This window comes from Terrapene carolina, unplaced genomic scaffold, assembly GCF_002925995.2.
Source record: "Terrapene carolina triunguis isolate 2854851 unplaced genomic scaffold, T_m_triunguis-2.0 Scaffold42, whole genome shotgun sequence".
NCBI classification, from domain to species: domain Eukaryota; kingdom Metazoa; phylum Chordata; order Testudines; family Emydidae; genus Terrapene; species Terrapene triunguis.
The window spans coordinates 12,208,630-12,352,025 of NW_020664393.1; the positions used below are offsets into that span (position 1 = coordinate 12,208,630).

The window sequence follows — 143,396 nt, forward strand, 5'->3', positions numbered from 1 at the left end:
TTGCTGTAGATAATGTGATTAATGGATGAAGAGAGTCCGCTACAGGAGCAGTCTATTTTATGGTTGTATATTTAAGAATTGTTGAGAAGCACCTGGAGCAAGGGATAGTCACTCCATTTTAATGGATGTGTGTATTACTAAAAATAAACAGGGAGCCTTTGAAGGAGGGAAAGGAGAAAAAAAATTAAATAAACTTTAAAATATAGACGAATCTTCTGAAACACAATAATTTAGCTAGTACGTACACTGTGTATGAATGTGTGTAGCACACTGATGGTGGTAGCCGAATTCAGTCACAATTGTAATACTAGCTGCTTCCACATTTGGACTGATATTATCCTAGCTCAGAAGGGCAGAAGCAACAGAGTAATCAAAACCCTTTACCTAGGATATGTGCTGCACTGATCGTGTTCATTTGCAGATAATAAACACAGATGTGTAGTGTTGTAGAGGGGGAGTACCTATGCATACTAGATGTTCAGGGGAACTTACATGCCAGCTGTCTTTAGAGAGGTAATTTATTTTGTAGGCCTATGATTTTTTTTTTTACTTGATTTTTTTTTTTTTTTTGGCACACCATAGATAAACTTGTAAACTGTTGTATGGCAGCACTTGGTGACAGTTTAATGATGATACGGTGCTGCTTATGTACAATCCCTCCCCCACCCATGACAAACCTTTTCCCAGTTGGGGCTGGAGGAAATGACTAATGCTTAACCCATTTGTGTGATCAATTCACTTAAGCAGCTACTGTGAAATGTTAATCACAACTTTAATTTGTACTGCATTAGCATTTTGATTAACTTGTAGGCTTGCTAGCACACTTGAAGCACTTTTACTCATAGTTACTGCTCGGAAATGACTTTTTGATTAATTAAGTTTGTTAGACAGCAGCTGAGCTTCCTGAATGCTAACCTTATGGGGCCAAAAGTTCAGGAGAAAGTTACTGTGAACAACTGCTGCTGTTGAAAAAAAATTCTTATAAATACACTTAAAATATTTTAATTATTGACAAAATATAGTACTATTAATTGGAAATTGACCGTAACCTTTAAAAAGGGCATATTTATCTTGAGAAAATGGCTGTAGCTTTTTTCTGCATTCGGTAGACTGATGTAAGCTTTGAAATTGGATATAATGGTATCTTTAAGAACTTGGAGCTTGTTTATATAGGTGAGAGTGGGTTTTCATTGCCATGGGAATTTCTCAAAAGTACTTTATTGTGCTGTTGGGTTGTTAAGCATAATACAGTATATCAATTTATAAATTAATAACAATTTAAGAATAAATTGGATTTCTGGAGCTTAACAAATTTTTGACCAGTTGGATAAAATACTGTAATTTTCATGTTGCCAGTATCGCAATCTGTGGCTGGTTCTCTCTCTGTAAAACTGTTTAAAGCAAAGTAAGAAACTTAGAGAGTTGTGCTCAACCAAATATATACAATAGATGATCCATTCTTTCCATAGTTCAGATCACATTGATAACATTACTTTAGAGACTGAAGGAGCAACAGAGAGGGTCTTATAAAGCATCTGGGAAGATCTTAGTTTGCATGCATCAAAGAGACTTTCAAGGGGTAGGGGATGGAGAAGAGTGCGTATAGTAATGGGTGGCGAAGCAGTGGAAGAGGGAGGGGAAAATGTGTGAAGGAGGGGGGTTACAGAGAATAATATAAAAGGAGTGTCATCTGCCCTACTGGCTGCATTCCTATTAACTGCAAATAAGGTAAGCCGTCTTTTCCTCAGAGGTGATAGCTATACAGGTATACAATTCCGATTTACTGCATTTGAAAAAAAACATTTATTTAACTTTTGAAGAGCAAAAGTAATTACATTTTTTTCCTCAAAAGGTATCTTCCTAGGCCCAGTACTCTGAAGTAGAGCTGTTCAAAAAAAGAGAATCCCTTTCTGTGAAAATTTTCACGCTTGAGAAAGTTTTATCCTGAAACAGGGCAAAACATCAAAAACCATGAAAATTTTCACAGGAAAAATTCCATTTCAAGAGAACTGAAACAGAATTTTTTAGTTTCCAGGGAAGGCTCTTGTCAATTTCACAATGCCTTCCAGCCCAGCTGCTGAGGAGAAAGAAAGCCCACCACTCTGCCTCCCCGACACCTCCGGAAGCCAGGGAAACATTGCCCATCTCCCAGACCTGGGATGGTGAATGCAGGAAAGTAGCACATCTCAGTGCTCTCTCCATCTCCCAGAGTTGGCGGATGAGGCGGTGGCTGTGTGCTTTAGTGCTGTTCAATAAAAGTTTAATCAAATGTGCAGATGTGGTCGCCCCATCTCAAAACAAATATATTGGAATTAGAAAAGGTTTAGAAAAGGGCAACAAAAATTTGGGGCATGTAACAGCTTCCATATGAGAAAAGAGTAGTAAGACTAGGAATTTTCAGCTTGGAAAAGAGACGACTAATGGGGCATATGATAGAGGTCTGTGAAATCATGACTGGTGCTGAGAAAGTAAATAAGGAAGTGTTATTTACTCCTTCTCATAACACAAGGAGTCACCAAATGAAATTAATAGGCAGCAGGTTTAAAACAAACAAAAGCAAGTATTTCTTCACACAACACACAGTCAACCCGTGGAACTCTTTGCCAGAGGATGTTGTGAAGGCCAAGATTATAACAGGGTTCAATAAAGAACTAGATAAATTCATGGAGGATAGGTCCATCAATGGCTATAAGCCAGGATAGGCAGGGATAGTGTCCCTAACCTCTGTTTGCCAGAAGCTGGGAATGGGCAACAGGGCATACCTGTTCTGTTCATTCCCTCTGGGGCACCTGGCATTGGCCATTGTTGGAAGACAGGATACTGGGCTAGATGGACCTTTGGTCTGACCCAGTATGGCCAGTTCTAACACTGCCATAGTAATAAATAATCATTATTAAAAATAATCAAATGCTTATTAATGTTTTAAAAGCAAATGTTCGTACTTATACAGTTTGTAAGGGCTGTTAAACATCTGTATTCTTAAATACTTTGTGAGGTGTGTTAAACCAAATGTGTCCTATAAAAAATGTTTATTATATATGCATTTACATATATGTATGCATACCAACTATCAATATTACCCATATATTATCGTTTATCACAAGTTATATAAAAATATAGTTGGTATTTAATTCAAAAAAATCATGTAATCCCTTATATATATTAGTATACATACCCATAATATTCTATAAGGTGTAAGCACAATACACTTATAATCCTTACCAAAGCCCATCTCATCGACCACCAACTAAGTATAAAGGCCTCTTTATGTCACCCACAGGTTATCAAAGCACAACTCTACACCCCACGCCTCAGTCATGGTCCCGGGCCTAACATTCCCAGGCTCACTATAAAAAACTAAAAACAATTAAAAAATAAAATCTGTCCATCAGTCCTAGGAGGGAATGTGCAAACTAAGGAACAAATGGGGCATTAATGTGTAAATAAAAAAGTAAGATGGCTACATAACAGTGTTTAGCCCACTGGGCCATCTTCAGTCTATTTATTATGCTTTTTCCGGGACAATGGGTAAAGCAATAAAAAGACAAAAATGGGGGAAATGTAGTAGGAAGAGAGCCTGAAGCATAAGCCAGGTCTGAGGCCTGGGCTAAAGTGGTAGTCAAAGTTTTACTAATATAAAGCAAAGACAAAAGGCAGGACCTGCTCACAAAATCTGGCAAAAACAGAACTAATATTGCAAAAATACACATTCCTAAGAAGTGCTAGGCACAGAGTACTCACGCAAACACATCCCAATATCAAGTGGTACCAAAACATCCCAATATCAAAAACATTCCCCAAGAATAACAGAAGCACACTGACCCCTCCTAAAAGATAATGTCAGGATAACAGTACGTAATAAAAATGTTTTACTCAAACCAACATGTGCAAGGTGATAACTAGCCATGTCCGGGGGCCGTAACTGACTATGTCAGAGGGGCAGTACATAACTTGTTTGTATCGGGATATAAAAATGTATCTCAAAGGAAGTGTCTTTGTCTAGCCTAAAAAGGAACAGAAAGTCCCACCGTTCACTGAGCTGGTCCATTGTTACGGGCAAACATGTATTAGTGGTCTGGTAAAGTCTGCAGGATACTAATACCATGCTTTGCCGACAATCAATCTGGCCTGGTGCCTTTGTACCTTGACGAATCTTGTGGTCATTGGCAGTTCGCTCGAAGTCTGCTGTGCCGGCTGTCTGCGCAGAGCTAGGGCAGCACACAGGAAAAACACAAAAAGAACACACACGCAGCTGAACATCTAACCTCACCTGGGTCTGTGTGCAGCCTACATAATCGTAGCAATGAGATCATTAATAATGTAGTTTAATTACTGATTAATTTATTCAAATATAGCCCATGCACAAGATTTAAATCAATTTTAGCTATAGGAAAAGTTTGACGAGTCTGTGTTCTATTTTGTTCAAAAGAAAGAAGAGATTTGACAGAAATGTTATATCTCTTGAAGGACCTAGTTATTAACATTAAAATCATCACTGACAAAGATTACAGATGACACAAAAATTGGGGGCATGGTACATAGTGAAGAGGACAGGTCACTGATTCAAAAGCATCTGGATTGCTTGGTAAATTGGAGGCAAGCAAATGATATACAATGTAATATGGCTAAATATAAATATAGGAATGATGAATATAAGCTTTACTTACAGGATGGGGGACACTATCCTGGGAAGCAGTGACTGAAAAAAGATTTGGAGGTTGTGGTGGATAATCAGCTGAACAGGAGCTCCCAGTACAATGCTGTAGCCAAAAGGGCTAATGCAATCTTTTGATACATAAACAAGGGAATCTTGAGTAAGGGTACAGAAGTTATTTTATCTCTGTATTTCACAGAATCATAGAAATGTAAGATTGGAAGAGACCTTGATAGGTCATCTAGTCCAGCTCCCTGCACTCATGGCAGGACTAAATATTATCTAGACCATCCGTGACACGTGTTCGTCTCACCTGTCCTTAAAAACATCCAACAATGGAAATTCAACAACCTCCGTACGTAATTTGTTCCAGTGCTTAACTACACTTGCAGTTAGGAAGTTTTTCCTAATATCTAACCTAAATATTCCTTGCTGCAATTTAAGCCCATTACATCTTGTCCTGTCCTCAGTGGATAAGGAGAAAAATGTATCATCCTTCTCTTTATAACGACCTTTTATATACTTTAAGACTTACTTGAAGACTGTTATCATGTCCCCCCTCGGTCTTCTCTTCTCCAGACTAAACAAACCCAGTTTTTTCAATCTTTCCTCTTAGGTCATGTTTTCTAGACCTTTAGTCATTCTTGTTGCTCTCCTCTGGACTTTCTCTAATTTGTTCACGTCTTTCCTGAAATGTGGTGCCCACACAGTACTCCAGCTGAGACCATATCAGTGTTGAATATAGTTGAAGAGTAGAGTAGCACTGGTAAGACTGCTTCTGGAAGACTGTGTCCAGTTGTGGTGTCCACAATCTAAGAAGGATGTTGATAAATTGGAGAGGGTTCAGAAAGAGCCCTGAGAATGATTAGTAGATTAGAAAACATGCCTTATAGTGATGGACTCAAGCAGCGCAATCTATTTATCTTAACAAAGAGAAGGTTTAAGAGGTGACTTGATTACAGTCTATAAGTAACTACATGGGGAACAAATATGTGATAATGGGCTCTTCAATTTAGCGGAGAAAGGTATAGGTTAGAAGTTGAAGCTAGACAAATTCAGACTGGAAATAAGGCATAATTTTTTAACAATGAGGGTAATTAACCATTGGAAAAAACTATCAACAGTCCTGGTGGATTCTCCATCACTGGCAACTTCTAAAACAAGATTGGATGTTTTTCTTAAAAATATATGCTCTAAGAATATTTTTGAGAAATTCTGTGGCATGTGTTGTACAGGAGGTCAGACAGGTAATCACAACAGTCCCTTCTGGCCTTTGAATTTATGAATCTATTAATTTTATCTCATAAAGTAATTCTCTGATTTACTTATTTGTAAGTGCTGTACTTTTTCAGCGGATACACTGTATTCTTCCTACTAAGGTAAGAGGTTGAATCTCTGCTTTAAAGGCAAAACAGAACTCAACCTTAATTATGAAGTCACAACCACTACCTCACAATCACAGTATTATAACGTGTAACCATGGCGAAAACAAGAGATTCCCAAAATTGATATGAGAAGTGGGCCTTGCCCTCTAAGGTCCAAGATATTAGACTCTAACACTTCAATGTCACATGTAAAAACATGTAAGTCATTTTAGAGCTCCTAAAATTGTATTAATTATGCAGTTTCTCTTCCACCTAAGCCTGTTCAGTTGGACTTGAGTTACAAGTGGCAAGATATGAAAACTAGTACCAAGAAAAATTTTAAAACTCTCCAGAATATTTCTAATTTGACAGATTTCAAAGTAATCGTCATGGCTCCTATGACTGGATCAGTTTTATAAGTGTGTGTATGTTTGTTTTCAGTATGTAGTTTATTTGAACATACGTACTGAAACTGTCTCGAAAGTGCATGGGTAGAAGCTTCTGCCACTGCCATTTCTTCCCATGTTGCATTACTTCCTCTTTTAAATATATGTATTAAAATAGCGTCGGGGGAGTTCTATATTTCTCTATATAAAAACTACTAAGGAAAGAAGACGATGTATTTTAGGTCAAATTCCCAAGGGTAGAAGATAACATCCACGTTGACCTCTAAAAGGTGCCAGACCCTGTAGAACAGTTCCTGTTTCCTATTTCCTGTTCCCATTCCCCAGATTAGAACTGACTGTGAATCAGCCAGTTGGCTCTAGAGTTCAGAATCCCTAGTATGAGTGGCTGAGAGAAACAAATGTATCCATCCACATCAGGAACCAGCGGACTTTGAAGGCACAACAGGGCAGCATGTCCTCTTGATGATTGACCTAAACCTCTATGATGGAAGTTTCTATTTAGATTCTCACTGCGTTGCCCTTCAGATCTTGCTAGAAGTGACAGCTAACTTGTCAAACTCCTCTGATGTTTGAGACTGATAATTAGCTTAACTTTCAATGTGAGAGACAAGAGTCCCTGTCACCTACATAGACTCCACTCTACAAGAGATTTCTATCTATATTTACCACCATTAATCATGGAGGAGCCAGGGGAGCCTTGTGGGAAATATAGGACAGCACTGGTCTCTCTGATGTAGCATAGAAGGAGCAGCTGAAAGGGTTGGCAGAGAGCCAGGAAGAGAAGAGGCAACTCCCTGCTGCCTTGCACCATCTGCTCTCAGCATCAGTAGACCAACCTAGAGAAGGGGGCATCTAGGACATAGGAGGCACCACAAAATAAGATACATATGGAAGAAAGGGAAGAAGCCTCGCTTGGTCAGAGAGAAAAAGAGGAACCTGAAGAGGGAAGGAAAATGAAGACCCCCAGTGGTGACAACAGAGTGGACCCTATCCAAAAAAAAAATTGGGATTAGAAGGCAGAATCTATATATGGCTTGCCTTCCTCCTCCCCTTACCCCCCTGCCCCCCCCCAGCCAACCACTGACTGAGAAGCAGCCACCCAGTGCCCCTTGAAAATTCCTTGGAGGGGGCAGAGTCACCTGAAGTGAGCACTGAGGCTCTCATACAGGAGGCATTCCTGGGGAAAAGAGAAATAGTCAAAATCAATATCAGAATCAAAATACCACTCTGAAATCTGAATATCAACTTAATATAAATATTTGCTCATCCCTAATGACTGATACTATCTTACTCTGCACCTGCTTTATTACAGAGTGAGCCAGAAGTCCCATATATTGAACGTCTACAGTTGATCTTTATAGCAAATGAACTTTCAGTCCCTTGGATGTTTTCTAGTCAAGCTGTGTGATATGAAGGCCAAAATAGTGCTGTAGTACACCTCATTAATTGTTAGTGTGATTATTTATATAGCATCATTGGAGCACATGGCACTTTAAGACAAGAAGCACTTAAAAGGCTTACAAGCTAAGGCCTTAATCCTGCATTAAGAGCCATATGAGTGCAGCCGTGTCGGATAGGGGCCAAAATAGTGCAGGATCGGGGCCAATATATGATTTCTACTTTCTTCCTTTATTTCTCTGTCATTCTTTATAACAAAATCAAGAATAATACATATTCTCTATACTCCCAGGTTCCTCCTTTCAGTCTATCTTCTCTTCCATATCAAAAAAACCAAAAGATGCTTTCATGTACTTTTTAATTTACGACAAACCTTTTGTTTTACTCTACTACAAGCAAATTTCTTGCATGATCTGTGTCACTTTCATCTAATGCTATTCTTTTTAAAAATCTCATAAATTTAATTAAAATATCCAGCAGCATCATGAAATCTTTGTGAAGTTCAAATGAGATGCTCCAGCGACCAGATTTATCCATGTGCAATTTTTCACTCTGGAACAACATTCTTAATCTAGCCTAACCTGTTATCAGCTGTAAGATATTTATAAAATGACATACTTAAAGGTTTGGCTAACAAGAATTAAAATTATAATGCACCATGTATTTCGGCAGGCTGTTATAACATTGTAAATGACTTATGGGACAAAAGATCAGGTCAATTAGAAGAATTGTTTTTTGGAGCACATAAACAACCATCAAGTTTAACTCTGCCAAATATTAATAACTCATGAGTTGGTGTTGAGTGAGGTGAAAGAGAAAGAGAAAATGGTGGGATACAGGAGATCTGATTACACAAATAATAAGTAGTAGTAGTAATTATTATACTTGGAAATAAATCTGTTGAATTTTTTTCTAATTTTTAGCTACTAGGTTTTATATATGGCCAATTTGGAGGAAACTGAATGACTCAATTTATCATCTTGAGTATTTACAGGAATTTCAATTTCCATTGAGTATCAAGCATGTGTATGTTGTATACTTAGCTAAAAATGAAAATGTGTGTAGGTTACCAAGATAGCAAATTAAAAAAGCAAACTTTACCATTGTACCAACTCCTTCACAATGTCACTGTCTTGTATTTCACATCAAGACCGAGATGCTGTAAATAAATTGTATGGGTAAAGGAACAAAATATTAAAGAGGAAAAGAGGATTTGCTATGTGGATTCCTAATAATAATCTGGAGCACACAGTCCCCCCCACACAGGTTTTTGGTACCCCATAGGGGATATCTGTAAGTTGGCCTCTGTCAATTTCTATGAATGGTCTATAAAAAAGGATCCTTCAGTTCATTCTGTGAACTTTCTCTCTTTACCCATCTGCCCCGCTCCCCAACCCTCAACAGAAATCTACTTTATTTTAGGTAAAAACAAATGTTTACAATTGTCAACAGAAGTAGATTACAAAAAGAAAACCAACTCAACATACTGGAAGCATAAAGAAAGTCATGCTCATATAAGCAAAAGAATAACTGCTATTCACACAGTTGATGGCTATCCTTTGATACGAGCATGATGTCTGCCATGGGGAAAAGTCATTGATGAGACTTAAGATGGCTGAGGAGTCCAATCTGTGCTCTATAGGTTTTTTCACATATGTGACAGATGGTTGCTTAGAGACAGCACAGCTGCTGGCCAGGATGCTGTACGTTTTCCTTTTCCCCCTGCCATTTCTCAGTATCTTGAGCAAGGCGATTCTCTTCAAAATGGGCTGAGGCTTGATGTATGATGCAACGCCACTGCAGTCTATTGCCAGCCAGCTCTTCCCAATTCGTGAGGTCAATGCCTCTCTTCTTAAGATATATTTTCAGGGTGTCCTTTTAGTGTTTCCTCTGTCCCCCATGGGTCCTCTTACCACGACTAAGTTGAGAAAAGAGAACTTGCTTCGGAAAATGACTGTCAGCCATCCACACACAATGACCAGCCCAGCAAAGCTGATGTTTCATAATCTTTGCCTCAACACTGGTGGTGTTAGCTGCAGAGAGAACTCTGGCATTGGTGTGACAATCTTCCCATCTGATACGGAGAATCTTCATAAGGCAGCGCTTAGTATCACTCCAGACGATTAAGATGGCTTTGGTATGTCACCCATATCACTCATAAAGAAGAGTGGGGATGATTACTGCATTGAAGACCAGGATCTTCATTTCCATCTGCAGATCTGTCAATAAAGTTACAACGATAAAGCAACTTTCCAAAGGATGCACTGGCACAACAGATCCTATGTTCGATCTCCACATCAAGATTGGCTGTCTGGGAGAGGTGGCTACCGAGTTAAGGGAAATACCCAACTTTTTCCAGGGGTTCACCACCAGTGACAATTTGGGGGTAAAGGGTTGCAGCTTGTGCTGGGGCAGGCTGTTCTTCCCAATGTTAAGTGAATGATAGGCACCTGAGAAAAGATCTAGGGTGGATTGCAAGTCAGCCTCGGTGTGCATGAGGGTGGCACAGTCATCAGCATACTCAAGGTTGGTAATAATAGTCCTGATGACCTTAGTTTTAGAATGAAGATGCCGCATGTTAGAGCTGCCAAATTGCGCATCTGTCTCACAAGTCCAAGTGCAAGACGACCAACACACAGCCGCCGCCTGCATGCGGATTTGTGACTAGGGACTCCCAGAGATTGCTACTCCTGTCCCCATCACCAAAGGACTTTTAGTGTGAGAGGTTAACACCCTTGGCAGAGGCCTACATATGTAATCTTTTAATGTGGGTGAGCCAGTGCACCCGCGGCAGCCTTACGAAACTTAGCAGGAAGGAGGTCTGGACCCAGTGGAAGGGAAGTCTGAGAAACCAGAGGTCTGCGTCCTGCTGCAGCCCTCATTCGCCTTCACAGCCGCAGAGAACTGACAGGTCCTCGAATACACCTGTTCCACCATTGGGGTCTGTTAACACAATAGACAAGGTAATTAGGTATCACTTTGTTGCCCATGCATGTTAGCTATTGCAAATTGGGGGGTGAGGCAAGTGCATAGGTAAAGATTAAGTAAGAGTAGCAACAAGAAGAAAAGAGTGAAGGGAAGGAAGGAAGAAGAGTGGGAAAAGAGAAGTGGCCATTAGAGGTATGACTGTCTGGGGAGAGCGTTTGATGTAGCTACCCTTTGGTAAGTGAGAGTTACAGGCTAAGACATACTTTGTACAATCTACAAGCAGGAAAATTATTAATTTACCAGTAAGTTGATTTTTGAAATGGCAGTCTTCTCCTTGATAAATACTGAGGGTATCTCCTCCTTCCATATGACTAGAAATCTGTGTGTGAACAAACACACTAGCTCGTAGGCTATCTGGTTACTCCTTTCAAATTTGGTTTCCAGCATCATCAGACTTTCTATAGCAAAAAAATGCAAATCAGCTTGGGGGTTCTTATGAGAAGATCATAACAGTGTCAACATTGATAGTTTTGCCTTTACAGGTATTTATAGGGCAAATGGAAACATTTCAGATTTACTCACCAAAAAGATTCCTAGCATGCAGAATATTAACAACTGCAGGACACTTTCCCACATCTTTCATGAGAAATGGGGCAAAACCTAGGCAATTCAGGACAACATTTTAAATATTTTTCTATATGTCAGTGATTCTATCACCCTGGTCTGGAACAAAACCTGTTGAAATTGCAATGTAATCTACTAATGTAAGATGTGTGTCTGACCATGGCTGAAACCAACTTGTGTGTTTTTAAACTCAGCATTTCTCCGGAATCAGAGTAATTTAATTGAAATAGCTCAGCATGTGTAAACAACTCCTTTGTTTAAAGAAGATTTCACTGTTTAGTTTGCCTTAAGTAAATGCTGCCTTTTGTTTGTCTGTAAAACATTTGATTAAATGTACAGGCTAATATACACAGCTCCTCATTATTCCACTAGTGGACTGTAAAATGAGCTAGAAGTATTGCAAGTAAGTACACTCTTGAGGAAGCATCAAACAATGTCATTTGTCTTGAAAAAACACAAATACGTCTTAAGTATGTTCTTTAAAAGGAGCCTGCAGGATTCTAGTATCAAAACTAAGAACCTAAATTTAAAAAATGTATGGAAACTGTCCAGTACTCCCAAACATTCCAAACTGAAATGATTACTGAACATTCCTGCTCTTTTTTTAACAATTTTCCAAAATTTTAATGAAATTTCAAATTTCTTACCCAACTAATTATTGCTTTTGAAAATACATCTTTACATGAAATTAGCACAAAGAATCTGATTTTATTGTTGTTCTAAGTGTTTCTGCAGTTTTCAAACCATTAAATGTATTTTAGCAGAATCCATTACCAACTGAAATGTCCCAGTAAATTCTAATAATTGTTGTAATGTACTGTGCACAGTGTGAAAACTGTATTATATATTTAAATATTTGTATTCACTATAAAAGTGTTATATTGAAACTAAACATTCCTATTTTGACTATGTGTTCTTTTGAAAAGTTCTCACATTCTCTTTTGGTTCAACAAGAAAAAACTTAAGCACACCATTACAAAGGGTACGTCTACACTTACTTCCTGGTTCGGCGGCAGGCAATCGATCTTCTGGGATCGATTTATCGCGTCTTGTCTAGATGCGATAAATCGATCCCAGATCGATCCCGGAAGTGCTCACTGTCGACGCCGGTACTCCAGCTCGGCGAGAGGAGTACGCGTCATCGACGGGGGAGCCTGCCTGCCGCGTCTGGACCCGCGGTAAGTTCGGACTAAGGTACTTCGAATTCAGCTACATTATTAACGTAGCTGAATTTGCGTACCTTAATCCGAAGTGGGGGGTTAGTGTGGACCAGGCCAAAGACTTACACATACACTTAATTTACGTGTTGTGAGCAGGGCCGGCGCTTCCACTAGGCAACCCTAGGCAGTCGCCTAGGGCGGCAGGATTTGGGGGGCAGCATTTTGCCGCCCTCGGCGGAAATTCGGCGGTGGGGGGGTCCTTCCACTACGGGTCTTCGGCGGAAATTCGGCGGCGGGTCCTTCACTTGCTCCGGGACCCGCCATCGAAGTGCCCCGAAGACACGGAGTGGAAGGACCCCCTGCCGCCGAATGCTCAGAGGAGGAGCACTGCCGCCTATAGTGGCAAAAACCCTGGCGCCGCTCCTGGTTGTGAGCAGTTTCATTGAAGTGAGAGGACTGCTCACTGTGCATAAAGTTAAGCACAAGTACCCATCTTTGCAGAATTGGTCCTCAGTCATGCTACTTATGCATACATTCTATTTTGATTTCCAGTTTCTATTAAAAAATCAACTAAATAAAAATTAGAAATGGGCCTGAAAATTAGTAATGGCCCATTTATAGTATTGAGAGGCAATGTTGTCTGAATGAAGAGGTGGTTAGGAGTCAGGAACCTTCTGAGCTTAAATCCCAGTTCTGACACTGACTTGCTCTGTTCGCCTTAGCAAGTCATTTTACTTCTGGCCTTCAGTTTCGTCATCCATGAAATGGAACTACTACTAGTAGCTAATGCGATGAACTATCATTAAATATTCATTTTGGGGACAAACTTTTAATATTTATTTTATTTATTTGAATTAGAAGTGTTTTCAATAATTCTGCAAGTATACAAACTCTTTCTTATACAGAAACCTTCAAAAACAATATTGAATTTAGCTGTAACTTTTCATCCCTTTAAAGCAAGCCCTTAGATGTGTACCTTACTGACAATGCTTGGACTGTACTCTAAGTCACATTCTAGGCTGCTGTAGTGCCCCAATCCAGTGATTTGTTTTTAAAGGCAAACTTGGAAATGGACCACTGCTGTTACATTTTGGGGTACGTTTTAGTGATGATTTAGGGCCTAATCCAACTCTCATTAAGGTCAATAGAAAGACTTCCATTGACTTCAATAGGAGGTGAGTTAAACTCACAGTCAAACTCCCATTTTATGTGCAGTAAGTCCCTGTGCATTTAACATTAAAGAAATGTTGTTAGTTTGTCTCTGGAACACAAAAGAAGAGGTAGTTGCAACTGTATTCCTGTATTTAATGTCTTGTTTGTTTAGGCAATGCTGGATGTTGCAGCAAACCAGGGTTGGTTAGTGACTGCTCTGAATATAACCAGTCTGGTGCAGATGGTTATCCAAGGCCGATGGAAACACGACTCTTCCCTGCTTACTTTGCCCAATGTAGAACAACACCATCTTCACCTTTTTAGGTATGTAATTATTCAAAATGTTTATAGTTCTTTCCGACTCTTCATTTTCTCATATTGATTGTCATTGTGTCCTGGAATGTTAATAATATAGCAGAATCTAAGCCCATCCCACGCTTGCTATTTCTCTCCCAACAACTTGTTTGTTTGTTTGTTTGTTTTAATTATTTCTAAGTTCACCCACCTCTGCAGAGTTCATTAAATATTTCAGGCAACCCTGGATTGTATTTTAAAGGAGTGTGATTTAAGACAGTGAAACAAAGGATGAATTTTTGGAAGGATTCCCAATTCCACCAAATCTAACTCTGTTTATATATTGCATCTTTACTTTGGTCCACCGTAAAAGTATACCCATACTCAACTTGAGTATGCCTATCTCAACTTGTCCATGCAGTACTGTACATCAAACTGATGTACTGCACAGGTAATGTAATAATTAACACAGTGCAAAAAGAAATTACTGGTATTTAGTATCAGAGGTCAGTGTTGAGTCTTAATATCAAAATACAGAAAACAAATATTCAGCATCTCCAAAGAATATCCTTTGTAGAAAATCATTTCTAAATAACTATAAGAATGAGAATTTGAGTCTTCTGTATCAATTGAGGCTGCTTATGATACTGATAAGACTGCTGCTCCTGTTTTACTCAGATTGGGGATTTCCTATATATAAAGTGTAAATTGTAAACTGAAAATTATTAACGTTAAAGATTTTATCGAATGGTGAATATCTCTTTTCAGTTTATTAAACTGGTTTTAAAGAAGAATGGTAACTGTTTAATGATCTTTGACCCTGGGCTACCACACAATTAGTGTCACAATTGATGCCATTTTTCAATACTATGTCCAGCGGCAGTTCCAACAGTCTTAAACTTTCAGATTCTAGTATTTATAATTGATTAACAAGAAAGATGTTTCATTCTCATCATGCAAACTTTCAAGACAATAATCTGAGCAAAGGGGGTCAAGCACTTTTATGTAATTTCTATCTTCTTTTTCTTTCTTTCCTTCTTCTTACCACCCTTTGCAAATCTCTCTCTGTATAATAATTTGTTAACTCTGCACTGGAAATATGTTCTGTTGTCTTTATCAGGAAGTGGAACCAAGAAAAAAGGAAGGGCTTATGTGGAGGTTACCGTGGAGGTTATCAAGGACCTATTGAATGTCTTCCTGAATTGATCGCTGTCTCTGAAGGAAAAGAAAACATTTTTGCTTCCATTGTAGACCGTGACTTGCAAACTGTACACATTACACAGGTAATTCTTTCTATAGTGATTTCAGAGTTCATTGTAAATGTGATTGGGAAGGAAAAGCAGATGGGAGAAAGAGTCTTTTTATATCCTTTCAGCAAATATCACATTATTTTCTGCAGAAAATATGTATAAACTGCAACACATTGTTACTCTAATTTAAAGAAAGGCCTAATTTTACAAGGGTTTCTTCCCCCCCCCCCCTTCTTTTCTAGTTATTTTACCCCCTTCCCTGTTATCCAGCAACACCAATATGGTTCATAGCTGATATTAATGCTGCTCATTAGCCTGTTGAGGTATTTCCCTAGAACATTCAATCTGCTGATAGTTATCCACCTTTTTTGTAGTCATCTGTGCAGTAAGAATACATGCATTACAAATATCATTGTAGCTGGTTCCTGAAATATTCTTTCAAACAGAATACTTTTTGGGAATATAGTTGGTAGAAGATCCAATGTTCAGTTTCTGTTTGGAAGAGGAAAAGCATATGAGTTTTCCCCTCTTCTTAGTCTCAAAGTATTTAAGATACTATTGCTTTAAGCTGTTTCCAGTCTAAAGCATAGCAGTATACCATAGTATTCATCACATGAGTGTACTGATTGCAAATACTCACATAAAGGAAGAAAGCATCAAAAATGTGTGTTGTGGATTTTTTTAAAAAATCTTCATAATTGAAAGTGAAATACTGAACTTGACTGTTCAGATTCTGTTAAATCTAACACTGGCATGCAAACAAAAAGGAAAGTATTTAGATGTTCATAACAGACATCTGCATTTCTAACTAAATTACCATCAAAATTTTGAATTAAGGAAAGTTATTTAAATCAAAACAAGGCCTCTTTTAACAACAACAGATTTCTAACATAATACACATTGATTGCAGTCCAAGTTTCAGATGTGATGAAAAATTAGAACATTGTTATAATTAGTTCAGGGAGAACTCAGAAGTAAACTTACTTAATTTATTTGCATAAATTGCCATTCTGTTATCTTTAAAAGCAAATGCAAATTGGCTCTGTCTGATATGATGATGGTTATTTGGCTCAAAAGTGCTTCAATTTGCGTAGCAATCTGGTGTCGTCTCTGCAGTGAGGCGATCCCAGGTAACATACAAATCCTGAATTATTCCAGAAATTAGTATGTTTAAAGCATCAATTTAAGTGCTAATTGCAGTAGTAATGAGAAAAAGCAGTACTACTGTGAGATTTGCATCTACTGCCCCATCAGTATGCCTGGAACGGCTGCTGACTGGCAGAGGATTTGGCTGCTAATTAAATAATTGTATGCATGGCAGTGTTCTCGTCTGATTCAATAGATGAAGATTAATCCTCAGATAAATATGTTTGGCTGGTATTGAAATGTCTTAGCAGTTTCTTCAAAAATAGCTTGTGTGTATGTGATGTGTACATACCGAGTGTGTGGGGAAGGAGATGTAAATATAGATACATATAGAGAGGGGATATATGATGTGTTACAGTGTAAAGGAAAAGTTTCAGTCACATGAGTTTGGGGTGGCCACATAACTCATGTATGACAGAAGTGTGAACAAATCATGCAGGCCATCTCAAATATTGGCTGATAAAACCTTTCTATCGTATCATTATGTTTTCTGTACATACAACACATCTTTCAGAACAACTATTTCGGAAATGGTTTAGAGATTTTTGGGGTTTCTTAATTCTATTGGGATTATTTTTGGCACTCCATCTGTAAAGTCAAGTGTCTTAGTTATGCACAGGTGTCAAAGGAAATGAAAAAATACTAAATGTACAACACTTCTTAAAAAGACCAAAAATTCGTTTTCTGGACATAAAATATGACCAATTTAAAGTCTGATATCTTGGAACCATCCAAAGCAAGTGATAAGTGTCCCATGGGGAAGCCTAGAATATTCCCTTTCCAGTGGTACAAAGCTCTTGCTTCTGGCCAGGATGGATTGTGAGTTCATAATAGCACTTAAACCTGCCATTAATGCAGACCCAAATAGTGACCAGCCTGAGCTTTAGATGAGTGAAATTTTGGGGGGAGGGAAGAGGAAGAAAACTCTTCATCTCGGGAAAAGAAAAAGATTGATAATTTTTAAATGGCAGCCCTTGAATCTGGATTTGAAATGCTAGAATAAATCCTGGAGATGAGGATTATTGGTAATCAATGTTGTACCAATGATCACATCAAAGGTTCATGAAAAATTACAGTACAATTTTTATGTGGTTATCACTATCCTATATGGGGTAGGTGCATGTGTTAGTGGGTGCAGGTATTGTACATGTATATATACACACACAAATATACACATTCTTCATATGTATATATAATATATGTGTAAAAGTGTGTGTAATTTTGCATAGCAAAAGACAGAGTAAAATTTTCAAAAGCATATGAGTGACTTAGGAGCCTAAGTTCCATTTTGAAAAGTGCTTTACGCACTTAGGATACTGAGTCTCATTGAAAGTCCTAAGTGCCTAAATCTCTTTTGAAAATGGGACTTATGTTTCACTTAGACACCTTTGAAAATGGGACCTATTAGCTGTACAGAATAGGTCTGAATGTTAGCTAATGCCAAAAATATTTTTTTCTAATGAAAAATGATACTCCACCCAACAAAAATGAAGAGTTGCCATATTAACACCATATGAGAGATATAGAAAAGCACGTGATTTCTCAATTCATATCAAAAGTATCTGCTCCACATCCTAGTATTAGCTACCTTCACTCTGGAATTTATTTTTTATGGCCTTGTCCCCCCTTTTTAGCAACCACCACTTGATATTTTTCTTGAGCATTATTTAATGAAGAGCATTATTTGAATCTCTCCTCATCACATGACTGAAACAGATGGCATGCTACAGTTGTCATCTCAATGATCTAGGAGCTAATCTTGTCTAGAACATAGAATTTTCAAAACCATACCACAGGTCATAACTTCAGAAAGCAAAATCGGTCTTTAGGCCTGGAGATTGATTGTACTAAATCTACATTGTAGTTAGTTCAGTTTTTCACGCAGTGCTACTTTGTTACAATATGCTCCTGTCTGCACAGTAAAAACCTACCATACTGTGGAACTAGATTACCATACAGTAGCCTCTGACACAATCAAAAACATGGTCAGGTCACACAATATATGCAGGATCAACCTATGTTCTTGAACTATAATACAGTTATGCAAAGTTCCAGGCAGTAACACAGTTAAAACAAGGTTTCTACAGAATTATTTGGATTGAGCTGGAAATCTTTTTTAGCCATATTGTAATGAGGTCCTTGGACACAGTAGTTTTAACATGTAAATGAGACTTCATGTGTAATTAAATGGTAGGATGCTCAGTTAGTAAGTGTCAGCATATCTTCACTGAAGACAATGGAGCTATGCTGATTTACCCGATCTGAGGATCTAGCTTAGTAGGTCTAAAATGTTTCTACAAATAAAAAATAAAGCAGAAAGCCATCACGTGTGGGGCTGAAGGAGCACTTTGTTCACCCACACAGTTTGCATGTCCCTAGTACCAGTTCAAGTAGAGAGATGCTGGGGGAGAGAAAACTGAGAGACTGTTGCAGATTCGTGAAGTGATAAAAGGAAGACTTGAGTGTCTTTAGGAGGACTGTAAGGACAAGGAAGCTTCATGGGGATGGATGCAAGAAAACCTTAAGTATGGCTAACTTTGAATAAGCATTTGAACTTTTGAATAATTATTTGAACTGATCCTCTGAACTCTCTGAGGTTTGCCCATCACTAATTAGCACTGCACTGGTTCACTCGTTTTGGATTATGTTGAGGAAGTTTAATTCAGACCTTAATTATACTAGTTTTTAGTGGCTTATAGAAAAAAATACTTTAATCAGGAGTAATAAGGATTTTTCCTTTTGTTCAGAAATACCATAATCTTGGTGAAGCATGTGTAGTACACTTGAGGAAGAAAGCATTTTCTGGAATGATCTTTAGTTATATCATTTAAAATACATCAGACTTGTTAATAACTTAATAATAAGTTCAAAATGTACATGAATGTGTAGAATACATCATGACATTTTTACGGTTATGACAGCAGAATGCATTTTAGAGGTTTGTGTTGTAGCTGAAACTGAACTTTGTCATTTTGTGCATGATCTGTTATTCCACAGGCTTGGAATTTCTTGTCCCATTTGCCAGTTATAGATGTTAGTTTGAGCATCAAAGGATGGTGGGATGACTCATCTCAGGAGCAGAATGAACTACCTATCCCTACTTTGGCAACAGATATGCGGGATGACAAAAAGTGGATCAAGTTACATGCTGATCAAGAATATGTCCTCCAGATAAATTTGCAGAGAGTCCAGATGAGGCATCACAAGGTAGGGTATTCATAATTTTCATTCCGTAATACACCAGATTCTGATATTCAGGCACTGAGTTATTAGAAGTGTAGTATACCATACAGTAAGTTTCTGTTGGACTATTAACGCTTTCACATAAATCATTAGTTCTGTGGTAGTTTCTTTGGCAGCCTGGCTCAAAGACAGGAAATGTTAGTAGTGAGGCTGGTAATTTTTCCAGTACTGTAGGATAATGGCTCAAATATATGGAATATTTCATTTGTTTGTTTTTGCCTCGCTAATTGGTTGAAAATCCTAAATGAATCAATATTTTCCATATTTTTCTGACATTTAGATTAACTTGATTTCCTAGGGTCATAATAACTGTATTTAGTTTTGTTTTTAAAGCATTATGATCCTCTGCTAAGTACTTCACTATTTTTCTGTAATGTGCTTAATAAAAATTTAACTTGCTTTCCATTTTAGTCCCTACTTTGGATTCTCCTTGTGATCTTCCTCTATCCATAACAAACATACAGTGATGTCATTAAACTTCATTAGGCTTTGCCCCTTCCTTCTTACTCTTACTCTACATTTACTCAAGTGTTCTGCACTCTTTGAAAATCATAGAATCAATCATAGATCAAGTCCTTTTAACTAATCTGAAGTTTGACACACTCAAATTGAGGTACCAAAATCATTCATCACTTTTGAAAATACAAGCCATTTTCTTTTGGCTTTAAATCTTATACCCAAAAGCACAGCAGAAGATTAAGTGGTGCAGTAGCCCTTTCATCATGATTCACATTGCAGTTGTAGAATATCTGCATTCATCCATGTACCATCAGTAAGTTCAACATCTAGGAGAGCCTGAACCTTCAGACTCTCAAGGAATTTCTTAAATAAATGCAAAGTAGTTGTACACCGGGGGTGAAATTCTAGCCCCATTGAAGTTGATGGCAAAACTCCCATTGACTTAAATGGGGCCAGGATTTCACTCTAGTTTTCTTTTGCTCATTATTTTTTGGGGGAAATAATGCAGTTGTAAATTAAAATGATCAGCAAAATTATTGTTCATAGTGTATGAGCAAAATAGTTCTTGATTTCTCCTTTAGGAAACTTTGAGACAACCTTGTTCTTGTAAGCTTAAGTGTAAAACAAGAATAACAGAGGCATATATTTTAACATCAGGGTTGGATTTATAATAGTATTAGAAGTTAACTTTTTTTCATGCAAGAATGACATCCGAAAAATACCTTTCTTTTCCAAACAATAGCCCTGACTGCAGTGGCAGCATGATCAGTCTCTGTATGAAGCTTCGTTGCTCTGTTAGTGCTTTTCTTTTTTCCTGTGGATCTTTAGTAAAATCTTTCCATCTGCAATACACTAAATGAATGCTGATTGAGTGTGCATCGTTATTAGTACATTCAACTTTCAGCAATAAAGTCAATCTTAAAGAATCACTGAAATAATCTTCCATTTTGCTACATCAACCTAAAATAAAGACTTCAACTACTGTCATTGTCTTTATATTAATCTGGAACAATGTTGCTTAATATTATTTAAAGATGCTAGGAATACAATTAGCCATTCTTGAGAAAATAGTGTTCACTGTGTTTTAGATTAAATTATCAAAAGGAGCAGATTTTTCATTCATAATTTGATTTGCTTAGAAAATAAAGAGAAACCTATGCAACAATATTTGGAATAATATTTTGTTTTCTGTTGTGCATGTTCCTGTAGCTCACATTTTTTTCAAAAGGCTTTGTCTAGAAAACTGATAAAAGTGTTCTAGTTCTAGTTCAGTTCTAGTTTTCTGTACAAATTTATCATCTTGTCCTTTATGGTGTGGTTACCATACAAAGACAAATGATGGTTTGGGTGGGAGATTCCCAGTTGCATTAACTTGTATTTTCTGCCTAACAGGGAAGGCAAGACAGTAAAGCAGTTGCTCCTCGATTCCCCAAAGCCAAAGATGAAGGGTGGTTTTTGATATTGGGGGAAGTGGATAAAAAAGAACTCATTGCCCTGAAAAGAGTTGGATATGTCAGATATCGAAATGCTGTCTCGGTTGCTTTTTATACTCCGGAAACTCCTGGAAAGTAAGATGAGCTTTGACTTAAAATTATCCAAATGTTTAAAATTAAATGTTGACTTCTTTGAAAAAGAAACTGATGCTGCTGCTATTCTGTTTTAGGTATATCTACACATTGTATCTCATGAGTGACAGTTATCTTGGCATGGACCAACAGTATGACATTTATCTGAATATCAAACCACCCAGCATCTCAGCACAGATCAGCACTGAGGTCTCTGAAGCTGTGAGTCACTTGGCTCTGAAGTAACGTTACCTGAACAATCCGTTTGAAGGAAGTGGTCTTGAAACCTGGATGTTCAGTCACTCTGGACAAGAGAGAAATTATGTTTGCCTTAGTCGAATCAACTTCTAACCTCAAGACACCTAGGAAATTGAAAGTGACTGCTGTATTGACTCTAGTAACACGGAGTTAGCCACAGTGGCCTTAGCCTTTTACAAAGTGTTGCCTTTTATTGTTTCATCTTTGTACGATTCTTGAAATGTAAAATGGATCTGTTGTATTATTAATGTAAATGCCATAATTTTATTTTGGCAGATCAAAATAAGAAAATAGCTATTTTAATTTGTATACATTTAGTGCTATAGTCTTCATTTGAAAATGATTAATGTGTAGCCACTCTGTTGGTATTGTTTAAATGGTCTTTTTTTCTTAATTTATGAGGAGAATTCAAAACTTGAGCCAAGAACTGAGAGAAAACATTGCTGATATATAATAGTGTATAAAAGGACATATCTGTAAGAAATTTGCTCCACTAGACTTTTCAATGTAAGATGTATAAGATATTTCAGGGGTCGGCAACTTTCGGCAGGTGGCCCATCAGGGTAATCCACTGGCGGACAGCAAGACATTTTGTTTATGTTGACGATCCGCAGGCATGGACTCTCGCAGCTCCCAGTGGCTGCGGTTCACCGTTCCTGGCCAATGGGCGCTGCAGGAAGCGGTGCGGGCTGCAGGGACGTGCTGGCCGCCGCTTCCTGCAGCTCCCATTGTCCGGAAACGGCAAACCACGGCCACCGCGGATAGTCAACATAAACAAAATGTCTCACTGCCCGCCAGCAGATTACCCTGATGGGCCGCGTTCCGAAGGTTGCCGACCCCTGGGATATATAGTGATAAAACTGAACTCTTAAGCATACCCTATGTTTTGAAGGTGATGAACATTCTCAAATACTTATGCTCATTATACATTTAATAAATCTGGTTGTGAAATCATGCCAAATAATCAAGCTGTTGATTTCAAAATGAACAAACATACAAATACAGTGCTTATAGATATCCATGTCTCTTTTCCCATTAATAGACCAATTTCCTGAATGTTAATGTTTTTCTGAATGAAGAATGAGTCACTGAGCTGCTCATTAGTTACTTTATTTTGCCAATCTAGTGTAAAGCAGTCACTGCAGCTCACAAAAATAAATTATGGACACAATACCCCCAAAGGCAACTAGAATCTCATCTAGGTTTGTAAATAAAATACCTTGTTAAAAAGTGTTAAGATTGAGAGTGGTTCAGGAAAGCCTAGCCAACACACACAAGCCAATATTACCCTTTGTTACAAAAATTCTATACCTTTAAAAGCACACACGTGAATGTCTGAACACTCGCACGATATACCTACCTTTGATGTTTTGCTTAGACATTGTGTGAATGGTATTTTGTCTTGTATTTAAATTGTAAGCTCTTTGGACCAGAGACTGTCCTATGTGTTTATATGACACCTCACACATTGGAGGGTGCTGCAGTATAACTGATATATAATCCTTCCTTGCTTCTCTTTTGGTTTTGCTTGTCACCTTGAATGAAGAGTTTTGCTGTTTCACTCATCAACTTTCCCGCACTGCTTTTATAAATATTTGGGAGCCGTAATGCCTCTTCTTTTTCTAATGTTTCCTGTGTGTTACGGCACAATACATTTAACTATACCTCGTGGCCAAAATTTTCAAACCTGTATCCCTAAAGTTAGGCTTCTAAATCCCATATTTATTAGAAGTAGCCTGATTTTCAAAGATATTGAGCTACCCCCCCTTAGAGTCAACGCCTTTAAAACATCACACCACTTCTGTTTAGGTGCCTGAATATGGATGGGGGAGCCTAACTTTAGGCACTCAGGTTTGAAAATGACAGTCCTCACTTTTAGCTAAAAGTAAGTGGTATCCCCTGTGGTTTTGCTGTCACCTTCATTGTACTTCATGTGCCCAAAATGCAGTGAATGCAATGCAGTGAAGAGCTGCTGCCTGCCAGCTTCCTGAAGAAAATGATGCAGGCTGTGCTTTAGGCATGAGACTGTGCCTGCAGTGCAGTAAAGAGAAGACCAGCTGTTCTTGAAAATCCAAATGGCATCCTCTAAAATGTAAGGGAATGGGGGGGGGAAAGATTCTTATCCAGTGATTCAAAGCTCTTCAGATAAATGAGCCTCTCCTATATTCAGTTTACAACTAAACGGTAAATTTAAATTGTTTAAGAAAGCATGATTATTTCCGTTTATATTTGAGTATTTTTAGGTATAATGTTAAATGAAATGTAATTATATGTTTCACTAATCCAATGCAACTTTATTGCATAAGACCTCAATCAGAGTGATGGTGACATCATTATGACAGGAAATCCAGTAACGCAATGAGGAGTTTATTAGCATCTTTAAGGTAAGACTACATCCCGTATAATTTTGGGAAAATAAAATACTTAGGCAAAGCTTCACTCATTCACCCAGATACTTTAGAAAAATGTATTTCTGTGAAAACCACATTACTCTGCACGTGACTTTCAGAGGAACTGAGACACAGTTCTTAAAGGAAATCCTTGGATTACAGCAAACAACATTTTCCGTCAACAGTTCTAGTTAATTAGAAGAAGTACAGCTCTGCCATAATCATATAATATACCATGGTGATGATCTTGGCTCTTGCCAACTTTGTAAACTGCATATCACAAAAGTGTGTTCTGCATCTGTGTTATACGTCTTTTTCATAAGATCTTCAATCTTCTGTCTGAACTGATTGGAGTTTTTCATGCTGGAAATCAGTTGTACAATTTGGATTTCAGTTTCATCCTTTAGTTGTGATTCTCTATTCTGTTAATTGTTTATGGATAGTTCAGACTGTCTCTAAATACTATATTTGAAACACTCCTGAGAGTTCATTGCAAAAATATTGGATTTGTAAGGACAAGAGTCTGAAGTAATGCAATATGAACTGAAGCAAATTGATTGGAATCCGCTTTTATCTAAAAAATCTACTAGGGGAAATTATGCAGTATTTAAAACAGCTGCTCAGAAGGAACAATCAGTATATTCAATCCAATGATATCTAAGAGTGAAAAGTGAGAGCAGCCGTGACTTGTTTTAACAAGAATGTGAAAATCAGACAAAAAGGAACAGAAAACAGGTACAAATTACCTATGCTGTTCTGTGATGTGGCTGCCACTACCGTGGATGAATGGGTGAGTTGTCAGGCAGGCGATCACCAATCCAAATGCAAGATTTTAATGCCCAGTTTCTTGTTCCAATTTATAGGCAGGCTTCCCAATTGTTCTCTGCTGAAGTGCCGTCTTTCTTCCAGGCACAGAATGACATAGGACGGAATAGAACAAAGAGAATTTCCTCCTAGAAAAATCCAGGGAACAATCACCAAAATTACCACCACGTGGGTCTGTCCTTCCCATCTTCCTCTGTTGTAGCCTTGTGTGGCACCATTGTAACCAGGCCTGTGTAGGGATAGTAGAGGCTCTGAACCAACTCTGCTTCAGAGGGTATGTCTCCACAGCAAAGAAAAGCCCACAGCTGGCCTGTGACAGCCAACTTGGGCTCGGGCTGCACAGCTGTTTCATTGCTATGTAGACTTCCAGGTTTGGACTGGGGCTCTAGGACCCAGTGGGGTGGGAGGGTCCCAGAGCTCAGGCTCCAGCCCAAGCCCAGAAGTCTACACAACAATGAAATAGCTCAAGCCCTGTGAACCTAAGTTAGCTGGCACAGACCAGCCGTGGGTTTTTCTTTGCTGTGTAGACATACCCTGAGTGCCCTCAGAGGTCCCACAGAGATGGAGGTCCCATCTCTTCTTAACCAGTTTCCTTAAGGCATTCTCGTATCTTAGGTTCTTTCTTAAATCTCTTGTTCCAACTTGGAGCCTGTGCCTGGTGATAAATGCAGTCTGCTTTGAGATGATCTTTGCTGTTCCAGTCTTTTCCTGCATTGATTGTCATCTTTTCAGGGCCACCACCTCAGCCAAGAGAACTGAGGAGCTTGCATCCCTGATTTGCTATCCCCTGTACCTCATTTTCCATAAAATAGTTCTGAATGTACCTGAGTTTTCTCACAGAGACGGTCTCTACCCTTCCATCTTAATCAGGAGATCTTGTTCCACAACTTCTGTCCCAATCCCAAGGCCAGACTTGAGGTCCCTAGACGTGCATCAAGTGCCTAGGGTCTTCCTTCCCTGAAATTCATCTTTCTACAATTCCAGGTTTCTCTACTGTCTGAAGGACCTATGTGATGGGGTACACAAACCTCACATTGAGATGGAAGAGGTTAAAGGACAGTACTCAGCCCAGCTAGCCCTGCCCCTCTAGCCCTGCAGAGCATGCTCCAACTGGAGACAGGATTTAAAAGGGAACAACCCAGCTCTGGAGGCTGGGGAAGAGTAGAGACCTACCCTGAAGGCCCATGCCAAAAGGGGCTAGAGAGACCACCTTAAAGTACCAGGACTGTATGCTAAGCCCAGTTGGGTCTGATAGTTTGGGTTTCCTTTTCCTTTTTCCTTATCTTGGACCGGAAGCAATGGGAAAAAGTGACCCAAGGAGGGTAACTCAGAGGGTCCTCCCTAGAAGTCAAGTGTTGGGTCAGAGCTGGTGGAGTGGGCCGGTCCGGGCTCCCCTATAACTGCTACATGACTGAGTGGAGCTAGGCCTCGCAGCCCACCGAGGATCCTATTACAGCCTCAAGAAGAGGAGAATGTATCCAGGTAAATCTCTTCCTGCTGGATGTGTGGCTGAATCCTGCATTCTCATACCCTTACAGGCCTCCCCTGCCCAGAGAAATTTCAAAGACACTTTACCCAACCAGTTGCCACAATACCCAAGTGTGGGATGGCTTTAGTGGACAAGCTCTGCTACACTGGTAGTTAGTGCTCAGTCTCTACCATGGCAAGACTGCTGGCTGAATTCACTCATGGGAAGCTACTGCTTTGGGAAGAGGTCCCGCTTGCTGCAACAGGCTCAAACATCTCCTTTCCCCAGTTTCTTCCCTACTGTTACTTTAGCTGAACTCCCACTTAAGTTCCCCACAGTTACTCTTTCCCTTCCTGGTATGGTCACTGCTAGTCAGACACATTCATCATACTGGTGACCGCCACATTACAGAAAAATAAAACAAATCTTTACCTCACTAATTGTTTTCCATGATATGGCAAAACCAGTGCAGACACTGTTCAAGGATGCCCAGTGGGTCACTGGACTCAGGCAAAGCATCCAGGGTAGTGTAAGCAAACACAATTTGTCTCCAGCTTTGGAAAGTCTTGGGGGGGAGGGGAAATCTGAAAGCAGGCTGCAAGGAGGAAGAACTTGGCATGACCATCCTGCATCCAACCTGACTACCTAACTGACCTGAAGAGAACTTACCCATTCATCCATATTGGTATTGCACCTCACCTATCGCACTTAATGTAAGTGTAAGAAGATTGGACAAGTAGTTTAAAAACTATTTCATTTTAATAAAATAATTGACAAGCTAAAGAGGAAAGGGGGACTCTGAGAATACCCCAAAGAGCTGCAGTAATAGTAATAATCCACAAGCTGTGCAGCCAGAGTAGATAAGGGATAAAAGGATCATTCCCACTAAGAAGAAAAGTGAGGGACACAGAGACAAAGGGAAGGAAATGTCAATTATAATTGCATCCATTTTTATAAAATGATGGGGGAGGAGAGTTTGTCTAAAACAAAGCTTGGATGTCTTGGGATAGAAGATGAGGAGCATGTGCAAATGACACCAAGGATGGGAATTAGGTTGGAAGGTCAGAGGTTCCTAAAAATGACATCCCATCCAATGTAGACAACATAGAGCCAAGACTCCACATGGATAGAAGCAAAGAGAGAAATTAGAAATTCTTTATTAAACAGGAAATCTCAGGGTACTGCCAAGTGTCATTATTTTAAAATAGTTGTTTAAATGCAATTTAGAAAGAAGGCAAATTAGCTTCCATCCATTCTTTAGAAATTCCTAGGAATGATGGCTTATATAAAAAGCTTACCTAAAACTTCAAACTTGGTTTCATTGAGGGATGGTCATTTAATAAATAACTGGCATTCTACTGCCTGATTAAAGCAAAGAGGACATACATTATAAAGCTTTCCAAAAAACTATTATTAGAACTCTGCAGTGGAGGTGAAGGCTTAAAATATGAACTCTGGTTGAAAGAAGCTTAATTCAGAAATTCACTCTGAGGTGGAAGGGTGGTATATGGCCCACTGCATCACTTAAACCCTTCATTGGGACTGTACAGAAAGATCACAAGTGCTTCAGCACCTCCTCTGAGCTGTAGAAGGGAATCCTGTGCCAGCTCTGAATATACCAATGAGCAGGGGTGATTTGGAGATGGAGCCAGGGAATATGCACCTACATGGATCAAGTGGGCCAAAAATCCCATATGGAGTAATGGAAAAACTGCACCTCTACCACTAGATCCTTCACTTGTGTAGTTCCAGAAGGATCAATTCTCTTTCAAGTCCTTTTCAACATCTACATGCAACCACAAGGTGAACTGGTCAGATGACATGGACTCAGGTGTCAGCAATATGCAGCTGATACACAGCTCTACCTATCCTTCTCCAAGTACAACCACACCACTATCACCAAGATAGCCCAGTGCTTGGATGAAATCAGTGCTTGGATGAAGCTGAACCCAAACAAGACAGAGGCTATGCTGGTGGGCAGAGGAAAGTATGCTGAAAAGCCTGCAGCCACCGTGCAGTTTCCATTGGTTGAAGATACACACCCACAATTGGTCAGTTCAGTCCCTAGTCTAGGAGTGTGCTTGGATTTCTTGCTGATGCTGAGTTCTCACATAGCAGCATCTGCTAGTAACGATTTATGCCATCTCTGTTTGGCTAGGAGACTCCATCCCAGCCTATCAAACAAATATTTGGGCTCAGTTGTGCATGCCTTTGTCATCTCTCAATTGGATTACAGCAATGCAATATATCTGGGCATGAAGCCTTCAGCACTTAAGAAACTCAAACTAGTATGGAAGGTTGCAGCGCATCTCCTCAGCAACACAGGCTACCACAAGCACAACACATCTGTCCTTTTCTCTCTGCATGGACTTCCCATAGAATTTCAAAACAAAGTCAAGGTCTTAGTCCTTATGTTCAAATCCTTCATGGCAGGGGCCCAGGGTGTGTCAGTTCAGGATAATGCACCTATATTCCCCCTCTATGGTCCAGCAAGGGCACCCGTTCTATGCTCCTCAGCTGTCACCTCTCTTGAGTGGAGATACATATCTCTCTCCCTCCTGACAGGGGTTTTTCCAGACTTCACAGTTTCCGGACTATACTGATATTCCCAGCAAACCAGACTAGCCAGCATCTGCACTTTGCTTTTTCTCCAAAGGTTATGAACAGCTGTAGTTGCAAGCAGTCACACCTACAATACAGCTCTTTCTAAGCAAGCACATTTATTCCTAAAGTGAAAGCATTATGGCGTATACATATTAAAAACAATAAAAGTACCTATGCATATATTAATAAGCTTACCAGAGATCACCCTCTAACTCCAACAAGTGCTCTGTTGGGTGATTAGTCCTTCAAACCCCACACAAAGGTTTTTCTTGTGGTCACCAGTTCAGAACAGCTGTTGCTCAGAACTAGCCCTCAAATTTTATGGGGCCTCAGTGGGCCAAAAACCTTCCAACCCTTCCCTAAGGATTGGGGCCTCCCTTGGACTGGAGGCCCTGTCTGTTTGCTGGATCAGAAAGAAGGCCCTGAATCAGTTTCAGTTTTGGCTATTTAACCAAAAATCTTTTCTTTGCTGCCTGGAAAATCCAGTTTGAACCAGTGTATTTTTTAACCTGTCTCCAAGTGGTGGTAGCTCTCTAGAGATGTTACAACCTGAGTGAATTTGCCTAACCTACACCCTACTGTTCTTAGTTCCTGGAAGGCTGTGGTCCCCTCCACCATGGAAATATAAACAGTCCCTCAATTGTACATAAACATTTGCATTTTTATTACAAGGAAAACTCCTAAAATATGTAAACTTATTTCAACAAGGTTTATCTAGGATATTGTCAGAGTTGTCACACAGGGTATCTGAAAGACCATCTAAAGCTCCAAGACAAAGACCATGATTGACAACTATTCTCCTCTGGCACAACTGAACTCTCAACAATAGTAGTACAGCTCGTTTGTGTGGGAGATAGAACCTTCTCCAAGGGCAGTCCGAGAGGATGGAATGAACTCCCCCAAGAACGAAGGATGTCCACAAACCTCCCCACTTTCTGCTCCAAGTGCAAAGCACATTTCTTTGATCTTGCCTTTGCTAACATAAACACATAGCAACAGGTATATTTATATAACAGCAAAACTACTACCAAAACAAGACACTGCACATGCTTTTCCCTCTGGTGAGAGGAGAGAACAAGCAACATGTGACAGCTCAGTAGTCACATTGCGTAACACACTACTGGAAAGCCACTCAGATATTATAGTGATGAGTGTGGTATAATAACCTGGATAGAATAGAGTCCCAGCACAGGGACAGCAGCTGACTATTCCAGCCAATAGCTACTAAGTAAGAATTTGCAAGGGGCAGGGGGAGGAAAGAAAGCTTACGATTAGGTAAGTGATTGGATAATGTGTGGTAGATTGGGAAAAATCTCCTGTTGAATGGTGGATGACAAAGCAAGATGATAAATTAATGTAATGGAGGGGAAAGATAAATTGTCTTGAATGCCTATAGGTTGCACAGAAAGGCTTTTTGTGCTGCAGTAGCAGGCTAAGCAGAGCCTTTACTGAGAATAGCCCTCATGACGTTCCGTTTCCACTCCTGCACAATAATGTCCATTCTGTCAGCTGCCTATGACTCTGCTCCTGTCTATCTAATATTCAGGTTTAATAAGTTAATCTATCTTTTTTAAAGACGTGATCTTACTCATAGTCCTTAGCCCAGAGACTACTCGCTTTCATGGGTGCTGCACAGATATAGCACCAAAGTCTCTACTGCTGTAATGCCGTTGACAGCAGTAAAGTTACACAAACAGATACTTTGGCCACACAGTTTTGTGAAGTACTTCGGGATATTTGGGGATGAAAGATGCCTTATTATTATTATTAATGTCACATACTGGTGGCAGCGTGAGGTTAAACATCTGTGTCTTTGAACTTTTATTCCAAGAATAACTTTTGGAAGAAACTGTAGTGTTTTCTACCAGTTAAATCTCTGTGTAAATAATTCCTATAAAGGATTCAATCTAGAGAGAGGTAACAATCTCTGTAGAGGAAGGATTCTCCATAGTGATTATATCTCACAGCAATTAAATATGTTTGCAAGAGTCTTGCCCTCAAATCTCATAATGAGTTCCATAGTCCTTCAATGTAATTTGAATCCAGTACTCTCAAAGTTAATGAGTCCTAATTAACCCTTTCTTCTGATTTTATAGACCTGGAAAATCACAGTCTTTCCTGCTCTGGGTGTTTTAAAACTGAGATCAACCCTTTTCCTACAATTTTACACTGTCTAATCATTTTTGTATTTAAGGAATAAAATTATCCTCACCCTCATACTAAATATAGACCAGAAGTATGAAATATACTATTTTGTTACAAGATTCTATTCTGTTATTCACTCAGCAAGAAGAGCCAAATAAAATTTCTCTTAATAAACCCAGAATACCTTGATGGAGTTTAAACCCTAATTGAGAGTATGCAGCAGACTTCACTACTCTGATATTTTTATACCCTCGCAATTTCTTCTTGTCTCTCCTTAGCTCAAAGCTTGTCCTACAGAAATATTTGGAATATAAAATACTGAATAAAATGTAAGGCCCACTTCTTCCCTTGGTGGTGGTTCGGTTAGGGCCACATCCATCCCTGTTTTCAGTGTGGCGGAATTTCCCTAGGCACCAGAACTGGTGAGGTTCTGCTGCACAGTGGAAGAGCTGGATGGGAAGGAGTGCAGAATGTGTGTAAGTGAAGGTTTTGGATACACGAGGCTGGGCTTTGGTGCAGAATGGAAATCATCGCTGTCTCAACTGGGCCATCACTGTGTGGATTCTCTAATTGCTGCCCAACACCCGATAGGCCACTTCAGCCAAAGGGTGACCACATTTAGTTGAAAAAGCTGTGCAGATATTCTTTTGCTGACTCACTACCAGAGCTTCATTCAAATATCCAAGCTGTCTGTCTTTGGAAGGCGTATAAGGCCAGGAAGGGGAGAAGCCTAACTCTTCACTGTAGTTGATTACAAGGTACAGCGTCCATTTTCACACTCAGGTTGATTCTTTCCAGCTCAGACTTGTTCTTGCTGTTCATTAGTTCTATTATTGAAATGCTGAATCATGAAAGTGAGATGATGGAATGTATTAAAGAAATGAAATTTGCTTGAGTTCCGGTATGTCCACATGTGTTAGTCTTTTGGGTCATCTTCAGACATTTTGTGCTTGGCAGGTTAGGAGTTATGAGAGAAAGCAGATGGGTATGGATTGAAGGGTTAAGGCCACTCTACAACAAAATATTTAAGCACATGCATAAGTTTAAGCATGTGAACTTCTATAGGCATGTCTACACTACCGTGCTACACGGGCGCTGCTTTATCAGTGCAGCTGCACTGCTGTAGCATGTCTGGTGAAGACGCACTATACTGACGGGAGAGCATCTCTCACTGACATAGACTTGGAGGATGCCCAGACTTCAACTGCAGGAGTCACAGTAGGAAGTAGCTTAGGGAGGGACTAACTAGTGTCCTTGCAGCAGTTGGCGTGTTTCGGGCAGATTCCCCGCCAACTTAGTGGTGAACCCATTCATCACTACCAGGCCTTGGACTGGGATCTGGTAGAGCAGGGAGGACCTAGGTCCCCCTTCACGGCTGCCCCCCTTTGGGCAGGTGACCCTCCAAGCCCCCTCCTATTGACTCTGGCCATTAGGCTGCATTTCCCTGCAGGCAAGGGGAGTCCTATTGACTCTGGCCATTTGGGCCACACCGCACTGCAGCTGAGGGTAATCCTATATTGATTCTGGCCATAAGGCCGCGCAGCCCTGAGACTAAGGGCAGCCATATTGACTTAACCACGGGGCTACCATGCCCTTGCCCCAGCCCAAGGGTATACATACCCCACGACACAAGTGAATAAGAGACTACAAAAAAAGGAGGATGCCTAGAAAGGGAAGATGAGAGCAGGTTGGCTAGTGGGGAGAATTTTCTCGTACCCTTAACAGGAAGGATTGCAAACATTTTAAAAAGTAAAAATAACAAAGGAGCTCAGTTTGAGGGGTGCAGAGTAGCTACCATTAGCTTCAATAGGAGTTCGGGGTGCTTAGCACCTCAGCATTTCACCCAGCAGTGCAGTTCATTTGGGAAGTGTCAATAACAGCAATCCTTTTAAACTCGGTGGTGGTCTGATGCTCTCTGCCAATCAATGGTTAAAACCTGAAATGGGAACTGGACAGGGCTATCTGAACTCGTAAGATTCTTTTTGAAGAGTCTGAGAGATGCACAGGTATGCTGTGCACTGTATGCACAACGTTGTCATAGGGAGCAGTCCCCACAAGTTACAACATTTTTGCTATTGAAGCCACTTTTCTAAATAGCCGCTCTCCAAAACCAGCAGATTCTTCAATAAACCCCAAGTGCTGGGCAACCCCCAGTTTTTGTGTCAATGTGAGTATGTTGGTTTAGAAACAGACATAACCATTGGTGTGGACATAGTTATACCAATATAAAGTGCTTATATCAGTGTCGTTTTTTCAGAAACTGAACGTTGGTACAAGAGCTGTGCGCAGACAAACCCAAAGCCAGTGAGGCTGCACAGAGATGCATACAGAAAATGTGGTTGATATTAATGCTATAAATCAGTATATGTACCTACCCTTTGTTTTTAATGGTGCTCATGATATACTCAGCACTGTGAAACTACAAAAGAAAGTCCAGCCCTTGCCCTGAAGAGTTTATGTTCTGCAAAAAGAGAGCTGAAGGGCAGGAGGGAGGGGAACAGCAAAGAAGTGCATTGGTCAGGGAGAGACTTAACTCTGTTTACTCAGATTGTGGTCAAAGTTTTGGGTTTGTTGTTTGTACATTCTATGGTGGGGTTTTCAAAAGTACTCAGCAATGGCCTAGCTGCTTCCACTGAAGTCATGGCAAAACTCCCATTGACTGTAATAGCAACACAGTTAGGCTGATACTGAGCTCTTTTGAAAGTCCCATGCTCTGCCTCTCTCTCTCTCTCTCTCATATATATATACACTATGATCCTAAGTTATCTTACAGCCATGCTATTATAGTTACTTATAACCAGGGCTGGCTCCAGGCACCAGCTGAGCAAGCTGGTGCTTGGGGCGGCAGATTGTTCAAGGCGGCATTCCGCCCAATCCTAGGGCGGCACAGCCGCCTTTTTTTGTTTGTTTGTTTGTTTGGGTTTTTTTGTTTCGCTCCAGCCGCCTTGTAGGGGGCGGCGGCGCGGAGAACCAGAGCGCCCTGCAGGGCAGTCCTCTTTGTTCCCTCCCCGCCGACCGGAGCGGAGCCCTCACGGCAGGCGGCAGGAGGCGGCGCAGCGGGAGGAGCCACGTGGCAGCGCACCTGCTGTAGCCCTGGCCGCCCCCTTCTCTCTCTCTCCCGCCCGCTCCCTCCCCCAGCCGGTCCCCCTGCACCCGCGGTCTGGCCGCGCCGCAGGTTGTTTTTTTTGCTTTGCCGTTCTGGCCGCCCCGTTTTTGTTTTTTTTTTTGCTTGGGGCGGTCAAAAAGCCAGAGCCGGCCCTGCTTGTAACTGGCAAAGTAGAGAGGTGGGTCTTCAACAGGGTAACATGAAGCACTGAATGTTTTTTCTAACCACATTTTAAGCCATAGTTTTAAACAGCATTCTTCACCCACTAGCATATTAGCACCTTGGAGCTGAAATAACTCATTCATTAACTGGCATATCTTCCTAATGTGGGGAGGGGAGACTGTGCACTTTCTCATTTAGTTCCCTGAGATGCTTTCCCCCAGTTCATGGGTTAAACTTGTTTCTGATGCCAATAACACATGGCGAGTTCCCTTCACACAACTCAGTTTATTTGACAGCAAATCCAGCTCATTAGGGACTAATTATATGTAATATTGCAGCAACATCAAACTCTGATAAATGTTCATCTTTGTCATTGTGAGGATTCTGCAATTAAGCCTTATTTTATTTTCTTAAATGATTTTGAAGTAGGAGCTTGGAGAACAGTGAAAGGACCCTTACATCTAGAGAAAGAAAAAACTTTTGTATTCATCAAGCCTAGGCCGGGATATTTCCCTAATGTACCTTTTCTAATGCTTTGTCCTTTCTATTGTAAAGTGCCCCATGCCATGGGTTTCCACCCCGACCATGGAAGACTTTGACAATCTAATAGAGCTTACCATCAAGCAGTTTTTCCAAATAGTCTGAATTATTGTAATTTGATCCCATTGCTTCTAGATAGACCCCTTTCACCGCCTGAAATACTGCTTTTCACCCTGATGTTTACCCTCTTCAAATGTTTGTAGAGGCTTATCATTCCCCCAAACATGCAAACTGTACAGGCCCTGCTCCAAAGCCCACTGAACTCAATGGAAAAAAAAACCCATTACTTCAATGGACTTTGGATCAGGCCTTGAGTCATTGCTTAGCCAAGCTACATTGTACATCCTCACTAATTAATCAATCCCTCCAGCCCCCAAATCACTGTATGTCACTCTTCCCTGAATTCCTTCTCTGGTACTAAAGTGCCCAGAACTGAACAATGTATTAAAACTTCAGCCAATGACAGATTAACACTAAATGGGGCACAGATCCAGTCTAACCAAAGCCCCACCCACAGTACTTGTGGCTCATGCTTTTCTAGCTGATTCATGTACAAACCACCTCTTTCAGAATGCAGCTCTCATCCCTGCAGAAAAGGAGAAAACACAACCACCCACATAGAGCAGAACCTCATTAGTCTTCACACTATACAATTTGTACCAAAAAAGTCAGTCTCTCCCCACTGCTCCTCAAAGGTTTATTAGCAGAGGGTTTGTAGTGCCCTCATGTATTATTTTTGCAAGGCACATTACAGTCTATAGAGGGCTATATTCTGAAATGTTATCCAATAATTAAAAATAAATTACACTTGGGTGAGGATGTACAGAACAGTTTGCTTTACTGTGTTAGCCTTCTATTATGGATTATTTTTCAGAGTGGAATGATACATTGCTTAACCCTACACTGTTGCACTCCCTCCCACTCACTCATGAATCACTCATCTATAATAATGTATTTTTTTCTTTAAATTGAGCCACACTCTAATAGCAATAACCTACACCTGAGGGTGCATTAGCACATGATTGTTGCATGTCTGAGGTGGTTGTAGGCACTCTGGCTTTGGCATCACACTGCCTGATGTACCTGATGCTGTAATGGCTTTCTAACGTGCACCCCATTGAGGCTTATTGCTACACTGGTCATGAACTTAAAACTTGAAGGAAAAATGAGAGAGCTTGCTCAACAGGTGGGTTTTTCTAGGCTCTCACAGCTGTATTCATTAGCTGATTACTGCATTCTCATACTATAATCCAAGGACCTCTGAGAATTGGTGAGAGTTTGATTTTACAACACATTTTCTGGTCCTGTCACACTGTCTCTGTGAGGGGGAAGCAGGAGGTAAAAAAAGAAATATCACAGGAACCCTGAAGACTTGACTTAGAGATCCAATTTGCAAAGCACTTAATTTTCCAGTGGGTATCATTTTACAGCAGCTACCCGCAGAGGAAGAGAAAGAGGGAGGGACGCTGGCAGTTTAAAGTTGGAGAAAAGGAGGAAAAGTATATTCTAGGTTGTACACTGAGACAAATGTTTAAATTGAACAAAGGCTTGTTTAGGATGAACATTGCATGTCCTTTGGGGAAGGTGGACTGGGTTAGAGTAGCATCATCCAGCCATCTGGATGAAATTCCTTGACTTTCCTGTTCTAAGCATCTCTAGAATTAACCAATCTGCACTATAAACCATCCATCTCATGGTATTCCAAATGAATATATGAATTTATTATCCTTATTTTAAACCCATGGTTCAGGTAAGAGAAAGCTCTAGTGAGTCATTTAAAAAAAGTAAATGATGATTGAAAGAATTTTTGTTTGAGAAAGGACCTGAAATATTAGTGAACTACAATAAATCAATAATTCCCTTAATCCAGCCCCAAAGAGCCAAGAAATGTTACCAATTTCTTGGGATTAGGTTTGTTCATTCAATAAAGCAATGAGAGATAAAACGATATTCAAAAGTTATCACAGTAGTAAGAGAAGATATTTATGTAGTAATGGAAGCTGAATGCAATGTGACTGTAACATCACTTTAGAAAATCATTAGCAAACTCAAATTAATTATCTTATGTGTAGAAAATTGTCTTTACATATATTCAGTTTGTGATGGAAAAGGCAGATCCTTCCATGATACCCTTGGCAGTAAGACAGAGCTGGTTGAAAAATGGGAGAATTGTCACAAAAACTTTCAAGAATAGCTCATCCTTTTATTTATTATTAGTATTGAAAAATGTAAATGGCTCTTTTACACCAGGATTCCACTCCTAGGGCCTGCTCCAAAGCCCACTGAAGCTAACGGAGAAGCAAAATTTCCCAAGGATTGATGCTTAAGCCCTGATCCTGGGAACACTCATGCACGTGCTTAACTTTGCTGTTGTGAGCAGTCCCAGTGATTTCAGTGGGACCACACACATCAGTAAAGTTAAGATTGTGCATAAATGTTTGCAGGAGCAGGACCTTAGTCATTAGTCTTCTATTTCCAAACAGTTCACTTTAAAGGGTGTGGGGAAGGCATTTGTATTCAGGAGCATCCTATTCTTGTTGTAAATACATTGCCTATTGGTTTCCTTCATGACAAACTGGTGTTGCCACCAGGCAACTTTTGCTTGTTGTCTGAAAAAAGCTGCAAGACCAGCTTTAATGAGGAACTATGCTTGTGACTCACAAATAGGATGGATGGATTTTAGAGGCCTTGAACGTTCCGGTTGTGTATTGCTGGGTTTGAGACAACAGACCGTAGGTCGTGTGATAGCAAAGTGGCTGTACAATATTAGAAGATCTGGGCCAGAATCCTCTACATCAGGGGTAGGCAACCTATGGCACGCATGCCAAAGGCGGCACGTGAGCTGATTTTCAGTGGCACTCACACTGCCTGGGTCCTGGCCACCTGCATTTTAATTTAATTTTAAATGAAGCTTCTTAAACATTTTAAAAACCTTATTTACTTTACATACAACAATAGTTTAGTTATATATTATAGACTTATAGAAAGAGACCTTCTAAAAACGTTAACACGTATGACTGGCACTCAAAACCTTAAATCAGAGTGACTAAATGAAGACTCGGCACACCACTTCTGAAAGGTTGCTGACCCCCGCTCCACATAAAACCCTGAACAGTTTAATTCTAAAAATACAGTGGGGTTTTTCATCTTGTATAAACTCAAAAATATGATGTTTACTTTTTTCTTTTTTGCCCTTAATTCCAAAATAAATTAATAAGAAAACAAACCAACTGCCCCCCACTCTGCCCATGACTAATTTTTTTGAACATGTTTAAGTTATTTAGCAGGAGGTTTATTCTCCTATGGTCTGAGCCAAAGCCTATTGGTGTCAATGGAAAGATTCACCCATTAGCTTTGCTGGGCTTTGGATCAGGCCCCATGCACAAAATCCTGGGAGGTGTAAAATGCAGCAGTGCTCAGAAGAGACCCTCTGAATCCCATGATGGGCTAGAGCTGCTCCAAATATTTCCTATTTAAATGTTTCAACAACAACAAAAGGGATGAGCTACTTTGAAAACTCTTGTGGCAATTCTCCCATTTTTCTGCCATGTTAAACATTAAAGAAAAAGGAGTTTGTTTCAGTCTTCCCTAGAAATAATGAAAGGGTCCAAATGGGGTACTTCAGAAATCAATTCCGTACAGTTGAAACAAATAAAAAGAAAGCTCATTTGCCAAGCAGACACTAAGGGGTAATCAAAATACTTTGTTTTTCAGTTAAAAAACCATGTATGGGAAAGTCTTAAGGGACAGCTGCAGTAACTTAGTGAGTCAATGGGGCTCCATCTAGAAGTATGGGTCCATGTATACAAAGCAGTTTCCAGGATCTGGGTCTAAAATTTTCTCTCCATCACCACCTAAAGAAAAGTAATTTAAAGAATATGGCAAAGCTCCTTTTGTGTTGTTGCATTACCCTTTGCTAAAACTTGAGAGGCCAGAAGATGAAATGCATTCTCAACATATGTTGTTGGTGGATCAAATTCAGTTTCTAATATCACTTTCAAAGGATTTGGCTAATAGACAACAGCATTAATCTAAACATCTAGTCCCTCGCTCAGACCTACCACTCACAGATTAACAGCTGCAGATTTATTTTCTAATATGTCTTCTTTATGATTAATAACATTTTCTTAAATTTGACAGCTTGCTAATGTTTTAAAATTATTTCATACCTGACAGACAGTCATTGCCGTTAAAGGAAAATTGCCACCAGGAAAGTCAGGCCAAGAAAAAACTGCTTTACAAAAATAACTTTATAAACCAAATGGATGGAAAAAAAAAACGCTGTTAACAATAGAACAAGCACCCCAAGGGGGGGCATCCCCAACAAGGGGGGGAAGTTTGGACTCACCCCAAGAATGCTATGGGGCAATGACCCCTTTAAAAGGAGTCCTGGCTGCTTTCATTGCAGCAGGGATGATGTTCTTAACAGTTGTTTGGGAGTTGGACCCATTGTAATCATCAGGAGTGGCTGCTCCTGCTTCTTAGGAATCCTGAATATTATTATTTATTGTATTGTTTTATTCTTGATTTGTAAATGGTGATGCCTAGGGGCCGTCAATTAACTCAGGGCCCTATTGCACAAAGCAATGGACAGTTCTTTTCTCCCAAACAGCTTACCAATGTACGCTGGGTCCCCATTCCACCTGCACCAGAAACAGCTAGCCACTGTTGTGATATTAACAAATTTACCCTAACTGGGAGTTCAGCTATAAAAAGTGAATGAATGTTTATAAAGTGTCACAATAACCTATAATAACAAAAGTTGTTAGGAAAGGTGCAAAAACGAGGTGGTCTGAATATGTCCGAACAAAAAGTCTGACTGATATAACTCAAAGACTCTATTAAGATCAAGATTGATAAGTGTGGAACTGGAAATTATAGAATCAAAATCAGTGTGTCAGAAACTAGGCCTAATTGGTGGACAAAATGATGAGGAAGGGCTACTCCGCCCATTACTGCCCTCTTGGGATCCTCTGAAAGAGACGCTGGGGGGGAGCTGGTTTCCGAGATGCTAGTTGCCTGAAAGGAGAAGGAATGAGTTGCACCAATGGTTGCCACATCCACCATTTCCTGGCACCCCGACCTTCTTTGTCCTAATCCTAAGAGATGCCCTGGCCAGACCTGGCCTGAGAGAGAGACCTAGACGACACAACTAGCTCCAGCTGAATCCTGAATACCACTGGGGATGTGAGACATTGTGTCTCTGTACCCCACATGCGTCCTTTTTCTTCCCACCTTATTTCTTCTCTTTCCCATCTCTCTCCTTTTTCCTTCTGTCTGATAAGAATCTGGGTTAGCCAGCCAAGACGGTATACTTTTCAACACCACTGTGAGCCTGTGACCAGAGAGGCAGTTAAAAGCAGTGCCCTAAACAACTCAATGCTGGTACGAGTTTGCCAGGTCTCAGTGTGACTGATAAGACCATGTGCAGAGCCTGTTTTTTTTTTCAAGCAGTGAGATTGCAAGTGAGAATCAAACCAGAACTAGCAGCTACATTTCCTATTTTTGCTGTTCTTTCCTCTTCCCTTTCGTGTGTGTTTGTCTTCTAAGAAACGGCAGCAGACTGAACAGCAGCATCAATGATAGGTACAGTTCATCTTAACTAACGTCTCTTTTCCCCAAAAGGACAGTTATTACCATCTTTAATACATTTTAAGTGACTGTAAAGGAGTTTATTCCTTTTAAAAACTCTCCAGCTGAAGAGAAAGGGAACAAGGGTTGTTGTTGCAATGAAAACCTTACTTAACATTGTAACTGTTTTTCCTTCTTTTAATAAAAGGTTATTAGGATTTTGAATGGGGTTCGCCATGGAACTAAGCAGGCTGAGCTCTCTGTTCACCAAGCCCCAGACCCTGTTTAATACTGTTTAATGTTGAACAAGGACTTGGTTATGTTAACACCTTTAGCACTTTGGGCCCATTTATTTCGTCCAAATTAATACCCCACCACAACCCCTGTTGAGGAGAAAACCCCACTCTGCAGTGAATAGTGGGTTCAAAGGTTCTGCACTACAATTAGTGCAGCCTATTTAAAGACAGCAATCCGTTATGTTGATCAGCACTACCTTCGCTGCCCTTTTGGGCTGGGAAATGCTGAGAAGACTGGGTAATTCCCAGGGGATGTAACTGAACTTTGCTCCAACAGGAGCGTTAGTAAATCAGGTTAGTGCCATATATTATTAGCATAGCATGTAAACGAGCTTTTCTCATTGAGAAACCAGAGCCCCATATGTGAGGAAGGGAGTGTGATCTTTAGCACTAGGCTGAACCACGGGAGTCTGGACTGACCTTCTGCTTAGAGACTCTCAGATAGAGGCAGAAGAAGAAAGGCTTGATCTTGAGAGAACCAGACCTTTACAGCCTCTAGGTTCTACGACACTGCTAGAACCTGGCACCTTGTGGTTTTGTTCCTGGTCACCTGTAAAGACCTCCTCATGCAGCCAGAAAGACCAAGTGGACCCAACTGGCATGACATGAAGCAGGAGTCCTCCTATCATCTTCCGGGTAAGTGGGCACTTAGCCCTGGAAGGAGATTTTAGTGGGTTAGTGGGAGTAGAGGAGGATTTTGTAAATAATGGAGAATGTTTTTGTAACAAGACTGTGTGACCTTTAGCTTGTAAATCCCATCTTCCCATGCTTCTGTTTTCCCACCAAAAGTTGTAGCTCTTGCATGTTGCATCATGCCTTCTGGTAGTGTATGAACTATCCAAGCCAGGGACTGTATCTTCCTATATGGCTGGGAAGCATGTGGTATATTTGGGATGCTACTGCAATATAAACACTGTCAACATTTCTCAGGGGAGGAAGAAGAAATGGGATAATGTCAAACATCTTCAGAGGGGAAATAGCAAGGGCGCAATGACATGGCTGCAGGAAGTCTCTTCATGAAACTTCTGCTGTTGCATGGCTTTAATTTCAACTATATCCCTTTGTCCAAAGTTAAAACACTACTGCAAAAATTATTGCAGTACAAAGATTGCTCAGCTCATACCTATGTAAGGTAGAGTGATACAATTGCCTTTTCACTTGTTTATAAGCAAGAGCACACATTCTCCCCTTGAAATACAGTAGTGGTGAGGTGGGGTTGATCTGTATGGAATCACAAAGGGATTAGACAATTAGATGGCTAAAGGAGGAAGTCCACAGTCACACTAGGTAGGATAAAAATATATAAGAATATACCCTCATGCTTCAGGTCACGTCTGATGGGGGTTAGGATACAACTCCCCGATGAGCAAATTGGTTTATAATTGACCGTTCCAAGGTATCGCTGATGTATTTGCTAATGTTGGAGTCAGGACACTGGTCTGATTTGATATGGTTATTCCTGTATTGTAAATGCATCAAACAGAGCTGAAGGTAACTGTGTAACAGTCGGAACCTTTGACATTTTCCTGTGCCTCTGTTCTGTCTTCTACCATGCCCATATACAATACCGGGGTTTTGATCCTATGCAGTACTTCCCCAGAAAGTCAGTACATTTCTCAGTAAATATTTCATCTTTGAGATGGATCCAAAAATATGAACCAGAACCAACTGAAAATAGCTTGCCTAGGCACATGTTTAAAGTAGACACAGGCACACCTTCATTTGTGCATAATCATGAACCTATACTATACATAAAAGCTCAATTTCTGTGATTTAAAATGAGGAAAACCCCATATAAAGAACTGAAGATAACACAGACAATCTCTAACATAAATGCTAGTTATTAGGTGTCATGTAGAGTCAGGAGTTGCCATGGTATCCATTTGTTTCTAAACCAGCTCCTCCTGCTGGAATACTTTCTCATTATTATTTCTTTCTGTAGCACAAAAGGAGCTGTCTGCACAAGACATGTTACTTTAGGGGGAAACTTGCTATGCTAGGTCTGGACTCAGAAAATTAAAATCTAAATATAAAACTATGTTTCAGCTCCGGTTTAGAGTGATCAGAAGAACGAACTTGTGGTCAAGGAGTCTTTTCAGAAACACCTGCTAATACAGAGAGAATAAATGATGACTCAGGTCTGATACAACATTTATCTTCACAAATGAGTTTTCAGATGTCTTTTCGTCAGTGACAATAAATGTCATATCATATGCCTATTAGGTACATTTCTCATGTACATTCTCATGTACATTTTTATTTTTGCTTAACTTAGTATTAAAATACTTAAATATTTTAATACTAATTATGTGCAACAGTAGCCTAATTACCATATGTCCCCTTTTCTTGATCTCATGGTGGGTGGGATGTTTATGTTCATGCCAAACTATAATTGGTTAGACTATGGCCCTCGTGTTGTTAGTTAAGATTCAATGTTTTGCTTGGTGGATTTTAGAAATAGGTGTGGCCACCTCTGTAAACTGTAAACCAATATGATAATCACTGGGTTTCAATTTACTTGGAGAAAATAACATCAGTGGAATTAATCAGATGAGATGAGAGAAAATATTGGAAAGTAATTGATGATTTAATTGTAGTGTTATCTGCGGTGCAAACATTATTTATTTATATTATTTTTTATTATTTAACATGTTTTACTATGATTGTACCAAGAAGCCCTAATCAGGATCAGAGGCCCATTGTGCCAAGTACTGTATAGAGGTACACAGAGTCCCTGACTCAATGAGATTCTATTCTATGTCATTTTTATACTGCACTGATCATCACTGTACTCTCTGAGCACCTTCCAGCATTGTATTACGCAATGTGACTACATATCTGTCACAGCACTCCACGGCACCATTCCTGCAAATGGATCTGTGTAGGTAGACGTCTGTACTTGAGCAGAGTTCCATTGTCTACCCACATGAACACAGTTTCCTATGAAATCCTCAGATTCAAGGAGAAGGGACTACAAAGTTCCTATGAAAGCTGCAGCCGTCTTGGGTAGACATTTCCTTTCCTTGTTGCTCTGGTGCTCTTCAGCCCCTGGCAGCAGGTCTCCTACAATAACCTTCATTCAAGTGCCTGGCCCTCATGCAGCTGCTCAGCAGCAGTCACTCCACTAAATAAGGCATAAAGCCACACACTGAATGATGAGGATGAACAGAAGTATTGAACAGCTGCCTCATTGCCTGAGCACTGGTCATCCTGGGCACTAAATGAGGCAGGGGTCCTGTGGGGGGGGGGGGAAGTAGTATGTTATCATGTAATTACACACTGTAATTGCATGAGCAACCTTAATTCTGGATATTTCCTTATTTGGCTGTGCAACCCAAATAACATTATTTTAATGTGTGTGTGTGGGGGGGAATGTTAAATGTAATTTCCATGTCGGGGTTTAAAGGAAAGATCAATTCTGTTGTGTGCAAGTGCAACATACCCTCCTACCCCAATAATGTATCTTCAAAAGGGTCTGAATCCTGAACCCTCAGCACCAAATGGTATCACTTGAGCTATTGGACTAACTATATTAGCTGGCTGTAGAGTAAGCTGTTGCCCCCCGTGATCCAGACTTTAGAAGCGAATGCATAACACATTGAAACAGTGGGCTACCTATAAAACGGGGCTACTCGGTCACAAACAGCACAGCCAAAGACAAAGTGGCTGCTCTATACAGTACTTAGCACGTGGGATTCTGATCCTAATTAGGGCTTGTAACCATGCCTCAGTGGGTCACAACTGAGAGTGCCAAACTCAGGACAAACTGCTGAGAAACAGGGCAAACAAAACCCAAAACTGGTGGTTATTCTTCCATAAGATATACCAAACCAGCAACAAAAGTAAACTTCTGTTTCACCACACTGCCTAACAAGAAGTCATAAAATCAGTTTCCTTGGCCATTCCAGTCCTCGTATTACCACTGAAAACACTGGATTTAAAAGTGAGTGGTTCTTTACAACCAGTCTTATCAAATAAAAGGTTCTTCTGATACCAAAGGACCAGCCACACACCCAGGTCAATATATAACTTAGATCTTACCCAAAAATCACACTGATACCAATCCTTTAGTATCTAAAATCTAAAGGTTCATTCATAAAAAGAAATAAAGAAAGGTGAGAGTTAAAATTGGTTAAAGGAATCAAATACATACAGTAATTGCAAAGTTCTTGGTTCAGGCTTGTAGCAGTGATGGAATAAACTGCTGACTTGATAAGTCTCTGGTTGCTTCTAAATCAGGGATCGGCAACCTTTGGCACACGGCTCGCCAGGGTAAGTGGTTCGCCGCTCCAGGCCAATAGGGGCTGCGGGAAGCAGCGGCCAGCGTATACCTCGGCCCGCGCTGCTTCCCACAGCCCCCATTGGCCTGGAGCGGCGAACCGCGGCCAGTGGGAGCTGCGATCGGCCAAACCTGCGGACGCAGCGTGTAAACAAACCGGCCCGCCGGGGGGCTTACCCTGGCAGGCTGTGGGCCAAAGGTTGCCGATCCTTGTTCTAAATCATTGGAAGGTCCTCAGTTCCTAAATCACTGGAAGGTCCTCAATAGAAAACACTGTTTCACTAGGAGGGTGGTGAAGCACTGGAATGGGTTACCTAGGGAGGTGGTGGAATCTCCATCCTTAGAGGTTTTTAAGGCCCAGCTTGACAAAGCTCTGGCTGGGATAATTTAGTTGGTGTTGGTCCTGCTTTGAGCAGGGGGTTGGACTAGATGGCCTCCTGAGCTCTCTTCCAACCCTAATCTTCTATGATTCTATGAATTCCTTGGTTAGAATGCTCCCATTAGTATAAGTTCATAGTCGAGAGGCTTGGGCAAAAAAGAGGCTGAAGCAGGATAGAGGCCTTTAATATCCTTTGCCAGGTGGAGGGAAACCCATTGTTTCAAACAAAAACCTCAGCACAGCTAGTGGAGAATCACCGGTGACCAGATAGTGTTTGGAGTCACATGGGCAAGTCACATGTTCATGGTCAATTTCGCACAGTCACAGCAGGAAATTCAATTAAGTGTAGATGGGCATCTCCCATGGTCCATTGTGAGTTAAATGTTCTTTTGATGGGCCACTCAATTTGAATAGTCCCTCCAAGATGTGCTGGCTAACTACTTTGTGGGCATTACCGCAGGAGCAAACATTTGAAATCCAGGTATAGAGCCAATATTTATAACTTCAAATACAAAAATGATATATGCATACAGATACACCTCTACCTTGATATAACGCTGTCCTCGGGAGCCAAAAAATCTTACCGCGTTATAGGTGAAACCGCGTTATATTGAACTTGCTTTGATCCACTGGAGTGCACAGCCCCGCCCCCCCGGGAGCACTGCTTTACCGCGTTATATCCAAATTTGTGTTATATCGGGTCACGTTATATCGAGGTGGAGGTGTAGCATAATTGTAACCAGCAAATCATAACCTTTTCATAGACATCTCACTTGACAACCTTTGTACAAGATTTGTTGCAAATATACAACAGTGGTTGCAACAATGATCTACATGGTCATATTTTAATCAGATACTGTCACAGGGCTTGTGGGCACCATCATAGCATAAATGTTAAATTATACAGCTTGCTCTTTCCAAGAGGCAGTGTCTAAGTGAATGGGATTTGGGGTTCCCACATTAGAAAACTGTGTCCTAGTCCCTGGTTAGGTAACCCATCAGAGTGGTGGGAGGCACTGCGTAATAATCAGAGTTGTGAAGGGTAAAGACTGATTAACATCAGTCAGCAGCAGAGCTGAATGTCAAACCCAGGCTTTCCTGATTCCTAAGTATTGGTATTTGTGTCTGCTCTGTGGGTTTTAGAATGTGGGGGAGGGGTGAGCTCTATACTATGTGATGCCCTCAGAGGGGCAGGTGTTGGGAGAATGTGCTGAGTTCTGGCTGGAGAATACCAGCCACAGTGTGTCCTTGCCTTAAGATTGTTATATGTTCTATCTCCTAGGATGTTCTATAACCTACAATTCACTCCTTCCTGCCCCACCTGGTCTGAGGGAGATTGAATCTACTATAGGGGCTATTTATTTCCCCAGGGTTTTTCTGAGGTGGTGATTTTGGAAGAAGGGATTTTATGGGGCAGGGTGGGGGAGAAGGTGTACTTGGTGTTCCTGAATTAATGTAAAATGGCATGTGTTTATACTTAATACAGAATGTGTGGACCCCATTCTGTGTAGGCTGCTCTTATTCATTGGAATAAGGAAATGCTCTAGCATAATGTGTCTATTGGTGAACTCTAATTATCTGCTTGATCACAAGAACAGCGCCTGGAGCTGTTCCTGCTTTTTCACATTACTCTTTGGGGTGCTGAAATTTACACACGCTTCTGCTGACAGATTCCCTCCCCCCGAGTCCCCAGCTAATGTAATCATTTATTTGCTAATGAGAGCCAGGCCCTGGGAAAAGAGATTTCAGTGATAGGGAAAGGCCAGGCCCAGGAGCAAAGCTGATGTGTGGCCGCAGTTGTACTGATGTATATGAATGAAAGGAGCTTGTTCTAGAGGGCAACTAGATCTGGATCAGAGCTTGGTAAGGAGCCAAGGCCTGGAGGGAAACACTTTCCCCAGCAAAGTGACTTGTTCCTGCTCCCTGTAATGTTCATGGGCAATAAGTGAAAATTGTCAGGTCTCTGTAGCCAGGGGCTGTTTTCCTTCGGTTTGAGCATGCGCCAAATAGCAAGCCCCAATCGGTGATGTGCTCTCTGTCGCCTCCTCTTCTTGAACAGACCGCAACAACCAGCTGCCCTGCCTAAAGGCCAGCGCCCTCTCTCCTACCAGCGTGGCCCCATGGCCACCTTGCGGGCAGCCAAATGAGGCCTCCAGTAGAATTCGGCTTGCTATGAAAGTGGGGGCCTTCCCGAGAGAACTGAGACGAGAAGGCAGCTACAAGGAAAGACTGGCAGCAGCTGGGATTGTGTCTGGAAATGGAGCCTCTAGACAGAGTCCCGTGGCAAGGAAGGGATAAAGGTCCCGTTATTCGCAGGGGTGTCCCTTTTCTGGCTATCCCCCCCCCATCCCACCCTCCTTGCCAGTATTATCATTATAAGCGGGTAACAGTATCTGTACCCGATCAGAAATTGGTTCTAATATCTGCGCCCCACGAAAACAGCAGCCACAGCTGGGTTTGGGGGCACTCTTGTCACGCGGCAGCTCCCCTGCAACTTTGACCCTTTCCCATGTGATTAAAATATTTTGCTTCCACGTGGCTCAAAATTACGTGCTATTAACATCAATCAGGCGTCGCCGGAGGAGTAATTATCTTATTTACTCCGCGTTAATTTTGTTCCCCTTTCTCCGTTTAATTGAATCTCTCTCTCCGTGGAAATGTGGAGTCCAGTCTTCCTGCAAGCGCTGCTCCCCCCAGCCGATCTGATTTCTCCTGGTCCTCCCTTGGCTGCCGGCTAATTAGCACCAAAATCCCATTTTACCAAAAGTGAAAGCAGCGTCGGCCCATTGCGTGCAGGCCACTCTTCCCATCTCATTAGCGTCCTCCGAGCCGCTCTGCAGGTGAGGGGAGCACTAATTGTGACAGCGCAATACGGAGTTTATGAAAGTGACGCGTTTGTGTGTGTGCAGGGAGCCATCGCTGTCACTGTTGCAGAGAAGCTCACGGCACAGAAGGCACTTGTGTGTCCCCCATTTGCTCTGCGCTTCAGATGTTCAAACCTTGGCTACGCTGTGTTTTGAGCACATAGTGCAGTGAAATCGTATATATGTGTGTGTGTGTGTTTGCAATGTAAAAATAAGGGTATGCACGTGGCTTGGCCAGTACTAACTTTGGGGAATTCTGCATGCTCAGAAAGCGTATACAGCCCCTGGATTTCCGAACATGTCTTTAAATTTCGCTTCTCCCAACCACTCACTCTAAATACTTCAGGGGATCAGTCAACTGTTCTCTATAGCAGCTTTGGGGAACCGTGTTTTCTTACATGTAGAGTACACTGTGCAGACGGCACATGGAATAGGAATTCGGAATCATGCTCATCGGAAGGCTCTGGAACAGGATCTTGAAATGTTCATGAAGAATAATCGCAAGGCCGTTTCTTTCATTTTAAAGGAGAGCGAGAAATGGTCATCAGACCCGTTGCTCAGCATCCGGGCTAGTGCATTTTTGGGAAGAGGGACATAAATCGCACAGGAGGACAAGCCATTGGCCATCCGGAAATAAACACCTCTACAAGGAGAGCTAAATAGCGCCAGGAAGGGCTAAAGGGGAGAGGTCATTGGTAATCTAAATAAAGGGAATGTACACTGAAGAGAGGTGGATTTCTCACGTGTGTGTTTGTGTATCTATACATATCACTTGGTTTAATTCCTAAAGTCCATCCAAGCAAGAATCATCTAGTATTTGACTGAAGAATCTCACTCTATGTAATGAAGACAAGAACAATCATCTCCGGATACAGACTTTCTCTGAGCGCACATACAAGAATGTGACTGCAGTATTAGGCAGTGAAACATTACTCTAAATTTCGTCACCTTCTAGTTTTGGCATCTGTTCAACAGAGAGAGAGAGAGAATGTCCATAAATTGGTACAAAACGCAGAAGTGTAATGCAACAAAATGTCTGAGTGTGAGATAGAGAGGGGAAGCGGATACTGTCTAGGTTTGTAGCAGTAACTTTATTCAAGTGTGTTTCAGCTTCTGCCTTGGTCTTAGAGTCAAACAGACAGAGATTTAAGTGTAAACAGAGAGATTAAAGTGCGTGGGTGTAATCTGTACCAACATAAAATAGATTTTATGTTCCCTCCCTTACTCAATGCAACAATCAAATGTATAGAGTGTTAAACAGATCAGCGCCAAGAAGAACTGAGTCAGGGGAAACATGAATGTAAACTATCTTGTTACGTTGATGCTAAAGAAGAAATAAAAACCAGGGGCATACACGGTTAAGAGAAATGCCCCATAGCGGCATTGTGGAGTTTTCTGTTTGGTTGGTTAGTTGGTTTTTTGAAAGGGTGGATATAGCCCAAATGTTGTTTAATAAGGTGACAAAAAATGCCGGAGCATGTTTATAGTAGTTAATCTAATTTCACAATAGTCCTGTAATTATTTTAAATGATACTTATAGAATCACCTAGAGCTACAGGCTAGCTTTCTAGTGTCTATCAACTGTTACATGTGTTCTTAAAGAGAATCCGCTTTCTCACTTTCCTACTTGGCTGGACAATCTACCATCAGCTGAAAAGGAGGGATAAGTACCTAGACCACAAGGGGGGAAAAGCCCAGATCAGTTAAACACGTTAATTGCTTCTGAACGGATCAAAGTGCATTCACTAGGTATATTTATTTCAATACAGTCTTGAATGAGACACGTATGAAAACACACATAATATAAGGCGTTCCTAAGGGTATCTGCTAGTTCTGTATCCTCGGTAAATTATAGGTCTCATAAAACTGGACTTTCCATTGCCATGTGTGCCTAGGTTTTCAGACAAGCGCACTAATACAAGCGTCCCTGAGGTGATGCAGCTTAGCGAAAGGAAACGTGTCCCTATCTTATTAAAAACAGCGTAGATTCAGGGCAATGTCTTTAATGCTCTAGGACCAGACAAGGGTGGGTTCTGCATTCCTTGATCAGTGTTTTGGGAGCTCAAAATTCGGCCAGAGGACAGAGGTACCAGAGGCTATTTCTTTAAGCAACCCTGGGACTGGCCAGAGCGGTTCCCTCAAAATCCCTACCCTATGAGTCGCCAGCAATAAATAAATAAATATACCAGCAATTTCAGAGCGTTTAAAAGACTTTATTTGCATTAAAACCTGTCCCCTTGGTCCTTTTGGAGTTGCAACACGGTTCCCTAATTCACAAACCAATCAAAGCCCTAACGAATCCGCTAGTTACGGAACAGTCATGCCCTAAGGGGTCGCGTCCAGCTCTGATTTCTGTGGCGTTGTATCTAAAGTGATGCAGGGTACACCGCGCGTTATGGTGCCTGGGTACACACGTTTTTGCCTGCATACGTTTAGAAGCCCGTTTGTGAAACGAGCCTGTTATTTTCCCGCAAGCCCCTCTTAAAATGTTCCCTTTTACAGTGACCGCATTGCACCGCAAACTGGGACCCACAGCCTGCTCGTTCAACTGTCCCCTCACTGGCTAATTTCCCAGCGTAGGCTCCGCTGTGAAGTGTAGCCAGCCCCCTCTTCCCCCCAGTCTGCGCAGGAACTGACGGCAAGAGCCCCGCTTTTGTACTGACCACCCTTGCTGCCAATTCACAGCGCGACTGCCCGCCCAGGGCAGTACACAGGGCGCGTGGCGAGGCTTACGGTGAACCGGAAAGAGAGATGTATGTTAAATAACCCGTTTCTTTTCCTTTCCTTGGGCTTCGAAACTTAGCCTCACAGGTGCGTCTTCGAGTGTTCATGCTCTCTCCCTTTCGCAAACTGTGTCCCAAGGAGGAGTTGTATGCTGAGGATTTACCGTGGTATAGTATTGCATTCACTCTGTTTATTAAACAAAATAACACGCTCCTTTCTTGGACAAATGAGCTTCATTGGGACGTTAGAACAGCCTTGCTTAGCCCACCATGCCATCGGTCTTTCGATTGTTTTGCAGACCTACACACTAATTTTGGAATTGTTGACGAAGTATTGGATTTCTCTGTATACCAACCCTACAAGCACTGATACCAACATACAAAAGGCACTTAGGGCACAGCTTATCTTTAATCAAAATATTTCTGTACAAAATATTTCAAAATTGCCTGATTTTCAAATAATTCGGTAACTGACTCTGAACTCTGTTGGAAAAAATATTAGGGCTGATTAGAAATGTTCTTGTCCAGTGCGGTTCATGTTACTCTGAAAGCTGAATAAATATCCTTTATATGCTGCTCCTTTTCCGAACTTTAGTTTATCTACCATCGCATTTATTTTTTAAACTTTTAAAAAAAATGAATGAGCGTGTTTAGGACTCATCTACTCACAGTACTGGGGCATTTATCCAAATTCTCCCCCACCCCCACAGCGACAGACATTGTAAATAAGAGATTGGGGCCCGTGTCCTTTGGTAAACTGTTTGTGTGCGTTACTGTAAACGCTGATGTTATATGCAATTTTCTAGGGTGGGTGCCCATGATTTCCCCGTTTAAATCTGAAAAATTCTGACCAACTGAATCTTTTTCAGAACCAGGGGTGGCATGAAAGGAGCTTTATGCGGTTCAAGCTGCCATATAACTCACGGGATACCTGGCAATGCTAGTCCAGTTGTTGCCCAGATGTCTAAATAGCCTCCAAGAAATGTCAGTGTCATTCTGCAGGCTTATTGCCCTGAAATGAAAACCCGGAGGCAGATGTCACTATTTTTGAACAAACATTTGAACACTCGGCCATAGCAACAGGGGAGGGAAATGTTTAAAATCAGACATTTCCCCCCCCCCCCTAGTCTTTCCGCCCCCCTTCCCCAGCAGAGAACCCTTTAAAATGTGCGTCTGTTTGTCAAATCCCTACCTGCACTGGATGTATTGAGTTTGTGTTTGTTTAGTGTAATGTGTTGCTGCAATAGACCCCAAAAAAACAAAAACAAAAGAAAAAATGGAGACTATGATAGAAGAAAACGTCTAGCTACTCAAATGAGTGTCTGTTCTTTTTCTTTCTACTATTATGTTCACTTTATTTACCAAAATGAATAGAGGGAAAGCTTTTAGTCAAAGGACGGTTTAAAGCGTTAAGCAGCGACCAGTAATCCGCACCTAGAAGATGAAAAGGCACCGTGGAGACTTGAAGTGGTTTATGTATTCTGGGGGATGTTTTGCAAACACTTTCGTTCGTTCGAAAACATAATCGTTTCTTTTTGGAAATGTTTTGCGTAGACAGCAAATAGTTCGCTGTAATTTAATTTAAAATAAATAATTTTCTTCATGAAATTCCTGGATTGATCTTTGGTGTTTATTTTCAGAATTTTTTTTAAAAAAGAGTTTTCACGTGTGTCTGGTTTAAACGAACTATTTCCAAGTCCCCATGACTCCCCCCGCCCCCAGTAATGAACAGGGAAAGCTGCCTGGCTTTCTCGACGAAGTTACCAAGATCTCCCGGTTTTCAATTCAATCCCCCATGATTTGAATTCACTTTCAGATAGTTTTAAAGTATCTCAGTCTCGTGGTGAGGGATTCTGCAGAGTGTGTATCGAAGAACCCTCCTCATCGGTGTTTCTCCCCCAGCCTCAGTTCATGTTGTCACCGAGCCTGACAACTCTGGACTCTGCTGGATCCCAGTTTGTGCGGTTAAAAGGTAACATGCCCGCTGCACTTATTTCCCTCTCCCACCAAACACGGCTGCTGGCAAGAAGAAAAGTGGTTTGAACTACTGATCAACATCATACATCATAGGACCCAAGCCCCTGGAGCCGGAGTGCTCCTTTCCTGCGGGCTGTTGCTGAGTGAGCTCAACAGGGAGACCTTGCATCTTGCAGTCGAGGTGGTCAGCGGTGACTGCGAGGCGGTGGGTCTCTCCCGCTGCTCAGCGCCAGCACCAGCCCTGGGACTCAGGTGCGGGGCTGGACCAAACAGGCTGGGAGCCGCAGCGGAACATCCTTTCCCGAGCACACCGTCACCAAGGCCCGGCCCCAGGACAGACATAGCGCTGCTCCCGCAGCAGCAGCCTCCGCGCTAGACAGAGCAGTCCCCGCCGGCGGCTGGGTGTGTCTCGCCCGTGGCAACTTGCCTTTCCCAGCGCCCGCTCATTAAGGGCGCCAGGAGCCGGGAGGTCAGAGGGCGGACGCTGCAGACCCAGCCCGGCACAAGGGTAAAGGGGGGTGTGTCCGGAACGCGGTGGCGTCACCCTGCCTCTCAGCCAGTGGGAGACCGACCTTTGGGAGACCGGGACCAATAGGAGGCGAGGTGGGCCTATGAGTGGCACTCAGGGAGAGCTAGGCTGAGGCAGGGAGAGAAATGAAGTTGTGCTAAAAGCCTTTTAGCTATAAAGAAGTTATTAGGCATTTCTCAGCCTCAAATTAGGGCTTCTTCATTAATATCAGCTTCATACCCATTACGGGAGAGGGAGTCTGAAACCACATAAAGGGGATGGGAAGGAAGCAGTATCTGTCTACCCATCCGTGCGAGAAGCACTGAGAGAAGCCAACTTTCCCTCTGCTGATATTAATGGTTTCAATTAAAGAGTTGGGCTCCTCACCCTGAGAGAGCTTTCTGCAGACTGCTGGGTGCAGGGACTGAAGGTAGGTAAAAGAAGATCAGCCTCACAGACCAGTGGCAATGTTACCTGTACAAGGGAGAAATGATTCGTGTCTGTATAATTTTGTTTTGCTTCCCCCTTCTGTGATTGCTTTTTGGCTAATTCTGTCTGTGCGCCGGGTCTAGTTGGACACTGTGCCGCTCTTTGTTTAATATGCTGTTGTTACCTCAATCCCTAGGCAGGACGGGGGGATAGCATGCGTCCAGAGAATCTAAAAATGTAACTTTCATTCACAGGTTAGAGGGTGGATTTAGAAATCAGACTCCGGCTCACACAACGATGAATTGAGAGAACACACGGAAAAAGTACAAATGCGTTGGGATTTGAACTGTTTGCACTTTTCAATGGACGTAGTAATGTATTAGGGGCTTCTGTTCTGCAGTCCGGGCACTAACATTTAAAGAGGAAGAAAGAAACAATCTAGTTTAGTTTGCAATGGAAAGAGCGCAGAATTTCCCTATTCTTTAAATAAAAACCTGTAACTTCATTTTGGTCATAAAATGTTTGTCTGTGCAGCCGAAATGTGGGTGGAGAATATACGAACATTTATTTTTTCTACCCATTCTCAGCCGCTACTCACCCAGAGATGCAAAAATACACTTTCCATTGTGAGCCCAGTTGAGAAAACGGTGCAACTCGTAAGAGGCTGTTTCTTGATGATTATTTATTTAAGATTTAATAACATGGTTACGTGTGGCATTGTGTAACAGATCTCTCATCCCAGGAATGCTGTTGTCTTCACAGTGGCACGAAGGAAGTAACCTGTACCTGTTACCCACTGAAGGAGCCGAAGGCCAATCATTTCGGGCATCGGATTGACAGCAGAGAAAAAAAGAGAGGATTATGTCTCTTTTTCGAGAAGCTATGTTTGCAGCATTGAGTAGAAGAAAAGGACAGAATACCTTGATTTGGTTGCTGTGTGGTGCAGGCATTTAGCTCTCTCCGCAGTTACTGGGATTCTCTGAGCTGCATTGGACCTTTTCCTATCCATTTGCATTGTTAATGTTATTTTTAAGTGAATTTTTTTTAAAATTATCACTCCTGGTCTTGAATCTTTTTTATACCATTTAAAGATTTAGAAGAATAACCCTCTGCGTTCAAAAAACAATGTTTGATGCTTCTGGAAGATGAATTGTAATTGAAAGTTTCTCCCCTCTTTGGATGAATCTGGGGAGTTCAAATTGTAAGAAGGAAGGGGGAAAAAACCACAATGAAAGAGAAGTCCAAAAATGCTGCCCGGACTAGACGGGAGAAAGAAAACAGTGAATTTTATGAACTGGCTAAATTACTGCCTTTGCCCTCAGCTATCACCTCTCAGCTGGATAAAGCCTCAATAATCAGACTCACCACCAGCTATTTAAAAATGAGGGTGGTTTTTCCTGAAGGTAGGTGACTTTACTGAAAATGAATATTTGCCTCCATTCTAATTCCAGTCCAGATGATCGTTTACTCTTATGTAAATTTCATCTGGCAGTGTATAATTCCTGAAGGAAGGTGTCCTGTGTTGTCCCTTTTCTCTGCCGTAAATACTTTCACTTCACTTCAGTACATATGGGACATGTTTGGTTGGGGACCAACAGTGCTTTTGTCAACACTTCAAGATACTGAGCTCAGCTGCGTATTCTACTAAAACAAACATGACTTTTTCTTTTCTACTATGTAAGATCTGCATCCCTTGCGAAGCACGTGTATAACAAAAAAAGGGCAATCCACCCATATTTATAGCTATATGAAGGGGAGTTAATATATGGGTAAATATTTACATAAGTCTATGCTAAGTCTTAAAGCCTTAGTTCAAGAACTGAACCACAGTTTACAGGTACAACGCTATACAAATAAATAACAAATCCAAATAAACCTTGATTGCATTATGAATGTGGTGTCTCCTGGTCTGAAAGTCATTAGGACGGTTGGGTGATGTTAAATGGTTTCCGAAATATTTAATAATAGTTCTACACTCAGAAGAATTGAAAATCCCTGGGACCCTATGAAAATAGGGTCCAAGTTTGGGCCTGATCCTATTCCCATTGAAGTCAATGGCAAACTTTAGGCTGATATCAGTGGAAGAAGGATCAGTCTAGTCTGTTTAGTAAAATCAGGGTTCGGAGTTCTTATATACTTTAAAAAGTTTTGCCGTTAACCAAATCTAGGATTGAAAGTTAATGTTTAAAATGTCTAGATCCGCTGCCAAGCAAAACAAACACCAGGAAAAGTTAAGAGGGACTATTCATCGGTAAAGAGGGACTACACAAAGTTCGCTTGTATCTTGAATCTATTTCTTTTAATGTGAGAGAGAAATTAGTGAAAAAGCCTGTACCAATATTTTATGTGGATTCACCTGAATGGAGTATCCTGTATGTGGAAGAGAAAACTATGAAACGGGAAATTCTTCCAATCGAATTAATAACATGACTCACATATACAGCTTGAACAGCTCCCAGGATATTGTGTTTTACAAAGGAAGACTGGCGATTTGATCGAATCTGTTTCTATCAGGAGATGGGAAAAGTAGGGCAATAGATTAGTCTTCGCATTTTTAAAAGTCTGATTGAAAATCGAAGTTGTTCGTTATGAAATTATACTTTTAGTGTAAGTATCTGAGGGGTGATATCTATATTTGGATACGGGAAGATTTTTTTTCTGTCAGATTGTTTAAAACTGCTTTTTTTAAAGAAAAAAAAAACCCTTGACAGTAACTTCTAATCTATTGCATGTTGAAGTAATTTCCTTAAGCAATAAAATCCATCTCCTAATAACTTGAAACCAAGCGAGGAGATGAATCAAAGCTGTAGCACCTGAAAGGTAACAACATGAATGAAACTGCACATTCCTATTGTGGCTGTGATTTGCCGGCTTGAATATCATTAGACGAGCCTGCCTTCTGTTTAAAAAGAGATCGAGTTGTCCTTTATACTGTCAACGCGTACTTTATAAAAATAAAGCTATTGCAAACTCTGATGGCCGTGATGTTCCTAAAAGGATTATTAGCAATGATTTGTCAACTCCTGCAGTCTCAGTAGGCTACCTTTCTGCGTGATTTCGAGCAGGTCTCGTCAATTATTGGTGCCTCTGTAGCGGGTTGTTTGATCAGAAGAAGCATATGGTGTTTCTTGTAGGCTGTGAGTAATCATGGGAAGAGAAGAATAGCTGATCCCAGTCCCTCAGTGCCAAAGCAGAATGTTTGAATGCACTAGGGAATTGTGTGGCAAAGTGCACCATAGCCAGAGCTGCTGCTGTCCAAAACATATGCCAATTTGTGCAGAGAGACCAGGGAGGAGGCTAAATGGGATTTTTAACGCAGCAAACCCCTCAGAGTCTAATTAAAGGCAAGCTGAAAGTTAAAATAATAATAAGGAAGCAGGGACCGAAGCTCTGTCCAGTGTAGTTCTCAAAGAGCGCGGATATTGTGTGGGAGAGGGACAGAAACGAGCACACGCCCGTTGTGAGGGCTTGATTTTTGTAGACAGAGCCACACGGCATATATTCCTCTCTCTCTCTCTCTCTCTCTATTTGCCCCTCAGTCTGTGTAGGGCAGGCGCAAAACCACCGAAACAGCAGCACAAACGCGCGCGTTGTATTAGCGGTGCTTGTTTCTGCAGCCAGCGCCACGCAGAATATATTCTCCCTCCTGCGTATTTTCTACTGATTCCTTGTGAGTGAGCAAGAATGGCAGACACGCAGTCCCACACACGCACTGTTGCGCTGAACGCTGCTTGTTTCTGGAGAGATGAATACGGAATAGAGTCTGCTCCTACCTCCAACTCTACGTGTCTGCGTGTGTTTATGCAGGTGTAGAAGCCGGGCCCCGACTTCGGGTACATCGTTTATTTCCCAATTTATTGATGACCTCGAAACTCACCGGCCCTTGAGCAGAGCGAAGCCACTGGTGAGTTCTGCCAGGCCATCAGTAAGGAGTGGTGGGTCCACCCTTTCCAGTCTGAGACAGGATCAGTCTAAGTTCGGATCGGAGCTGAGGGACAGTTTTAGGGCAGTTTGGGGGGAAATCTAGGGGTCGGTCTCGCCAGCAGAGGCAAGAGTGTGAAATTAACGATGGGATGTGGGTAGGAGGCAAAGAAATTATGTACCAGTAGCAAAGGGGTTACTGAAGGAGGCGGCAGGGTACAGAGAGAGGGTATATTTAAAGGTGGGAACCTTCTCATTATATTTCCCCCGGGAAGGGAAATGATACAAACTTTTGGGAGCGAGACAGACTACTGACTAAAGCCTACGGATAAGAGGCTCAGGAAGATAGAGAAATAACGTGTCACCTCAAGGCTTTCTACCACAAATGTTGGAATAACTTTACCTGTATCTAACTAACAGCTTTTGTGCAACTACTAAAACTGCCCTCTTAAAATAATGAATTCAAATCTATCTGGGCCGTGATTATATGTGAACGGATTATATGTAGAAAGATATAGATACTATCTGCTCAGGCACAGAGCTGTGCATAGACAGAAAAATAATGTGTGAACATCTTTCTGTGTATAATTCCTTTTAAACTGCTTTTATATAATCAGCATGCAGATACATTTCGGATTCATTATTTTAAGAGAGAAATTGTTTTGCGATTAAAATAAAGAGAGTGGGTGGATGGATAAGCATAGCGTTATCATGGTGCAGTTTCCTATGCTTATTTGAAAAATAGGAATAATTGTATATTGAATACAACTCACATTTCTAATGTAAGAAAGAAAGCGAACATTAAATTACAGCAAGCAAAGATTTTAGATGAATTGTATCATTATCCTCCTTGGTTCATGTTTAAGATACAATTGAATTCTTCAATACCAATAAAAAAGCTTGGTTAAAATACTTAACATTTCCCGTTTTCCCATTCACAAGTCTGCTGTAAATTAAACCTCTCAAGGGGGAATTCTATTATAGTTGAAAACAGCGGCTTGGTCAGCTTGCATCCTTTTGGTCCAGGGAGTTAAACCTCCATGGAGAAGACAAACAGGAGCTTCCAGTGGCCAGCTAACTTTTGGAAGGCCTGCAGTTCTGGTAAATCACTAAGGGGCCGTACCGTGCCATCAATTTTTAAGCACAACTCCATGTTGAATTCAGTAGGGAGTTCTGCTTTTAAAAACAAACCGACGACAAGATATGGCCCTGAAATCGCGATTTACCATTAAAGAGTTGAAACGCCGAGTCTAATACAGCTTCAGAAAATTGTAAGGAGCAAACATCCCCCGTGTAGCAAATAGCTCAAAAAATTTCCTTGATTTTTTTTTCAGGTATATGCAGCCAAGTGTGTGTGTGTGTGTGTGTGTGTGTGTGTGTGTGTGTGTGTGTGTGTGTGTGTGTGTGTGTAAAAATATATTTTTTTTCGTAGAAAGAGAACTAGTAGTTTAACATATTTTGATAAGCCCATGCTATTGTCTCGTTGCGAAAATAGTTTAGGAAAACGACCATGAAAATTGCTGTACGTTTGTAGGTAGTCTATACAGAAAGGCGCTTAAATTCACAGACTCAAGCAAAGGGCACTGTTTAAATAAACCTTTACAGAATAATAATGGCTAGCATTTCAATACTGAAATCTTTAATCTTATTTTATTTTAGGGGCTAAACGACTAACCGAAAAAAAAATCCGTTTCCCACGTGGATAGGTGATTTAATGCTGTTTTTCTTACTGCTAGGGGAAATGATTGAGCATTAGGTTTCAATGTTTATTTTCTTACAGAAGTTTTTCTCATTTAAAAGCCTTTAAGCTTCAGTTTACTCTCCAGGCTGCCTCTCTGTGTTTAATTCTAGTTTTGAGTGGATTTAAAATGTGAAGTGCAGAACTAAACTTCTTGCATAACAGTTGCAAAAGCAGATTTGTGTGCAGAAAGCTCATATCAGATCACTGGTGAAATATTTTCTTCAGCAAGACCCCCTCTCTTTTGCTAATAAAAACTGGTTTGAAAAAAAAAACAAAAAACAAAAAAACTTGGCGGATGCTTTTCAGCATTCGTATGAATACCATGTGAAATAGCGATTTGGTACAATCGTTGTCAGGATAGCTACCTGTGAACAAAATAACTTTGATTTGGATTATTTGATAATACCGATCTGCATGAAATTCCAAAATTGTGGCTGCCGTTTTAGTTTGGCATTGCAGACCGTGGCTTCCATTGTAAAGTGTCATTACATTGCCTTGTGTGTGTTAGAAGCAAAATGCTGGTATTTTGTGAATTTTGTGAATCAGCGCAGGCAGCATTTCTCTGTTGTTCCCCTAGCATTGATGCTTATGTAGGCAATATTTCTTTAGGGAATAAATACGGATATTAACTAAATCTTTGTTTCAAATGAACGTATTTGGTTTATCGGGCTAATAATTTTTTAGAAAGCTTTGGTAATGGCATCCGCAGACACTTCGAAATGAGCAGCAATTTTTTGTAAATACTTTTTCATTTCATCTGGACCCTCCAAGGAAGAATTGATGCTTATTCGCAGTCTTCAAATGTCTGGGATTTTAGTTATCGTTGACTAGTGCCTGTAGGATTAACTAAGAAATCATCCAAGTCAGGGCTATGCTAGGAGGTAGCAAAACAGGCCATGGATAGTAAACCAATTAAACGGTTAATAAACTCAGGTTGATTCCTGCATGCAACACTCTGTGCCTTTTTTGTTTTGCAGTGAGTAGGGCGGGTGGGGTTTTACCTTTGAGAGTGGAAGAAATGACCCTCTGGTTAGCTGGTCTTCCCCCAAAGAAATTACAGTAAGAGAGAGAAGAAAGTAGCCCTGCTGGTGCGGGGCGATGAGGAAGCACGAAAGGTGCTGCTTTAGGAGCTGCATACGGACTCTGGGGTGAAATGCCTGTGCACTTATAAAGCTTTATGAGGGGCTTCACCTGGCCGGCTGCATGGAGGCAACATATGGGGAGGGGAAGGGAAGGTGCTGCTGCTTAGATGGGTGGGCCACGCACTTTGCTCCGGCAAACTGCGCTGCGCCCTGGGCTTCCGGGCCCCTAGAGCAGCCTTCTTCCTCTTCGCACACAGCCTTTCGCACCCATTTGTAGGGTCCCACTGCAAAGACGCTGAGACTCCGGATGCCAAACAGCGGGCAATTGGGAATTCCCTCGAGCTTGAGCTTCACTTGTAATGGCTGCCTGTGTCATTTCATTTCCCTGGATATGTGAGTGAGTGCGCTGCCCGTCAGGTTTGCAGAGGAAAACAAATCCGAAGCAAGAACATTACGTGCCCAAAGAGAACAGCACAAATCGAATTCACGTGTGCTGTGCTCGCCTCCCTATTAAAATGTTCGTTTAATTACATCATATCACTTTGTTGGGCCTGATTTGCAGTCCTCCCCCAGGCAAAAAATGACCTATTGAGGTCCCTTCCGGTCCTACACTTCTATGAAAAAAGCAGCCCTTTTGAGGTCAGTGGGCGAGTCCACTGAATGTATTTATTTATTTTACCAGAGTAAGGACCACAGGCTAGATGGATCCTATTCTGTAGTCTTTATTTAGGCAAAACTCCCTATTAACTCCATGAGACATTTGCCCGGGTAGGCGGTGCAGGATCTGGTCGAGGGTTGAAGGCTAGATAGATATATTTTATTCAGTGTAAGTACAAAAAATCAGAATCAAGACCTGCCTGAGGCAAAAGCGCCTGCTGATTTCAAGAAAAGTTTTGCCTGAATAAAGATTGCAGAATCGGAGCCCAATGCTATAAAATAATCTCGGTATTTCTATTCGAATTGTATGTTTGGTCCTATTTTAAATAGGTTTAACATATCGCTGGTTTATTTATATGGCTGTAGATCCCCACATCTAACTAAATATATATTTAGTGCACATTTTTTTTTATGAGGAGGGTTGTGCTGGCATTGCTTAATTTTGTACTCAGCATTACAGACTTCCAGAGCGCCGCCTGGAAATGCATTCCCCACCAAAGGCCAAACACTCTTACAAAGTTTAGTGTAAACGAGGATAAAGGGCATAGCAAAACGGTGCCTAATTTTTCAGGTAGTGACCAGCACCACTCCTCTGAAAACAAAACTCCTTCAGGCGTCTGAGAATGGGAACTTCAAAACTGAAGCATTCACAACCCCTAGTCACACCTTAACCATTGTTTTTACTGGTCTGAGAGTGATTTCCAAACTGGAGCGCAAAGTTTGTTGTTTGTTTTCTCTCCGCTGAATATAGATTGTATGACCCATAGTTTATTGGGGAAATAATCATTTCAAAAGCCAGCAAGTGAAAACAAAACAGATAAGGGCTTGCATCTCCAGCCAACCTCTCTTCACTACTCCCAAACAAAGGAAGGGGAAGAGGGTAGCGAGTGCTTCAGAGCTGCAGATGCTCACAGAGAGCTTCCTGGCCTAGCAGATCTGCCAGTGCTAAACAGTTGGATGTGCCTTTTGGAATCACATTCTTCCTACCCCTCTCCCCGTTTGTTTAATTAATTTTATTTTTCCTAGATCAAATTAGAAACTATTGGAAGGGATACCTTCTTCCATTCCTTTGCCACCGTTGGATGGCAAATAAGCGCCCGGGTATTGCAGCCAAAATGCTATTGGGCAGAAACTACACTGTATGTATCAGCCCAGTTTTGCCCCTGGTTGCTAGCATTAAGGACTGAATCAATCGAATGGTGGGGGTGGATATGGTCAGATCAAAGCTGTTGTTTCTTAAAGCTTTGAGGAGGGAAGTGTCCGTGTGAACTCCAGAGGTCTGGGGGTGTATGGATGGGAATGAAACATTTTAAAGCCCAGAAAGGTCCCTTGTGATTCAGCTGATGTGGCTAATGCACTGACACCAGAAAAGGCAAAGAAACGTTTTCTGTGGCCTTTAATTTGTGAACGTTAAATGCATTTCCACAGAGAAGTTATTAAAATAAAGAATGAGTCAGCGTCCTCAGTCCCAAACATGGTAGCGTCCTATGATATATTCCTGCAAAGCGCTGAAACTGGTTTAATAGCCGAAGCAACATTCTAGGTTGGCTAGAATGCCTTCTTCTCTCTCCTAAAGATGGGCAGTTCCTTGTAGCCTAAATTGTTTATCTTCTTATGAGAAATAACCTCGAGTGGAGGAGGCTGTTATGTAGGGGCTATAATCTATATTTTGTCAAGAGTAGAAAATTCATTCCGAAGGAAAAGCTCGATCAATTTATTTTTGCTGCTTGCAATAACACAGCTGGATGATGCCTTGAGCCCACGCTAGACTGTGGCTCATCATTCATTCGCCAAGAACTGGCCTAAATGGTGCCTGTGGGATTAGGTCAATTTTAGTGGATCTACTTCGCCTCATTTGGTTACTAATTGGTTTCTTGTTTTATAAATCGAAATCTCATTTTCAGGAAATTACAAAGCCCATGCAGCCAGTCCATTGAGGTAATCCGTGGGTCAGGGGGTATTTTAATACAATGCATCAGGTATAAAGCAACAGTAAAACTTCGCCTAGATTTTCAAATGAAATGTGAGCCAGCTAGCGCTTTAGATCCATAATAGATACATGCCTTCTAAGGCTACTTATGTAAATATGATAAACCAGACTTTGATGGAGGTGGGGGGCTCGGGGAGGAAAGCAAATTTTATCTACTAAGGTTAATGTGGCATATCTTGGAAATCTTCCAAAATAGATTATGTTTTGCTTTGTCTTCGGCCACTTTAGCTGGGAAAATCCTTTGCCTAAAAGCGCTTTAGTTATCCTTCCCCTCACAAAGCTGCTTGTTTCTATTCCAAACCTATTATTCTGTTCGCCTCTCCAAATTACAAGAGAATCCTTAGATCTTGTTTCCAGTGTAATCCTGAAGCAAAAAGGAAGCTGATTTCCTTGTTTTGTTTTAAATAGACAATCAAAGGATTTGTAGAATTTTCTGCGGTAGGTCAAGTGCAAGAAATCACAGTTTACCCCCCTCGCTAAAAGGAAATTGGGTGTTAAAACGAATAGACAGACAGATAAAAAAAAGTTACATCAATGAAGAGTTTTTTCTGCACAACCCTTTAAAAACAGAATTTTAAAGGGCATCAGGATAGCAATGGGCTGGGGTGGTCGGAAGGATTGGCAATGAATAAAAATAGTCTCTAACTTGAAAGCACTGAAACACCTGGAAAATACAAAGAGCTGTCTCATATTGTGGGGTTTCGAAAAGCCGGTTCTGGTAGACAAGTGAAAACGTTTAATTATAAAACATTAACTTAGACACAGCTAAACAGCGAAAGGTTTCCACCTGACACATAAAAAAAGGAGTGCAATGCTCCGTGAAAAAAAGTTAACCTGTAATGTAGATGGGCTATTCATTAACCCGCAAGGGTAGGGCTATTTTCCCTTTTAGGAGCAGCATAATTAGACCCGTTAACTCGGATTAATAAACAACTTAGAACCTAGGCAAGGAATTCAGCCGCTGTATTAAATACAGAAATCCGTCTTCCTGATTCTCCGGGTAGGACATTTTATGCAGAGTGGTGCTTTTGTCTCACTTTAATGGGCTTTATTGTTAAGCACAACCAAACCAAACCTCTGAAACGTGTACTTAATCAAAATTTCATAGGGGAATTTTCGGTCTTTCTCTGGAAACGATGCAACCTTTGCAGGATAATGTTAGTGCTTGTTAATTTCAAGAGGAAATGTGATGCCTGTTAATTTGACCACGCGCTTTCCACGGTGTATATGCTTTCCAGTATCTTCCCCGCCACCATCTCATGAATGAAATCGTTTACTACTGCATTTGGGTAGTAAAAAGGGTTAGAAGTCAGTGCGTCTGTGTCTCGCTTGCTGTCTAACGGGGAGATGGGATGATTGCTTTCGGGGGCAGCACAATTGTCAATTATTATAGAAGCGCGTAAGGTGCAGACTTCTCCCGTAACCCTTTACCCCGGGGCTCTGGAAAGTCACTGAGAACCTGCTATTGAGCAGAAGGAACTAATCCCAGGGACCCTGCTGCCGGCCGGCATTTGGCGAGATGAAGGATCAGGGGATAGAGGCAGAGGTATATGTATTGGGGGGCGGGGGAAAGGCCGTCTATTGAGGCCCCTGGCCGAGGGAGAATTGAGGAGAGGAGGGGTATTACCCCGTTTGCAGGGGAGGAGAGAAAAGCGTAGAGGCAGAAAAGAGAAGAGAGATGCTGGCATGGGGAAGAGGGGAGGGATGTAAACAGAAGAGGAAGAAGTGGAGATTTAAGGAGAGAGACTCTTGTGGAGAACTGAGAAGGGGGTAGGAGAGAGATGGTGAGCGAGGAGGGGCTGGCGCTGCTAAAAGCTCTGGCCTATTGACGGAGGGATGGAGAGGAGAAATGGAGGAAAGGATGGCTGAAGAGAGAGAGAGAGACAGAGAATGCACGGCCTTAGAGTGGGCGCTTCAGTGTTTGAATAGCAGTAGAGAAATCGTTAGCTTTATTTAGACGTGTAAACACCCAGGTGAGCCCGGTCAATACTGAGAGGGAGTTAACTGCTCCACATCGCCTCCATTCCCATCCCGTGTTTGTTTGCATCTGAATAAACGAAAAACAAGCCTCGATGAGTTTGTAAAGGGCTAATTCTGCGGGAAGCTGTCCCTGCTTGGACCCGGTGTTCGCCTCATGGCGATTTGCTCTGCGCAGCCATCAATCACTTCTTTTTATTCACTGCTAAGCCTTGTTTAATGGTGTAAGCATAAAAGGTTTTAATCGCTAAATTGAAATTATTTCAGCAACAGCATTGTTAAACTGTTTATGGGTAATGCCTTTTAACTCCAGCACAGTCCGTTCCATCCGGCTCCTTTCCCTAGCCTTTTGCATATAGGAAAACAAGCGCACATTGAAACATTAGCCACGTCCGGGGAGATTCCTTGTTGAATCCAACTAGACAGAGTATTTGGAAGCAGATCATTCACAGTGAAGAGAGTTCATTCCTTCAATGGGAGAGAGAGGTCCTTGTATGTTGTGGGGAAGAGGGTTTGATTGGGAAGAGAGGAGCTGGTACCTTGGTTAGTGAGTGACTCCGACCGCTTCGGAAGTACATTTATGCACTGCCTGGTGCGTCTTAATTCGGATTAATCCTGTAGTGTAGACATACCCTTAGTGTTGTCGCGACACTGCAGCTATGGAAAGAAGTCGGGAAAGGTAGTTTACTTTTAGTGGCATACGCTAAAGTGGAAATAATTTTTAATAAAATGCAGGGACCCGATCTTGCATTCCTGGAGCACCCAAAAGCTCCTATTGAAGTCGATAGATAGATGAGGAATGAAGGATCGGGGCCTTATTCGGGATTTACACCATATCGCTGATCAAATCAGAAAGTTGTCTGGATGGCCACGGTTACATTTTAAAGCCATCCCAATATATAGCCTGGTCTACCTATTCAGCTTGTTAATTTCTTGGGAGGTTGTGCACAAACAATACAAAGCATTCGTTTCTGGGAGAGTCGGCAAACACACTAAATAAAATACTCACATATCTGAGTTATCCTTCTCTAATCGAATAATACTGAATAACAGCAATGCTGTATTTCATTGGCTTTACAACACTTAAATCATTCTGAACTGTATTCAAATCCTGTTAACCGCATCATTCTGTTGAAATTAAATATTTCTTTTTGGGTCTCATTTTGATACCTCGCAATGTTGTTCTGTAATTTTTCAATGAGGTCAGAAGCAAAGATATTGTACTACCTTTTCTTCCGGGAAGCTACTTTCTTAGGGTGACCAGATAGCAAGTGTGAAAAATCGGAACATGGGGTGGGGAGTAATAGGAGCCCGTATAAAAAAAGCCCCAAATATCGGGACTGTCCCTATAAAATCAGGACATCTGGTCACCCTATACTTTCTAGAAGCCATTGTCCAGGTTGAATAGCGTTTTATCTGGAGCGGTTCCCTGGCTTAGTTGAGTTCACTCAGTTCTTATTAATGAATTTTACTGGTAATTCCAACATAGATATCCCCCCCCCCAAACAGGAATTAGATTTTAAAATAATCAACAAGGGAATTATTTCCGCTTATTCAACTACTAGAAAACGTTTTAAAGTGTTTGAAACTAAAACAAAGAAAACCAAATAAACCATCCCTGACATGCCAATGAGAATTTGTATCTTGTCGTCTCACCTTAATTTTTGTGTGTCTTAAATAAACAGGACTTGGCGAAGCCTGGGGCCATACTAGTCGAACCAGCCCTTTGGATAATGTTGGACGGGAGCTGGGATCCCATCTTTTGCAGGTACTGGCCTGGAAACGCGAGCTATTTGGTATTAATGATTAAAGAGATCGTACCATATTCTGAGCTTTTAATTATTCCCTTGTCTAATCTTTAACTGTTCACGTGCTTCACAAAAGGAGAGTCCAGAATTTTGAACAGTGTGGCGGAATTTATCTGTCACGATCCTTTGCCTCTATCACGGTACAATGGGCTGCGCAGCGCAGCTCAACTTGCTGGAGGCCATTCTATGTGTCCGGAGGAGAAAGTGGTAGGTTGATTTGGTCCCTAATCTCAACAGCCTTGTCAGTCAGCAGGGTGACAAGATTTGTGAGTGTAGTTGTCTTGTTCTGAGAAATCTGGTGAGCACAAACACGTATCTTTAAAGTGGTGCAAAGTGACAAGAAAAGTGGGAGAAACCGTAGAGAGGATTCAGGGGGCTATTTTGAGGAGCACATATAAAAGGTGCAGCAAACGGTTAGAAAGCCTTGATCCCATGGTAGTTAGAATAAACATTGATTAATTAAAGACACAGAAAACATTAATTCAGCTATGACACAATTGAAAACTCACTGTTGCCTAAAGGATTAACAAAGGAGCATTAGTGATTACAATCCTAGCTATTCAGGCATTTGGTACTGTGGGGTCTTGCAGCATTTTCTACCCGCCTCTAATAAACAGAGGCCTGTTCTTCTCTCAGTGCACACAAATAACGCTTATTAAATCTATCTATCTATCTAATCTTAACAAGCCTTTTACATAGTTCTGTCCGTTTCAAACGTTATTTACATTGTGGAGAGTTTTAGATCGTTCCTTGCTCGCTGAAATCTCTTAAGCAAATATGTAAGAGTTAAAATCTCTACTGAAATCGTAGATGGGGGATGGAAGTGTTCAGTATTTCTCCAGTGGGAACGGTCAGCAAAGCCCAGGCTGGGAGCTTCTGTTCTTACTGCTTTGGAGTCTTAGGTTGATTCATTGTCACATTTTATTACAGAGCCATTTCAAACAGGTCCCCTGTTTTGAGGTGCGTTATGTTCATATCCTGGCCCCGTTAAGCGGATCTATTGAAAGGATGTTCCAGCTTCCTCCCACCCTCCAACTCGTTTAGTAATGAAAGCCAGGCTGGAATCCCCGATCTGCTAAATCAATCCCAGGCACACGTTGTTCACAGATATGTGGTGTCTTCTTTCCCCTGTAGACGTTGGATGGCTTCATATTTGTTGTGGCTCCAGACGGCAAGATCATGTACATTTCAGAGACGGCCTCCGTTCATCTGGGTTTATCACAGGTAAGTGGACAGGTTGCCCACTAACGGCTTATGCGTGCGTGTGACAGGGCATAATTCCCCTATCTATATCCCTGTATTTTCCAGAGGAGATGTACAGCTGCCTCTAAGCGATTTGCTTAAACCGGAGCTAGTGTAAATGGCAACCCAGACAAAGCCAGGACACTGTAATTGTCTGTGTGTTTATAGAGCTGTACCACTGAGGCAGATGGCCGCACATCCAGCACCAGCTACATACGCACGCTATGTCAATGGCGAGAAAGATGAAATCCTCCTCTTCCTTCACAGGTAGAGCTGACCGGAAATAGCATTTACGAATACATCCACCCTGCTGATCACGATGAGATGACCGCGGTGCTCACAGCTCACCAGCCCTACCACTCTCACTTCGTGCAGGGTAAAGTACATTCTCTCTCCCGGCTTGGCCTCAGCGCCTGTGCGGATGTGGGTTCTGCATTGGAAGCGAAGCCATCAGGTGCCACCAGGCCCCGCTGCCCTTTTCTCACTGGTACCTCTGCCTTTTCCCCTAGAGTACGAGATCGAGCGCTCCTTTTTCCTAAGGATGAAGTGCGTCTTGGCTAAGAGGAATGCGGGGCTGACCTGCGGGGGCTACAAGGTGCGTGGACAGGAGTCACCAGCGGTTCTTGCTCAGAAGGATGGGAAGTGCATGCTAGAGAATGTCTGTGCTTGGCTAGGCCGCTGGGTCTTGCGGTATGAAAGCAGGGGACTAGCAGTCAGAATGAGACCTCAGCCCATTTGAGCGATTTCAGCTGGCAGGACGTTTCTAAAGTGTGGGTTTCGTGTTCAGGCCCAGAGTTTCTCTTCGGGTTGCAGATACATGAACACACACCACAAAGCCAAACTCAGCCAAATCCCCCAAGTTTTGCCAGAATTTGTAGTAGAAACCAAGCAAAAACCACTGAAGTTCCCGTGTTTCTGTGGAAACTGTGAGCTGACCCATTGCAAACCTTTGGGCGAACTTGGATGGACTTTTAAAAAAGTTTGTAAAGGCTCTTCAAATTAGGTGAAGTTCTCCTAGTCTAAGGTCCTGTCAGATATCTCCTCCGAGTCTTAGTTTTATGAACCTCTGTTCAGGACTCCTGGATCCTATGTCTCACAAACATTTTATGTGACGTTTGCCTCTCAGCATCTCTCTTTGCGTCAGCCGACTCGTCTGTAAAATGGGGAAGAATAATGATTGTGAGACTAAATTCATTAATACACATACATCGCTCTGAGTTCCTGCAGGAAAAAGGCAGTACAATAAAGTATTATTATAACATCAAAATATATATACTATGTATATGTGTGAAATGTGTATAAATCTATATCCACATACATATACCATACATATATGGTGTCTAATACATATCTATGTAATGAACACCTTACACATATTTACTTACGTATATACACGCACCTAATCTACACTCACATACATCTTGTGTGGGTGAAATTACAAATATCAGTTGTGAACAACCTGGCACCACTTCGTCTTTCTGACTGTTGCAATGTTTAGAGGAATAATAAAAGCATAGCTAGGCCTTGATCCCAATCCCACTTGAATCCCTGGAACAGCCCCCACTGACTTCGATGGGTTTTGGATCAGGTCCTGACTGCTGAATTGTTCTATAGAGAAAAGAATCTCTCTCTGTCCAGGACCATGGTAACAGGCAAAGTCCTATGACACTGCGCTGCTCTCCAGTAGGCTGTATATTTTGGGTGCTGGCCACCTTTAAGGTGCCCACCCGTGTAGTATGTGTGTTTTCAAGCGCGAGCTATTTCCCTGATGTACGCAGGGCGTGAAGTGTCCCTGTCTTGTGTCTGGCAGGTCATTCATTGCAGCGGCTACCTGAAGATCCGCCAGTACAGCCTGGACATGTCCCCCTTCGATGGCTGCTACCAGAACGTTGGCTTGGTCGCTGTTGGCCACTCGCTACCTCCCAGCGCAGTGACAGAAATCAAGCTGCACAGCAATATGTTCATGTTCCGGGCCAGCCTGGACATGAAGCTCATCTTCTTAGATTCCAGGTAGCCGGTTTGCTTTTTAAACTCAGACTCCGGCTTCGCTCTCTGCCCGGTCACTTATTGGTGAATGCTTCTGGCTCTCTCTTCCACAGGGTGGCTGAGCTGACGGGTTACGAGCCGCAGGACCTGATAGAGAAGACCCTTTACCACCACGTCCATGGCTGTGACACTTTCCACTTGCGCTGCGCTCACCATTTGTGTAAGGAGTCCTGTTTGCTAAAGCACAAGGGAGTAGCCGCCCCCCCCCTCCGGACAGCTCCTCTGAGGCCTGATGTTAGCCTTCTCCCTCTAAACCCGGACTTATTTGATTTACACCTAGGACGAAATCGGAGCTGGGAGGGGGTGGGGAGTGGACAAGGAGCAGTTGCATTGGGTCTCTAACTCACCGATGCTTTCCCTCAGCAACCCGTTATGAGGAAAGAACTAAAGCGATCAAATCTCAGACATTTCAGTTGGGAATCTTTTCCCGGCTCCAAAAGGGCCTGCCAGTAAAATCCAGACTCCCTTTCTCCAGCCTCACAATGCCACACGAATCCTATGTACACATTTCTTTGGAACTGTCGTATTCCGAGTCGTAGATCCGATTTTTATTTCAATATCACGCTGACATTAATGGGGGGGGGAGGTGAATGAATGAAAAAGATATTCGTTTCCTGTAAGTTTTCTTCCCATTTATAGAAAATGTAACGGGCACAAGTAGACGCAAAACCCATTTTAAATATTCTTTATCAGAAAAAATATCTCCCCCCAGTAGTGGACTGTGCATTATTATTTATTATTGTGAAACAGTTAGTGGCATGTAGTTTCCTTTGCACTCCGTGAACATTGTTTTTTTTGTTAATGTGCTGACATGACTTGGTTACCCCGGAGACACATAAGTGATGGGATCAGTTGTTGTTTGGAAATTTCCGGACATGAATTTATCTGCACTAAGCCCGCACCTCTGATGTCAGTGGGAGCTTTCTCATTAACTTCAGTGGGCGCGGGATCATTGTCACCAAGACACACACACACAACGTTCGGATCTGTATTTTTGCCTTTACTAAAGCACCCGTTTGCCCTGAGCCAGCCTCCTTGAGAAGTAGCTGTAGCCCTTTATCTGAGCTCCCGCTAACAAAAGCAACTTGGGCTTCCCCAGTGAGTGGTAACCCTTCTCGGGGCGGGGAAATGCAAGGAGCAGCAGTACTCCACAGAGGTCCTTTTCTTTCCTTTCCTTCTTTTGTATCTTCCGCAGTGCTCGTGAAAGGGCAGGTGACCACCAAATACTACCGCTTCCTGGCCAAGCACGGCGGCTGGGTGTGGGTGCAGAGCTATGCCACCATCGTGCACAACAGCAGGTCCTCGCGGCCACACTGCATAGTCAGCGTCAACTACGTCCTCACGTAAGTGAACCCAGGGGCTGCTCTAAACTGTGCGGAGCGAGGCGCGCCAGACAGGAAAGGCCTTGTGGAAACGCATGGATAAAAAGGGGCCCTGCCCCACCATAGCGAAGCGCGTTGCTTGGAACAGACCTAGCTCCACAATCTCTCCCTTCCTCTTAGCCTAGGTCTGCTAAATCCGCTCAGTGCTGCAACTGACCAGAGCAGACACACCGGGCTGGCTGGGAAACCCAGGGAGCACTTTCATCTCGATGAAAGGTTCCCGTCTGACTTTTCTTTTTTCCCTCTTTCGCTAGGGAAAAGATTTAGAGGTTTTTCGCCCACATATTCGGCTCCCTCTCGCTCTCTTTTTACAGTTTAAATGTACCCAGCTTTAAATAAAATTTAATGCAGCGTCAGAAAAAAAAAGGGTAGAATGTAAGGAGTTATTTATACTTAACAAACAGGACATCTGTTTTTCTTTTCAAAAATCTGGGGTTTGAAGTTCTTAATATCATCCAGAGTCTCTATCAAAGCTCTGAGATTTCTTTTTTGTTCCGAGAGAGTGAGCCTTATATTGAACCACAAAGAAAATTTAAGTGACCAGAAGGTTCTCAGTTTAACCTATCCCACCTCCCCCAAGGCAAAAAGGTTCAGAGTTAATGCTGAAAACTTGGCTGTACTTCTTAATTCATCCCATTGTACTTGGGTATTGCAGGAGTATCAGGCCTATGGTACCTGCTGCATAAACTGCAATACCTAGGTCCAATGGGTGAGTTATAATTACCTCTGGCAGGTTGGCTGGACTTATTTATTATGATAATAGTAATATTATTTTTATAGAAATAGTGATTGCTGCGGGCAGAAGTGATATGTCATTCGGATCATGTGACCTGTTGTGTTTGTTTTGGCAGTGAAGAAAACATGATTACCGTAAGTGCAGTATACCTGCACATGTACATACTTATAGTCCAACGCTGATTTTTTTTCATTCTCCACTCAAATGTAACTATTGAAAATTGATAAGCTAAAGTTTCCTCCCCCAAGAATGGATGAACGTTCAGCAGACATTTATAGTCTTAAAGCAGAATTATCTTACTTTTTTGGGTTTAATGTACACATAGGCAATTTATTGTTTTGGCAGTTAATGTTTTAAGGCAGACATAAAAATGAAGTTGTTTATTTGGTAACAGTGACTATGGTCTTTCAAATGGTACTCTTCTAAGGAGCGTCCACTTAATTGGATGGGGGAGGCTCCTTTATAAATAAGAGTGCCAGTATTACAGAGTTAAATCTATGATCATTAGCAATTGTCCTCGACAATAAAAGTATGTATTCTCTGCTTGATTCAATATGGAGACTTCCGTGCTCATGGAGGAATAACATACATTCAGTTTGGGTGAGCTTTCCTGTGTGTGCAGAAAACCCTGGTTTTCCTCCATAGATGGACTCCTAGGCTCACAGCTGGTAGTTAGGAAAATCCTAATCGCCTTAAGAAAAAACAACAACAAAAAAGCAAAGTAGGAGTAAACAGCAGCGGCAAGACTGAAGAAGGAGGGAATTGACACATCACACACATTACAGCCTTTCCATATATTTACATCTCTACACTCCCAAAGCGTAAGTCCCATTAATGCCTATATTTCACAAATGTTAGACTTCTCAACTAAACACAAGGTGAGAGGCCCAAATGTATTTCACAGATTAAAACACTCGTAAAACATGAATGTTGAGCAACCAAGAAATGTGTCTGTGTATTGTAAAGAAAAAGAAAATAACATACTAAGGTGCTTTGTATGTCAGAGGCTTCACAAGTACTAGGCTTGTTTTCCTGTGGGGGCCAGTGATTAGCAGTCATATTTTATCCAGAGCACAGACCTACCTTAAATGACCTGCATGGAAATGAAACCTCCCACTGGATAATTAATTTCTGCTTTTGGTCATTTTGAAAAAGTCTGTTTTGTTTGCTTGGGAATAACTGGATAGCCTTTTCCTATTGATTGTCACTTGTTCGCTCTGCGTAACAACTATTCCAGTGTGTAACGGAAACAGGACAGCGATTGTGGAGGAAAGCATTTAATCACCAGAATAGTTACTTGCTTTACTGGGCAAGAGAGGAAAAAAGAGGCTGTAAAAATGGTGTAAATCACATTGGGACCAATCTTGCAGTCCTTTCTCAGGCAAAATTCCCAATGATTTAATGGGCATACTGCCTGCGTAAGAACAGCAAGATTGGACCTACTGTTAAATCCATATGCAATTCCAGTATCTTTAGCTTATGCAAATGCTTTGATCACTAATAATGTGCCTAAGGTGGTGGGTAATATACCATCGAGTGGTTCAGGGTCTGTTTTTTACAATGAACAGGTTGCAGTTTGTTTGCTGTGGACATCCTACATCTGGTTGCAAAGGGCTGATTTACACTGTTTTAGCCAATTAAGTGGATTTGTATTGATTCTCCATGGTAGCAGTGAATCTGAGCATAGATGTGTTCTGTATGTTCCTTCTTTCTAAGGTGATAGAGTGATAAGTGAGTTCTGTTCAAATACACACCTTTAAATACAGCAGCACAGGGAGAACACCCAACTGTGGTTCAAGCAGGCCTTGAAGCAGAGGCTTAAAATATTCCCAAACTGTCAGATGTTGGAGAACACTAGGGGGCCGATCTTGCTCCTTTTGAAGTCAATGGAAAAACTCCAGTTGTCTTCAATGGAAGTAGATCGGGCTCCCTGAGTACAGTGTGTGTGTGTGTTATGAAAATAGACAGTGATCCCATTTCTTTAGTTTCAATTAATGTTTCGGTATTTTTTATGAAGTGGTGTCTTCCTTTTTACTCAATATAAAATATGTATTTTAAGTACATTTCTATTTTGATGTATTTTCAGCCAGCCTGCCATTTATTGGAAAATTATTTATTAAAAATCCCTCAGATGTTTCCCTTAAAACAATGGATTATGTAGCAACTTTACGATGTATCGAGCTATTTAAGAATCTCCTTTTGCTCTTTAATTAATTGTCTCAAGTGCAGAAATAGAAAGAAAAACCAGCTTATGTCAAAGACAGATGGTAAATGCTGTGATGTCTATTACTGGCTACTACAACTGCCATGTGCTGTAGAAGGCTGAAATTCGCAATGCAAAGACACTATGACTACATTAAAACCTTGTTTTGGTATGTCTAGGTCCCTGAGGTTCAATCAAGTCTGACCATCTCTTCATTAGTGCTCTGTCGAACAAGAAATCATGTAATATTTTTCTGCAGTAAAGTTACCACAATAATAATAACCACAACAGATTCCCAAGACACGCGCATCATTTATTGTCCTTTTTAGTCTACTGATAGCCTGCAGTTTGGAAGCTAAGTGATAAGAACAGACAATATTCTGTTTCATAGTACTTTGCAGGTAGATAAGTGGATGGCTTTTTAGAAATGAGATATAGCCAACCTCAGAAACAGCAGATAACGCTGTGACTATCAGACAGAAGTGGATGAAAGCTATTGTAGAAGAAAGTTCACATTTAGAAGAGTCAGGGGGGTTTGCTGAACTCATCTTATGTAGAATTCAGTTAATTGTCTCTATTAGCTATTCATAGTTACTCCTGCCTGTCAGCGTTTAATCACTCAAATGTGGAACACAGGGACTGAAAATATAGGGGGGAAAGAGAAACGTGGGACACCAGACTCCCATTGACTTCAATGGACTTTGGATCTGATCCATATTATAGATCTTGTTTTCAGGAAATCAGAATAAAGGTTCTTCTGATGCTCTTAAAGTATGCAATTTTTAATATTATTTATTCTAATATAAATTCTGTAGCTACTAAAGTTCCTTAAGGATGGCACTGGATTAGTCCACTAAACTAAGAACAGCTGTGACGTATTTGTGTATGGTGTGGGTTCTTTTCATGCTTTTGTTATATAGCATTTGATATATGGAAAATCACTTGTACAGATGCAGTTCTTGGCAGAGACACACTGAATAATGGTATAAAATCAGTTAGGAGAGATCTGCTTAGAGGCGAAATAGGAACGTTTCTTGACTTGTTCCTTGCAAATAAATTGGTGTACATTTAACTCAAAAATATAATGAGAAATGCAAACCAATTGATTTTGTGGCTCAAAATAATAACACACCATGGTTAGGACTACAGAGTGATATGTTAATTTCAAGTGTAGAGGTTACTTTGGAAATATTCTAGCTGCTCTTTCTCACTACATTTTGATAAAAAGTAATCAAAGAGGGATCGCAGCTTTACAGAAAGGTATTTCACACTATTTTGCCCTTACACTTTGAATAATACTTTATGCCTGGAATGGACCAACTGGTTTCAATGGGAATGTTGAGTGAGTAAGGTACGACTATTGAACATCAGTAAAAGTATTACAGTCTGGCCCTAATGTTTTTAGTCTAAGAGTCATTGACCCGCACAAGTGTTATCCTTGTGAAAACCAGAGCAGTGTCAAAAGCAGTGTAATAAAAGGCAGAACAAATATAGACAATTTGTATCACTAACCGGTACTTGCTGTGGCTGAATACCTAAGGTCGTGTAAAAATGAGAGAAGAAGAAAGATAGAGGTAGGGATCAGGGGTTCTCAAACTTAATTGCACCGTGACCCCTTTTGACAACAAAAATTACTTCACGACCGCAGGAGTGGGGACGGAAGCCTGAGTCTGCCCAAGCTACCACTGCCCCGAGTTGGGGGGGGGGGGGGGAAAACCCAGACCCCCCCCGCCGGGGGGGGGGGGGGGGGGGGGGGCAAAGCTGAAGCTCCAAGGGCTTCAGCCTCAGGCAGGGGGCCTGCCACCTGAGCCCTGCTGCCCAGAGCTGAAGCCCTCGGGCTTTGGCTTCAGCCCTGGGCAGGGGGGCTTGGGCTTCAGCCCTGGGCCCCAGCAAGTCTAAGCCAGCCCTGGCGACCCCATTCAAAAGGGGTCGCGACCCACTTTGGGATCCCGACCTACAGTTTGAGAACCACTGATGGAGATGATAAAAAACTGTTTGCTCCATTTAAAAAAAAATCCAAAATTGCTATGGTCCATAAATCTCTAGCTTTGAAAAAGTGCATTCTAGGATTAAGAACAACTGCTTTTAATAAGTGTAAATACAGAGCTATTTGCAAAGGATACTACAGTCAGGACCATTTAAACAAGATTTATTTTTAATAACTGTATCAAAAATAAAAATAGGGCCCTTGAGGTTTATTTTAAAATATACAGATTTACTGTTCTTTTGTATTTCAATTGACATAAGTAAGATCTGATGTAGAAATATTTGTTTCTTATTTGTTCTATGTACATAGTTTTCATATTATTATCAGCTGTGCATGTTTAGCTTAAAGACAATTCAAGTATGTTTCAATTAATATAGACTGCAACTGCTGAAGTTTTAGTTTTATATTTAAATTGAAACAATCCCTTTTAAAACAAATGGTTAATTCAAAGTGAAGATCTTTTAGCTTTTTGAGCAGCAAATATTATAATAATTTATCCCTAGAGAATGTTGGAGAGCTTTTGCTGTATATGTTTAATTTTTTCTTTATAATTTAAAATAGCAGCTGTAACACTAACATATACAGATAAATTGGATTAGATGCTTAATTACACATAATCTCTGTTATGATAATACAGTACATAAAAGTCCCAGTTGCCATCTTCAAATTATCTTGTATTATGTAACAGGATGATTAGAGGCACAAATTGAAGTATGCAATTTGTATAAAAGATAATTTCAAAAATAACATATAAACAAAAAAAATAGTTCATGATAGATTAAATAAAGTTTAGGGTAAATTAACTGTTAATTGCATCTATAAAACATGCCTTTTAACTTTAGTGCTTAGTACATTTTATAGTCTTCTGTCTTACCAGATTTTTAAAAATTAACTACATAATCAAATATGTTACCACTTTGCATGATGGATGAAATTCATGAAATCCATAAAAAAACAGAATAAGTGGGCTTTAAGTGTTAGTGACCCTGGGGGCAGACAGCTTCCCATTGCCTTTACTTTAGCCTCTTCCTATATGGGATTTCCCATCAGTTGGATTTACATTACTACAGCCCCAGTGGTTCCTCACCATCCTGCTTCAATGTTCCCATCTCTACTAGAGTATTAGGAGCTGGTGCAATGTCCATCTCCCCACCATACTGTGTATATATATTCCCTATAACATGGTGTACTCCCTATATCAATCAAGTGTCCATGTGAAAGAGTATATGGCATAGGGAATATACAAAGACTTTTAAAATATTGTTTAAAATTTTCTGGGAATTTCAGTGTTTATTACAAAAACAAAAAAGGATGAAAATTTGTGCAAAAATTAATTTCGCGGTTTAGGTAAATATAGGGGTTAACACTGGGGAATGGGAGGACAGGAAAAAAACAACAGATAATGAAGAGATTGAAATTAAAAGCAATTTAATGCTGTAGTTTATTTCATGAATTGTGTATTAACTGTATGTACACATGCACCTACACGTGTGTATATCTTCAGTATTTTCAGTTAAAAAAATAAGTAAAAGCTGAAAATGGAGGGCTTTAGGAATACAATAGTAATGTTAATTACTTGCAGATAACAGGCTTAACTCCTTCATTTACACATATGAGCTACTTTATTTATGAGTAATACCACTGAGTTATGGAACGACTGATGTGAGTAAGGCTAGGTCTACACTGCGGGGGGATCGATTTAAGATATGCAAATTCAGCTACGCAAATAGCGTAGCTGAATTCGACGTATCCTATTCGACTTACCCTGCTGTGAGGGTGGCGGCAAATTGACTGCCGCGGCTCCCCCGTTGATGGCGCTTACTCCTCCTGATGAGGTGGGAGTACGCGCGTCGATTCGGGGATCGATTTATCCGTCTACATGAGACGCGATAAATCGATCCCCGAGAGATCGATTTCTACCCGCCGATCTGGGCGGGTAGTGTAGACTAGCCCTAAGTGTTTGCAGACCAGGCTCACAGTTATATAGATTTAACTGTGGCCACTGTATTTGCCCCCCAAATATTTAAAACAGTAAGCTGAGCATAAAAATTGTTGCTTTACCTAACTATTCCTTAGTAGGAATGGCGCAAACCTGTTCTCCAGTAAAGCCATTGGAAGTTTTGCTATTCTCACATTCCCTGCCCATTTTATTTACTCGTATTATTTGATAGATATAAAAAGACCCCATTGTCATTCAACTGATGATTTGATTAGAAGTGTAAAGAAATCACGTAATTGGATACTGGTCTTTACTCAACCACAGCAGTTTGCAGGTACATACTGCAGACAAAAAAATAAAAATATTAAATTTAATCAAGAGTACTGTTGAGCTACTATCTTCAGTATTTTGTTTGTCCACCATTAGCTTCATGCTACTTCAGTTCTTTGTGCATGCAGGTTTTCTTAGCTACTGTTTTCTTTAATTCACTACAAATTCCTTTTCGGGCTTTAAACCAGGTTACATTAATGGCCAAGACACTAAAAATTATGGGCTAAGTCCTGAAACTCTTACTGATACAAAACTCCCATTTACTTCAGAGGATTTTCACTAGGAAGGTGGTGAAGCACTGGAATGGGTTACCTAGGGAGGTGGTGGAATCTCCATCCTTAGAGATTTTTAAGGCCCAGCTTGACAAAGCCCTGGCTGGGATGATTTAGTTGGTGTTGGTCCTGCTTTGAGCAGGAGATTGGACTAGATGACCTCCTGAGGTCTCTTCCAACCCTAATATTCTATGATTTTTTCTCTTTCTTTCATTTTTTGGTGAGCTTTTGACCAATGTCATATGCAAAATAAATCCACTCCCATGCTTCCTTCCCAAGGGAATCTTTTTTTGATGCTAATAATAATAATATCCCCTAATGCACTTCACTGTCGATTCTGCCATCACGGAAACACAGATTGCCAACAGGTTCAGAAAAGATTCAGTCATGCTTCATGATAGTACTTTCACCAGCTGTATAATAAGGGACTAGAGTGGTGTTCTTTTAGAATTTCTCCTTCATGCTTCCATATACAGTATAAGCCTTGTCCTCAGAGTGCAGTTTGTTAGCTTGTGTTTCATCAGATGATAAAACTTGAACATTCCATCCAAGTTGTCTGGAGGAGGCTGCAACTGCTTTGCACTGTGCTGCCATGTCAGACAAGGTTCCTTATTTGTTACTCTTCCATTCAGATCCTCACTCCTTATCACTCCTCTTTCTGGGCCAAATGGTACAATCCCCCCATGCCTCTGCAGGCAGGTAGGAATAGAAAACCCTAAAGAGCATGTCAGTGGTCCTGCTGCTTGGGTGGAATGTGAAAGGACATAATGTACAAACTCTGAACGTCTCAGAACTATGTGTAATGGATCCTCTCTCTGTGGCAGTGCAGCAAGGGCTTGATGGTGGCGGCAGGCCAGGTGGAGGAGCAGCCAGTGGATTTGCCACTATCCATATACATAGCTCTTCCCCACCACATGCTGGGCTCCAACTGCTGCTACATTCTATGGCTTGCATTATTGGCTGTGTACCATCTTTATGCCAAGCGACTGAGTTGAGTGCTGGAAGACTCCTTCCAGACCAACCCTTCTTGATTTCTTGTGCAACGTTTGTTGGGTTTTGTGTGGAAGTGGCAGGAGGAAGGCAATTGGCCCATAGCTCCTGCACGGATTTCTGCAACACTGTATTCCTTAAGCAATTTTACTAGTTTGGGTTCTCCTGTTTCCTTAGTCTCCTTCATGCTTCACTCTGCTGTGTGTCTTGGTTCAGTAGGTTTCCCACTTCTTTGTTTTGCATATAGTTTCATTGTAATTTCCATGGGTCACTTTCGGTATTCAAAACTAGTGGCTTATTTTTTTTCAAAGACAAACTATTATTCTGCTTCTGATTTCAGCCCTCAGCTCTTCTCTCTCCCTCATGGCACACACTATCTCGATGTGTGTGTGTGTGTGTATGTGTATATATATATATAACACTGTCAGTGACTGGGGTATGGGCGGTTGTGCCTCGTGGTTGGAGCAGGAGTCAGTAGTCAGGAATTGGAGCCCAGGGTCAGAGTCAGAAGCGAGGCCCAGAGCCAAGGGTCAGGACTTGGAGAAAAGCAAGGCAAGCGCTCACACAGCCATGGGTAAATCATTGTGTAAACAGCCATTGAACTGCTGCTGCTGGGCTTAAGAGCCAGTCTGCTAACTCTTCCCAACAATCAGGCAGTGTAGCCCATCAGGCAGCTGATTAGGCTATGTCTACAAAGCAAAGAAAACTCTGTGGCTGGCCAATGCCAGCCAGCTCAGGCTTGCAGGGCTCAGGCTACAGGGCAGTTTCACTACAGTGTAGAATTCCAGGCTCAGGCTGGGCTCGAGCTCTGGGACCCTCCCACTTCACAGGGTTAGAACCCAGGCTCCAGCCAAGCCCAGAAGTCTACACAGCAATGAAACAGCCCCACAGCTCAAACCCCGTGAGCCTGAGTTGGGTTTTTCTTTGCTGTGCAGATTTACCCTTACAGGCCAGCTGCACTCATTAAATTGCCTGGAGATTGGCTCTGCTGCAGGCCCTGCTTCCTGACAAACATGCCCTAAATTAAGTGCTAAGTAACTAATCTCTTTTCTCCTTTCACCCATGGCAAGTACCTGCTTCAGATGAGATCTGTTTTCACTTTTCAGCATGAACCAGATTCTGACACCCGTACTCACACTGAATAAGCTACTCCAGAAGTAGCCTCATTCACTTCAGGGGGACTACTTGTGGAAGCTGGGTGAAGAAGGATACAGCATCTGGCCCTTCTGAAAATGTTTTGTCGTGACTATAGTCAGATGTTAATCCCATGATTTTAAAAATGGTTAAATGCCTAATTAATTGTTGTTGGTATCCTTTAATATCAGCCATTTAGTACAATTAAGCAACATGGATAAAATAACAGTATATAGCGGTCAGGCCTCAATTTAGCGAAGCACTTGTGCATATAATCAGCTCTTAACATATTTAAGCTTAACTTTAATTTAAGCATGTGCTTAAATTCCAACGATGTCAATTTTGCAATCAATGAGACTTAAGCACATGCTTAAAGCTAAGCACATTCTTAGAAGTTTTTGCTGAATAGGGGTGAATTTAAGCATGTTGTTATTGCTTTGTTGAAGCCTAATAAAGAACAGCCATAGTTTTTATCTTCAGCCCACAGTGTGTAAATCTTTGGGGCAACCATATACTAGCAATATTGAAATTAACTGCCATTATATTGCTGAAGTGTTAGTACAGCTCTGGTAATTGAAGTATCTGATTAATCAATGTTCAGCTATATCCCTTAGCCTTATGTGGACACTTTGAGTTAACCCAGAGTTCTTTAAACCCACCCGTCATTTTTGTATCTGTGCTGTGCCCAGAGTTGCAGCCCTTTCACAACTAGCCTCTGGTAGGGTACTTTCTGTCCTCTCTTTACTGTGCTCTGGGTTGGGGGCCTGCAGTGCTGCTATTTTAAAACTCTCAGGCTGGTTCTCTCCTCCATCTAGAGCCCTGTTTATCCAAAATCCAGCCAAAAGCTTTGCACAAACAACATTGTACTCTATTTCCAATTTCTGTTGTATATACAGAACAAAATAATATAGTCCTCATTCAGTCCTTCCTTGGGTAGTTCTCAGAAGTTTTGCCTGAGTAAGGACTAATAAGTTGATCCAGCTCTCCTTATTCAGGGAAAAGTGCCATTAAAGTCAGTGGGACCTTTTGCCTGAGTAAAGCATGCAGGATCAGGGGCTGGGTAAGGCTTCAGGACTGAGTCTCTGCATTTGAAATAATCTAGCTACTAATAAAGTTTGAAATAATGCTCGCAGAGGGCTAGATCATAGAGTTGCAGTAATAGAACATTCCACCGTGCAGCCTGACAAGTACACTTCTGAATCCTAGAGCTACAATTTGTACTGCATGTGTCAATCAGACTCTTCAAAGACTGTTCATCCAACTTGGGTTATTCTGTTGATATTAAATCAGGTTGATTTGGGTTATTCTGTTGATATTAAATCAGGTTAGCGGAGTTAAAGAAAAAGTAGCAAAGTACGAAGTGCTGTTCGATAAGGACTTGATCCTGCCAAGTGCTTAGCACTCTCGACTCCCTTGTAAGATTGGGCCCTTAGTGTGCTAACGAGAAAACTCGAACTGAATTGAAAAGGACAGAATGTAGCTTGACATTATCATGATTTTTTAAATTGTATTTATTTGCTTGGAAAAGTGCACTAGATAGTCCCCATATCTATTATCTTGTAAATGTTTTATTACCTAGTATCTGTATCTTTTCACCTGTTCAGCTTCCAGTAGACTTACTTTCAGTGTCTCAACATAAGTTTTAAGTGCTGTGTATGTTGGTGAAGCTATATAAATTCTTGTTATTATTTTTAATACTAATTTTATTAGGTGAATTGTAAAATAACCATTGTTGACAAAAAAAATTGTTTTTCTGTGTTTGGCTGTAGGCATAAAGGGCTCACTTCAGGGGTGATATGCTCAGTGGTGTAAGTTACACAGTGAGTCATAAAAGTGAGTGGGTAATAAAGCCAAGTATCTTGCACCAATTTTGACATTCAGTGGGTGTGCAAAAAGAATGTAACTTACAGTCCCAGTATGGCTGGTTTGAAAACAAGAATTCCATTTAGCAAAAATTGTTGGGGTTTCAACATTTATTTCTGTTCCAGTGCAGAACAAAACCAAAACCTTGAATGAGAGAGACTGAATCAGAGAGAGTGGGGACTTGACCTGGGTCTTTCACATCTGACATGAGTGCCCTAGCCACTGAGCTGTTGACTATTCTGGGAGCAGGGTATCTCTCTCAGAAATTGCATTCTGGCCCGGGGAAACTTTTCAGATGAAAAAAATACTTAGTTAGAAAATTCCCAACCAGTTCTAAGTCTGAGGAGACAGAAAAGGTGTATAGCAGGAACAGCAATTTGTAGGAGGATGTAAATAAAACAGGAGATCCAGCTTTATTTCATAGCCTATATTACATGTCTTGCCACATCTCTCTTCTGTTCCCTCAGCATGTGCGTTACACTCATTTTGCACACCCATTGAAGGTCCAATCAAAATCAGTGCAAGTTACATGATTTTACCAAGTACACCTGACCAATCTGCATATGCTGTGTAACCTACAACACTGTTTTTGCCACATCTGAATTTGGTTAGTAGACTTCTGTGGGAGCTGCATCTGCTTATACCAGGCCCAGCATTTATTATCAGAGACTTCAATGCCATGTGGTGGTTCTTATTTTCTGGAGAGTGCTCTGAGGTGAATGCAGAAACTATAAACTATAGCATTTCTCTCTTGGATAGGGGCCAAAGGCCAAGAGTTTAAAAAATAGGAGCCTGAAGTTAGAGTCTTCAGTCCTTATTCAGATGCCGAGGATCAGAGTCTGTGCTGTGACTCTAAGAAATGCAACACAAAACTCACAGCCCAATGGTGGGGGGCTAGCATGGCTTTACGCCAGTCTGGTGCCCTCCCAAGCTTTGGCTGCTTCTGGTGCTGAAGAAGCCCCTGGAGTAACTTAGATAGCTCTGGGGGCCTGTTAAAGTTACAGCAGCCTCCCCAGGCTGCAATATGGAATACAGTGCTGTGAGGATCTTCTGCAGTGGTGTGGCCCTGCCCCTGGCATGTCCCTCCCATCCCCAGCCTCACCCTCACCCTCACCAATCCTCCTGCAGCCAGAACTCAGGCTTTTAGCACTTTTAACACTGTTTCTGCTCGGGGTAAAGGGGCCAGAGTGGGGGGTGAGTATCTCACCTCTAAATAACTGGGTTGGTTTTAAAGTAGAAAGCACTGAGCCTGCAACATCTCCTATTGAAGCCAATGAGAGCTTCTGGTTTCTCAGCACTTTTGAAAATCAGATCAATTTATTTAAGTTCCTAGCTGTAGACTTAAGAGCATAAATGTAGCCTCCTATTTCTCGAAATCTTCACCAAAAAGTCTAAAGCAACGACTCTGAAGCCTTTTTTTGCATAAGCATCACAAGTGCTTATCTATTGAGTTATTTCTAATAATTTCTGCTCAGACAGGTACATAACAACAGTGGTAATACATGTGTTCAATAAAGTACTTTTATTCATAGAATACATCTCAAATTTATTTTAGCAGTTTAAATAGGAGAGTTTAATGTATATTTAGTCAAGCATTACAGTAGTGAGAACTTAAGCAGATTAGAAATAAATGAATCCAATTAAAGAACATGTCTCTGAAATTTGATATGTCATAGGTGTGAATGAACTGTTTGCACAGCAACTGTAAAGAAATCATTAATGATTAACTATCTAGAAGAGGTTTAATCAAGGATAAATGATATAGCACAGACTCAAAAATATTTAGGTTAAATATATGGAGATTCTCAAATAATAAGAAACACTTGGCATCAGTAGTGGCTTTGGAACTGCTTTCTGTAAATACACTTAATAATAATAATAAAATAATGTGCATTACTATAGCACCAAGGAGCCCTGGGTTCTGGACCAGGACCCCATTGTGCTAGAGACTGTACAAAGACAGAACACAAAGATAGTCCCTGCCCCATAAGACTTATTATTTGTGCTACAGCAGCAAATAGAAGCCACAATGAGATCAGGGCCCTGTTTTGCTATATGGCATGCATACTGATAGTAAGAGACAGTCTCTGCCTTGCAGAGCTTATATTTTAAATAGACTAGTGAGACAGAGGATGGGAGAAAGGAAATATTATCCCCATTTTCACAGATGGAGAGCTGAGACAGAAAGATTACAGGTGGGATTTTCTAGAGCTCCCAATGCGCTTAACTTTGCTCCCATTGAACTAATTGGTAAAACTCCCATTGACTTCAATAGGGGAAGAGGTTTTTTTTTCCCTTTTATAGAACTGGAAGGGACCTTGAAAGGTCATCGAATCGAATCTAGTCCCCTGCCTTCACAGCAGGACCAAGTACCATCCCTGACAGATTTTTGCCCCAGATCCCTAAATGGCCCCCTCAAGGATTGAACTCATAACCCTGGGTTTAGCAGGCTAATGCTCATGCTGAGTGCTTTTGAAAAATCCTCACACTTTGAGACTTGGCAAAGGTCATAGAGGGAGTCTACGGGAGAGCTGGGGCTTGAACCCAGATTTCAAGGGTCCCAGTCCAGTGTCTTAAAGGTGTCAGTGGTACTAAAACAAAATAATTTCAGCATATAAAAATGTCATTGATAAAGATTGAGGTGAGAAGTGTAGCCTGGGCAACAGTAAAATGCCTGTAGTAATGGGAATATTCTCATGCTGATGTGTGAGAATTTATATCTGTGTGCCAGTGTGCCATTAATACTAATAGGAATTACTGTGCATGCATAAATCTTGACACACTGAAGTGAGAATATAACCAAAGATCAATTTCCAAAGGAAGCATTTTTTAAAGAGAGAAAAATTCCATTTTACCCCTCATCTAGCAGGGTTGTAGTTCATTCTAGAACGTGCTTTAAAAAAAATTACGAATTTAAAGTAATGGAAAACAATGATATAAAAGGTCAATCAATCCAACAACATATCCAATGCTGACTTTGTAGGGCTGGGCCATGAGGTTCTTCACTGTTAGAGTTGCTGTCAAATGAAATGTGGAACTAGGCTCCTTTCTTTATGTATTTGGTGACTGTCCAAGTAGACATTAGAGTTCTCATGGCACTTTTCAAAAAGCATAGCAGACAGCCTTTCCCTTAGCCAACTTTATCATTATCAAGCAGGTTCTAACATCCAAAAGCCTTGAGAGCTATACACAAATACATATTGCTCCATTTACTTACACAATCATTGGATATATACCAGATGTGATTTTGGCCCACTGTGTTCTGAGACACCTAACATTTGAAAGATATACTTTTTATAGACTCACATCACAGAATGAAGTTAGTGTCGTCATATTTTGTTACATTTATTTTATGCATTCTACATTTTTTCCAAGTTACATGTGAGTACAGATGTAAATGATCTTTGTATATAATTATCCTAAACTATCATAAGAATTTTATTTATAAAACAATTATAGATCTTTGACACACGCTTTAATTTGGGCAAAACCTCGTGAATTCAAGCATACAAAGTGTTGCTGTTTGGCCAACAATCCTACTGCTTCTGTGTATACATGTAGCTGGGAATGACAAGCTGCATCTCCTAATTGTTGGAAATGCAGCTGTACTATGATGATCTAGAGGCCAGAACTCTCTTTTATTTAACTGTCAGACCAATTTGACAGCAGAAGTGACTGTTAATGTGGTGCGGTAGTATGCATGAGTGTGTGTGGGGAATTCTAATGCACACTAACTGGCCCATGTAGACCCTGCTGACCTGTTTCAAACAGTACTACATGAACGCACAGTAAGGAGTTTTTAGTGTGCAATAGCAAGGTCCGCATGGGCCAGTTAGTGTATGATACATTGGTGTGCACTAGAATTCACACCCTTCTAATGCACACTACCACACTGTGTAGACAAGCCCTTAGTTTGGAGATTGTTCAGTGTTTGAAGGTTTGCTGTGATTTGCAGTGTGGGACGGACTCTTATGATGGGAGAAGATATGTTTGTGACTCCACAAGCTGTATGCTACCCATGCAGACTTCTTAATGCCGCTTATGAGGAAAGAAATGTCTGGAACTCAGAACTATAGCTGCTCAAACTAGTTTTATTATTAACCATAATAGTAAGTAATCTCTTGAAGGGCCTAATGCAAAGCCCACTGAGTCAGAGGGAGCCTTTTCATTGACTTCAATGGGATTTGGATCAGGCCTGTGTGATGCTTTTAATCTAAAAGTGTTTTGCAAAGGAGGGTAAGTATCATTATCCCAATTTACAGATGGGGAAACTGAGGCACTGAGAGGTGAAGTGATTAGCCCAAGGTCACACAACAGAACACAAATGAAGTCTGGTAACAGGTGATGGGGGAACTGCAAAAGGTTCAGAGGTTCTTTTCAGTTCAGGTAAGCATTGTAAAGTTTGGATACACCTCTACCTCAATATAACGCTATCCTCGAGAGCCAAAAAATCTTACCGCGTTATAGGTGAAACTGCGTTATATCGAACTTGCTTTGATCTGCCGGAGTGCACAGCCCCACCCCCCCAGAGCACTGCTTTATCGCGTTATATCAGAATTTGTGTTATATCGGGTCGCGTTATATCGGGGTAGAGGTGTACTTACTGAAATTAAATGAACCCCTTGAGTATCCAGAACTAAAGTCTGCTCTTAATCTCACTGATTTTTGCCATTGGCATAAATGGGTGCAGGACTGCGCCCTTAGTTTGGAAATCTCACAACAGCTGAGCTTCTTGCAAGATGTTTGATACTTCCTGCTTCTGGTTAGGCAAGAAATGCCAGAGAGCAGCCTTTCTCATTGTATATTGGCATGTCTGTTTCTGGTCCTGGCTTGAACTTGGAAGTACAGAAGTGTATTAAACTGAAAACTAAAGAGAAGGTGGGTAGGAAACTTCACAAAATGTTTTTAAACTTCAAAAAGAGTTTGCTTTACATTTAAGATGAAGGGAGTAGAGGGTGGAAAAATGTTTTGTATTTTATCACCAGTGGTTCACCCATCACTACTAACAGCATTAAGGAAGGTTACATGAATTCCCCTCCTTACATATCTTGTAAGCAGACTGTGGCTTTTTCCAGCATTGCTGAGATACTTTGTACAGGAGCATAGGACATAACAGATGAGAAAATTGTCCAGTCTGTTGTGCCACCTGCTGCTTCAGAAAGTAATGGAGACAACAAAGAGCAAGAATCTGTTTTCCTTTTATTCATCAGCTGAATGAGGCTTTGTCAACACTCAGAGGGGGTAGAAAGCAGCAATGATACAAGTGGACATTTTTTCAAAAGTAGAAAAATGATTTATTATAGCACTGTGCTCAGACACAAAGAAAAGTTACAGACTTCTTTTCTCGCTCCTGGCGTAATTAAACTAAATGGCAGGAATTCAGTGAAACAGATTGAGTATGGATTACAGTGAACTTCCAGCAGTAGGGGTTTTCTTTATTATTTCAGTTTAACATTCCAATTTCTATTCCATTTTATGTCAGATTGGCAGAAATAGTTCTTTAGCGCCACTAACCAACATAAATGCCAATTGCAGAAATATGTTATTTTTAAAATAACAATACAATACCTGTGTATAAGCACAGGGAACGATGACTATATGTAATTAGTGGATCCAACCCATAGCTCAATAGCTTGAGGACCAATAGCTTGAACAATTAAAACGACAAAACGCTTTCTACTGTGGGGACAGATGCTTGCTATGTCTCCTCAGTAACATTACGTAATCATGTTTACAATGCGTAACCCTATTGTATAAATATCCCCTTACACTCACATTTATGTTCAGATAATACCAAAGTCACATTGTACTGCGTCAATGACCTTTACATTGTATTAGTAGTGGATTAATGCTAATTCAAGGCATTGCTATTAGAATATGATTGTGTAAAAGGGCATACTGGCCCTTTAAGATAAACTACAGGCTCTTTTCTTGCTTCAGCTTAGGTTAGGGAAATTCTGGGAGTTGTAGTTCCCAGAGCTAATGGGAATTAGAAGCTGTTACAGCAAGAAGTGCTGGGACGAAGTGCTAGATGATATAAACATCTCCCTTTCCTGAAGAACAAGAAGAGGCTGTAGAAGGAGAAAAGTTCTGGGCCTTTCTAGTAAGGGCCCTGGAAGGAGTAAAGAGGTGTAGAGGGCTTAGAATTTGGGCCTGGTCACCCTGGTGACCACCTTTGGGGGCTCAATGCCAGAACTTCTGGCAGAAGGTGGAGAAGGTTCCTTCCTCCAATTCTCTGTGACAAAGGTGAGAAGATTTGCTGTTGTATTCCAGAATGGGTGGAGTCTGGGTTGAGCAGGATGGATAAATTACCCAATGAAGGAAACTAAGCCAGCAGCCACAGTACCACAATAGAGAGGTAAGCCACTGCCACAGATTGCCAAGTATTGTTATGACAATATGCTCATATCGTCAGTGTGGTGTTACTGCTGTTAAGTTAGACTCCCAAGATATATGGCATAGGATTATCATGTATTGATACAGATGTGTATCTGTAAGAGCTGATGAGTTAGAACCTTCTTAACTTTTGTGAGCAAGAGTTTGTCCCAATACTTTTATATGTCTTCTGCATAAATTATTAGGCTATATTCTGTTTTTGACAGAGCACTGATGGTCCTCAGAGATGCTTTCATCACCATGGTGAAGCACATTCAAATGAGGCAAAAGGAGGCCCAGCCATGAAAGAGTCCAGCAAAAGGCTGGGTTTTGGGATCCATTGAATTTTTATTTCATAGGCAATAATTTTTCTGCATGAATCTCCCTTCTCTTATGTCACTGCAGGTTGTAGCACACTGCCTATCTACCATACCATGGTCTCTTCCTTCCCAGTGGTGTGTGCAATCCCCAGCTCCAGCCTTTTTCCTTGCACAAGCTCAGTAATTCAGAGCCTCAGCTGGGGGTAACGGAGGCTTCCTGTCTCACTCTCAGAGTCCAGTTGTTCCCTCTGGTCAGGGAGAAGGAGAAAAAGCAGTGGGTCAAAACCTAGCCTAATCTTACTCACAGTTTCCGTCCTGCCCCTGTAGATTACTCTGCTTCAGCAGCTACCGCCTGTCTGCTTTCTTGCAGCCAGTCTCTCCTTCACTCTCCCCCTGCCTGCCTTCTAGAGCTCCCTTTCAAGCAGGTCCTCCACAGGGAGCATGCCTGGCAACTGCTTAGTGACAGGGCCTTCTTGGCCCAGAACAGTTTCAACCACCTTTAACCTTAGTTTGGGGTCGGTGAACCCCATCACAGGGGATTAATAGCACCTTGTGGTCCACTCTGTCAAAGGCTGCAAAGAAGTCCAACAGCATGACCATGGCGGTCTAACTTGAGTTCAGGGCCAGGAGGAGATTGTCTTTGGTGCCACTAGAGCCATCTCTGTGCTGTGCCCTGGTCTGACCCTTGATTGTGAGGTATCCAGGATGTTGGCTGACGTCACATGTTAGAGTTTGGTGACTACAACATTCTCACTTATTTTGCCCAGGAATGGGAGGATGGAGACAGGACAGTAGCTGGAGAGATCTTCAGGGTATTGGCTTCTTGAGGACCTGGATAACGATTGCCTTTTCCAAGGAGTTTGTTAGTTGTGCTTCTCTAAAGAAGGCATTGACTACTTCCGTTAGTTGCAGGCATAGTTTTTCACTGGCTATTACCAGCCAGGAGGGGCATGGATCTTTTTCACAGGGGCATGGAGCCTTTCCACTTGTAGCTCTTGTATTTTTCAGAGCATCCTGAGCTTTGGCATGTGTGATGGGACCAAACTTAGCTGGGGTAGTGGGATGGATAATGCAACCTCGTCAGAGGTGGGGTTTTTCCCCAGTTAGCTCAATATATATTTGGTTGATCTTATCAGTGGAGACAGCTCTTCACAAGAATCAATGCTTGGTCTGGTGTCTGGGTTATGCAGTCTGGGCTGACTAGCCAGCTCACTATGCAAAATAACTTGGCTGGCCATGATTCTGCAATGCTGATTGGGGAGGGGTAGAAGGCTGGTTGTTTCTCCGTTATGGTAGTGGTGTTGTCCTGCAGGTGTTTGTGCTGCGGATGGAGGGAGTCAGAATGTATTTTTGCACCACTGCCATTCTAACTTTGTGCCTGTGTGCTTAATCTGCTGTAGTTCATCTGTGAACCACTGTGATCTTCTTAGTCACTGTGGGTGAGTGGCTAGCTTGGGGCCAAGGCATCAATAGTAGTGGAGAACAGTGACTGTAGTATTGTACTAACTCATTGGTGCACTGACCTTGTATTTGGCTTGTTCAAATAGGGTGAGTTGGAAATTGAGGAAGTTCTGGAGCTTCTCAGGAGCAGACCAGCTTTGGCTGCTCACTGTCCTAGTGGGAGGGAGGGAAAGCTCTGACCTCTGCCTGGATAGATGGTGACCAGACAAGGACAGTGGTATGTTGGTCTCCAGTATCCAGTGCTAGGCTGAAGATAAGATCCAACATAATGTCTGGCTGCATGTGTAGGTGAGAGACTGACTGGGAGAATCCTGTGGTTTTCATGTGGGCCATGAGATCAAGTGCTACTGTATCACGGATACAGTCTATATGAAGGTTGAGGTCATTGAAGACAAGGAATCTGGGGGATTCCAATACCATGGAGGGCAGCAGCTTTGTACATTCCTCTATGAAGGTGACAAAGTTTCAGCTGCAGTTATGTACCTCACTAGCAGTCTGATGTTCCTCTTATCCTCTGCCTCACAGATCATATGGATTCAATCAAATGTTGTTGTGTCTGAGATGAAATGTCTTCTGCATCCGAGGATGGAGGGGAGCTGAACTGCTACTCAATGTCTTGTCTTTTTTCTGGTGCATTCTGAAATCTGTCTTGAGTTGCGATGTAGAGTATCCTGTGGGGACTAGTGGTGCCAGGGTAGGGTTGCAGGTGGCATTGAACCATGTTTTAATGATGTAAGCAGGGCCATGTGCTCCATCGAAAATGAGATGATAGATGGTGACCACTGACTTTGCATTCAGCTGCAGGAGCTTCAGGCTCTTATTTTCTTCTTCTCCTCTGTTTACTGAGGTTACTGATTAAGCAGTTAGCTTTAGGATTTATTCTAGCGTACGGTGTTCTTGTGGGACATCTTCTCAACCCAGTGATAGTGGAGATTAGGGAAGGGGTGGGATAGTGTGGTTCAAGGTCCTTTGAAGGTGCTGGTGTTACAGTTCCCCAGATCCTGAGGGCCTGGCAGTGTTGTGCTGCATTATAGTTTGGAAGATTTATATGTTGGTCCTTAAACAGGTGCAGCTGACAAAGGATAGTATTGGAGTAGTGGATTGTGATGCAAGTAGTGGTGGGGGGCCATTTCTTCCCGTCTCCTTTTAACTTCTTCTTTGTTATAATTAAGTGGTACTTTGCATTCCTGTGAAGCCTTCTGTTCCAGGGTGGAATTGGAGCTGAGAGGGCTAAGTGGTAGTAGGAGGAGTGGGTAGCCAACAAGGTTGGATTATCCATTTAAATCATATAGATACTGCGGGAGAGGGAGCAGAGACACTAACAAAACAACCCTGGTGATTACCAGCAAAGTTGTGAACATGTTGTCTCCCTAGTTTTGTCCTAATAATTTTCCCTGCAGTCTTGTTGCCACAGGAAAGGTGTTGGGTCAGAGTTGGAAGTTATTAACATTTTTCGAAGATCAGTTATAATACATTGTGACGTTTTAATAATTAAACGTAAAGACTAACTACAGAATGTTAGCATCCTTCATTTTAATATTGCATTTGGCCTTTCATGCAATCGAAGAACAAATTGGTAGCACTCAACTGTGCAGAAACAGATGCCTTGTGCGTAGAGATAGGCCTGCACCACAACCCTGAATCCAATCACTCCCAAAATTAATGAGGATAAAAACAGGTCTCCAAATTTTGTTGCTGGGCTTTCCTTGTCTAATAAGCCAAACCAAAATCCTGGATCCAAACACTCACATTATTGTGAGGGTTTGAAACACAGATCCAAATATGGCACAGTCCCATCTCTATTAAAGCCAATGTTTGGAGAAATGAATTCCTTAAAGAAGTAGCTAAGCATTACAAAACATTAATTATACACTGTAGAAACATCTGTCTGTTGTAAAGGGGAGATACTGTACCCAGCTACTGCTCTAATTACAGTGGCTCATTTATACTGTACGGTATGTTTCTTGTAGGAGAGACGAGGCCTTCAATAGGAAATCTGTTCTACTAACAGGTTTGTTGATTACCTGGTACAAACAAGTTTTAGTCTGGAACAGATGTATTGACCATAAATTAATTTGTCTGTTCAGCAGGTTTATTTGTGTAGTTATACAGAGATTCATCATATTTAATCGTTTGAATATATGGACGTTTTCAGTCATTTATCAGGTTTGTCCCTGCAGCCATGGTATTTATTTGAAAGAGTTTCATTGTACTAAGCAGAGAAATGCAGAGGCTGGGGCACAGTTTATGTATATTTTTAACCGGCATGGCATACATCAATGTACGTATGATTATGGTTCAGGATATGGTAGGTAGAGATTGTTGAATGATTTGTTATTAATAGTTTTCATTAAGGGCTATACTGAACCTTTAGATTCAGTCCTGAGTATGAGGCAACGTGCAACTGCACTGCCCCAGAAAAGAATTGTGAGTCACAATTCCTCCCCTGTCCTATTCTTGCTCTGTTGACTGGCACAAAGGAGAGGCAGAGCCATGGCTCCTCCCACTTCGCTGCTGGGTTGTGGGAGGCAGGATGCAAAATGCAGCTTCTTACTTTCTTCCTTCTCCACAAGCCATGATCAGAGTAGGTTCTATGAGATCATCAGGGGCGGCTCTAGGCACCAGCAAAGCAAGCACATGCTTGGGGCAGCCCATTTGCCGGGGCAGCAGGGATCCGACAGGGGGCCCTGGGAGCTGTAGTTCCTTGGTTAGCTCCCTGCCTATAGAGCCAGCCCTGGAGCAGGGAAAGAACTACACTTCCCAGCATTCCCTTGGCCACTACCAACAGGAAAGAGGGGGAGGGAGTGAGGTAGCTGAGACCTCATGCTGCAGCCTGCTGTGAATGGAAAGCTGCGCTGTGAGTAGGGATACTATATTTTAACATTCAAAAAATAGGACACTCCACAGGGAGAGCGGGTAGCCCCACCCTGCCACCATCCACTCCCTCCGACTGTCCCCCACAGAAACCCCAACCCATCCAACCCCTCCTGATCACCCCTGCCCCTAACTGCCCCCCCGGACCCCACCCCCTATCTAAGCGCCGCTGCTCCTTGTCCCCTGATTGCCCCCTCCCGGGACCCCTGCCCCTAACTGCCCCTTGGGACCCCACCGCCTATCTAAGCCTCCCTTCTCCTTGTCCCCAACTGCCCCCTCCTGAGACCCCCCCAACTTCTGCCCTAGGACCCCACCCCCTACCTGTCCCCTGACAAACCCCCGGGACTCCCATGCCTATCCAATCACTGTCTGTCCCCTGACTGCCCCCCCAAACCTCTGACCCATCTAACCCCCCCTTCTCCCTGCCCCTGACTGCCCCCCCCGAACCTCCGCCCCAGCCAACCCCCCAGCCCCCTTACTGTGCCACTCAGACCAGCGTGTCTGGCTCCCCGCAGCACCAGACACACTGCTGCATATATGTTGCCATGCTCCCCCGTGGAGCCACAGCCCCCCCCAGCACCTGCCTTCCAGATTTGAACACCTCAAAATTCAGGAGTGCTCAAACTCAGTTTGGGCAGCTGTTACTTCCTTTCTCCCAAATCAAATATACTGATCCACTGTAACTTGCTGTAGAAAAAATAGGATAAAATTGAACAAGAAATGCTTCCCAGTGGTTAGGACTGGAATTGCTATTTTCAACAGCCATTGCCTTTTTTGTTTGTTTGTTTGTTTGTTTGTTTAAAAGGAAGACAGTGATATTGCATGGGCAAATTCCCCATAGAAAGAAAGAGTGGAACAAAAGAATAATAAAGGCACCTCAACTTTTCCTCATTTATGTAGGACAGTCTTATAATATGCATCCAGATATCCTCCAATCACACAAGCTGAAAATTGTTCCACTTTACTGCAGTTCTGTAACCATATGGGAACCAATCCTGTCTGTGTTCTGTGCACATCTAAAATTCCTGCTGAATGACCTGCCGTGGGAGCGAGTTACTAGTGACCCAGGGCTGTGGCGGAAGGAGGGTGCAGGTGGCGGGGGGGGGGGGGGGGGCCCAGGGCTGGGGCGGCAGGGGGTGTGTGCGTGGGTGGGAGAGCCCAGGGCTGGGGCAGCAGGGGGGTGCGGCGAGGAGCCCACGGCTGGGACGGGGGCAGCAAAAATTTTTTTTGCTTGGGGGGGCAAAAAACCTAGAGCCGGCCCTGGCCATCATGCAGAGAGACGGGGGCTGCTCACTTCCTATTCCCCTCACAGAGTCACATAGATTAAGGGCATAATTCTATCCTAAGAATTTATCCCCTGTTTTGGTTAGCAAATCGTTATGAACTATTGCTGATTTTCTTAGAATGTATTTGTATAAACTATTCACTAAAAAGTTTGAATGAGTAACCTGATTTTGTGAACTAGTATTTTTGGCTACTCAGTGATTGGTCATTTAAGTTTCACGGTATTTTTTTTTTAATTCTCCCTGATTGGATTACTGAAAATCTTTAAATGAATAGTAAATTTTTGAATGGATAATTTATGAAAGTTTCAAGATTTGCAAACATATTCACAAATATTCATCAATTGCCTGAATACTTGGGAATAATGAATGATATGATCTCACAAATCACAGCAATCTGAATTCAGAGATTGCCAAAATAATATTAACAAATCCCTTGATTTACTGTTCTGTCGCTGGTAGTTGTATATGTGTCAGTTTAAAAAAACAACAACCCATCCACATCCCTTTAACTGCATAGTTACAAACTCACTGCCTTGTAAATATTTTCAAAAGTCCCCATCATCACTGATTTGTATTACTGAAGAAAGTGGAGTGCCAAGATGGGGAGAATGCGGTGTATAAGGTAACCATATTTTCAAAATAAAAAAAACAGGAACACTTTTGTGTAGACATTTTTTAGGGTCATGAAATAGTCATAGGAAAATCATTTTTTAAATGTGTGCCACTGTAGCTACTGCCAGCTTCTAGCTAGACAGTGAAATATGCAGGATTTCCCCCTCACCCCAGTAACATAGTGTTCTGAATGAATTTATCATGAAACATTAAACAAGTGTATTTAACATTCACTTTGAGCAAAGGAACAGCTTTGTGTATGTGTGATCATTCAACTTTGAAGAATTTGGCCCCCTCTGTCACTTTTTTCTCTGATACAAATGATAACTGCATAGCACAGTGTTTGTTACTTGTCTGTTCATCTTTCGAGTAATGCTGTGCAAAAGATGGGAGTTCCGTTTTGTAAAGATTTTTTTGGCTCTGAATCAGAGTGAAACCTGAAATTTTGGAAATGCTCTGTGAGGGAAAATTCCAGAAAAAAATTCATTTTGGATTGACTGAAATATTTTGTTTCAAAAATGTCATTACAGTCTGTTTCAACACTGGCAGAACTTTTATCCTATTTTCCTTCCAAAATGAAATTCTGGAACCAACCAACCAATTTTATGAAGCATTTTGGTTTCAAAGGAACCATATATTCCAATGGAATATGGTTCTGTCAAAGTTTCTCTGACCAGCTCTACCTCTGAGTCCACTATTTCTCTGTATAATAGAATGAGACATTAGTTGCATTTTTAGGCTTTTCTAATTATACATATTGTAGAGAAAAACTAAAGCTATACAAAGCAACAATGAGTCCCGTGGCACCTTATAGACTAACAAATGTATTGGAGCATAAGCTTTCGTGGGTGAATACATGCATGCATCTGACGAAGTGGGTATTCACCCACGAAAGCTTATGCTCCAGTACATTTGTTAGTCTATAAGGTGCCACAGGATTCTTTATTGCTTTTTACAGATCCAGACTAACACGGCTACCCCTCTGATACTTAAAGCTATACAGTTGTCCTGGATATCCCTCCTTCAGATACTAATTGTATCCATCCCCCACCAAAGAGGAAAACATGTCTGATTAAGATATAAAGTGAGTTTATGTCTTCTACTTCTGCCTTTAATAGGGATACTGAATATAAAGGACTACAACTCTCCCTGGATCAAGTGACAGCAACCAAGCCATCATTCTCATACGCAAATTCAACTCCAACCATAACGGACAATAGAAAGGGCAGCAAATCACGGCTCGCAAGCACGAAGTCAAAATCAAGGACATCACCGTATCCACAGGTAGCTGTCTTTGAACAACATGTTTATATTACAAAGCTTTCTTTACTGCATAACTTGATTTTGGCTGACTTTCAAGCAAGAAATTAGAATGGGCTGAGGAAAGTACCCCTCAACATGAGTAAAGGGTGGCAGAATTGGGTCCTTAGACTATAAGATCTTGAGGGCAGGGATGTGTTGTTAATTGTAAAATACCATGTACAGCATGGTGCAGTATCAATAAATCATCATCAATAATATATGGTGGGGATTTCATGGGGGAGGGACAAGTAGAGAGTTGAAAAAGCTTTTGTTATATTATTTTTGTTGTTTGGTATCTGGGGACTTTGAGTTGTGCCCATTTGAATGATCCAGTTATGGTATGGTCCTATTTTTTCTTAAACTGTTTTTCTAGCCCTACAATTATCAGGAGAAGGAAAGGCAGTAGGAAGCACATGAGTGGAGTGCTTGTGAAATGTGGTGAAATGTTTGCTAAAAGAAGTGAGTTTCTAAAGGGTTTTGGATGATATGGCTTGGTGAACTGGAGGAAGAAGGTTCCTCCAGGCACAAAGTTGTGAATGGGAAAAGGAAACACAGGCAGATGGTGTTAGGTTTCAATAGACTTTAATTCCCTTTTTTTCATATTCAGGCTTATATTTTAAAAATATCCCCTGACTATTGTATGGGGTCAAATTTCCAATGGATCTCCAAAGACGTGCTTGCAAAAATCTGTTCATACAACTCTTTGGCTGCACAGAACCCCATATTTGATCAGGAAAGTATGGTTTGTTGAGCATACAAACGGTTGTGGCTACCAAACATTGAGCCCAGTCCTGTGGGCTTTACTCACGTGCCCCAAGTGGAGATAGTTGCATGAGTAAGCGGTGATAGTCAGATAGTTGTGGATGCCTGCAAAAATTCCAGTTGAATACTTGGCCCATAGTGTTACCTCTTGATATGATCTCCCTGCAAGACCAATATTTGCAAAATTGGGTTCTTAAACTGAGGAGTCTGAGTTCATACTGTGGTGCTTAAATAAGTGGCCTGTTTTTCAGAAGTGCTGAGGACCCAGTAGTTTTAACTTACTGCAGTGAGAGCTGCTGGGTATCAAGCACTTTTAATCATAGAATCATAGAACCATAGAATATCAGGGTTGGAAGGGACCTCAGGAGGTCATCTAGTCCAACCCCCTGCTCAAAGTAGGACCAATTCCCAACTAAATCATCCCAGCCAGGGCTTTGTCAAGCCGGGCCTTAAAAACCTCCAAGGAAGGAGACTCCACCACCTCCCTAGGTAACGCGTTCCAGTGCTTCACCACCCTCCTAGTGAAATAGTGTTTCCTAATCCAACCTAGACCTCCCCCACTGCAACTTGAGACCATTGCTCCTTGTTCTGTCATCTGCCACCATTGAGAACAGCCGAGTTCCATCCTCTTTGGAACCCCCTTTCAGGTAGTTGTAGGCTGCTATCAAATCCCCCCTCATTCTTCTCTTCTGGAGACTAAACAATCCCAGTTCCCTCAGCCTCTCCTCATAAGTCATGCGCTCCAGACCCCTAATCATTTTTGTTGCCCTCCGCTGGACTCTTTCCAATTTTTCCACATCCTTCTTGTAGTGTGGGGCCCAAAACTGGACACAGTACTCCAGATGAGGCCTCACCAATGTCGAATAAAGGGGAACGATCACGTCCCTCGATCTGCTGGCAATGCCCCTACTTATACAGCTCAAAATGCTGTTAGCCTTCTTGGCAACAAGAGCACACTGTTGACTCATATCCAGCTTCTCATCCACTGTGACCCCTAGGTCCTTTTCTGCAGAACTGCTACCTAGCCATTCGGTCCCTAGTCTGTAGCTGTGCATGGGATTCTTCCGTCCTAAGTGCAGGACTCTGCACTTGTCGTTGTTGAACCTCATCAGGTTTCTTTTGGCCCAATCCTCTAATTTGTCTAGGTCCCTCTGTATCCGATCCCTACCCTCTAGTGTATCTACCACACCTCCTAGTTTAGTGTCATCGGCAAACTTGCTGAGAGTGCAGTCCACTCCATCCTCCAGATCATTAATAAAAATATTAAACAAAACTGGCCCCAGGACCGACCCTTGGGGCACTCCGCTTGAAACCGGTTGCCAACTAGACATGGAGCCATTGATCACTACCCGTTGAGCCCGACGATCTAGCCAGCTTTCTATCCACCTTACAGTCCACTCATCCAGCCCATACTTCTTTAACTTGGCAGCAAGAATACTGTGGGAGATCGTATCAAAAGCTTTGCTAAAGTCAAGGAATAACACATCCACTGCTTTCCCCTCATCCACAGAACCAGTTATCTCATCATAGAAGGCAATTAGGTTAATCAGGCACAACTTCCCCTTGGTGAATCCATGCTGACTGTTCCTGATCACTTTCCTCTCCTCTAAGTGTTTCATAATTGATTCCTTGAGGACCTGCTCCATGATTTTTCCAGGGACTGAGGTGAGGCTGACTGGCCTGTAGTTCCCCGGATCCTCCTTCTTCCCTTTTTTAAAGATGGGCACTACATTAGCCTTTTTCCAGTCATCCGGGACCTCCCCCGATCGCCATGAGTTTTCAAAAATAATGGCTAATGGCTCTGCAATCTCATCCGCCAACTCCTTTAGCACCCTCGGATGCAGCGCATCCGGCCCCATGGACTTGTGCACGTCCAGTTTTTCTAAATAGTCCCGAACCATTTCTTTCTCCACAGAGGGCTGGTCACCTTCTCCCCATATTGTGCTGCCCAGTGCAGCAGTCTGGGAGCTGACCTTGTTTGTGAAGACAGAGGCAAAAAAATCATTGAGTACATTAGCTTTTTCCACATCCTCAGTCACTAGGTTGCCTCCCTCACTCAGTAAGGGTCCCACACTTTCCTTGACTTTCTTCTTGTTGCTAACATACCTGAAGAAACCCTTCTTGTTACTCTTAACATCTCTTGCTAGCTGCAACTCCAAGTGTGATTTGGCCTTCCTGATTTCACTCCTGCATGCCTGAGCAATATTTTTATACTTTTTACATTTTTATAATAATGGGGATACTTATTTGGGCACCTCAGGGCACCTCCTAACTTTGTGAAGCCAGTTTTTAAAATGATCATTATAGTTACTGTTACTTCATATTTTGATCACATTACACTCTTGTGTGTTACTCAGGGCTTGGTCCAGAATAGCCTTTCCTCCTAAATGCTCCACAATGAACAGTTGTAATAAAATGTGTTTAAAATTTCTCAAAATTTTAATCTACAAAATATTCCCAATGAGGTGTTCAACTGTTTATCTTTTGGGCATCTGAACTCATCCATTGTTTTGCATTCTCTTGATAGGCCATGTTCACTACTGTTAGTTTCATCCAAAGCTGCTCCCCGCCACCCACCCCCCCACTCTCTCTCTCTCTCTCTCTCTGACCTGAGATTAGTATCCATACAGATTCTTCCTCCTTGCCACCAAAAATTTTCTTTTGCTAGCACCTTTAGCAACCCTCATGTATTTGGGCTTTAATTTAGTAGCAGTTGTTGCCTGTATGGTTAGTCTCCATTTCAATTTACATCCTTATCACCAGTTAAACTGGTAGTAAAGTAATAGATTTTGTCATACGTAAAGCGGCAACAGTGCTGGTTGCCAGTTTCTTGAAAAACGGTCATATTGTACATTGTAGCACCCCACCAGAAGCAATGCTGGCAGCTTGTCTGTACCTCATCCCTTCCAGTCACTGAATAAACTGTTGAAAGACCAACTAAAGCTGTTGTAAAGAGCTTGCAGCAGGTGGTATTGCCTGTGCCCATCAGTTTCCAGCCCACATAATCTGTCACTCGGTTGTGGAGAATTGGAGAGTGACTCAAAAGCATGGCTGTAAAATGATGGTAGCGATTTTGGCTCACACGCAGAGCCTGTTTTTTTGGGGGGGGGTATTCTTACTAAAATTAGTGCCATTGGACATGGAGATCCCTTGGGGTTGCCCAGCTGTCAGTGGGTATTTTGATGGTACCTGGGGTTTTTAACTGTGTGCACTTTTTTTTTTGCCTTGCTTCCTTACTCTTAGAAGAAAAACAGGGAAAAAATATGCTTTACTGAGCGATGCCTGAGAATCTACTCCTTTGCCAGCTGTGTACCACTAGGGCAGCTACATGAGATGTGGACTGTAAGAAAAACAGATTTTAATAAATCTCAGTTGCATGGTCATTACTTGGGTAGGAGGAGTGGAGCTCAGCTCACTTAACACAGTGTTTACATTTTTCTTAAACCTCATATTACTGCTGAATAAGGTGGACCAGGGTATTTGCAGAGCAGAATCCTTCTACTAGAATCTCTTTTACTAAAAGTGACTTTGTCGAATTGCAAGTGCTTGTCAGAATTTGTTTAATTCAAATTGATTATAGCAGCACAGGGACCTGCAAAGCCTGCCTCAGGGTGGGAGAAGGGACTGCCAAATTCTAGGGCAGACCAATATTCATTATGTGATTGTGGGGTTTGCTGCTCTCTGAATGCATTGATCTGCTTGTGGAGCCTGATTATAGAGGTGGAGAGATTAAATACAGGAAAGGGGATAGAAGGAGGAAGGGATGAGAGACTGATAAGTTTATGGAGGGGATGGTTTGATGGGATAATGTGATTTTAGTCCATAAGTCAATAACATGCCATCGCTGGTAATTAGTATCAATGGTCAGTGTGGGTCCGGCTGGAGAATCTTGCCCGCATGATCGGGGTTTTGCTGATCGCCATATTTGGGGTCGGGAAGGAATTTTCCTCCAGGGTAGATTGGCAGAGGCCCTGGAGGTTTTTCGCCTTCCTCCGCAGCATGGGGCAGGGGTCGCTTGCTGGACGATTCTCTGCGACTTGAAGTCTTTAAATCATGATTTGGGGACTTCAACAGCTGAGTCAAGGGAGAGAATTATTCCAGGAGTGGGTGGGTCAGCTTTTGTGGCCTGCATCATGCAGGAGGTCAGACTAGATGATCATAATGGTCCCTTCTGACCTTAAAGTCTATGAGTCTATGATAGGGTTATTAGAGAAAGGAATGACTGGGTTGGTGAAAGGATGTCCCTTTCCTCCTCCTTTGCCCCATTACTATAATTCTATTTGGGTTCTCCCAAAATCTAGCTCTGGGCCTCATTTATTCTGTACACAGGAAATAGCAACAAGATTGGCAAAACATTTTAATTGTGATCGTCTGAACAATTGCTTTGGAGTTTAATCTTCCATTAGTAATGATCATTTAAAGGAAAAGTTGAAAGTTCTCAGTCTCTGATGGAAACCTTTTATGGTCAGATTTTGATCAGCCTTTATTGCTTCATCTAAACCTCTTCCTTAGTTCTCTTTGGCGAAGACTATATTCAATAGCTGTTGGGTTTTTAGTAATTATTAGACCATATACTTTTTTACTGTAGCAATAACACTGCCCTATAAGTGCACATTAATTATTGCTAAGTTGCTATGCAATTGATGTCGATGCCAATTTTGCTCTACATTCACTCTAAAAGGAATTGTCGGGATTTGTTCTGCAGCCCATACTCATTCTCACTCAGCCAAATCACCCACTGTTTTAAAGGGCTATGTAAGGACATTAGGATTGGGGCCCATGCTAGACAGCCTCTTATTTGTTTACTGTTTCTTGCTGTAGCCTAAAGCTTTGGCAACTACCAATGTATTCCAAACAGCAAAGCAAAACCCTTTTTTATAGTAAACATAACTCCTGATCTGGTGAAGACTCACCAGCAGTGGGGGTTATTTTAATGGACATGCTGTATTACTTTAATCTAAGCCTTTCACCATCTGTTCTGCCTATAATAGTGAATGCAAAAAGAACATATTTTACATTTCAGGGTTACATTAGTAAAAAGTAAGATAAAAGTGATTTAAAAGCATGCATATGTTCTTAGTACAATGCAGCCCGCATCTGTGATGTTTTTTCTCATGGCTAAGACACAAATCAAGAGGAAAAGCTGCTAACGCCTCATCTAGTGAAAGTTTTTCATGGAAAAGAGGACTCCACTCTGAGAGGATTTCACTATATATTTAACAGTTTATAATGATAAAAACCTGAGCAGGCTGCCAGGAAATTAGATAACTGTAACATCCATTGCATGAACATCTGGCATTGTGAGTAAAGCTGGCTGTTGTTGCTATCTATGGAAGGATGAGGGCTGAGGCCAATGGGACACTTGTATTCAGTATTATGGAATGAGAGGTCAGGTGTGTGTCTGGTGGGAGAAAGTGGCAAAAAATATTGTAGCCTAATACATTTTTATGGCCTCTCTTAAACTAAGCTTTAGATAGCCATGGGAGGATTGATTTCTTCCTCTTTCTACCCCCAAAAATAAAACCCTCCCGAAAATTCTCCTGGGATAAAAGGAGCATCAGTGAGTCCAAATGATCCCTCACTGGGTGGATGCTAATCCTCTGATCACTTCTCATCAGGCTGGCACACTGAACTAGCACTTTGGAAGACAGCTCTAGTGTCTGGAAGTGCCAGGTCAGTCTGTCAGGAGCTGGCAGCCCAGCAGGAAGCAGTTGAAGGACTGGAAGTGGTCTTGAAATAGATCATTTGAATTCATTGTTGTTCCTTTTCTGCCAACAATATTTTTAGCTGTGGAAGGTGTGATTGATTTCAGGCGTTGCCTCAGGCCAAAGAAGTCCTTCATCTTGTCCCAACCTTTATCTCCTAATTTGATTAGACAAGCCACATGTCTAAAAAGTACTGCCTGAGAGCAGACATGGAGAAAAATGAGCAAAGTTGAAAACTTTCAATTATGCAGGAGCAGTTTCTTTACAGAAAACAATGGTTTCTCTGCTTGTGATTGGCCAGATTGCTATTGAAACCAAATTCAGTTTTCTGTGCCCTTTCATCACCTGGGCTAATTGAGCCTAATTCTAATTTGAGAGGAGCCATTTTCATTTTTATTTCAACAGAGCTCAGAGCTGCTGCTTTACAACCCCACTAAAACTACCACTGAGGAAAGTCACACTTACCCACATAAGTGATCCCACCTGTGAACATCATGTTCCCAGAAGACATAAGGGTGGGAAGGCAGCAGTAGAGTCAGCTTGACAATGCCAATTGGAGAAGCTTTAAAAGAAAATGTTTTAGGTTATGTCTGCCTGGGCTGTGGACTGAGGATATGCTGTCATATACAGGCAGGCTTTCTAGATCACAACCACAAATAACTCATTATGTTAATTTAATTTGGCCCAGGGCCTAGCAGCTCCAGGTCAGGTCTCAGATGACCACCTTTTACATCAAGTACAAAATCTTGCTATTTTTGGTTACTTGGCTATATGGCCATTACCTGGTGCATTTCTGATACATTGGATATGTGCCCTTTGGGATGGTTCCCTGCTCTGTGAGATATGTGTGTGAGACCTGTTGAATTCACTCTTATTTTTACCTATGTGAAGAAGATCCCCACAGAAGTCAAACAAATTTTCATTGCAACCTAAATATATCATTAGGGACAAAAACTCTTTCCATGTTGGTAGCAATGTAGCTGCATAATAGAGCCAGGAGAAAAAAAATGCCCATCAAAGCTGAGCAAAATTTGGAATGTTCACCCTGTGAGAAATTCTAACGTTTCAACATTTTATTGTCATCCCAAATTAGAATGAAAAGTTGAAATTTCAAAAACTTTTGTGGAACAGAAATTCTGAAAAATTGCTATTTGGAAATATTGAAATGTAACATTTTGACATTTTTGATTGAAATGAAACAGTCTGAATTTGGGAATGTCAAAACACTTCATTTCTAGTCAGTACAACATTAAACTGCATTTTCCCATTGTGGAGCATTGCCTCATGGGAGTAGTGGTTTGGGAACCTGATGCCCCTACTCCCCCTTCCTATGGAAAATTTCAGTTTTCCATTGGAAATTCATTTTGACAAAAAATTCCCAACCAGTTTAATGCCAATTATTTTTCATGTGAAATCATGTTTTTTTCAAAAAAGTATCTTTTTTTAAAATTAAAACACTGAAACCATTCTATTTTTGGTAAAAAAAAAAAAAAATCAGTTTTTGAAAACCACAATCCAAAAACTGAACCGAAAAGCATTTTTTATTTTTAGTGAAAACTTTTACCAAAGCATTTTCAATTTTTTTGGTTTCCATTTTTGTGTGGAAAAAAATGAAAAAAACATGACCAAAATAAATTTTTGTGTGAAAACTTTTGTTTTAATTGAAAAGCCTATTTTTGTCAATTTATTTTTTTATGAAAAAATTTCAAAACAAACACTATGTCCTTGTCACAGAAAAGTTTGAGGATGTTCGTGCTAGGAAGAGCAGAGAAGAGTTTATTTACTGGCTTGGCACACAATGCTACATCAATTAACAAAAATTCACAGCTAACTGAAGTCCATTTATGTGAGCTAAGGTAGGGTAAAGTATAATATCATGATATTATATCCCAACTAAGGGCTGATCTTAGCCAACAAAGGCCGAGAATCCTATATCCCCGGCTCAGAATGTTGGCTGGTTTTCCAGACTGGTTTTAAAGGGACTAATTTATTGCCTCTTGTTCCCTCACTCTAAAACCCTATATATCTGAAAGGGTCTGGTGTCCCCTAAGACTGTGAGATAAATAGGGTTGTACTGGACTGTTAGTCATTTGCTCCACCCTGCATATCTTCTGCCCATAAGTCTGTATGTAGGTCTTTTGCATTGAATTTTCTTTTGTGAACAAATAACAAAACATGAGTGGGCTATGCAAAGCTGCTAGCATTTCTTGGTTAGACTCATGTTAGCCTTTTTGTCAGCAAACAGAGTTCATAACTCAAAATGCTGCAGAAATAAGCAATTAAAAACACACACACATCCCTGCCCCCCTCCCTGACCAAATAGTTCCACTGCTGGAGTTGCACAGATGGTTTAACTTTCCTGAAGTCAAACATATGGTCAGTAGTTTTGATTGGTAAGTGCATTGACCTTGATTCTGTTTGATAATGAGGAGTTTCATAGCAACTCAGTTTAATGAAAGAGAAGGTAGCTTATGTTTTTAGGAAAGAAATTTGATTTGTACCAAAAGAAAGGTTACTGGGTATTTACAGGGGGAGTGAGAGGAGTTGAGAATTACAGGTTCTTTTAAGCATATTGATTTGGGGCATTGATATGCAGTACTAGAGAGATGAGAGTTGCATGTTTTGGTCCCATCCCATTCCATGATCTTGGCTATAGCTGATGTAAGAAAATGATCCACAAGTTTTTATGGCAAAAATTAATAGAAAGATACATAAGCGGTAATAAGCATTATTTATTCAGAAAAGCATCCAGAAATTCATATGCTTATCCAAAATTTAGCTTTACCTTTAACTCCCTCCAAGCACAACCCTCCTTGCTCCAACTGGCCCCATATCTCTTCCTCCCCCTTGATAGGTCCTGATTCTGTCTGCCCTTTTTGTTCTCCTCCCCCACCATCCAGTATTGTTCTCAAGTGGGGATGACCAGATAACCCTCTTCCCCTGCTCTGGTAAATGGTCTCCAGTAGTTTGTTTCCTTGCTCTCATGCAGGAGGGCAGTGTAACCCTTTGAGGTCCTGCTGATCCACTGCTTTAAAATTGAGGAGCACTCTGGAGCTTTTCTCCACAGTATTTTGAAATCCCTGAGTGCACCGGAACCTTCCTTTCCATCAGCAGTAGGTGAGAAAGGAAACTCTGAGAAGACCTGCCACCACAGGTAAGAAAGTGAGATATGTGGAAGGGACAGGGATCATGACATAGGAATTTCAAAACAGGTTCAATTTTGGTTTGGAGATGAGCGCGTGTTCAGGGTGAGAGGTTATTTCAATCCATTTTAAAACCGCTTTTGAATGGAAGAAGGGAGCTGAATTATTGAACATCAGTGTTGAATTTGGTGAGCTAGACTTTACATGTCATAAGAGGGCTTTTTAAATGGGGGAGTGGGATTTTTCAGACTTTTCTGATGTCTGCCTTGTTGGGTATAAGCTCATCACAGAATGCTGTACAGGGAAAGACTGTGAGATGAGTCCCCATCAGAAGAAGAGCAACCTTTCCCCCAGTCTAGTTGCTTATGTTGTCTTGTTCAGGTTTAGTTATGCCTCTGCCTTTCCTTTTGTGTTACAGTATTCTGGATTTCACACAGAAAGATCTGAATCTGACCATGAGAGCCAATGGGGTGGAAGTCCACTAACTGATACTGCCTCTCCACAATTACTGGAACCTGCTGAAAGGCCAAGCTCTCAACACCATGATGTCTCCTGTGCCTATAGACAGTACTCAGACCGCAGCTCTCTCTGCTATGGTTTTGCACTTGACCATTCCAGGTTGACTGATGATAGACATTTCCATACTCAGGCCTGTGAAGGAGGCAGGTGTGAGGCTGGTAGATATTTCCTGGGCACACCGCAGCCTGGAAGGGATACTTGGTGGGGTTCTCGTTCAGCATTGCCCCTGACAAAAACTTCCCCTGAAAGCAGAGAAGCATATGAAAACAGCATGCCCCACATCACTTCAGTTCACAGGCTCCATGGTAAGAGATAATTGCTGAAATGGTGCTATAGCAGTACAGAGGCAGATTTTCAAAGGACTGACTTAAACATGCCCAACTTGTATACGTGTGACTCCTGATGTGTGTGCTCAAGTCAGGGTTTAAGTGTATGAACTGGGAGTTGTGAAGGTGCAAGTCTGAGTTTTGATGAACTAGCCTAAATAATAAAATATTCTATTTGTTCCATATTTTTTTAACTGTGAAATTTAGTTAGGAACACATAATAAGTGAAATTTTAGCAAACGTGAAGAGGTGCACTTAGCATACATATTTTATTACCTTGAGTGAAGGCTGTGCAAGTTTGGATAGAATAAGAACTAACCCAAACTTTTATCCAGAACCAAACCTAAATTTAATATGTTCTGTAGTTTGGAAAAAAATTGGAGATTTCCCCCCGCTTTTTTTACTTTTTAAACTTTTGATCCCTTCCACCGGTCCTCTCTTGGACTAGAAGTAAATATGCTGGGGAAAAAAAATAACAACAACCAAGAAAGACTGTTTTCCAAGTAATTCCAGGCAAGGAGTATTGGAAACTTCAAAAGAAGCCCTGATCTTGATTTGATAGAGTCAAGAGGTTTGGATAAAATTCACATAAACACTCAGAATACCAGGTGCTTATCCAAACCAAATTGTACTTCCAAACTTTTTGAGCATTATCCATCACAACCTACCTTGTGCTGCAGATGTTTCATATACAAATTAGCAATAATAATAATAATAAAAAAAATGCCATGAGAAGCATAGAGATCATTATAGACATTTGTGGCAGTCCAATGTAGCAGTAGTTGTGCATATTGAAAAAAGAACTGGATTGCAGCACTAGGTATTACCTAAAGAACCCATGAGAGCACTGAGCCAAATCCTCAGCTATTGTAAATTGGCATAGCTCCATTAACTTTTAGCATGTGGCATTATAAGTTTAGAAAGAATAGGTACTGTTTCATTCCAGTAAGAAAAAAAATATGCCGAGAGAGAAAATGAAAGAGCAGATTCAAGGAAATACAGTCTGAAAGAAAGAGAAGGAAGAATAGAGGCCTCTAATTTGCTTTGGTTAGTACTGTTCTGCGGCTTTCTCTTTGTGATAAGCTATTGCACTTCCTTGTATTCTGCTCCCTAATACTGATATTCATGAGTTCATCTAGCTTTTTCTTCCCAATATGAAAACTGAGACGTGTGAGTTGATTTCACAGTTATAGACATACACTTTGATATATATATTTCTCATGTTATAATTTTTGGTGATCACGCTAATGGAGTAATGTAAAATATTATTTATGGACATAGTGTAGTTCTTACAGATATGTTAAAAATATATTTATCACTTTTTTACCACAGAAAATCAAAGAAAGCCGAACATAGAGCTTGGTTTTGATTTGCTTCTTAGTTTAACTTTTATTCCAGATGCTTCAGATAATTCCTCATTGTATGAAGCTCCACAGATCTATTACAGTGGATCTTCAGCCTGCATGTAGCTTTGGGGGCAGAACCAGACCTGTCAGTCACTATCAGGAAGGGAATGTCCCATGTTCTGAAGAACCTACCAGTTTCATTCTGCCTCCACAGTTGCAGACAGGCAGTTCCAAACCACACTACTGCAGAGCATCAGTCTTTCCCCAAACAACCTCCCTTTGAACTGACTGGACTTAAAACATTTGAACTTTGCTTCCAGAGCTGCTTCTTTGGGTAAGAATGTGATTTTTCTCTTCTCTCTTTCTGAGGTGTACTTGAGTGGTGCATTGTCACCCATGCACAGGCTAATAATGGTGGTCAAAGCCAAGAAGGGGAAAGCAAAATTAATGTGCCTTCTACACTTCTCCCCTCTTTTTGTGGGCAGGCCCCTCAGTAATGGTTCATTCCAGGCAGGAGTCACCTAGGCCTCTTGTGACAGGGCAGGCCATACTGGAGAAATAGCAAGTGGCAACTCCACATCTACTCCCCACAAAGATCAGCACCAGAAGACCAGAGCACTGAAGGAGGCAAGGAAAGGTACTTCCAAACTACTGGAATCAACCTCTTACATCTCCTCAGAAAAGACCACACAATATTTCTCCTCTGGATCTAAACTGGAACCATACATCCCTCTTCATGAAGCCCTGGAGGATGTCACAAACAAGACAAAAGGTTCTAAAAAGTCTACATAAAATGTGTTGTTTCTCCCCCAAATGAACTCAGCTCTTTTCTTTCTTGTAAAGGACATAGCAATTCCCACAAAGGGAGATTTTCTTCCAAGGGTTCCATGGACTGGACAATTGATTCATGCCTTAGAAGAAATTATGAGGCCAGTTTGGCCAACCTTGAGGGCTTCAGCTGCCTCCAAATATTTTGCCTGCTCTACCTTTTCATGGACAGATATGTTTTAGCATCTCATTCTCCTCAAGACCAAGGAAGCTTGTGGTCTAGGGACCTTTGTCTGAAAAATCTTCTTGGTGACAGAATTGGTTTTAGATGCATCCCTTGATGCACTACATTTCTCAGCAAGAACAATAGGTTACAATACAATGTTCTGCTTCTGGTTTTCCTTGTAGAACGCACAAGTGCAAGAGAACATCTCTCATGTGTTTCAAAATACTCTGTCAGAAAGCATTTTGGAGAACTGACAAACTACGGGGGACGGGGGGGGGGAAGAGGGGATTGGAGTATTTGGAGAAGACAAAAGAACACTAGCCTTTCGTAGGCAGTAAAGAAGAGAGAAAAAGCCACATTTCAACAGTAAAAAAGCCTTTCCTTGTACAACTAGAGGGACAACCCCTACAGCAGAGAGAGAAAGAACAGACTGGAGGAGGTTGTAGTTTATCAGACAATAGCCAGCCTCCTTAATATCATATCCTTTCCAGTGTGCAGAACTGGTCACTGTTCATATTGGATAAACATGTCCTGGACCTCTCCAGAAGGAATGCTCATTAGAATTTCATAAGAGACCTAGATACAGATTCATTTTCTACTCTAACTCAATCTATCCAGGAAAGAAATGGGACAGGAAGAAGCTATTTACACCTTCTCCCTATAGATAAGGGGCTATGGAATCAATCTCCTTTTACGAGGAGGGCAAAGACCTATACTCCATCCTGTTCAAAAAGAGTCAAAAAGAGATCGGGCAGAAGCAGAGAAGTGCTGGATTTTAAACATTTGAACACATTTAAAAAAAAATGGAAATTCAAGATGGAGACTCTGAAATTCATCCCAGCAATGATCAGCAATAATTTTCTGTTGCTTGTAGTCAAAAGGAGACATAAGTCCATATTCCACCATTACCATCCCACAGAAAGTTATCATGCTATGCCAAAGGATAACATCACTTCCAACACAAGTCCTTACCTTTTGGATAGTATGCAAAGACACTAGTGGTCCTAATAATAGCTCTCAAACAAGAAGGGGGGAACCATATTTATCCCTTCCTCAGGGTCCCATCCAGAGCTAAATTGATACTAGATGCTCAGTGTAAGATTTGGATTCCAAATAAGCATAGGGTGATATTCTTGGAGGAGTAGCAAGACAAACTGTAAATACTCATACAGGAAGTGAGTTGTACTACAGTGCCTCTAGTACAGTCATTCATGTTCCTCTTGGACATGATAGCATTGTACATAGATACACTACAGTGGACCACAGGCAAACTGAGAACTCTCCAGAATTTTCTTCAGTCCCTTCCATATTCCATATTATCCCACCCATCAGTGAAAGTGGGAAAAGTGCTTCATAAATCAGACACAGTTATGACAATGGTGCCAGCCTGGAAGTATAGGGCACTTCTTTGGGGGTCACAGACAATCCAGGGAACATGGTCCTGGCAGAAGATGTACAGCATGAGAGCTCAGAATTATTTGTTATGGACTCAGGCAACTGGCTCTCTCCATGGACAATGGGCGTATATTGCCCACAACAGACAATATATCCACCAAGTCTTTTCTAAACAAGTAAGAACCAGAAAAGGCAAAGCTACTGTTGTCTTGGGCAGAGAAAAACTCTCAGACTTCTTGTGGGACCTTGGGCAAGTTACTTAGGGCCAGATTTTGAGCCACTTACCCTTGAGGATGAACACTTATACAAATAATCCCTTTGGGACAAATTCTGATACCTTCACTCACATTGAAGGCTTTCTCCATAAGCATCCACATGAAGCCAATGGGCCCATTTGAGAGGTAAGGGGCTGCTCACTGTGAGCAAAGGGATCAGAATCTGGTCAATAATTTTGCTAAATTTCAGTTCCCAATCTAGAAAACGGGGATATTAATTTTAAGAACGTTGAGAAAGGACTATCTTCTATTTATTCTTTGTACAGTGACTAGCAGAATGGAGTCCTAATCCTGACTGGGGACTCTGGGTGCTACTGCAGTACAGATAAATAATAATTCCCTGTTTCAGTATATTAAGGCTAAATTAATGTTTGTGAGGCGCTTGGATACTATGGTGATGGGCCTACAGCTAGCTGATGTTGCCTTCAGCAGAGTGCTCCACAGTATAATATCCCAGATATACACAGAGAATGGAGTGTATATAGTATTTGGCCACAGTTATTAACTTTATCACCCACACTAGAGGCACACTGGTGATAACATCCCACTCTCATAGATATGTGGACCTTAATACAAAGACGAATAGAAAAATTTATCTGTGCTTACCTGAAAATTTTCTTTCTTTGAGTAATAAGGTCCACAAATCCTGCCCTCCCAATTAGACAATATCGTTTATATACGCTGAGGCAAAACATAGCATTCAGTAATTTGCAGAAGTCCTTCTTGTGCTCTGCAATGGACATGTATATTAGCAGGTGTTTTACCAGTTACATTATTATATTGTCTCTGTAGTTGGGTATTATCCTTCTTGGCTGTGGAAATTCTTTCAATTGTTAGGTTCTTCAGGGGTAGGGTTACTCCCCTCCTGCCAGTGATGGATGGGTCTGGTTCCGCCCCCTCCACTGCATGCCAACTTGAACACTCCCTGTAGCAGATCTGTGGGCTTTATTACTTGAAGAAAGGGAAACTTCAGGTAAGCACGGTTACATTTTCCTATTCTAAATGTTTGAGACAACAATATTCTTGCATTACAAAACTAAGTACAGCGCTAATTTGCTATATCTGTGAACACAAAGGCAACTGTTTTGTTATTTCTCTTTGTGATTGCCAGGCAGCATGTATAATGTGCTATGTAAGGCCACACAAAAACCCAGTGTCTGGATTTATAATGTACTTTACCTACATCTTAAAGCACAGAAGGGGTTAAAAGGACACAGTCTAATAATAATAATAATAAATAATACAAATTTATATAGCCTTTTGTGGGCCTGATTTTCAGATGAGTCTCAATCCACTTTCTGATTTTCTGGATGCAAAATGGTACTTAGCCAAGTGCTGCCAGCTGTACTTGTAATTCACTGTAGGTGCTAATTACACCTCCTAATTACAGACTATCATTGAAAATCAGGCCTTTATGTTCAAAATCTGATCAAGCAGACTTTCTCCTCAGAACACCCCTCTGAAGAAGTAGCATTACCTGCATATTACAGGTGAGGGTGGTAAATGTACATTGGTTAAATCAAGGCTAGTGGTGTTAGACCCAGGACTAGAACTCAGAAAGACTGAATGGCAGTTTTGTGCCCAATTGATGTTTTATATCCTTTGCAGAAGAAATATTGCATTAAGAGCTCAAGCACAAACATTTGGGTCAATTAGCTCAATTGGCCTATCTTGACAACAACACTTATGTGGTAGGAAGAATGGTCTTAAAGTTTAAATCACTTGTCTGGGTCTCAGGGACCCGTTTTGAATTCCTGGCTCTCTCTGGGCTTCTTTTGTGACCTTGGGGAAGCCACTTAACCTCTGCTTCTGTTCCCCATCTGAAAAATGGGGAACAACAGTACTTATATTGCCTCTTGTCTACTTTTTGTGTCAGGGACTGACTGTCTTTTATGCACAATGGGGCACAGTTTGGGTCTCCAGGTGATACTGTAAAGCAAACAATAACCAGAAAGACCAATACAATCCATTGTTACATTAAAAAGAGGACTTTAGATTGTTTACCTTCTTTCTGAGATCCACACACAAACCAAAACTGATGACTTGTTCCCTTTCTTTATCTGCTCTGCAGGGAGAGGACACTGGGATGAGGACAGTGTTGTTAGCTCCCCAGATCCTGGCTCTGCTAGTGAATCAGGAGACCGATACCGTACTGAGCAGTATCAAAGTAGTCCACATGAGCCCAGCAAAATTGAAACTCTAATAAGAGCTACCCAGCAAATGATTAAAGAGGAAGAAAACAGGCTTCAGCTACAGAAAACAACCCCTGATCAGCTGGTCTCTATTAATGGAGCAGGGAAGAAGCACTCTATTTGTTTTGCAAACTACCAGCCACAGCAGTTGACAGGGGATGTCTGCCGTGTTCCTACAGTTGCCAACACCTCTCCTTGTGAACACATCCAGCAACGAGATGGAAAGCTTATGAGCCCACATGAAAATGATTATGACAACAGCCCCACAACACTGTCTAGGATAAGCAGCCCAAATTCCGACCGCATTTCTAAATCTAGTTTGATACTAGCTAAAGACTACCTGCATTCAGACATGTCCCCTCATCAAGCCACAGGGGACCATCCAGCAGCTTCTCCAAACTATTACACCTCCCACAGGCAGTACTTTGACAAGCATGCTTACACGTTAACTGGATATGCTCTGGAGCATCTATATGACAGTGAAACCATTAGAAACTATTCCTTGGGCTGTAATGGATCACACTTTGATGTGACTTCTCACTTAAGGATGCAGCAAGATCCAGCACAGGGACACAAGGGGACATCCGTTATAATAACCAATGGAAGCTGATGTTTTTTCTAAAATATTTTGTGCTCTAAAAAAATCTCTGAAATATAATTGGAAGATATATAAGTTTTAATGCCCTTGTTGTTACCAGCATTTGATATACCACACTGCACTAGAGAGAATAACCTAAGGTACTGGGGATGAGTGTGTTGACACGTTACTGTAAAAAAAAAAAAAATGCACTGGCATTCAGGGTTATAGTGAATGGAGCTAAAGTCAAAATTGCTGCCACATTATATAGAGAAGAAGATAGAGGAGGTCTGTGTTGGGAGCACATTGTGGCAGGCCAGCTGAGCAATTCATGCCTGTTGTGTTGGAGTCAGTTGATGAAAATACTGCCAAGGGCAGACTCTCTGAATTGCATGTGCCCCACAGGTCTTAGTCACCAAAACAGCTATGCATTCTTTACATGCAAAAATGTGGATCATATATCTTTTCAAAATACACATAAAATGGGTACATTAACTGATTTGTTTATTCACTAGACTCTAGCCATGTTATGTTGCTCAGTGGCATAAAGCATCTAGGACTAGCCAAAAGGAAAAAAAAAAAGAGAGAGCGAGAGAGAGATATCTTCAGAATTATTACTTTATTGAATAGCCACACACATAGTTATACACTTGCTTGACTTGAAAGACATAAATTGAGCAACATAGTTATGACTGGCTACTGGACTGCTTCCTCATGCAATATTTAAAAGAAGGAACCAGAAAGGGGGGATTTCTCAGCCTGGTTTTGAGTAATGCAGAAGATATGATTGTAACAGGAAGATACTTTGAACTGTGATCACATTCTGGATGAGTGCATGAGATGTCTGGTAAAGTGAAATGGAAGAAAATTAGTGAAGGGAAAGGGGGAAAAGGAGCTGAAATAGAGAGTGGTCCAAGATGAATTAGTTTAATCTCATAGTGATGTATACCATGTAACCAAAAATATGCTGTGAGGAAAAAAATGTTCCAAGTGGCTGAACTAATCAGGAGTGAGTTAGAACCATAGGAGGAATTGCATAAAATTACTGGAAATTTGGCTGTAAGGACTATAAAACACAACTATATTAATGTAAGGATATAAGAGACAAAGACAGACAAAGTGAAGACTGCAGGGTGACTGTGATAAATTCTGAGAAAATCTTTGGGCACATTAAGAAAGTGAAGGAGATTGTAAGGACTCAAAGTTGGAAGAGGTAACCTGTTGACTGAAGTGATGGGTGTGATTTTGAAAAAGGCATACATTCTTGTCTTGTTCACAAAGGAAAATAGGGAAGAGAGATCAGGAACAGTCATGTAGTAACCAGGGAAAGAGAAAAAAAGATACTAAGGGAAAAATCAGGGTCTTGAGAGAATATGGGGAATAAGAAACCCCGGTGTCCGATGACTGACTACAGCATCAGGGCCTGCAGGGACCTGCCTTAAATTAAGAGATGTGTCAAAGGAGGTAAGTAAATATATTTTAAAACCTTATGATCAGGGAGATACTGTTGGACTGGAGATGAGCTAATATAACACCTGCACTTAAAAAGGCAGCTAGGAAAGATCATAGTAACAGTCATTGGCACAATCCTTCAAATGATTTCAGTGGGAGCTGGACCAGGCCCCTCCTGATTATACCAACCTAGAGTATGGGCAAGAGGGGGGGATGTTGTAAAAATGAGCTGAGCACTACAGAATGGCTTGATTTGTAATGTAAAAAAGCTAGATGTATGGGAGTTTACTTTCAATGGTCATAAGACACAATCCACCAAGTAGAAGGTTGCTCGGAGAGTTTGGATAGATTACAAAAGTATCAATCTTCAAAGCAGGGCTAATCAGTAGCAAAATAATAATAATCCGGGTCACCAAGTAGAGATTTACTTGGAGACCGAGAAAATCACATAGCCAACTTGGAATACTGTTATATACAGTTCTGATCACTTTGAGGCAGATTGTGATACTCTTACACCACAAGCAATCCCATTTGACTTCAGAGTGATCATTCATAGTGAAAGATACTCTTCCAGAAGAGAAAGATGTTATAATCTGGCCTTTTTTATCTAAAGCTAATAATAGAAAAGGTAGAGCAGAACACAAAGCAGAAAGATAAAGAGAATGAAAGATCTAATAAGTGTTTAAATAAACTGGGTCTGTTATCTTCGGATAAGGAAAGATTTAGAGGGAATGTCACTGATGTGCACAAAGTTCTGCATGGAAGAGAGATTAGATAACAGTATAAGGTTATTTGGATTAGTGGCAGATATGAGCCAAGGGGCATTAAATGTTAGCCAAGGAAAAATGAGAACAAAACAAATTTGGAGAGAATTATATTAAATGAAGCCTAATAATCTGAATGAACTATAAAGGTCATAAACAGGAGCAGCTAGTATAAATAATTTGTAAAAAAGATAAAAACAAGGCAAGTATTTAATGTTGTTGGGAAAAATGCTAACAACTGCTAACTCAAAGGGGTGGATGGACCAAAATGGATTTCTTTCAGCCCAACGATTTTATATATTCCTAAAAAGTTAGGAATGAGAGGGTATTTTTGATAAGTCTAGTACTGGATACATCTTTATTTAGTTTACACCTATGAATAGTATTAACTTTTTATTTGGAGCCTCATTGTACAGTATTAAAATGTGATTTGCTGAGTAAAACAGAATAGAAATACATGCTATCATATGTCCCTTGGAAACTGCTAGTACATTACAAAAGTGACTCTAAGTAAATATGAATATTATACTAGATTACATTACGAAAGGCACCTTCATAAATGACTGTACTTCTAACACAGTTTGTTTATATTCTTCATTTAGGAAAAAAGCAAGTAAGCTATGCAATAAAGATTCCCTGTTACTATTTACTGTGATCCCATATAGAATAAAAGTTTCTAAGCAACTATTGCTAAATTAAATTTCTCCTATGCTGAGATTTTCCATAGTTTCATTCCACTACAGTGGCAAATACAGGAAGGTGCAATGTAATAAATATAACATTTAAAATAACAATACAGTGGTCTGGTGCCCTCCACCTGCAGCCATGTTGTAAGACAAGCAAGACTGACACTTGCTCATTCCCCATGCAAGATGGCAGCAACTATTGCTCCTTCTTAGTTCATCATTGTCATTGACTGGAGGCACTTGCCAGTTACGGGCTATCTGATTGGCCATCCTGCTCCCTTAAATGGCCAGCTTGGAGGGAACAATTTTATCTTAACTTCAAAGCTGGCAAGGAGCTTTTAATGTGATTTTGAAAAATTATTACAAATTATTTGTAAGCATAATTATTATGTAAGCTTAGGGACAGTTTGCAACCCTTAACTGTAGCATTCATTACTGCAAGTGGCATAACATGTACTTTCCTGTAGGGCACAAAGCTTACACTTGTTCATGACATCAGTGCTTATTGTATGACATACTTTAATGAACTTCATATTTAGTTCAACTCCCCACTTAACCTCAGTGATAAAATGTAAAAATCCTCAACATCCTTCAAGGAATGTATGTTTTAAAAAAAGAGATGAGCAATTTTGGAAAATTTGAAAATGCAAGATACAGTATTTGCTTTGATATTTTTCAAATGTTTCATATTAGATCATTGGTATCACTTTATACCTGAGACATTTTAGGGTATGTTTCAGTTCCACAAGTGCAACTAATACTATACTGATTGCACTGTAGTATGCTACCATTTGATATCATAATAGCATTATGTCAACAAACATAACAACAAGTGAATATGCTAATAAAACTGCACACTACTTATGATGACCCTTATCAAAAGCTTGTTGAAACCAATGGGAGTCTTTTCATTGAATTCAGTGGGCTCTGGATCATGCTTTCTATGTCTTTATTTGATGTTAAGAAAAGAATGGAACTGTCTCTCACTTATACACAGTTGCACTCAGTGGGCATAGTGTACACGTTTAAGGCCAGAGGCTTATACAAATTCTTAACTTAGAGTAAGAAACAGTCCTATTGGTTTCAATGGATATATTTGTGGAGTAAGGTGCTAATCTAGCAGAATCTGGCTCCTAGTGATTTGGCACTAGTTTTTTTTGTGCACATGGAAGATGTAACTATGAAAACTGTAAAGGGAAATGCCCCCCAAATGACATGTATTACTAATGCAGATTGTTTTTTCTATACATGCTTTGAATAGGTTTAGAAAAATGTGGGCAGCTCTGAACATTGGCGGGTGCCAAAGACCAAGAACATTTTGCTGTGCTTTCACCTTTTGGGGAATAGCCAACTTACTTTTTTGATGATGTTCCCACAAGTACTATCACTTGGTGTAGTACAGTAAAATCCTATTTATCCAACACTATTTAATCCACAAAGCCCTCCTCTTATCTGAATCTCAGTTATATCTCTACTGGCATGAAGCACTTATTCAATAATTTTCCTGATTACCTGAACCACCATTTATCTGAAAGGTATTGCTAAGCCCCCAAAGTATTCAGATAAATGGCCTTGTGTGGTATTTCTGCAAAACACATGGATGCACTGGAAAAGCTGACTGTCTGTTGAAGAAGCACCAACTTTTAATTGCAGCACCAAAGTCCAACAAACTCATGGCTATCAGAACGGGGCTTCAGACCTTCCATATGAAAGTTCACTTTGGCTTCAATTGGGGTTACTGCTCACAAAACAATACCAGGATCAGGGCCAATTATGGGTATTTTGGAGGCAGTTATGGTTATTGTCTGGTAGCAATGTATTTCAATTCAGGATTTTCCATGGAATTCTCTTAAATTTACACATAGCAGCATAGGGTCGAATCCTGTTCCTATTGAAGGAAATGGAAGTTTTGCTACTGACTTCAATAGGAACAGGGTTGAGGAATTTACTTCCACACAAAAATGCATGCTGGTTAGCCCCAAAGTAATCCAGACTGCGATATTCAGGTAACTAGAACACCTATTTTATATATTGTTTTATTAAAAATGGCTATTAAGTAATCTGAGTGTCTGCAGTAAAAAAACCCAACAGTGCTGTATTATCACTCTGGTACCATATACATCATTCTGTTTGTTGTGAATAAGGCCCCCGGAGCTCATGGGTTAGCAAAATATTTTTACTGCTCAATGCTCCAAAGGGAATTATTATTTTGGACAAGGAAAATTAAGTAGCATTTTCTGCAGAATGATGAGTGACAGTGTAGCTCCCTTTCACAGAAAGCATCCTTGGAGTGTCTGACAGTAAAAAATTACATGCAAGGAAATTTAACTCTAGTGTTCAGTTCATGCACACAAGAGTTCTGTGGATAAATCTTGGCTCCAACTGGTAAGAATGCACCCCTTTCTGAAAGAAGGGTAATTTATGGCTCCTGACATGAGACTATACATGAAAGGAAAGATCAAATATATAGGCATTATAGGAAGAAACAAAGGTTTTTTGGCAGGTTGTATCCACTATTTAACCTCTCCTTTCAAATGGTAAACATAGGATTCTAGGGTTTAAAATACAATTTTTAAACATTTTTATTTATTGAAATTTTGACTACATGTGATTTTGCTCTTAGACACTAAAAAAGTAGGACATTTGGAAACACATAAAATAATCTTAACCCATTATAAAACAGTACAGCAGTTCCATTTCTAAATAAATAAAGTCAATGGGGAAGAGTTCTTTTAAAGCACTGTAATTTTTTCCCAATGGTAAACATTTCAGCACATAAAACTAGAAAAAGGCACTTCAGAAACAATGACATGTTCATATTTGTTTTGACGAGCATATTTAAAAAACCCAACCAAACCTCAACTCCCCAAACCCAATGGATTATATTTATGAAAAAAGACACAGGTTGCCAACATTTCAAATGCCATGCCTTGCAATGTATAGGTTCTAGTGACACTGTAGCATAACATCTGTAATTTGAAGTTTTCCTTTGGAATGTAATGTAGGAAACACAATTTAGCTATGTTAACAATATCTTGCAAAGTGTTCCCATTTATAATTATTTATATTGTAAATAGCTTTCTGAAGTAAATTTGAAGTTAATGTGCATAAGATGTATTTATTATGTGAAGATTTTTTTGGTTTAAAATATAGTTACCAATATGCAGTTTTTGTCTGGTTTCATGAGTTTTTAAGCAAAGGACAGTCCTTTACATGGAAACATTTTCAAGAATGAATTTTAATCAGCTTATGAATACCTCAGAATTTAAAGGCTGTACAGGAGAAATTACTTAATTGGATTCCATCGGCTTTATATTTGAACAAAGTGTATTGAAATGGTAGGTAGCACTGATGGCACGTGCCTTTGCAATTCATTGAATCTGAATGAAGCATAGTTACGTTTTATTCTTCATTTATAATTTGCAGTTTATAATCCACTTAAAATACCAAAACCAAGGACCACTGGACACTAGGATATGGCGAGGCTGAGACATACCAATAACTCGCCAGTTATTTGCAATATTATACACACTGTTTTAGCATTTGTATTATGGCTGATGTACTGAAGTGCAATCCACTGCCAATGCCCAGTTCCTGGTATGACTGGGTCTTCCCCTGTCCCTGGAAGCTTTGGTGGCTGCAATCCACCTGTCTCACCTTACCTGAAGTCCCTGCAGCTGCAAAGGGAAGGCACTATTGCAGGCCTTTGTGGGGGTAATTAAGATTAGTTGCACAACATCTAGGGACACATGCTTCCTGCAGCTACAATCCCCCCATGCTACCTCTGCTTCAAGCCCAGCAGTGGTTGTTCTGGAGAATGGCAGTTCTGCAGAAAAGGACCCGGGGATTACAGTGGATGAGAAACTGGATAGGAGTCAACAGTGTGCCCTTGTTGCCAAGAAGGCTAATGGCATATTGGGCTGCATTAGTAGGAGCATTGCCAGCAGATTGAGGGAAGTGATTATTCCCTTCTATTTGGTACTGATGAGGCCACATCTGGAGTATTGTGTCCAGTTTGGGGCCCCCCCACTACAGAAAGGATGTGGACAAATTGGAGAGAGTCCAGCAGAGGGCAACAAAAATAATTAGGGACCTGGGGCACACGATTTATGAGGAGAGGTTGAGGGAACTGGGCTTATTTAGTCTGCAGAAGAGAAGAGTGTGGGGGGATTTGATAGCAGCCTTCAACTACCTGAAGGGGGGGTTCCAAAGAGGATGGAGCTAGGCTGTTCAAAGTGGTGGCAGATGACAGAACAAGGAGCAATGGTCTGAAGTTGCAGTGGGGGAGGTCTAGGTTGGATATTAGGAAAAACTATTTCACTGGGAGGGTGGTGAAGCACTGGAATGGGTTAACTAGGGAGGTGGTGGAATCTCCATCCTTACAGGTTTTTAAGGCCTGGCTTGACAAAGCCCTGGCTGGGATGATTTAGTTGGTGTTGGTCATGCTTTGAGCAGGGGTTTGGACTAGATGACCTCCTGAGGTCTCTTCCAACCCTGATATTCTATGATTCTATAATGGTTAAGTTGGTTTATTAGTTGGGTATCAAGTAGGAGGAAGAAGGATTCTGAGCCAGAAGGTTGGAGTGGAAAGATAAAAACCTGAGGGTGGGGAAAAAAGGTTTCTGAGCATGAGATGGGAGGAGTTGTGAGTTTGGGGAGGGTGGGAAGAGGTGTCCTGAAGCATGGTGCTGTGGGGAGAGTTAAGAGCTGGGGAGAAGGGTTCTGACCTATGAGAAAGTTGGGAAGGAAAGGTGGACATTCTAAGGTAGGGTTTGAGGGAGGGGCTAAACTTTGGGGGTGTGGTTGGATGAGGTGTTTTGAGCAGTGATTGTTGTTTTGGAGGTAGTCTAGAAGATTTAGGGGGCTATGTAGCTGGGAGGAGGTGATGGAATGAGTGAGGTGAATGGTGGTATGTGTGAATGAAGGGACATGGGTGAGTGGAAGCTGGTAGGATAGGAGCTACCTTGGAGTGGGCCAGAGAGAATGCTGGAATTGGAAGAAAACTGACAGTCATAGAGGGTGGACACTGTTTCATCCACTCCCATTCTTACTGTAAAATGTCACAACTTTTCAGTGTGGAAAGAGGAGTGGGAAGTGGAGGAGCTGGGGAAAGAAGGAGGGGGTCTTTTCTTCCATTGTCCCCATTAGCTGCCCTCATGCCTCACCAAAATCCTTTCCCAGGACACCTCTCCCTGGTGCCCCAATTTTTTTACTTTGAAAATCTGCTTGCATTAGAAAAGCAGCTTGCATTAGAAAAGTAGGATACATGAGAGTGAGGGCTGCTGGTAAGGAGGCAGTGGGGCCTCTAGTTCCTGCAGCCCCATCAGTTATTTTGGGCACATTTTTTTAGGTTACTACTTTGTGAGACAGTCAAATAACAAAAGTTATGAGAACTCTGTGACCTTTTACTGTCATATTCTTACCTCTGGGTGTAAGCTGAGGGGGCACTTAAGGCTGCAAAATCATCTCAACAAAGTGTCTTGAGCAGTTACAACTGTCCTGTAAAAACCTAAATATTGATTTATTTTAATAGGAAAGCAATTAATTTCCTGTGATTTGTCCCTTTAATGTGGCTTTTCCAATCATTGGCAGCACCCTCAAGCTTGCAAACAGCCTCCACCTTTTTGTGTGGCCCATGCAAAGGTCTGTCACAATTGCAGTCCCTACGGTTCGTGGAGCACAGGGACTACTTTGATAGTGTGGTATGGGGGTCAAAGAGCACCCCAAAGGGAGCAGAGACACGTGGAGAAGTGGCCCTCTGCACAACAGCCAATGGAGTAGACCAACTACAATGGCACCATCCTAAAGAATGTACCAGACCTTATATAACTCACCATATGGTATGGCGATTCTGTACCACCTGCTACTTGGACCAGCTGGTATTTGCCACAATTTGGCCCTCTGAAATCTAAAAAAGTAGCTGGTTCTATGTGCAAAGAGAGGAAATAACGTTAAGTGCAAACTTTCCACAAACAACACTTTAGTTCTCTTTGTAGATGTGACAAATGTGCATTTTTTTTAAACAGTAAGTGTTGGCTTTTCTGAAGTGCTCATCATTGACCATACTCTGCTTCCATTGAAGTCAATGGTAAAACTCCTGGAGTATGTCTACATGGAACACTAAGCCCTAGGTATGACTCAGGTATAAGCCCAAGCTTCCACTTCCCTCCACACAGAAATCAGTCTGACTTGGGCCTGGAACTCCTCTGGACTTGGGCCTGTGGATCCTGTTAGGGGAGTGGGTTGGAGTACGAGTCCCACAGTGTGGATGCAGCTCAAGTCTGGGTCATGAGACTCAGGTCTGGAGAGTCTGCCAATGCTATCCTAAAACCTGCTGCATTTCCCAGCCCTTCCATCCCCAAACTTCCCACTCACGTCCCAGGAACCAGAAGCAACCTCCTGGTTCAAATGTAGCTGCTTGGCATTTAACCCTTCATTTCCATATGGACTGCTCAACTTGAAACAATTAACCTTCATGGGTATTAGCTATGGCCAGTATTAAGAAGAAGTCCAGCATCAAGTGTGCTGCTCGCTGGCCAGAGGAACACAACCAGATCCTGGTTACCTCTGATCTGAGACAAGAAAGACTCTCAATTTCAGCAAGAGCACAAGAAATGGACATTTCTACAAAGCTATATCTGAGCAGGTAGGGGTGTTGGGGATCGACCAGACAGCTGTACAATGCAGAGCGCAAATAGAGTGGCTGAAGACAGCCTACTGTCTAATGGCACCATTGGGAATTCCCCGTCTTCCTGCCTTGTTTACGAGGAATTTGACCGGATACTGGGAACTATAGTGAACACTGAGCCCACTGTGTTGAATGACAATGTGCTGAGCAAGGATGGCATCCTTATAACCTCCTCATCACAGGCAGTGCCAGAGGAGAGACAGCCATTGGATGAAGGGCAAGAAGTGACCCTCGTGTTGCGTCTGGTAACAGAAGAGGTTATGCTGCTGGAGCAGCTACAGCACATCCTCAGTCTCTTCGCTGAGGAGCTGGTTGGGCTGGCTCTGGGGAGCAGCTTGCTGCAGAACTGGCATCAGAACAAGCATTGGAACCAGAGTCAGAGCTGAAGCCTGTTAAGTTTCTGCTGCCCTGTTTGTTGTTGTTAATATGTGGATGGGAGAGATCTCTAGCTTGTGACCTTATTAAGTTATGAATACAAGCCATGGTTTTGGTCGGCTTCCATTCAGGCTGGAGCCCACACCATTTTCCTCACGTTCCCCACCCCCTCACTTTCCACCCGACACCACGTGGGGTTTAAAATGGACACTGTGAAATGAGGAAAACAGTTAAACATGCAGTTATGAATTTTTTTATTAGTTAATGGCTGTTTGTTATAAGTAGGGGTTGGGACTCCTCAATTAACAGCCTCACATTCCCCTCCCATCTTATATAGCACACCCTATAAATCACCCATGCCTGCAGTGTCCCACACAGCCTATAAACCAGTCCCCCCAAATCTGCCTGTTATGAGTCCAAACAAAACTGAAGTGTGTATTTGGTCCATAGGTGGCTTAAATATATGAGTCCAAATTACAGTGGAAGTTGGCTGTCTGGCTGTGTTAGCAGTCACTAGACGCAGTAGTTGGGTCTCTGCCTGGACACAGGGTGCTAGTAAGGAGGCTGTACTGTGTCTCCATGCTAAAATCAGTATCTTGTTGATTTTACCATGAATTTTCACCCTTGCTACCTGGTGCTGAAAGAAACTTCTCACAAAGTAGGAACTCCAAGAGCATGGAATACTTATTAGGGCCAATTCTGTAACTCATGAGCCTCCTCCACTCTGAGATATGCTGGCCAGTCAGTCACTAGTTACCTAAATAGTTCCTTAGCATAGACCAATAGTAGTCCTCTGATGATTCCACTTGGGGACATCCAGAATATCAATGTTCTCCAAGGCTTGCCCAGCGTGAAAGGATTGAAAAGCCATAGTTAGTGATTAGATTCATTGTAAGTCCGTCCCCTGCCCTCCCACTCCACTCCAGAAAAAAACAAGGGTGGGGAAGTAGAAATCATTTCAATTGAATTTTGTATATATATCTTACCAGGATGTGTGATGGCTTTCAGTGCTGCTCCAAAGGACATCTGAAGTGGCTGGTGTTTTTTGTGTGTGAATAAAATAAAGCCATTGGATAAAAAATATCATATTTGACTGTGAATTAAAGCAGCATCTTTGATAAAGTGGAAAATGTAATTTTGTGTCAAGGTGAGACAATAATGGGCGCCTTCATTTTCCTTTCAAGGCCTTTCCACCTCCACAAACACACAGCACCAGGAGTCTGGGAAGCAGACCCACTTATTGCAGGCAAGGAGAAAGAAAGTCCAAGATGAGTTGATGGGAGAGATTGTAGATAAAACAAATCAGCAGATAGTTCCAGAAGGAGCAGATTGAGTATCAGAAGGCTAAACATGCAAGAAGGGTGGAAAGAGAGAGAGAGAGGCTGCACAGCGCGAGGAGAGATTGGAGGAGAGATTCATGGAGCATGACTACAGATTGAGGGAGGACAACACTGTGTAGCAGAAGGAGCTATTTGAGCAATTACTTGCACTCATGGCTACCAGACTGCAGGCTCCACAGCCAACTTCAGCTCCTGCCCCATGCCCTGAGTCCCTTCCACACTCTTGTGTCCTGCAGACGAGGCAGTCTTTGGACAATTCAGGGGTTGGTTGGACTGTGTCAGAGGCAATGAACAGTACCCTGAACATTCGTCCACTCCAGTCCAGTCATGGCCCACACATATAAAATATACCAGAAACTCCAAGGAGAACATAGGGACAGAGGACACTGAGAAATAGTTGTCCTTGTCATTTGGTAACATGCACCTTTCATTGTTTTGGCACTGAGTTTGGTTATTGTGTTGTACATTTTGATTGCAGCTGGTCAGCCTTTCTGATTTTCCGACTGGTATGTAAATACAAGTGTAAAATAAAGCATTGAATTTGCTAACAAAACTCCAATAGCAAGTTTTATTAATAATAAATGTTAAAGTAATGTTAAATATTAATAAATGTTAAAGGTGGCACAAACTTTAATGCCATCACATCTCTATTCTCAGTACATTTCATAATAAAAATGTAATAATTGTCATCACAGTAATTCATAAAGTGTGAGTTGAAGTACATGGCCAGTATTTACAAAATTCATAATACATAGCACCAACATATTTTAAAAAATCCCACAGCCACCTCACAACCATAAACAGCACAACTGCAAATACCATTTCATTCCCCCTCATGCACAGGACCATGCAAACCCATTATGTGGGTGCACAAAGCATCTCCGATTTCCATTGTGTGTGTGGGTCCGGCATCAGTCATGACAGGCACACTGGTTGGTTGCACTGTCAAGTATGGTTCCATAAGCCATGGCTACAGGGGGTAAGCGGGTCCCCTAGAATAACAATGGGGACAGTGACTCTATTTATAACAATGTAATTTGTTGGGAATGTTCCAGCTACTCCATGAAGGTGAAGTCCCAATCTCCAGAACGTCCTGGCATCATCACCCTGCTAGTGCATCCAGTGTCCATGAATCTGCCCCTGTGGATGACCAGGGCCTGCATGACGATGGAGTAGTACCCTTTGAGGTATATGTACTCATGTGCTCCTGGTGGTGGGCAAAAAATAGGCACATGAATCCCATCAATGTCCCCAGCACAGTTTAGAAAGCTCATTTTCTCAAAACCAGCAAATTCTTTCAGGAACATTTAACAGCTGTTAAAAGTCCGGTCGGCAGTGCAGCGGGGGCCTTGGGCTAAGGCAGGCTCCCTACCTGCCCTGACTCCGTGCCACCCCCGGAAGTGGCTGCCAGGTCCCTGTGGCTCCTAGGCCCTGGGGCGGCCAGGGACTGGGAGGCTCCATACGCTGCCCCCGCCCCTAGATCCATCTCTGCAGCGCCCATTGGCCTGGAACCATGACCAATGGGAGCTGGGCGGGGGGCAGCACCTGCAGGCACGAAGGCAGCACACACCGCGCAGCGCTGCCTGGTTGCCCATGTGCCTAGAGGCTGCAGGGACCTGGCGGCTGCTTCCTTGGAGCCGCAGAAAGCACCGCTGGGACCCTACAGCCCCTCCTTCACCCCAGCCCAAAGTCCCCTCCCACACCCCAAACCCCTCATCCCACACCCCACCTCAGAGCCCACAGCCCCAGCCGGAGCCCTCACCGCAACCTCCTGCCCGAGGCCAGAGCCCCCTCCTGTGCCCCAAACCCCTCATCCCCTGCCCGACCCCAGAGCCCACACCCCCAGCTGGAGCCGTCACCCCTTCCTGCACTCCGAACCCCTAGGCCCCAGCCTGGAGCCTCCTTCTGCACTCCAAACCCCTCATCCGCAGCCCCACTCCAGAGCCAGCAGCCCCACCCCAAAAGCCCATACCCCTCCCGCACTCCAACCCCCCGCCCCAGCCTGGTGAAAGTGAGTGAGGGTGGGGAAGAGTGAGCAATGGGGGGGGGGGATGGAGTGAATGGGGGTGGGGCCTCAGTGAAGGGGCAGGGCATGGGCGGGGCATGGTGAAGGGATGGGGCAGAGGGCAGGGCAAGGGTGTTCGGTTTTGTGTGATTAGAAAGTTGGCAACCCTATTTGGGTACATCACAGTCCTGATTGCCTCATAGACCTCTGTACAACCCCCCCACAGTTGATTTGTCAACTCCAAACTGGTTAGTCACAGACCTGTAGCAGCTTAAGGTAGCCAGCTGCCAGATAGCTATATTGACTTGCTTCTGGCCAAGCATGGCCTCCCTCTTGTGGATTTCATGGCATTAGAGGCATGTGGGTTAGGGCAAGTTGATCACAAAACTCTAGGAACGTCTGCTTCTTTATGCGAAAGTTCTGGACCTACTGCTGGTCAATACAGATCCGCATGATGACATGATCCCACCAGTCTGTGTTTGTGGCCCTGCTCCAGAAGCACATATCTAGTAGGGAGAACGTGCAGCTAAGGTAACAAGCATGAGCAGCTGGATCGCAGCTGGCATGGCAGCATCCCACTCTGAAAGTTTCCTGTGACAGGTCAAAAACAGCCACTGAAATGTCCACCAGTGTCTTGCAGATGCTGTGACAGATTCCAGAACTAGGACTGACAGCATGAGCTGGAGAAGGTCTTCCACCAGGTAGGGATTCTTGTTGATGGCTCTAGCTGCTGGGAGTGTGTGGACACAAAATGGCTTGGCTGGATGTGTAGGTGAGCTAAAAACCACTCAAAACCCTTCTGGTTGACTCCTGAGGGATAGACAGACAAGTTCTCACACAACCCATCATGAACCAAGCCCTAAAGCAGGTACAGTCAGCAAGGGCTCTAGGAACTCTGAGATATGATGGTATATGCCTACAAAAGCTGAAGTTCTGACTTGGGGCTGCATAGTGTAGTATGAACACGCCCACATGGTTGTTAAACCTTGGTTTCCAGTGCAGCTCAGGCCTGGACTTGGAAACACAGATTCTGCAGGGGTGGGGAGTCACACAGATTCAGGCTTTTGTAGACAAAAACCTAGTGGCTTCAATGAGAGCAGAGTTAGGTGAACATTGAGCGCGTCTGAAAAAAAATCCCACTATAAATATTTTAGAAATATTACAACACTCAGGGTCAACTCTGCAGCATCCAGCCTGCTTGTTGGTGCATCTGGTGGTACAAGCCACCTTTTACTTTCTTAATCATTTTTAGATGGTCTCAAAGGTGGTATAGAACTTCTGCAAGTTACACGACAGCCACCATTAGATAATGTTGCAATGCTATGGTGCCCAGGGCTTGTACTTCAGGGAATGAGTATATCATAGCACTATTATCCAATGTTTTCATGTAATTCCCAGAAGCATCATGTCACTAGTTTTTAGGAATGCGGCAGAAATAAAAGGTGGCTATTAGCAGATATACCTGCTGTTTGGTTGGATCCCAAATGAGGGAATGCTATAGTCAGCTGAGTGCTTGAAGGATGTCAACACTTGCTGCTCACTATTTCTAGGGCCTTATTTTTTAGAAAAGTCTTCCCATTTTGTACTCACCATTTTGCTGATGCAAATAATAAAGAGGAAGTGAAAAAAATTTGGATGCAACAGGAACAATTTTCAGATCCAATCAGGTAGACATCACTTGCATCCACATTTATTTGCGACCATAGTGAAATTTTAGGCACAAAAGGGAAGGGAAGGTTAAGGCTCCTTTTAAAATCAGGTACATAAGTTCAAATGTCCCCCCAAAATTTAGGGCTAGAGGCTCAGGTCACTGAATGCATTTGCAAGCGGGGGAGACATAGGTGGCCTTCTGCCAACTTTCCCTCTCAGTGATCCTGGCGGCAGCAAAGGACCAGTTTGGCCCTGGCACAAATTAGAGCAGCCTTGAGGCTGCTCTAATTGTACTAGCTATAATGGCCCCTTAGGTGTCCTTCAGCTGGTTCTGGATCAGTGAAATGCAATATGTTCCAGGTATGCCTTTTCTTGCCCTAGTATGTCCACTCTGACTGCAGGGAGGCCAAGAATGGGTGGCTTAAAGTAGTGCAAAGGGGATGAAATGAGGGTCAGGATCCAGCCCTTATTTTTTTAAAAATAAAAATGTGACTTTTTAATTTAAATATTGTCTGTTTATAAGGACAGAACAATTTACATTGCATTCATGCATCTGTCTTCATACCTATTAGCCTCACTACCCAAAAAAGGGTGGGCAGGAGCAGGGAGAATATGAGTCCATGTTCCCTTCACCTCCAACATTGGCCAGCAGAACAGACTGACTGAAGCAGAGAATGCACACTGCACTTTCTTGATGGGTGTAGCAAAGGGTGCACACTCCTTGAGGGGCAGTGCTTTGAAGCCACAATCAATCCCTAACTAGATTTAATTAATTAATATAAATATAACAAGCACTGCACCCATCCCAAAGGAAAAAAAATTCCTAATCCCATTTCCAGATACTAGATACGTTGTCAATTATTTTACAAAAATAACCTAGCACCTTGACACTATGGTAATGATTCTAGCTGGGATAGTTGTGCAATTTTTTTTAGTAGCAGTTGTTTAGCACAAATTTTTAAAGGGTTCTCCATAAAGCTTTTACTTTCAATGTCATCAGATGTGGGTGAAAAAGAGAGTATTAATGCATACAAGTAGACTCATAGACTCATAGACTTTAAGGTCAGAAGGGACCAATATGGTCATCTAGTCTGACCTCCCGCATGATGCAGGCCACAAAAGCTGACCCCCCTACTTTCCCTTAACTCTGCTGTTGAAGTCTCTTGATCGTGATCTAAAGACTTCAAGTTGCAGAGAATCTTCCAGCTTGCGACCCCTGCCCTATGCTGCGGAGGAAGGCGAAAAACCTCCAGGGCCTCTGCCAATCTACCCTGGAGGAAAATTCCTTCCCGACCCCAAATATGGCGATCAGTAGAACCCCGAGCATACAGGCAAGATTCTCTAGCCAGACCCTCATTTTACCAGCGATGGCCGTTATTGCCTAATTGACTAAAATCACTTTATCCCATCAAACCATTCCCTCCATAAACTTATCTAGCCTAATCTTGAAGCCAGAGAGGTCTTTCGCCCCCCACCGTTTCCCTCGGAAGGCTGTTCCAAAATTTCACCCCTCTGACGGTTAGAAACCTTCGTCTAATTTCAAGCCTAAATTTCCCCACGGCCAGTTTATATCCATTCGTTCTCGTGTCCACATTAGTACTGAGCTGAAATAATTCCTCTCCCTCCCTGGTATTTATCCCTTTGATATATTTAAAGAGAGCAATCATATCCCCCCTCAGCCTTCTTTTGGTTAGGCTAAACAAACCAAGCTGAGTTAAGGACATAATCATGTATTTAGCTGTCTGATTTCTGTCATTTTTACCCACAAAATCAGAGGTTTTTTTCATGTACCCCTTTCTGTCTAATCTGCCAATACAATTGAAAAGTATTAAAGTGATTACTGTATCCTCCCCAGTATGAAAATGTCCTTAGCTCAAGAGAAAATGCCCGCAGTTTCGTCAGGTTGGTTATCATCAGACAGACCGCTCATAGAAAACAGCTGATTCTTATTTTTCTAGCTGAACTGAAGCTTTGGCTTCCTGTGATCAATCTTCCTGGTCACAGCAGTAAATATACTAAACTGCAGGTGCCAGCAAGTTTTGAGACTGCCTGAGTGTGAATACGACACTACGGTTCTGCTTTGTTTTGTGTGTCATCAAAATAGCCAACCTTGTGTACAACTCCTTGACCTTTTTATAACTATGCTTTAGAACTTAATATGTGTGGTATTTACTGATGGAATTAGATCTCATGTGGGAGAGATGCAAAACAGCCAATGGTTTAGGAGTATAGTAAATAATCTGAGCTTTGTTCAGCTTTTGCTGTAGGTCAGACTCTCTACATGGAGTAATTCCATATGGCAACCTGACTTGAGCTTACTGAAAGGAAACCTTAAAATGGTTCTTGGCAAAATCCATCCAGGCATCAGGAAACCATTCTGTTTCTGGTGAGGTTTTCCTAGTAACTTTCTTTAATTTAGTTATTAAACCAACAAGCAAACAAAACACCACTTAAAACTTTTTTATAGGGTTCACTTAGAAATGTAAAAAGAAAGCTCTAACTCCTGTCAAGGGTTGTAGACCCCAAGAAGTGCACAGGTGGTTTAAGCTACCTTTGCTTTGTTGCCGAGATGCACTTTCTGTGCTGTAGTTTCTGAAGGGTGTAGCAGAAAGTCTAGCCCAGTGTGTCTCATGAATGTGTTTGATGGGTGTGGCTTCTTATTCGTGCTCTTTCCCCTTCTCTTGAGCACCCACACAGAGCTGGGCAGAGTATGGCCCCTAATGAGCTCATCAAGGGAATGCTGCCAAAGGAGTGCTATACCTTCACTAATGTTGAGTTAATTGGACCAATTATTGTTTTTTTTAAAGAGTTTTACACAATTTTGCATGGTTTGAGAGTCCTCTTTAGTGTACCCCTCTGCATTTAAAGGTCGGGGTGAAATCCTGGCCTTATTGAAGTCAATGGCAAAACTCACCTTGACTTCAGTGGAGCCAGGCTTTCACCCACGATGAGTAAAGTTTTGGAAAGAAGGCCCCTGAGACAGTGTAATATGCCTCTCCAAAATAGAACAGACAAACCAAAGTCTGAATAAATGGAGAGAGATCTACTCATACTCAAAACAAACAGAATTAAAAAACGTGTGTGGAGGAAGAAATAAACACATATCCAACCCTACTCCCCCCTCCATGTCATTTAGCTGAATGGTTTCAAATACGAATAAAAAGCCTGTGATAAAACTTTGGATAGACATTCTGACAGGGCTATTTTTGAAATGAGGCTCTGAGGAAAAAGCGTCTGATTAAAATCAATACAGCAAGTCCTGGAATTTGAAAAGACCATTTCTAAGACCTGAGAGGGTCACTGAACAGAAGTGTCAGTTGATGGTATTCAGACCATGCAATTGCCTTCACCAAGGTGCTTCACTGTTTGCTTAAGTGACTTGTATTTGGTGGCTGAGCATATATTTAACAATTCTACCTGAGAGTATACAGCGGGGGATGGGTAGGTTTTAAAAGTCTTCTGTAGTTTAAGGGTATATAATGCTGTGAGCTGCGGAGCCCCTCAGCACCTCACAGGCTCTAGCCCTTAATGAATAAAGTTTAATTAATATACTGCACAAAATGAACTGAAGAGATTATTTTTCTGGAGAACACTGTAAAGGGCTTGGATCCTGTTACATATTTCAGCTGCTTTTCTTAAAACATATTCCTTCACTTGGGAGTGTCTGTTTTAAGAAGTTGTAATTTATCACAAGAAACTCTTTTGGACAGACCTCAGTTAATGTTTCCAATTGACCTCCAGGCACAAAGAATCGTTTCTTTTTGTATAATGTAGCATTGCGTTTGGTAACAGCTTCCTGGGGAGTGGTGAAATACAGTTGCTTTCACATAATTTGAAATTTCTTTAAACAGCAGTTGATGATTAATTTAATTATCCTGATTAAGACAGAGCAGTGTATAGAAAAAAAATAAATAACATGCATTTTAATTTTTAAAGAATGCCATCAGTGTTTCTGTACTGAGATCCAACAACTGGATGTTTTAAAACCATTTCAAAGGTCAAGGGTGGGCAGGTGGGAAGGAGATAATTAGTTTCCTGTTTAGTCCAAAATGAATGCATGGCACTTTGAGACTCTTAACACCAACTATTTTCACAGTGATTACATTTTTGGCACTATTCATGATATTCATTTTAAGTTTACCTACTTTATGAAGGTATCAGGAACTCATTCAAATTCAGTAATAGTTTATTAGTCTGACAAGGAAGTGCAACAGAGAAAGAACCCTTGGTACAGTTTGACCAGTCTAGGGCTTCACAGTGTGTTGTGGGGTTTCCTGTGTCCATTTTTAATTATTGTTGGTTGCCATAACTCCATTGATATAAATGAAGCTATGCCAGTTGAAACCATTGGAAGATCTGGCCCTAAATATCTGAAGCTATCTTGGTGATACTTGTTTTATAAAAGCCTAAAGCAGGATGGCAGATCATTTTATGTGGCTGAGCCTTGCTGAGGCTGTTAGCCTTCCATGCGAATCCCATGGGGGGGGATTCTCAGCTAATTGGTCAAACTGACTCTGTGAACCATTTGAGGTACCGGAATCTGCAAAATAGCAGGAGCAAGGCTGAAAATCTGACACAATGTACATTTTACATCACTATTTACATCACTATTGAATGTGATTTCAGAGGAGTTACGCTGGATGTATGCCAGTGAAATCAGAATCTAGCCCAATTCCATTGGGTCTCAGACTGCTAAATATGGGTAGCCACTGATCTTAAGCTTCCCTTTATTGGATTTGTGATTTTGTTTGAGGCTAGATTTAAGACACATTTGTTTGTGGATTATTGCATTTCAGTTCAATTGATTTTTTAAAAATTTATTGTTACACGACTTAGGATGTGTTGCTTGATAGGAGCTACATAGGAGAAGATTTTATGTGTGTTTTGTTGCAATGGCTTTATTTTACTAGAATCCTTTAGTTGATTTTCACTACTTGTATGGAAGGTGTATATTTAAGGATTTATTTAGGGTTGTAATCAAGAATGCCATAATATTGTCTCCAGAAACAGACCAATTTAAAATCCAATTGTAATTAGCAAGAAGATATTCATTGTGTAACCCAGACATTATTATAATGGCAATATAAATTCCATGAGGTGAAACAGAACCAGGAAAAGAGGCTTCAAATTCATCATGGTATAATGCATTTGCAATATGGATTGCACTTATCTTTTTATTTGCTACAGACAATGTAAATTATGTGCAACAGAATGGAGATTCAAATAATTTAGCATCTGCATGACACTATAAATTATGGTGTATTGCATACACTAGAGGAAACAGGAATTTACTGATATCTGACTCAAGTGAAATGATATAAAAGGAAGTCTCCAAAATTGGTGATGAACTGACCCCAACAGATTCAGTTTGGTGGAGATAAATTTTAGGGGTGGGATTTTCAGAAACGCTCAGTGTTGGCCTACCTCTGCTCCCACTGAAGTCAATGGGAGTTTTATTGTTGAATTCAATGGGAGCAGAATTAGACTAATGTTGAGCACGTCTGAAAATCCCACCCTCCATATTGGGGGAGATTGCATGAATATATCTGAGTTCTTTAAGATCTTCATCCTTCGCTGTCTCTCATCTTTTCCCTACGCTTCTTCTCTGCTCCCAACATTATCCCCTCTCTGTCCTTCCACCCCAACTCAAGTCTTCCCTTATTCCTTCTTCCCCAACCTAATCACAAACACTTTCTCACATTCAGCTCTTTCTCATAGAGCAACATCCTTGACTGTATCTGATGACTTCTGTAATTCTTTCCTAACATGTGGGTTTTTTTCTTCTGCTTCCCTGGTCCCTAGATCCTGATTGTTTCTTCTCAGTTCCCAAGAGGTTCACTTTCCTTGCTGATATTCCTGACATGGATTATCAGGTTCTCAGCAGATCTGGCAGTTTTTTGCTAACCTGAGTTTGCTCCTGTATTCTAACCTTGCAATCTTTAGGGCTTCCTCAAATCAAGAGAACCCTAGGATGAATTGCTCGGCTCTGACACAAAGAAGCCACAAACTTCACAAATTTGAATACAAGCTGGCTTTGGTCCAGTAGATACTTCTAGAATATAGAGTGCTTAATAGGGAGAGAAAAGTATATTGACTAAGGTAGGAGTCGTTTGGATGTTGGAAAGGAATATAAAGAGGTAAGGGGAAGCAGAGAATAATTGTACTTATAGGTCAGGCTGGAGATTGACTGATACTACTTTGAGACAAGTAGAGGGAGGGACAAAAAAGGAAGCTGGGAAGGAAGTTAGGCATTTAAACTTTTTCAGATTTTAAAAAGAAATGTTCAAGGGCAGGACCAAGACAGGATTTGTTTGTTTGTTTGTTTAATTTTGGTTGAATCATTGTACTCCAAGCTACAGATTCATTTACGATATTATAATAAACCTGCACAGTTCCACAATCCTTACTCATAAAACCTCCATTAACTCCAGCAGCAGTTTTGCCTGAGTAAGGAGTACTGGCTCAAGCCCTTAATGAAGAGAAAAGAAAATGTGCAGCACTGAACTAAATGGCCTTTGTCTCAACATGAAGGTACTATACAGCCAAGTCTGACTGTCTAAGAAAATATCAAATAATTTCTGTTTTGGTCATAATGCATATCACAGGTTCTATCAGAGGTGGTAAAGCATTTCATTTAGGTTTCAGTAAGACAGGGTTACTCACAAATGATCTAGAAAGAAGGATGCCCTTTGAATTCTTTATATTTTTGTAACCTTTCTCATGTGATAGGTGATGACATTATTGTCAATTTTTTTTAAATGATGGCCTTATGGTTACCAGAGAGCAAAGAGAGCAATCAAGGTAGAAATGGCAAATGCTGCTAAACTTGTCTGTGTGCCCAGTGCATGGTTAAAGTCCAGTTTCGCTGTCTTTGGTGCTCAGTTCATCATCATCATAATCATAATCATAATCAAGGCAAAGGGACATAGCCAGCTTGTAAATTGAGCGCCATCTGGATCAATCTCTAGGTAGGTTCTTAAGAAGATCTGGCTGGGTAGTCAGTCTACATCCATCATTGGTGATCTTCTCATATGACTGAAGCTTTTGGTGACCATATGATCACTGCCTATGTAGCAGCATCCCTTGGTAAACAAGCTTTGTCATTCACTGGTCTTCCATCCTAATAACATGTCAGTATCAAGAAAGCTGCCAAAAGTGAACCAGTGCTGATGGAGGTAGTTGCTGAGTTTGATCATGAACATCTTCATTGCTGATCTTGTCCTGCCACTTAGCAGGACAAGTTGACGAGTAGCTGATGATAACAAGAATCACAGTTGATATAACTGTGGTTCTATAGCACTATAGCTTTTCAGAAAGCTTGATGTCCCTGCATCTCCACAGAAGCCACTGAAGGGCCCAGAACATGGAGCAACTGCTGCTCTGTGAACATCACATCTTTAGAACATCCACCAGTGATGTCTGTGACACTTCCCAAGTCTTTGACAGTTGTCACCTTTTCAAAATCCCATGTAGACAAGGTTATTTCTGAGCTGTTTGTTATCTAGAGTTGGAGGCTGCTTGATGGTAATGGCCAGGAACTTAGTTTTAACTGGATTGATAACGAAACCACTGTGCGCTCCTTCTTGCCCAACCAGATCAACCAGCCCTTCTTGCCCAAGCAGAAGCTGGAGCGATTCACCAAACTGAGCCAACAAAGCAGTGTCATTGGCATATTTGAGATCTCAGAGCAAAATGGTGTTCAGCTGAACACCATCGATGGCTGCCTCCTCAAGTTTATCCATCAACCAATCAGTGCCAATATTGAACAATGATGGTGGCAGCATGAAACCTTGCTGAACTCCTGTGGAAATAGGAAACCCTGCCATGTATCTACCATTGACTCATACACAACTTTCTGTTTCATTGCTGAGTTTGATCATGAACATCTTCATTGCTGATATTGTCCTGCCACTTAGCAGGACAAGTTGACGAGTAGCTGATGATAACAAGAATCACAGTTGATATAACTGTGGTTCTATAGCACTATAGCTTTTCAGAAAGCTTGATGTCCCTGCATCTCCACAGAAGCCACTGAAGGGCCCAGAACATGGAGCAACTGCTGCTCTGTGAACATCACATCTTTAGAACATCCACCAGTGATGTCTGTGACACTTCCCAAGTCTTTGACAGTTGTCACCTTTTCAAAATCCCATGTAGACATCTTGCAGAACTCTTCTATCAGTGACATTATCTTTCCAGGGTTGCCAACTTGCCTCATCAGATCACATCAGCTTGTTAGATCGCAAAGGCCTGAAGGAAGTCTATAAAAGTGTTGTGCACAGCTTATTACATTTTCAGTCACCTTCTCAAAAAGCTGTTCCAAGGTAAAGATCTGGTCAGTAGTAGAACAACCAGGACTAAAGCCACATTGCATATCCCAGCTTTTTGCTATGAAGTGCATCGCTGATTCAAGACATTAACACAGAAGCAAAGATTTTCTCTAGGACCAGCAACAGCGTGATACCTCTATAGTTGCTACATTCAGCTTTTACAGTCTATAAGTATGTATATAGGGAAAATATTTAATAGTGGGCTCTCAAATTTAACAAAGAAAAGTATAATATGATTGAATGGATGGAAGTTGAAGTTAAACAAATAAGGCATACATTTTTAGCAGTTAGAGTAAAAAAAAATGGGACAATTTACTAAGGTTAGTGGTATAATATTCTCCATCATTGTCAATTTTAAAATCAAGATTGGATGTTTTTCTAAAAGATATGCTCTTGTAATAATTTTGGGGAAGTTCTACGGCCGGTGTTATACAGGAGATCAGACCAGATGATCACAGTGGTCCTTTCTGGCCTTAGAATCTATGAATCTGTTAATAACCTTTTTTGAACAGTCGCTGGGGAGGGTATTAGTGTAACAGATGGTCTGGCTGAACCTATGAAGGCATGGTACAAAAATACTCTTACCTGTCTTCAGCAACTCAGGGATGATGTTATGTATCCCACGTGCTGTCCGAGACTTCAGTTTATGTACTGCAATCTGGCTCTCTTCGTGGCTGAGGGAAGGTGGCCCTACTGGAACTTCCCACCCAACTTCAAGCAGAAGAGGGGACCATCAATACAACTGATCTTGCAGATTCTGTCTAATACTGCCACCCCAATTCTAAACTGGACAAACTGGTGCTACATTCTACTACAGACACCACAAAGTTGAACAAAGGCTGTAGAAACAGTGCCCGGCTACAATATGTTCTAAACTGGCTGTCTGAGTCAACCACCAGAATGCCTTATTTTTCTTACACAATAACTTGATGACATTTCCAAGTCAAACCAATTGTGCCTTTGCTTTTGCACTCCACAAATGTGTCTTTGAAGATTCAAATTATAGCCTCACTTTTTTTCTTAGCTCCAGCTGCTGTTAGCATCTCCTCACTGATCCATGGTTAATATTTGGAGGGCTAAGGGACATAGCACTGAGCTGACAGCAATCAGCAGAGATGATTTAAAACAATGCCATTCCTTATCAGATGACAGAGGAAATGAGATTTCATTTGATCTCAGTTACACTAATGTAAACTTGGACTAGCTCCACTGATTTCAGAATCCATTCTCCTAGGTACACTTATGAACTGATTCACCTCTGAGACTAGTTTTATTCCAATCTAACTCCATTGACTTTAATTGAATTACTCCTGATTTAAGCTTGTAAGAAAAAAGTAACTCAGATCCAATGTGTGTAATACACAAGGACTGTAAAACCAGCCTTTGACAACAACACCCACTGTGCACACTAATTTTGAGATGTTGTGTAGTCATTGTAAATCAAACCGCAGCTGGTTTTAGTTGATCAAATTATCCTTACTAATTTTTAAGCTGTCACGGGTAGATCTGAGGCAAGTATTGTGGCCAAGTTAGACTGATGGCTTTTCTTAAAAATGTACAAAGCATTCTGTCTTCAGTTCTAAAAGTGGAAACATGACTTCTTCCTGCCTTGCCTGGCTATGCAGAGCTTTCTGGCTCAAAGGTGAAACAGTCTCTGCTTTGAAAAAAATAATTTCAAATAGGTCAGTTCACATATTCTCCATAAGATGTGTAGTGCTCTTTATAATAATAGAAAGGAATAATTCTCTCAGTTCTTATACCAATCTCTAAAAGGCAAACACAGATGAATATTAATAATATCTTCCAAACATTTTCTCTTACAATTGGTTATTTAATTACTTATATTCCACAAGAGAGTGAGCGAGAGAGAGACAGACAGTGAACCAGGGATTGCATTAATAATGCAGCAGACAGAGAATCTATAAATAAGGTTGTCATGAGGGGGGAGAAAGGGGAGCTGGCCCTTTAAAGGGGGTTGGGGCTCAGTTGCACCTGTGTCAGGCTTAGCCCAGGTGAAAGCAGTAAGTCTACATGATGGGAGCATGTGATTCAGAACCAGGTCTCCTGGGAGATATAAAGGGCAGCTTGAGAGCTATGAGAGAGAGTTCAGGTAGAGACTTGAGTAAGGGCTGTGTGTGTGATGTTCCTGCTGGAGGAAAGCTTGAGTAGGGATAGGACTAGGGGTTGTGAGCCAGCTAGGAAGGCTGGGTTGAAGTTTTGGGTGGGGTTTTGAACTTGACATGAATGAACCAGATTTCAGAAAAGGGGAGAGTTATTGAGAAAATGCCTGCAATATGAAGTTCCTTTCCTTGAGGAAGAACAGCAAGAGGATCTGAAGCCAGACTGGATAAGACCTGCTACAAAGCTATTATAAGAAAGTGGAGGGGGGAGTTTTTAACTTATGGACCAGACTCTGATCCTCTTTCTCATTTTGGGTAGCACTTTACTCCATAAGTAATCACACTGAAATCAGTAGGACTACTCTTGCAGTAAGGTACTATTCAGTAAGAACAGAGGTTTTAGAAATAGGCCTTGTGTGTTAAATTCTTAGTGAGCATTGACATCCTTGTCTAAATCAAAATAAATTATTTCCTGGGTCAGTCTTTTTGGCCAGTTTGTTGAGGGCCTTGATCAATGAAACTTACCTGCTACAGGCATTTAAACACATAAGTATGTCCGTACCCTTAAGTATACACTTAAGCCCCAATGAAGTCAATGGTAAGCACATGTCTAAGTACTATGTGGACTCAGAGCCTTAATTAAAGCAGATACATTTGAACTAGGACTAGGAAAATCCATTTGGGGTAAAATAAGAACAAAACCTAACTTTTTCCAAAACTTGAAGTGAGTCTTTTTTGAGGTTCAAAATAGTTATTTCTTTTTCTCTTTGTTTGTATGGGTGCCTTTCTTCTTCCTGGTGACAGGTTTCAGAGTGGTAGCCGTGTTAATCTGTATCAGCAGAAAGACCGAGGCGTACTTGTGGCATCTTAGAGACTAACAAATGTATTTGGGCATAAGCTTTCGTGGGCTAAAACCCACTTCATCGGATGCATGCAGTGGAAAATACAGTAGGAAGATATATATACACAGAGAACATGAAAAAATGGGTATTGCCATACCAACTATAATGAGATTAATCAATTAAGGTGGGATATTGACAGCAGGAGAAAAAAAAACGTTTCTAGTGATAATCAGGATGGCCCATTTCAAACAGTTGACAAGAAGGTGTGAGTAACAGTAGGGGAAAAATTAACATGGGGAAATAGTTTTTACTTTGTGTAATGACCCATCCACTCCGAGTTTTTATTCAAGCCTAATTTAATGGTGTCCAGTTTGCAAATTAATTCCAGTTCTGCAGTTTCTCGTTGGAGTCTGGTTTTGAAGTTTTTTTGTTGGAGAATTGCGACTTTTAGGTCTGTAATTGAGTGACCAGGGCGGTTGAAGTGCTCTCTGACTGGTTTTTGAATGTTATAATTCTTGATGTCTGATTTGTGTCCATTCATTCTTTTGCGCAGAGACTGTCCGGTTTAGTCTCTAAGTGGCTTTTCTGTATGTTATCCACAGTTCAGTGGAGCTTTGTAGGACAACAACCCACTAGTGGACCACAACTCATTTTGGCAAGCCATTTTGTGTGCATTATTGACCTTTTCTTACTGTCCATAAATCCTTGACAATGCTGACACAAATACGCACCAAATGACCTTTCAAAAATGTTGGAAATAATCTGTTCCAGCTGAAGATGGAGGACAATGACCACCTGTACCATGGAGTGCTAGCAACAACAGCATTCATATGCCCCACTCTGATTCTCCCCCCCACAGGTCCAATGTCACTAAAAAGTAGGGATTTCATTGGCTGTCAACAGAAAAAGAATCAAAAGCTGATTAGCTATTTTCCCCTCACCCAACAAGGTTCAAGTAACCACCACAGAGAGTATTGTGTCTTCTGATTGCCCCTTGAGAGAGAAAAGGGACCCATTGGCACAAAAGCATTGTTTCCAAGGGGAAGAATCTGAGGCCTAGCCTACAATTAATACTTAGACTGACCTAGCTCACACCCCTGAAAGACATAGTTGAGCTGACCTAAGCTCCAGTGCAGACAGTGCTAGGTTGACGGATAGATGCTTCTGTCATCCTAGCTACTGCTTCTTGGAGAGGTGGATTTACTACAGTGATGGAAGAGCCCCTTCTGTCACTGTAGTAAGTGTCTGTGCTAGAGCAGTGCAGCTGCAGCATTGCACCTGTTCTGTTGTAGTGTTTCTAGTGTAAACGTGCCCTGAGACACACATTCTTTGTTTGGGGACTCTCCAGGGCAATATGGGACTTACAAGAGGATACTAACCAGGTCGGTCTTTCACAGTAACTAGTTGGGAGACCAGGTAAGGTCATAAGGCTGTTATCTATTCTGGGGAAGCACATCTAGGTTAGGGAAAGCAGAGTGACTGATCAAAGAACAGATATTCAGAAGTGGAAGATGGTGGTAAACTGTAAGCATAGGAAGCAGCATAAATACAATATCCAAGTAAAACAAAAGGACTTGTGTAGCTCAGGCTTGCCATGCTCCAGAATGTTTTTTACACAGATCATTGGGCCTCAAAATGGTGGGAACTCAGTCCCTTTCCTAGAAGCTACTTTATCTCTAAATACTTGGCCACCACTGGACTTATGAGTTCAGTCTCTAATAGGAACCTTTCCCATCGTGTTTTCTGTTGACAAGCAGTAGTAGTATATTTTACATCTGAGTGCTGTAGGGTACTTCTCTTTCTCTTCCAGCCAGTGAGAATTTTTCTCGTACTCCCAAAGATATGGTATATTTTCACAGGGATCATCGATATGAGAAGCAGAGCATGGGTGAGTTTTGGAAGCAAGCATTAAACATTGCCATGTGTGAATGGGACTAGTGAGACAGCAAGATAGAAAATAAAAGAATTCAGTTTGGATAAGGATCTAAATGTTTTCCATAGATTTTTAAGGCCAGAAGGGATTATTATAATAATCTAACCTGATCTCCTCCATAAACAGGCCATAGAAGTTCACTTACTAATTTCTCCACTGGGCTCAATAACTTGTGGTTGAAGTAAAGTATATTTTCAGAAAAATATCCAGTCTTGATTTAAAGACTCCAAGGGATAGTGAATCTACCACATTCTTTGGGTAAGATGTTCCAATGGCTAA

General features: G+C 41.5%; 2 protein-coding genes across 2 annotated transcripts in view; both read left to right on the forward strand.

Annotated features, from left to right (window-relative positions):
* ASCC3 (activating signal cointegrator 1 complex subunit 3) overlaps positions 1-22,474 on the forward strand; it is a 447,702-nt gene extending 425,228 nt beyond the window's left edge. The window contains 6 exon segments of the mRNA XM_029912229.1: positions 13,860-14,011; positions 15,102-15,264; positions 19,375-19,584; positions 21,472-21,647; positions 21,743-21,801; positions 21,804-22,474. Coding sequence (XP_029768089.1) covers positions 13,860-14,011; positions 15,102-15,264; positions 19,375-19,584; positions 21,472-21,647; positions 21,743-21,801; positions 21,804-21,853 — 810 coding nt within the window. The 3' untranslated portion in view covers positions 21,854-22,474.
* Positions 22,475-53,890: 31,416 nt separating this feature from the next.
* On the forward strand, positions 53,891-120,984 carry SIM1 (SIM bHLH transcription factor 1). The gene is made up of 12 exons (XM_024198429.2): positions 53,891-54,169; positions 54,931-55,571; positions 67,222-67,304; positions 68,479-68,568; positions 68,854-68,962; positions 69,096-69,181; positions 70,397-70,596; positions 70,686-70,792; positions 71,828-71,975; positions 97,515-97,680; positions 107,727-108,132; positions 114,235-120,984. Exons 2-12 carry the CDS (start codon positions 55,397-55,399, stop codon positions 114,963-114,965), a joined length of 2,301 nt encoding a protein of 766 aa, XP_024054197.1. The 5' UTR covers positions 53,891-54,169; positions 54,931-55,396; the 3' UTR covers positions 114,966-120,984.
* Positions 120,985-143,396: the final 22,412 nt, after the last annotated feature.

What these genes read in the sequence shown, in the direction of transcription:
- SIM1 (XM_024198429.2), top strand. Translation starts at nt 55,397, where the DNA reads ATGAAAGAGAAGTCCAAAAATGCTGCCCGGACTAGACGGGAGAAAGAA. An exon ending in GAGGGTGGTTTTTCCTGAAG is followed by an intron (nt 55,572 to 67,221) that starts GTAGGTGACTTT and finishes TTAAATAAACAG; the next exon opens with GACTTGGCGAAGCCTGGGGC. An exon ending in TGACCTGCGGGGGCTACAAG is followed by an intron (nt 69,182 to 70,396) that starts GTGCGTGGACAG and finishes TGTGTCTGGCAG; the next exon opens with GTCATTCATTGCAGCGGCTA.